Genomic DNA, 140987 nt, shown 5'->3' with positions numbered 1-140987 from the left:
CATATCCATTTACTCAGCAGAGCGATATTTCTGTGCAGGATGTTACCAACTGATAAACCGCCTAGCAGACGAGGAAGTTGAACTTTTTCCCATTTGATGAGAGGCATAGGTCGCTTCTCGCTCGAGCCATTCCATAGGAACTTACGCTGGATGGTTGTGAGTTTTTTATGATGCCTTGTGGGACCGGGAAAAGTGACATGTAATACAAGGGGAGGCTTGCTAGGGATGATTTTAGAAGTGTCAAACGTCCCCCTAATGAAAGCACTTTTCCGCGCCAGGATGCCAATTTTTTTTCAACTTTTTGGATGATGGGATCCCATGTCGATAGTTGGGATGTGGAGCCGCCAATCGGAAGACCTAGGTATAAGAATGGGAGGCTCCCTCTGGCGCATAGAAGATTTTCAGCCATGGTATCAAGCAAATGATCCGGTACATTGATTCCCATGATTGAGCTCTTGGAAAAATTAACTTGTAAACCTGAGGCAAGATGAAAAAGAATGAGAGTTTTTTTAACATTTTGAAGGAATTCCAAATTCGGAGGGCAAAAAATTATGGTATCGTCCGCGTATTGAAGATGTGAGATCTTCAATCCCCCCGGAGCGATTTCAATGCCCTCCCATAAGTGATGAGATGTTGCCTTTTCAAATAACAGATGGAGACTTTCTGCAATGATGTCGAATAGGAAAGGGGACAAAGGGTCCCCTTGCCTCAAACCTTTTTGGTGTTTTATTGGTGGCGTTGGTGAACCATTCACAAGGATTGAAGCAGAAGCTGAGTTAACACATGCTTTTATCCACTTTACCCATTGGAGAGGAAAACCCATTTGAGAGAGTGACCATTCAAGGAAGTTCCAAGAAACTGAATCAAAGGCTTTATGGAAATCGAGTTTTAAGATGACTGCCGGAAGTTTCTTTTTCTTACATGAATCAATAATTTCAGATGCTATGAGTGCGCCATCCAAGATTTGACGACCTTTCACAAAGGATGACTGGAAAGGGCTAATAACTGATCCAATAACCAACTGAATTCTTCTCGCAAGGAGTTTAGCAATTATCTTGTATAAACATCCCACCATACTTATGGGTCTGTAATCGTGAAAACCATTCGGGAAGTCTTTTTTTGGGATAAGGGAGATAAAGGCGACGTTTGAACCATGTGGAAGGGTAGCAGATTCCCAGAATTTCTCCACCATGCTATAGATATCTGGTTTAATGATCTCCCAGGCAGATTTAATGAATCGAAAATTTAGGCCATCTGGGCCTGGCGCCTTGTCTGAGGCACAGGATGAGACTGCAGCGTCAATTTCCTCCTTTGAGAATGGCAGGGTAAGAGAATGGGCTTGATCATGAGATAGGTTTTTGAAGTTGAGATTATCAAAGGTGGGTCGTTTTGAGTGTTTTTCTGTAAAGAAGTTTTTGAAATAATCAGTAGCTGCTTTTCTGATCTCATCTGGGCTTTCCATTACACTCCCATTTTTGGATATTGACTCAATTGTGTTTTTTCTTTTTCGGATTGAGGCTAAGGTTTGAAAGTAACGGGTATTTTTATCTCCCTTACGGATCCATTGGGCCCTTGATTTTTGAGCCTAGAAAGTTTCTCTCCTTTTCATCCATTCCCATAAATCCATTTGGGCTTGAGATCTTTCTTTGATTCTGGGGTTCAAGAGATCTTGTGTTTGCGGCTGAGTCAAGGGACTGAATGGTGTTTTCAAGATCAGAAATGTGTTTGTCTATGAATCCGAATTCTGATATGTTCCATTGTTTCAGGGAGGTTTTGATCCTTTTTAGCTTTTCAGGGATGGTTATGTTTTGGGAAGAGGTCCATGAATTTGAGATAATTTTTAAGCATGATGGATGTGAGAGCCAGCAGTTTAGAAATCGAAAAGGTTTTGGTCCCCAATTTTTTTCGGAGGAGGAGAGGAAGAGTGGGCAGTGGTCCGAAAGGGTTCTATTGAGGAGGGAGGCTTTGAGGTTGGGGTAGGGTGTGAGCCATTCTGGGTTAATGAAAGCCCTGTCAAGTCTGCTCTTAGAATTGCCCCTATACCATGAGAATTTTCCGTTTGTAGGTGGGATGTCAAGCAGGCTTGTGCTATGAATAAAATTGTTGAAATCTGCCATACCTGGGATTGATGCTACTTGGCTACCTCTGTCAGATGGTGATGTGACTTCATTAAAGTCGCCCATTATCTGGCATGGGATGTTCATCTCATTCCAGAATTCCGATATTTCGACCCATACATTACATCTGAGATCAACGTTGCATGGATTATAAATATTGATCACTAGACACCTGAAATTGTTTGATGATATTTCTCCCCAAATTGCAATCCAGTGTTTCTCTATTCTTTTTGCCTCCAAGATAAATTTTTTTTTATCCCATGCTGAAAGTATACCTCCCGATTTCCCCACTGAGGGACTGAAACACCAATCGAAGTCATCGGATGTCCAGCAGGTTCGAATGAGTTTCTGATCAATCTCCTCCAATTTTGTTTCTTGAAGGAGGAGAAAACTAGGATTTTTCTTGTTAACCATTCTTCTGATGGAGCTTCTTTTGATTTTAGCTCCTAATCCCCTTACATTCCAAGAAATAATATTCATTAAAAAATTTTGAGATGATCATGACAGGCTTTTCAAGGTTGATTATCAACCCAGTCTGCCTTTTGAGTGCGAAGGATATCATCGATCCTTGCACGAAGCTCCTCCTGGGGGCCATTGAAAGTCATGCCCACTTTACTAGCAAAAGCTATGATATCGTTGGTGTTGATTGAATTGAGGCCAGTTGGTGATTTTTTTTTTGTGTGGTAAGCTGCTTGAGGTGGGAAGGTTGGGGTGGTTGATGTTTTGAGCTTTCTCATCTGGCTTTTTTTTATTTTTTTGTGGCGTCTCTTTATCTGGGCTGATTTTTCATGGGAGGGGATGTTGAATTCATAGCCTGGAGGGAAAAGTGGGCCTGAGTCTAATGAGGATAGAGAGGTTGATATTTTGGATCTATAAAGTGGTCCAAATCTATTAGTGATATTGATCGGGGAGTTATGGGCTGATTTTTTTGGAGAATTGAATAGGGTTCTTGGGCTTAAGGGAGGCTTATTTTGATTGGTTCCAAGACGTGTGGATTTGTGGCTGGGCTGAGATTTTTCATTTGCTAAGTCAACTGTATGGTATTGGGCAGATGTCAGTTGTGAAGGTTTTGTTGGGATGTTTATGATATGATTAAAGTTACCTGTCTCGTCTTGCTTTTCCAAAGGAAAGGGAGGTGGAGAGGCTTTTTGATTTGAAAGGTGCTCATAGGATTTAATGCAATCAGAAATCCCAGGAGGCAAGTCATGGGGTTTCGGGCTACTGTCATCATGATTGGAAGGCTTTTTCGAGGTTTTTTGTGTGGGAATTGATGTGACTGTTTGAACGCGTGTGGGAGGAGTTTGGAAGCCACGCGCCTCATCATCTGATTCTTTTTTGGATTGCACGTTCTCATTCATGCATGAGGGGGAAGAAGAAGGTGAGTTTGGATGACTTGGTGGTTCATGGATAGTAAGCTTTTGAGGATGCTCAGATTCATAGACGAAGATTGGGTACTTGTCATCCCCAATTTTGATCCATAATCTGCAGTTCACTTTGAAAAGGCAGTCTGTAATGAGGAGGATTCGGCCTTTATCGAAATTTGAATATTCAACTGAAAGGACCCGACCAAAGATGCTTCCAATGTTATGGAAGTTTTCATAGTTCCAGGCCGTTAAAGGAACACCATAGATGTTCAGCGTGATTTCTCGCCATTGAGTTGCAATTTTATCATTGACTTGCCTGAAAGCAATAAACCATCGATCTAACCAGTTGCTTTCCATCATAGCAAGTTTTTCTTCCATGTTTTCAAAGATTATCAGATGTAGTAGACCACCCAAAGGCTTTATGGAGATGCTAAGGACCCCTTCTGCAATAATGCAATTTAGGATCTCATTGGATGATAGAGACGATTGGGCTACTGCCATCAGGCTTCTATCGAAGAGTTCTTTATTATCTAGGTTCCTTGACCCTTCGATGACAAGAGCAAATTCCTCTTCAATGGTCTCAGCGATTAAAAGTTCCCTGGCTTCAACTGTGGCTTCACCTAGAATTTTTGAGCTTGTGATTCTGGCTTTGGAAGGGTTTTTGTTAAAAAAATCCGGCTGAGGGTCTTCCTCTTGAAATTGTTCTAACGCGGGGTTGGTAGGTGGAGAAGTGTTTTGTTTTACTGGAGTAATTGTAGGGGGAGTGGGTGATTTGTGATTTTGGTGGGGGTTGGGCATTGTTGCTTCTCTATAGGTTCTTTGATCACGGAGGGAAGATTTTTGTATGTGTGAATAGGGTTTTTGGGTTGAAAGATGGCTACGAGGGGGAAGCTGGTAAGGGTGGTTGGTTATGGGTTTTTTATCAAATTTTGTTTGTTGAACTTTTAGCTGTTTTCCTTCAAGTTTCAGACCGTTCATGGAAGATATTGCGTCAAGTACTGAGTTTGCTTTTTCATATCTGATGAAGGCATATCGAAATCTAAGGTTGGGTTTTTGGAGGATAGGGATGGTTATGTTTTCAATTTCACCGAATCTTCTGAATGTGATCTTTATGTCTGCTGGAAGAGTATCGACTGGAAGGTTGGAGATGAAGATTGTTTTCGAGGCTAAAGGCGGTGGTGGGGGGAGGTATGCTGATGGTTTTTTCCTTGTGACCTTGATCCATTTTCCTTGCTCGTATTCCTTGAATGGTGTAACTCTCACTGTGGGATTCCTCTCCCTCTCTCGCTTTCTCTCTCTTTCTCTCTCTAGGATCCATTTTTTGGTATTGGTGGTGTTTTTAATATTGGTCCTCTTATTAATATACTAACGAGTTATCAAGCCCGGGTTATACTTATACCCGAGGTAAGGAAAAAGTTCTTTTATTAATATTGTATTTTAGAATGTTAACACGAGATACAACTTAGTCTAGTGGTTAAAATTTTAGTATATAAACTTATTATATAAAGTAAAACACCCTTAGGAAGAGCACCATTCCTTGCCTAAGAACGTCTTTTAATATATTTATATAGATATGTTGAAGCTATGATGTATAGCGCACACCACATGTGAGTGTCCCACATTGATTAAATAAGAGAGATGGGTTCACTTTATAATGCAAAGGGATTACTCCCCTTATTGCCATATGGTTTTAAGGTGGAACCTCCTTTGTGTTGTGAAGTGGACTCTCTCTCCTTGTGATGGGTGCGGCCCAGGCCCATATTTAATATGGTATCAGAGCTAGGCCCACGACTGGGGCCGTTAATTACTCTGGGCCAATTGAAAAAGGACCTCACATGTGAGGGGGAGTGTTGAAAATAGTTTTAAGGTGGAACCTCCTTTGTGTTGTGAAGTGGACTCTCTCTCAACAAGATATATAAAAAATTTATATTTTATATTATAAATTAAAAAAAGGTTTTTCTACATTATACCCTTGTGTTTTTTCAGTTTCTACGTTCTACCCCAATTTTTTTAAAATTCCACACGATACCCTCAAGCTTACCTTTTTTAATGCACGATGCCTAAATTGCTAATTATATTTCATTAAATTTTTTAATTTTATTGGAACTGATTTGACTTATACATAGTTTAACCCTTAGAGGTTTTATTCACTAATTAGATTCGTTCCATCGGATTGTAAAAAGTAGACGAAATTAACGTCGTATATCAGCGGCAGGAGCATTGTGCGTCAAGAAAGGTAAGTTTGAGGGTATCGTGTGGGATTTTTAAAAGCTTGGGTATAACGTAGAAAGTGGAAAAACATATGGATATAATGTAGAAAAACCTAATAAAAAAATATTTACACATTAATATCATTAAGGTAAAGTTAAAGATACACTTTGAATAAGTTGTCTCTTTAGTTTTGGACTCCATTGACATGTGTTTATAAGATGAGGAGCCATTTGTTATAATCTTGTTTTATACCATCTATCTTAATGTGTTATAATTAATAGACATATGGTTTTACCATTAATCTTAAGGACAAGTTTTATCTGACTTATTTTATTATTAGTATTAGTATGAGTCTTCTTATCCTATTCAAGGGCTAAAATTGTGGAAAAAAAACATTCATTTGAATTATTCAAGTGTTAGGAGTGACATAAATCTTTAATTTTAGTTCAGGAGTGTATTAGAACAATTATTTGATTAATTAAATTTGGAGTACTTTAAGAGAATCAAAATCATAAATCAGATAACAAGGAGCGTTTTTTTCTAATCAATTTACCATCTGATCATATATCAATCATACTTCTACGCTAAAAACTATGCATCTATAGATCATTCCCACACCAACAATGAAAAATATTTAATATAATAAGTCAGTATTTGTTAATATAAGAGTTTTTTTTGTCAGAAATAACCTTCTAAAAGTGTCATTGTAACATCGCATTTAAAAGTGGTTTGTCACAAAAAAAAAATTATAATTTTGTTTATCACAAAATGACACTTTTAAAAGGTTGTTTCTGACAAAAAACTCGGTAATATAAAAATAGTATCCAAGGGCCATAAATTTTATGGGCCATATGTGATCGCTGGTGTCGCATGTGCTTAGCGCCGCATTTGAGGAGATGGTTTGTCGTAGATCTTATAAATGGGTCTTTGTTTGTCATTTATCTGATAACTTGTTTTGTCATATCATTGGTAAACTTCAATGATTCAGGCCATACTCAGTGTTTTTGAAGATTTTCCAACTCACGTGTTTTTCAGCAATATATGAGAACCTCGCAAGCATCTCTAATAAAATCATCTATGTACTATGCAAGCCTCATTCTCACCCAATTCTGGTGTACGATAAAAAGTTGTTGGACGAATGTGCTCCACATTGGATAGTTTGCAATTCCGAAGTCACCGATTTTCGTCATTCCTTTCATTCAAAAGATATTGAGAGAGACAAATGGTAAGCTACACCATTGACAATTTGCTCAAACATCTATGTAATCTTTTCCTTTGTCAACTACCCCATTATATTTCAAGTGATCTAAGAAAATTTCAAAAAGAAAAATGTCAGTATATTGAGAATAATATTGTGGTATATATTTTGTAATATACGATATAGAATAGTTAGGTAAAGTTAACATATAGAGAAGTATTAGTATAGGAGAGTTCCTAAAATCACTCATAATCTTACGTTTGACAGTAGTGTTCCTTGGGCAACAAGGTCATGGCAGACCATGTACTGTATAAATACATCTTTATGATGAAATATGATGAAATACATAACTACTCTATATCGTATATTACAAAATATATACCACAATATTATTCTCAATATAGTACAATCATTAGCAACTATAACTATATTTTGTAAATATTTTTACGTACCCATAACAAAGCTCAGTTGTGGGTCTTGTTCCCTTCAACTTTGAATACGTAAATAAGGTTTGATAAGCTCCAATAAGTAAAAAAAAAAAAAAGTTTTATAGGTTCCAATAAGCAAAAATGAGGTTGGATAAGTTCTAATAAACAAAAATAAAATTTGATAAGTTACCATAATAAAAAAAAGGTCTTATAAAGTTTGATATCTAATAAGCAAAAATAAGGTTTGATAAGTTCCAAGTCTTCCAACACGAAAAGTTTGGTAAGTTCTAATAAGCAAAAATAAGATGTGCACTATTTGATAAATTGAGTTTAGAGAATAATAATAATAATAATAATAATAATAATAATAATAATAATAATAATAATAATAATAATAATAATATTAATAATAATAATAATAATAATAATAATAATAATAATAATAATAATAATAATAACAGTAATAATATTCGGCTTTTAGTTTTTAGATAAAACTTTGATTATTTTAAATACTATTATCTGGATATAATTTTTTCATACATTATGGGTCAAATTTTCTCGTTTTTAAATTTTCTCAGACATCCTTCCTTGCGTTCATCAATTGAAAAATGTTTTGGGTGCTTGAAATAAAGTTTGATAATTTTGAAAATGATGCCACAAATGAAGGACACATAGCTTGTTGTAACTTCATAATTTTATTTCGTTGAATAAATTGGGAATACCAATGTTGCTAAATGTTGACCAAAGGGAACCAAGAGTTAATACTCACGTGTTTTTAAAAAAATTGCTATGAGCAAAGTCTGAGATCTCATAATCAAAGATATTTTTTTTTACAATATCTACAACTAAACCTAGACATTAAGGAAAACAATGATATAAATTAGCTAAATCATGCGCCTTATGCACCTATGTACAAGTGTGGGAATAATTGTGTGTTAACCTGGCATTCAATATATATAGTGTTGATATTACAGATCTATGACTAGTAAAGTACCATTCTACCCTTTACGATATAATATTATCCCTTTACCTATAATATTATCCAATAACCTAAGATCTTGGCACTCTCCGAAGAGAACATGAAGCCATAGTACAGGCTAATACCAAGATATGTTGCACTGTTCATTGTAAAGACAAGTTAGAAGTCCCTTTGTTTTTTAGAATGTCAATGGTGGAGGAGGAGTCGGAAAATGTTTGGCAGAAAGGACACACAAAGGAAGAAACAATCCCTTATTTAGCTGAGTTGATTCTCAACCAAAGATATTTGGAGATCAATGGGAAATTAAATGAAATACAGAAATAGTAGAGGAAACAAATCAAGAGGGTGACATAGATTGTGACGATGAGGACGAATATTGTTGTTTGTTATGAATTATTGTCATCAGTATTAGTACTATTTATTATTGCTGTTATTGTACTTCTTCACCTCAAATATAAAGGAATCAATGTAAATTAACGAGACTCATAGACAAAATGTATAATCATTATACTATTTTGAAAGTCGCAAAACACATACTCACAAAAACGAAACGAAAACCCAATCGAAAATTCAAAAATTTCTCTCTAGAATACCAAGAGAGTGGAACACTAGAAAAAAATAGGTAAATTATTGTTCTTCTTCTATTTGGACTCTAGAGACAAGGAAAACCTAGAGTTCACTAGCTCCTGCATACCCTACGAAGAAAATACCAACTTGTTAATGATCAGGTCCAAATAAACCTTATCTTGGATGATTTATGGTGGATTTGGATTACATGTATTGAAGAGAAAGACCTAATACAATAAGAGGGAAGTTGTTGAGTCTGTTCAGATGCTATACCCAGACAATCTTCAAAGATAGATTGTCGTTGTTCATCTTGTAGAACCTTTTGTACTATTCACAAGATGACAATACCAAGCTCATTAAGTAGAAAATATCATAATGGCATTCTATTGATTGAACTAACAAAAGAATCACATTCTTTGTTGACTTCTAACCCTGCTGCGAGGGTGATCAAAGATTCGTCTTGCAAGACTGAAACTCAAAATGCATAGAGGTCAAAACTTGGCCCAAAATCGGAGGGCTCCCACAGGATGCATTTTTGAAGTGTGATGACTTCGCAAGTCATCACATACACTTGGAGCGAAGGATATTGATTGACTTCACCAAAACTCCGGATCCGAATATCCAACCTTGCAATCTCGAAATATAGAAGATCAAACCACAAAATATATAATTTCTTACCTAACTTGAGAGCCACCTCTCATCTTATCCAACACTCGGACTCCAAAAGCTGCATATACCAAGCAATAACAAACTCCATGAGCAACTTTTCTATGGATAGGATTTCCTAGATCATTCATAGGAATCCAAGATCCTTCTATTGCCCACCTAACACTACTATATACCACCCTAGCACAACCATCAACAAAACGACAAGGATAATTGAATCTAGAAAAAACTAAACTAATTAACTAAAACAAAAAAAACATAACCTAAAAAAACTGATGGGGAAAGCAGGGAAAGGGGAACAAGAGGGAAGGAGACTAACAGTGGAAGAACGACCACCAGCGAGCCTGCTCTAACTGGCGCTGGTTAGTTTAGGGTTTGTAGTTTGAGGGAGTTTTAGAGAAAGATAGAAAAAGGGTAAGTATGTAATATTTTTTTTAATATTCATAAGAGATATTATACATTATTATATTATAGTAGTATATAATACATATTTATAGACCTGGGCATGGGCCAGGCCGGGCCTATTCATGGGCTCGGCCCGCGGGCTTGGAGAAATGGCGGCCCGGTCCTGAAATTTCCAGATTTTGTCCACGGCCTGGCCCGTGCCTCATGTGGGCGTGGCCCGTGTATTATGCTATTTTTTTTTTGAAATTTTGACAGTTTTAGGCTTTAAAAAAAGGAAAAGGGGTTTCGCCCGCGGACCGGCCCATGGGCCATCTAGCCGGGCTCGTGATGGTGCGGGCCTGAAATAAACAGATAATTAGCGAAATTTGAGTGTTAGTTGATTTATTAGTTTTGAAAGGTTGATGTAGTAATCTCCTAATTTATAACAAAAATAGACGTTGCCAAAATTGTTCAGCTTTCAAGAGGCATTTAATAGACATAAATGGACATTGCAATTTGTCTCTGATACCATATCAAGTTTTGGTCAAGTCGTACTGATTTCATTAACCACAATATCAATTTATACATCCGATCCTAATTCCTATGGGACCAAGTCTTAAGATGAATCGAACTTTAGACCCAAACATAAACTTAATAGGAAATTTAATAATGGTCGTAAACTCCATTGCTTTCCAAATATTACCTTTTTAATTCAAGGTATTTCCGTTAGTAATGTTCTCAAATGAAATCAATGAGATATTGAGAAGCTATACGACTATACAATATATGGAACTATAAACTTTTCTTTTCTTTTCTTTTTAATGAGAAAGGAATAAATTATCATTAATAAAACATCATACAACATCTACAACAATACTAACCTATATAAAAGTAATTTGAAATATCAATTTGAAAGTTTTCATCCACTCTACTAATATAGACGCTTCGGGACCACTATGGTGATACGGTAATATTCCAACCATAATCGATTTTAGATGACTGAACATGCATGGTTAAAGTGTGATCTAATAGTAACCTGAAGTATGACCTTCATATGCTTGATTTATAGCCAGCTAGTACATTTTTTCGTATCTTCAAAATGATGCGTGAATTCACCAGTTGCACAAATCTGTAAGACGGGACTTTTGAATCTATATTCGTGGATCCACAAACAAAAAACAAAACCAACAGACCCACCTGAACGGTGTGACTATAAAACCCATATGAGGGAAAATAACCATCACACAGATGGGAATTACTAAAATCAACAAACTAACAAATAAAAACAGGAACCAAAAGGGGAAAGGGGAGGGGGCTCGACGGTCACCGATGACTGGCGGCGGTCGAGCCCCCCCCAAACCTGCTATGAGTGAATGCGTCTCTTGCTTTCCTTAGGGAGGGGGATAGAGCTTTCTTCTCGAAGGATGAAAAAAGAAGCCGGTTTTGTAAATTATAAACTTTTGCTTGTACTTGTGAAAACAAGATAGATTTATTTTTGAGAGGTACCAAATTTTACTAATAAAAATCAATATAAGAAGTATTTTACAAAGCCATAAAGTGAGAGTGGAATGAGAATTACTTGTGAATACAATAGTAGTTTATTCGAAAACGAATTCGATTTGATCTTGTCTGATTATATCTTATATTTTTTAATATTTATATACTTTAGATCATTAGATGCCTTTTGACCTTCAATTTATGGAATTTCTCAGTTAAAAAAAAGTGTTAAGCATAGCTCTGCTTGCTGTGCTACCTTACATCCTGTACACTTAAATTCTGTTAATTCAGTTGTTAATTCTGTTAAGCCTGCTACCCATTGCTGCCCTTTTCTGTTATGCCACTGCCAGATCAGCAATCCGGGCAGTTCAGTCTAGACCAATCAGGTCCTAGTACTATTGTATATAAATAGCAGAATCTTGGTTAAGTGATGTAATAAGAATAGTTTTTCTCTTGAGAGATTAATACAACTTCTCTGTAAGATTTCTTCCACAAACTTCAATGGAGTTTTATTACAAAAATTCAATCATATAACAAAAACTTACATGGTATCAGAGCTAGAGATCAGCTAAATACCTCCATTTTTTTAGAGTTTATCTTTTTCAAAGCTTCAAATATTCAGCAATGGTGACAGAATCCAGTTCACCACAAATTGATCCCTCTTCTGATCCTTCCACTCCATATTATGTTCATCCAAGTGATTCACAGTTTCGTATTGCAAATGAGAAATTTAATGGATCTGGTTTCAATGATTGGAAGCGATCTGTTATAATCAGTTTATCATCCAAGAATAAACTTGGATTCATTGATGGAAGCATTTCTAAACCTGAAATTAATACTGGACTTTACAAGTGCTGGTTCAGAGTAAATAGCACTATAATTTCTTGGTTTATCCAAGCTCTTGATACTCACATTGCTAGGAGTATTCTGTATTTTGATTCAGCACAAGAAATCTGGACTAATCTTCAGTTTGGCCAGACAACAGGAGCACAAATTTTCTCTTTACAACAACAAATTGCTGAAATTCAACAAGGAACAGATTCCATTTCACTGTTCTACACCAAAATTAAGATGTTATGGGATGAATTGGATGCAGCAAGTCCACTTCCTATATGTAGTTGTGACAAATGTACTTGTCAAGTAATAAGAAGAATTCACACGATGCAAGAAGAGAATCGTTTGATACAATTCTTGATGAAACTACGTCCAGAATTCAACAATGTCAGAGGAAATATTATGATTCAAGCTCCTCTTCCTACAATTTCTATGGCTTACAGGTTATTAATGCAAGAAGAGAGACATAAGGAGGTCTATCAAGCTAATCATGTCACTGATGATGCATCAGCTTTCCTAGCTAATAAAAGAAGATTTCTGGATTCTTCTAACAATGCTGGAAACAATAGTTCTTGGAACTATAATAGGTTCAGTTCTGGTAATAATCAGATCATCAGATCAGGAGGATCACAAGGTAATTACATGAGAAGATCAAATTTATTCTGTGATCATTGCAAGATCAAAGGTCATACAAAGGAAAACTGCTGGAAGATACATGGTTATCCACCAGATATCAAGGACAAATGGAAGGGCAAAAGAGTAGCTAATATGGTTCAGGAGGATCTCAATCAATCTAGCACTTCTATTGAACCTAATCAAGCTGCTCCTCAATTCACAGCTGAACAATACAGCAAATTAATGAGTCTCTTAGAGCACAACAAAGCAGAAACTTCAGAAAAACATGACAATACTGCCTTTGTAGCAGGTATGATTGCTTACTATCTTTTGATCATGATACTTGGATAATTGATAGTGGTGCTACCAATCACATGACACATGATCTAAGTAAGTTTACCAATTATGTGCATATTGAGCATTTGAACACTTATATCACCATTCCTGATGGAAGTAGAGTGCTTGTTAAGCTTAAAGGGAATGTGAAATTGAATGATGAAATTGAGCTTCATAATGTCCTTCATGTGCCTGATTTTCAGTTTAATACTTTAATCTGATCTCAGTGAATAAGATGTGTAAAGACATGAAAGGTACCATCTCATTCACTGACAATACATGTTTTATTCAGGGCTTTTCACAGACAAAGCCTTTGAAGCTTGGTAGTCTGAGAAGAGGTTTGTTCTACTTGGATTTAAATCCTACTCAGAGACATGGACTGCAAACATGCTGTGTTGCTGAATCTGGAAGCAGTGAAACCACTAGTAGTCAGTTTGTACATAGATCAAATAAAGTCATAGAAGATGTCAAACTTTGGCATTTAAGGCTTGGACACATGTCTTTTCATAATCTGAATAAAGTAATACCACATTTAGATGTAAAGTCATGTTTGGATAATTGTTTTTGTCAGATTTGTCCTGTAGCCAAACAAACCATTTTTGGCATTTTTGACTTGTTACATCTTGATCTCTGGGGTCCCTACAGGGCTTCTACTTATGAAGGATGCACAATGTTCCTAACTATTGTAGATGATTACAGTTGAATGTGTTGGGTTTTCTTTCTAAAGAGCAAAAGTGATGTCTATGAAGTATTTGTTGATTCCCTTGCTTATGTCCTCAATCATTTTCACATTAGTGTCAAGAATGTTAGAATTGATAATGCATTAGAACTATGTGAGGGTAAATTGAAGAGATTCCATAAAGATAAAGGGATCTTGCATCAAAGTTCTTGTGCTTATACCCCACAGCAAAATGGCATTGTAGAGAGGAAACATAGGCATATTTTAGAGACAGCAAGAGCATTATATTTCCAGTCCAAAGTCCCTTTGAAATTTTGGGGAGAATGTGTTAAAGCTGCAGTGCATATAATAAACAGAATGCCATTATCTAGCACCAATTATTTAAGCCCTTTTGAACTTCTTTTCAAACACAAACCTAACCTGGACTACCTTAGAGTTTATGGTTGTCTATGTTTTACTACAGCAGTCAAAGTCCATAGAACAAAATTTGCACCTAGGGCTGAACCTTGTGCTTTTATAGGGTATTCAAACAGTCAAAAGGGATATAAACTAGTGAGTCTTGTGACTAACAAAATTTTTGTGAGCAGGAATGTTAAGTTTCATGAAAAACATTTTCCTTTCCACCATAAAACACTACAGCCTGTCACAACCTCCTTCAAGATATATTTACCAACCTCTACCAATACCAACATGTTTTTGGATGATTTTCCTTTATCACTACACAATTCATCTGTTCCCCTTACTCCACCTAGTCCAAATTCAGTTTTCACACCTTCATCACCACATACATCTACTAATCCTACTCTCACCACTCAAATAACACTTACCAGTTCCCCACAGTCCTACAAACAATTTATACAGCAAGAAAATTCAAGTTCAGCTAACCATGTTCTGGACATCTCTCAACAATTAGGTGAAGCCTTAGAGTCATCCCAGTCTCCAGATGATATTTCCAGTCATTTAGAAGTGGTTCTTCCTCCTCCTCTCAGACGTTCCACCAGAAATCATCTTCCACCAAAGTGGACTGAAGATTACCTCTGCCATTTTGCACAACAATCAGCTACAGCTCCTGATTCTACAGAACACTGGTGTGCTTTGATTTCCTATATTGATTTTCCACAAGATCCCAAAGCTTTCATTGACTCAGTCAGTACAAGAAAGGAACCTACTACATTTGCAGAAGCTTCTCAGTACATTGAATGGGTTGAGGCTATGAACAAAGAGATCAAGTCTCTTGATGAAAATAAAACTTGGGAACTAGTTGATTTGCCCAAGGGAAAGAAAGCAATAGGATGTAAATGGGTATACAAGATTAAGCTCAAAGTAGATGGTTCAATTGAAAGGTTTAAGGCCAGATTGGTTGCTAAGGGGTTCAATCAAAAGCATGGGGTGGATTTTGATGAAACGTTTTCTCCTGTAGTAAAGATGTCCACTGTCAGGGCTATTATTGCTATTGCAGCAGCAAAAGGCTGGAACATCTTTCAATTAGATGTCAACAACGCCTTTCTACATGGAGACTTGAAAGAAGAAGTATACATGAGAGTCCCTGAAGGCATTGCTAATCATGACAACAAAGTCTGCTTGTTAACAAAGTCCCTATATGGTCTTAAACAAGCCAGCAGACAATGGTTTGCTAAGCTTCATCAAGAGCTTTTACATCAAGGTTTTGATCAATCCAAAAATGATTACAACATTTTTATTAAAAGACATCATGATAGCTTCACAGTAGCTGTTGTGTATGTTGATGATATCATTGTTACTGGCAATGATGTTGAGTGTATTACAAAACTCAAAGAGCACTTGAATCTTTTGTTTGGGATCAAGGATTTTGGCAAGATGAATTATTTTCTTGGTATAGAAGTTGGCTATTTGAAAAATGGTATAAGTCTCAGTCAAACCAAGTTCACCAAAGAGTTGCTTGAAGCTTCTAAATTTACTCATTTCAAGAGTGTTGTTACTCCTTTACCTTTGAATTTAAAACTCAGGGCTGATGATGGTGACTTATACCCAGATCCAGAGTATTATAGAAGCATTGTTGGGAAGCTTAATTTCCTCACTAATACCAGGCCTGATCTTGTTCAGCACTTGAGTCAGTTCATGCAACAACCAAGGCTGCCTCATGTTCATGCTCTTTATCACACTCTTTGCTATATTCACCATACTATAGGTCAGGGTATCCTACTTAATGGTTCTTCTCAGTTGGTATTACAAGCCTACTCAGACTCTGATTGGGGGTCATGTGTTAACACACACAGATCCATTACTGGTTATGTGCTCATGTTGGGTGATTCTCCCATTAGTTGGAAATCAAAGAAACAACCAACTGTGTCCAAATCTTCTAGTTAAGCTGAATATAGGGCCATCAGTGCTGCTGCAAGTGAAGTCACTTGGCTAGTTAGACTTCTAGAAGAGCTCAAGGTTGATAAGTTAAAGCATGTCAAGCTTCACTGTGATAATCAAAGCGCTATTTACATTGGAAAAAATCCTGTTTTCCACGAAAGAACCAAACACATTGAAGTTGACTTGCATTTCACAAGGGATAAAGTTCTAGAGGGGTTGCTGCAACTCACTTATCTCCCTACCAAGTCCCAACTTGCTGATGTCTTTACCAAGATCTTACCATCTCATCAGCATAATCAGCTTTTGAGCAAACTAGGCATGATCACCATTCCTAGTTTGAGGGGGGATGTTAAGCATAGCTCTACTTGCTGTGCTACCTTACACCTTGTACACTTAAATTCTGTTAATTCAGTTGTTAATTCTGTTAATTCAGTTGTTAATTCTGTTAAGCTTGCTGCCCTTTTCTGTTATGCCACTGCGAGCTCAGCAATCCGGACAGTTCAGTCTAGACCAATCAGGTCCTAGTACTATTGTATATAAATAGCAGAATCTTGGTTAAGTGATGTAATAAGAATAGTTTTTCTCTTGAGAGATTAATACAACTTCTCTGTAAGATTTCTTCCACAAACTTCAATGGAGTTTTATTACAAAAATTCAATTATATAACAAAAACTTACAAAAAGTGAGTGAAATGAGCATCATTAGATTAGAGTATTAGACATATGCTATAGGCGAGTTTTCTTTGTATTATACTATATTCAACTTAATTCATAAGATGCAACTTAGTAGCACTGATTTCAAGTCTTTTTTATGAACTTGGTAATTAAAGAATATTAGTATATTATTCAACAAAGTGCAAAGCACGTGCCCAATGGACTAGTATATAGTACTCCCTCCTTTCCATAATATAGTGCCTACTTCATTTTTGGTGGTTCAAACTTTAAAATCTTTGCGAAATAGAGAAATAGTAGTGTGAGATCCGAATAAATACACACAACAACAACAAATCAACATTTATGTATTATTAGAACAAGACGTATTAGTTTATAATACATAATTGAATTACGTAGTAAAAAGCGTGAAATTATGGTACATAAAGTATAAAAACATTCGGTACTATCTATAATAGCAACATTATTGATGATTAACCAATCATAGGAGGACGAACAACGAGTCCCTCACAATCGACCCAAACCCAAACCCGATCACATCTGAAGTTTAGAATCACTGGAGTACCATCTGGTAAAACAGTTGCTTGAGTAACATTGGGATTCTCTCTTTGTATAACTTCAGCAGCCACCTTTCCCTTTTCTCCAACTAGTTCTGGCCATACATTCTTCCCTATAAAACAATAGAATTTAATTAAAGTTTGTTGATATCAAATCGTTATTCGTTAGGGGGGTTGGGGATACTTGTTGGGCTTACGACTTACGAGTGAGTGTCTTGTGCGAGAACAGCTCAGAAGAATTATTCTTAATATGGAGCTTCCAAAAGGAGGCAACAGAAAAATATTAAATTGTTAATTATGTGTTTATCTACACGTCGTATAATGGGAATGTAAAGATACAATGATATAATAATAGTAACACAACAAATTTAGATTAATGTCATCAAAAAGCTAAGCTCGCTGGATTTTATTACCTGGACATTCTGATGACATCTTTCTCTGATTGTTTTACTCTTAGCTGCTTGTTTTTTCTTCTTCTAGATAATCAGCGAATGCGCTTAAATTCTTGGGTTGAAGGCAGTATTTATACTAAACAGATAACACACAATGCCAATTGCCAAAGTTGCGTGGAGTAAATAAAATGATCTGCTGAACAATCACTTGTAATTCTTTGTTTTAATAAAATATGGGACCATAGAAGACTTATGGACGTATGGTTTTTTTTTTTTTTTTTTTATTGGGAAATTAAGTCAGCCTAAGGGCTAACCCCTACCAAGGCTACTAGCCTTGTAGGAACTACCAGCACATTGGCTGGTAAAGCATGCAAAGCATGCTAAGGAAATACCCCAACATAATGCTGGGAGTAAGGATCGAACCCCTGACCTCAAGGATCAGAGGGGAGTGCTCTACCACACGAGCTAGCTCCTCATTCTTATGGACATATGGTTATGAATTATGATCAATTCATTTGAGCTATTTTAAATAATTACTCAGCTCAAATATTTAAATTCTTAAATAATTAGAATTATTTAGTAGATACTTTATCATACTTATAATCCTATGACTCAGATTAACTTATAATAATTTGGCTTTTATGATCTCTATCTTTTTAAAAGAGGGATGGAAAGAGTAAGATTTAAGAAGGTTAAACTGATCTGATTTGAACTTATTTTTTCTGATCTGATCAGATTAGATCTGAAATAAGCAAAAATAAAGTAAACTGAACATAGTATTAGATTAGGAGGTAGTTTAACCAAAGAATTCATGGAGCAATTAACTTATTAGGTTCCAATTATATATTCCCCTCAAAAAAAAAAAAGTTCCAATTATATATCAGCTAATCTTTTCAATTTAAGTTAACCAATATTGTCAAACATTGCCTTAGCCATTAAGGGGGAAAAAGTCTTTTTCCAAGATAAATAAACTTGTGATAAGATTTTGAATAATTTCAGAAGTTACACTGCTTACACATAGATGATAAAACATTAAAAGTCAAACTTGGACCAAGCTAAGAGGAAAACAATGCAATCGCCATCGACGACTTGGAAGTATACAAAAGAATGATTTAATTAGCCACGCCATAGTCCCCGCTCCTCAAGGAAAATAAAGAAGTACTCACGGAAGCTTTAATTCTTGATAGTGCATGTTTTCAATTCATCTATAAATTATTGGAAGCGAGAAAGAGATGGTAGTTTAGTGGAGTATCACCTCAAATTTAGGGCATTATCTAGGGTTTGAATCCTCCTCCCAGTCATATGTTGGGACTTTACTGTTGGGTTGTTTATTCTTATACCTAGCTTTTGAGTTGGTGTGTCGTCGTACAGACTAGCTAGTAACCTAGCATGAGTTAATATATTCGGACTAATTATCTTTCATAATAAAAAAAAATTATTGGAAACGAAGATTATCTTATAGAGTGCCCCAATCCAAACTCCCAATGGTGTACTAAAAAATGATTGCTTTCATGAGCAGCAACATGGTAAAAGAGAACAATCCACTTCGTTTACTTTTGATCTATACACTTTTCTTTTAAATCTACACATAGTTGTTTTTTCTGTTTTTAATGATATATCATATCTATTTTCTACTCCCTCTGTCCCATAATATAGTGCTTACATTGGATGTCCCAAGAACATTCTACCCACTTCATTCTTAATCAATTTGATTTGACTAAATTATCCTCAATTTTTACTAGGGGTGAGCAGAAATTCCGGGTACATAGACCCAGAATCGGACCCGGTACGGACCCGGACCCAGCCCGGCTGGGTCCGAGTCCAAAAAAGGGGACCCAATTGCATCTGGTTCAATTATGGGTAGAATTTTGTCGGATCCGGTACCTGGTAAGTATCCGGTTAGACCGGTTCCGGATCTGGATATCCGGTGGGAGCGGGTCTGGATCTGGGTACCCGATACTTAGAATTGGTTTTTTGTAATATCTAAATAGTGAGGTGCTTGTAAATTGTAATAGGATAATAGTTGCTAAATAAAAAGTTAGTACTTAGTAGCCCTTAGGCCATTTATTTTTTTAAAAATAATTTTATAGCTCAATAAGCACATCTTAATATATTGTTAAACTTACAACTGGGTACACAGTTCTGGACCTGGTACCCAGCGGTTCCGGGTCTGGGTCCAAAAATTTAGGACCCGATTAGACCAATTCCAATTCCAGATTTTTAATACCCGGTGGTTCCGGGTTTGGTTCCGGGTCTATGTAATTCTGCCGGGTACCCGGTTGTGCTCACCCCTAAGTTTTACACAAACTTGTCAAAATTATCCCTGTGTGCTCCTATTTCTTGTTTTGCACCAATTTAGGAAAAATTTAATGTTAGTTTTTTGGCTTTTTTTGAAGGAAAAAGAAAATAAGGAAGTAATTCTAGTACAAAAATATTTCATTAAATATATTTTTTTTAGAATTCTACTACTCTTTTCATTCTCCTTAATTCCCGTAAAAATAAAAAAGTAAGCACCGTATTATGGGATGGAGGGAGTACTTTTTCTCCACCCATGTTGTCCAGTACTTTTTAATATAATAACCTTTTAGTTTCCCTCATTTTTGAGTTTCTACTCACTTTTTTGGACTTCTTCCTTTGTTATCCTCCAACGTGAAATGAGTAAGTTAAAAAGCAACGGAGAGAATAGTTCTTTGGCCTGAATTCTAGATCTTTTATGCAACTTTCTTTTTGGAGAAAATGTCAATCCATATCAAGGATGTGCAAATTTAGTATATTCAACTGACATTTTTGTAAATAAAACATTACTGATATTATGTCGTAGGGGTCAGATATTTAGCCTTGATGTGTTCTTATCTTGAAAATGTTAAAACAAAGAGAAATTACAACTTAATATCTAATCTGTACAACTTGATATTAGTAACATTTATTAACAAAAATGTCACTTGATGTACAAAGTTTATACATCTCTGAAATAAACTGGTATTCGCTCTATTTTTTGATCATTTTCTAAGGAAAAGTCATGTTAAAGACAAAGCAACACCACATCAGCGTATGAGGTGGGTGTCATATAGCGTCTAATGCTTGCCCATGCATTTTTTATATAAAATTTGGTTTATTTATTACATACTTTGAAGCTACAATATTACAAAGTAATCTCAATAGCATCTTGCCAGTACTAGATATATCGAACCATAATCCTGAAAAAAACGACTTTTAAGGGAGGAAGTTACAACCATGCAATAAATTCATCCATTCGAGTGAGGTCTTGTTGGCAAGTGAATCCACCCCAACATTGATTCTCGACTTTTGTAGGATATTTCAATACCAAGTCCCCTTTCCATGGCGCTTCGGATGAAATTAATGACGAAGTTTAAATTTCAAGGGCCACTATTATCACCAATGCACCATTTGATCGCATTAAAAGAGTTTGATTCCATCACGGGTTGGATTAAGCAAGGCTGTCAATTTATATGGAGATTTCGATTGTTTTTTTTTTTTTTATACATATGAGCCACGAAGGCGGTACAAAGTAGGGGAGGTGGGATTCGAACCTGTGACCTATCGTTCACAGTACCTCAATCTTAACCACTAGGCCAAGACATCCTTGGTATTTTGATTGCTTTATGACTGGAAAGAATCTCAACATGATTTATTTTCATAAAAGAAATTGGGCTTGAGAAGAGACAAATAAATTTTCCATGATGATTTCTAAAAACCCCTCCAATGGCCGTCTGGCCGATTTGGATTCACTAATCTTCAAAGTACCATCCACGTTCCAGCTAAAAGATGATGTTGGGGGAGGAGACCATGGCAGCGGAGACTTTAATACATGAGCAGCAGGTATGCTTGAGGAAACTGGATTCTAGTTGAGGCATTGTGGGTGCCTTATAACTTCATTGGGCCCATAAGGGAATGGTTCCCCTAACCCTTGATCCACCAACACACAAGTGCAAAGAGAACAAGATCTTGAAGTTGATTTATGGAGCATGAAATTTTTTCAAAGCACCGACTATTTCGCTCCTTCCACAAAGTCAACATTATAATGAAAAAACTTGCTACTGATATTTTCTTGAAGAAAGCTCCACGATTTAATGGTTTTATTAATCAAAAGCTTCGTGTATCGTTGATGGAAAAGATTAGAGGTGATCATGGGACGGGTCGAGTTTGGGCCAGGCGACGCCTGAAAAAGTGCCCATCCGAAGCCCACTATTTCAGGCAAAAATCGGGTTGAGCCCGGCCGCGGGCCAAAAAAATCTGCCCAAAACCCGCCCAAAAAACAGATCGAGCCAAAATGATCAGCTCTAGAAAAGACCATTGGAGGTTCCATATTTTGTTCATGCATTTTAGTAACATATATATATGAATGATTCGTTGAGTATTAGGCATTGATTGTTCTCTTAATTAGGAGATATTAAATTCTTAAATGAGATAATGTGTTATAAATTATTGTGAGACGGGGTGACTTTTTGTTCTAATATTTGGTCACTTTCACTTATATAAAAATGAACATTTTTTTACTTAAAAAAGTGTCATAGTTTTCCTTAAACGATCCATTTTGACTAAAAGTGAAGTGATTTTATAATAAACTTTTGTACAAGGTGCGTGATGTATATAATATTAATTGCTTAAGAGAGATGAAGTGAGAAATATTGTGGTTTTATTAATTTTGAAAATAAACATTTTTTTTATATAAATACTATAGTTTTTACTATATTTTCTTTGTGGGAACGAATAATTACATTTATCACCTCTATTTTTTTTTCTGCCTAACGTAAAAGTTGTCAACTTAAAATGTCAACTAGACATTTTCATTAGAATTACAAAGGATAGAAATACGAGATATTAATTACTAGATTTGTGGTTTTATATAGGTCAAAATGGTACGACAAAATCGAAGAAGTCCGGCTAAGAAACCGTACTTTAGCTTCTTAGTTCTCGGTCTATTACTTTTCTCATACTCTAGCATGAGGAAGACTATGAATTATGAATTTATGATGACTGGGAGTGATTATTGTCAAACAATAATGTTCGAGTCAGGAACAAACTTGGTTTCATTGATGAGGACCAAATTAACAGGACGCGTCGTCAATTTTGAGCTTGTTGGTGTGGAGTCGTATCCTTGTATTCGCTCTATGGTTGTGTTTCTAGATCATCTTGTACTTGTCCAAATTAATAGATGATGGGATTATCAAATTTATTTCTTATTAATTTGATTGAAAAATGAACGGAAAGATAAGTCGACATATAATTGAAACAAAACAAAATTATTAAAAAAATTTGAAACAAAACAATTACAATACCTAAATTGTGTACTAACAAATTAAAGAAGATATTATTAATATAGTATTATCATCTTAATAACATGATACACAACCAAAGTACATAACTAGTGTACATACATATATAATACATATTATATGCTTAATTATTTTATTTCATTTAAGCATATAGTATTATCATCTTAATAACATGATACACAACCAAAGTACATAACTAGTGTACATACATATATAATACATATTATATGCTTAATTATTTTATTTCATTTATTCATAATACATAGTCATATACATTAACCAATTCTAGGAGAACGGTACACGACTCCATTCGTATTGACCCAAACCCGAACCCGATCACATCTAAAATCTGCTGTAACAATACTCCCTTGTAGTACAACAAAGGCTTCCACATTGGGATTCTCGCTTTCTACTATATTTGCGGCTTCTTGCCCATTTTCTCCCACTAATTCTGGCCACTCTTTCTTTCCTACAATAATAATGAACAATATAATATTGGAAAATTTAATTAAATTAGTTATAACGGTTGTTCTAACTTATGCACCTAGTGCAAAGGTTGAAACTTATTTATTAAATAAATTAATTAACTAAAATAAAATATTTGTTTAATAGATATTGCCTTAACCTTTGATTAGATGCATAGGTTAGAAAAACCGCAATTATAAAATTCATTACAAAGCTTATCATTCGTTACCTGGGCATCGTGATGACATCTTTCGCTCCTTTTATATCTTTCGCTCTCTAGCTTGAAACCTTTTGTCTTTTTTTTTTTTTTCCTTCTCGGATGATTTAATCCATGAATTCAAGGCAACCTATTTATAATAATAATTGAGGAGGCAGAGATGTAAAAAGGTGTACTGCGCACACGATAATGCTCACGTACCTCAAGCGCTATTGTCAAACTTTGAAGTCAAAAATGTGTGGGTGTATTTACGAATTTTGTTACGTAAAAACTATAAATCATACACACTTTGCATTCAAAAAATATCTAGTACTAGAGAAAAATAAGTTTTCTTTTTGAAACATAATATAATAAATGTTATGACTTTGAAAAACCAAAAATATAATCCCTCCGTCCCATAATATAGTACTTGTTTTCTTTTTTCACGGTCTTCAAGTCGTACTTTTGACTTTCGATATCTCTAGTTTCGTATTTGATAAAAATATAAAAAAAATAAAATTATGAAAGTAAACATTAAGGCGAACCTAACAAGATCACACATGAGTATATTTTTTGTATATATTAATGAGAATATTTGGTTAAAAATTTTAAAATTTGACCTGAAAAAAAAAGAAACAATTACTATATTATGGAACAAAGGGTATACTTTAATCCATAAAGTTATAATGAGCTTTTAATTTCATAGAACAATTTAATGCACCTAGCCCCCTCACAAGTCCAAAAACTAGCTAGTTGCAATATAAATCATGATTGTCCGGTGTCAAAAAAAATTGATGATGGTTAATATAGAAATGGCGGGAGAATACATAGCAAATTATGTCGGAGATTTTCTATTGTGTACCAAGACCATTGGATTAATACCTTAAGAATCCGTTTTGGTTAATAGTTATAAATGGTGGTCATGGTAACATAATTTATAGTAAATTTGCAAAGAAATCCTAATATCAGTACTATTATAATGAAATTTCATCATAAAACATTAGTTTTCCTTTATAAATTTTCATTACCACCCATACACATTCCTAAGTGGTAATATATGAATAGTAATGAAATTTTAGGAAGAAAATGAATATTTGGGGATGAGATAACATTACAATGAGTAAGGACATGAAATTTTATTTACAAATTTAGGTGTTGTTTGGTTGACATACATTGTTTAACATTGGAATAAGTTAGAATTCTTATAAATTGGAATTTTTCGGTGTTGTTTGGTGGACAAATTCATGGAAAGTAGATGTTCCTAAGAAGTTTAACTTCCTACAAAATGGAGGAAATTAATTACCTAAAGGAGTTTAGGTAAGTGGAAATTCCTATGGGAATTTTATTACCCATAAATCACCAAACAACATTTAGTAAATTCTAGGAAATATAATTATCTGAGAAAATAAATTCTCAAAGAATGTACACTCCCTATATTCAACCAAACAAGTATTTATATTACAACACATCTATTACCACAATTTATAATCATTAATTAACCAAACAAGCCAAACTAATTAGTAGTACTTCCTCCGTCCCAAAATATAGTTCTCATTTCTTTTTGCACAGTCTTCGAGACGTATCTTTGACCTATTATATCTTCTATTTCGTATTAGTCAAAAATATAAAAAATTGATATTACGAATGTACATGTTGAGACGAATCCAACAAGACCCCACATGAATATGTTTTCTGTATACATTAATGAGAATATTTGATCAAAAATTTTAAATTTTGACTCCCAAAATAGAAATGAGAACTATATTTTAAAACGGAAGGAGTAGTATTTTCCAATATTTTTGAGTTCGTAACCAAGAAGTTCTAAGTAACAAATAGGCTCGGGGGGATCCCAAGTAACAATCATTCCTAAGTCAAAAGAACATTCATAGGCCCAGAAAGAAGAAAAGGGTAAGCAAAAGTAAATAAATTTATAAGTTTTGAACATGCATTATACTCCCTCCGTCTTATACTATAATATTCATTTCTCATTTATAAGAATTAAGAAAAATAGAAGAAGTTTTAGGATTTCACACAAACATATATTTAAGTAAATATTTTTTGGGTATTTTAGTTTTGTAACTAGTTTTTTTCTATGGTTCATGGGAGATTATGTAGGTGTGGATGCTCTACGGTTCCAAATGTGCGAGTTTCGTCGCTGCTTTCGTGAAGCTAACAAGGTTGCTGATGATTTCATGGCTAGGAAGGCGCATGACGTCCCTTCCCTGTTATATTGGTTTCCTCCTTATTGTATGGTTTCTCCCTTATCATCCGAAAGGATGTTTTAGGCTGGCCCCCGGACTAGGGTGTTAGTCTAAGCTTATTCTCCTTATAAAAAAAAAAACTAGTTTTTTTCTTCTTTTTCCTTTAAAATAAAATGAAAGAGCAATAAATGTTCCTTGGAATGGTGTAAAACAACAATAAATAGGGGTACATATTTTAAAAGAAAAGTATGGATATTTTTGAAAAGTTTTATGTAGAAATGAAGGATAATTCAATCCAAACAAATTGATAAAAAAATAGGCACAACATTTTGGGTCACCCAAAAAGGAATGCAAGCGCTATATTATGCGACAAAGGGACTAATATATAATGTACTCCCTTCGTCCCATGATATTACTTATTTCTCATTTTTTATGAGAATTAAGGTAAGTAGAATATGAATGATAAACAATTAATATTGTAGGAAAAAAGCTGATTTTAGGTGAGAAAATGGTAAATAATGGGTGAAAGAATATTAAATAGATGACTACTTCAACCATTATATTTAATAAACAAAGAAAAATATTTTAATGGACAAATAAATGATGGTTGAATGGTTTTTTAGGCAAATCAAGGGAAATTTTGTAATTAAAAAATAGATACAAGAACAACATTTCGGCACACCTAAAATAAAATACAAGCACTGTATTATGGGATGAAGGGAGTACTACAATTTGGAATAGTGAAAGTATTGGGTCAGACCGTCTGACCCAACACTTTCCGTCGGATGGGCTGAGCCCAATACATCAAAACCATTATTGGCCTAGGTTTGCATAAGCCAAAGCCTCCCTGTCATCTTCCCCGCTCAACGTCTCGCGAGAAACAAAAAGACAGTTCAGAGCAAGCTTTCTTCTTCCTTCTTGCTCGAAGACATTTTCAGTGCCAACTCCAGGCATTGGGGCTCATTAAATGGGTATCAAAAGTAACAGGTACCAAAACCATATAAATAAAGTCTGAATTCTTGCCCATATATGCGTAAAATACAAATCCGAAATTAGTCATAAACAAACCTCAATTTGCCGGAAATCCGAAATTGAGTGTTGTGGTTCAAGTGGTTATGGCAACTCTTTAGATGGAAAGGTGAAATGAAGGAATCGAAAAAGAGAAAGAAAGAGTTTTGGTTCAAGTGGTTATGGAGCGTGCAAGGTATGTGATTAAGCAACTTAAGAATCTTCTTCTCAACCTCTGCCCTTTGAAAAAAAATTATTGAAACCAACTTAAGAGTTGTTTCAATTGGACTTTGTTTTATTTCAATTAGACTTTTGTTTTGTTTCAGTTGATTATTGTTTTTGTTTCAGTTAGTTATTGTTTTATTTCAGTTGGTTATTGTTTTGTTTCAGTTGGACTTTGTTTTGTTTCAGGTGGACTTTGTTTTGTTTCAGTTGGACTTTGTTTCGTAATATGTATACCAACTGAAACAAATAATGGACCAACTGAAACAAAGAATGGACCAACTGAAACAAATAATAGACCAACTGAAACAAAGAATTAAGACTAACTGAAAAAAACTTAAGACTAACTGAAAAAAACTTAAGACTAACTGAAGAAAAAGTAAGACTAACTGACAAAAAAAAAGACTAACTGAAAAAAATGAAGACTACCTGAAAAAAAATGAAGACTACCTGAAGAAAAATAAAGACCAATTGAAACCCAAGTAAGTCTAACTGAAGCACAAGAACCAACTGAAAAAAAATGAAGACTAACTGAAAAAAAATGAAGACTACCTGAAAAAAAATGAAGACTACCTGAAAAAAAATGAAGACTACCTGAAAAAAAATAAAGACCAACTGAAACGCAAGTAAGTCTACCTGAAACGCAAGTAAGTCTAACTGAAGTCGTCCGACGAGAATATTGTGTCGGACGAGTCCGACACAATACGAACTCTTTGGAATAACTTTAGAAAGGTTAAATACTTAAAAGGTCAAATTATATGAAACGAATTTAGTATATAAGAACTCTTTGGTTACATATACACTGTAATGCCCTTACAAGTTAAACACAAAATTTGGACATAACCATGACCAATTGAAAGCGAGATCATCAATGAAACAAAAGAAATGGAAACTATGTTACATAATATAGTAGCTAATACTTGACAAGATTTGGACTTAATCCTTGTAATAAACCAAAAAAAAAAAGGATTAATTCAAGGAACAGGATAAGACTTATTTTTACACATACATTTATAAGCCATAGGACAAGTCTCGGCTTCTTCAATAGATGCACATACAAAGCTAACCATAACTAGCCTACATGGTGAGCATGAGCCACAAGCATGGGAACAATCAGGTAAGCTTGAACCCGCTATTTCGACGGTATCGGGTCCTGACCCTTTTGCCTTCACTGCGGGTCTACCTCTTGGGCTCATCTTGCCTCTCATTCTTCCTTGTGTGACTCTATGAGCGTTGCGATCTGTATCGAAGAAAAACAAAATTAAATATTAGATGTTTTTTATCCATATGATCCACGAAGACAGTACAAAAAAGGAGAGGGGGGTCTGAACAGGGCCGTCTCATAAAACTAGAGGCCCTGTGCTAAATTAAATTATAAAAATTACATTTTTTTGGTGAATAGGAAGAGATGGGAGGGTCATTAATGGTCTTTTTTGGAGAATAGGAGGAGAAGAAACACCAAACAAAAAAATTTTAAAATTTGCATCCAACATTACCCTCTGTAAAAAATTGAAAATGAATAGTTCGTAATTAGTGTTAGGTTTTTTTCCCCTTTAAGAGGACAACTAATAGAACTGGACCCCTTATCTTTTGGGGGCCCTGTGCAGTTGCTCACCCTGCACATGGCCTTAGCCGCCCATGGGTCTGAACCTGTAATCTATCGTTCACAACACCTCAATCTTATATATTATATGTAAAATAATGTAGATAAACAATGAAAAATATACATGTAAACAAATAGAGTTGTACAAGTTTGTCAACACAAAAATACAATTGAGTCCTTACGTAGTTCTCACATATAGCTTGTCATATTAGATTGTTATCAAACCGTACCCTAGATAAATCTTAACAATAATCTTACGCAATTAATAATTATCCATGTCTTCATAGTAATATAAGCAACTAGGTACATAGTGATTATTAACTAATAACTTCTTACCCTCAATTCAACGATTATATGACTTTTCTTTGCGCTAATAATATTATATGGAAGTTTCTACCGATTCATAGCAGTACATAACCTGAAAAGTTCATATTACACCCAAAATATATTTTGCATATACTCCCTCCGTTTCCTAAAGATCTTCCCACTTACTGTTCCTACAGTTATCAAAGAAAATCAAGTTGTGTGGGGCATGGTGTGAGTAAAGTAGGAGAGAAAAAGGGGTTAAGATAAATAAACAAATAAAAAAGGGTTAAAGTAGGAGAGAGAAAGGGAGTAAAATTGAATTAGTAATGTAATGGTGGACCATATGATAGTGACATGAGAGGGTAAATAGGGAAATTTGGTTTGCCAAATAAGGAATAAAGCAAAAGAGGGAAGATCTTTTGGAAACACCCTTAAACGGAAAGAGGGAAGATCTTTAGGAAACGGAGGGAGTATATACTAGCATAAATGTAATTATTCAATTTAGCAACTTATAAGTATATATCTTAATACTTTCAAAAAAAACTATATATCTTGATACTTTCAAAAAAAAAAAAAGTATATATCTTGATTATTAAAGTGTACCTTGCATGCAAGGTAAAGGACCAAATAATATCTTGTTATGGCATTATATATGCTATCTTGCTTCTTTTTAACCATGTCCGTTTTAATACAAAACTTTGACAGTTAATATCTATAATTATGTATTACTATTAAAAGAAACTAGCAACTTATAGGGTTGGGTTCTAGTGAGAACCCTCTTATGGTGAGAACCGTGAGAACCACTTAAAATGAGCAAAAACTTCCTAAAATGAGCAAAAAAAAGTAACAAATGAGTAGAAACATAAAATGAGTAGAAAACATTAAGTTAGCAAAAACGTAAAATGAACAAAAATGTAAAAGAAGAAAAACGTAATATGAGCATAAAAAAGTTAAATGAGAAAAAAAAGTAAAATCAGCAAAACGTAAAATGAGCAAAAACGTTGATAAATGAGCATAAAATTGTTAAATGAGCAAAACCATAAGATAAGTGAAACAAAAAATGAGCAAAAATATTATGAAATGATCAAAATCTTCGTAAAATGAGGAAAAATAAGTGGTTCTCACGGATCTCACCATAAGGGTGGTTCTCATATAAACTTAAACCTATATATATATATATGTATATATATGTATATATATATATGTATATATATATATGTATATATATGTGTATATATATATATATATATATATATATATATGTATATATATTGAGAAAAGATATTCGAATTTTTTTTTTATATACTTACAAGAACGAGCTCTATTAATGTGTCTAGAAAAGGTGATATGAGGCAAGACGAGGAGAACAATGAGAAAAACTCCTAGAGCAGTTAATCTCTTCATTATCTTCTTTCTTCTTCTTTGTTGTAATGGTTTTCTTCTTCTGATCTTGTACTTGTAACTAGTTTCTTCAATCAATCTCACCTAGTTGTTGTTTTTTTTTTTTACGTAGGTACTTTGTAAATTGTAACAATAAGTAAATAGTGAACGTAAAATAGTTGAGCAAATTAAACTTCCTTGGTGAAAGAGAAAGTGAAGTAGATAAAATAGAGATTTATATAAAGGTGTGTTTGGAGAGAATGAGGTGAGTATTGAAGCAAATCACAGAAAAAGAACAGGTGATGATCACATGAAAGTACAAAAAGAGAAATTAGGTTCACACAAAAACACCCTATTCACGCATTTGAAACTCTATTTAACCAAAAATATTGATTTTGAATACTAAAAAAACATGCAGAAATACTTCTTCTTTACGTGATTCTCTGACTTCTGTCATTAATATGCACCTATTACCACAAATTGTTCAAATTTGAAAATATTATGTGAATAGAAATTTTAAATTGCAGAAGTAGTAAATAATGTGAATATTGGAAGGTTGTAATAAATATTTTGCAGGGGAGTTTTATTAATTGTGACTGACATTAATGCATAACTTGGCAAATCAAAAGACAAAGACATACTACTGCTAAAAGAGTTATTATTAAATTCAGTACTCCATTTTCTTTCTCTATCCTGCATGTAGTGGCGGGAAAAATTTATGGAGGGAAAATAGTGAAGGCTGTATCTAGGTTAAAATAATACTCACTCACTCCCTCCGTCCTAAAATATAGTTCTCATTTTCCTTTTGTTATGGTAATTTATGCAAGTAAAACATAAGAGGGATAATAAAGATTTTTTATTTATTTAAATAAATGTTGTATGGAAAAAGATGATTATTTTAGGAGAGAAAATGGAGAATAATTGGTGAAAAAACATTAATTATAACATTTTGGTTGAATAAACAAAGGAAAAAACAAAATTCAAGAAGCAAATAAATGATGAGACACGGTTTTATTGAACTAGACAAATTACAGAAAAATGTGAAACTAAATATGGAAATGAAAATTATATTTTGAGATATCTAAAATGAAAATGGGAACTCTATTTCGAAACAGAGGGAGTAATAATAATGATGGTGATTAATACTTAGAAAATTAACTCTAAGAATAGGGGTCCAATAACGTTAAGGTATAGACTATAGTCATGTAACTAATTCATTGTTCTGTTGCAAATTGATTGATAGTTGCCAATTGCCATGTAACACTTGACAGCCTTGCTGTCCGCAATTTAGTAAAATTAGTAGCCAATTTATTGCCAGAGGGAGTAATAATTGCTTCTATAATTTTTGTAAAACACTAATGTCTCCTATAATTTGATAATTTTTTTATAATTTAAATAAATTGATTTATCACAAAATATACTTTTAATACTGTTATTTTTTTTATAAGTTATTTAATCACTCATTACCAGTATAAGTTTAGCTAGCTTATAATGCGAATGTAAATACAACGAATGTTAACTAAATTATTAATATGCGTAAAAATAATCTATACTTCGTATATATTATATTTAGAAATATTAAGCATCCATAACGTTGAAATATGAGAGGAAGAGGTGGTAGCTCAGTGGAATACCGTCTCAATTTTCAAGGCCCATGATTCGAATGCTCATCCCAACAATATGTTAATTATTTACTTATAAATTGTTTAACCTTATACTGCACGTTAGTAGCCTAACATAAGTTGGTTTTCAAACCAATTTTTGAACCATAATTTTTTTTTTTGACATCGAAGAAATTGTGCATTAATGAAAAACGAAAGTACAACCTAATGCTAAATTGGTTTTCAAACCAATTTTTGAACCATATGAATTTTGTTTTTTTTTGACATCGAAGAAATTGTGCATTAATGAAAAACGAAAGTACAACCTAATGCTAAAAACAACCAAAGAAACATAAACAACTAAAATGAGCGGGACTCGCTCTTACACAACAACCGAAAAAACATAAATAACATAAACTAAAATAAAGCGGCTCGATCTGGTGGATGACGCTTCTGCTAGTAGATGACGATCGCCGGAATCCGGCTAAACGGAGTAGGAGGAGAGAGCTGATGTCACGAGCGGGGGAACTAGGTACCAACGAGATTATGAACTCGCGACAAGACCAATGCCAGGGATCTGTTGTCACATGGAATTCGATGGTCGAGTTTGTTGAGAAAGTCACATTTTTGTGTGACTCAATACCCTGTTGGAAGGGTATTGCAGGCTTCTCCTGTGAGGAGAAGCTCAAATAAGTTGACACGCTGAAACCCCAATTGATAAATTGGGGGGTCGCCTTCAGATTTCATTTTGTCAAGGCAATGATAAATGAAATCATTACCGAGCGAGAAAGAAATCTAACCAAGGTTAGATCTCGAAGAACCATCCGATTATGAAAATCAGAGAAAACAAACCCCAAACATGATATCAGTTACCACTCAAACCCTAACCAACGACATAGACAAACTGAAGTAACAATTACCACCACCATAATAAACAACACCAGACGAAACCAACCAAAAACCTCGACAATGAAAGCAGTTAAAGCCAGAGAAATTCCAGGGGAAGAGGGATAACAGCACCACCACCGTGAGAAACTACGACCACAACACTAAGGGGGGAGGGGAAGCCAACCACCTACAGCAACACTAAGGGGGGAAAAGGGGAGGGGAAGCCATGTATGTGTACTGTGTCGTCCTTGAAACAACACTAAGGGGGGAAGGGGAGGCCCAAAAAAAGGGACAACAAGGGGGAGGGGGAGACACTAACTGAGAAACCCTAAGCACGAAACAGGGGAGAGGGGAAGGGGGAGCACAAACTAAAAGGACTCACGATGCGCGGTGGAGACGGCGGAGATATGCTGGAGCTAAGGCAAGCAAGGCGACCGGAAAGACGATGAGCGACGAAAAGAGACCCGCCGCCGACGCGCCGACGAGGCTAACAGGAAAAACCTAGTTGACGAAGCTGCGTTAAGGCTAGAATGGAAAACCGACAGGAAAAGTTGATGAAAAACGATGGTTTTAACTCGCCGGAGACCCGCCGGAAACCTGCCCGGCGCCGGATCTCCGGCGAGTGCTAGGGTTAGGCGGTTTTTGTTGTTGGTAGAGAGAAGGCAGAGAAAAATTTTAGAGAGAGGAGGAAACGACCTTTTGAGAAAAATCTATGTTGTATAAACTTTCAGCTTAATAACATCTTAGTCTGTTTTCCATAATACTAACATGTTTGATAGGTGACAATAAATTATACTCCAATGTCCGTGGTTATGGCCTTATGGATTGTCCACCCCTCAAGACGTCTCTTTTCTTAATAAAATTTCACTACCATACATCATCATTATTTAAGGTGGTGTTAAGTGGTAGTAGTAGACTATAAATTTATAGAGATTAGAGAAGAACACATGTTTAAGAATGAAGTATTACTATCATAACTGATAAACACTAATAAGGTATTTGTCTCAACTCATAAGTTAATACTTAAAGTCTTTTATAATCGCTTACCAAATAAATCATTAATGCTATTGGTCATATAACGGAAAACAATATCTTATATTATCTAATAAATTTGTCTATCATTTTATTTCGTTGATTGTTATTAATGAAAATTTATAAACATTTATAGTACAATCAACCAATAAGAAAAAGTCATTAACAAATTGTAGGACAAAAATTTGAGTTCAATAACAACCCCACGGTCTACATATATTAAAAAATTGATTTTTAGTTTCTCTACCTTCCTTGTGTTGGTGTTCTTGAATTAACTTTATAATTAGTTTCTCTCTTCTCCTTGCATTGTAATATTGTATTGGTGTTCTCTTACTACAACAAATAGAGTGGTTTTATTTTGGCGGAACTTTCTTTGTTTTGACTTTTGTGTTATTTTAGACCACAACTTTGGGTTGTACGTGGATATTGAATTTGCTCTACTATTTTAATTTTTAGCTGTACTTGCCATTATTCTGCTTGTTTAATTTGCCATTATATGTCATTCTTGTGACTCATGTATTGTACGTACATATATCAGTAATATCACATATGGAATGTTTGAAATATGCATTAACAAATAACAATAATAACAAGCTATAAGTCATTTTGCATTGTTGTTTACTACTCCGGTATGTACTCCCATCTTATTATTGGCCCACCTTCTTAAGGTGGAGGGTTTCGTGTACAGCTGCATTCCTTCAACCTCTTTACTGTTTTTAATATTTATTTTTAATATTTGCATTTATGATTTTAAATTTTAAATTCAAGTATTTACCTTAGCTATTCAATTTTTTTAAAGAAAGTCAAATTTTTGCTTTGGAAAGCCAAAAGGAAATCAACATAATTTCCCTCTATTTTAGTTTTTACTACAACTCTACCTAAAAAATTAAGATATATTTTGAAATATTTCATAGGAATCTCACGCATAGACCATAGTGATAGCCTTTATAGGAATCTCTTTCACCTTTCCTTTAAGAAAGAAAACTCCCTCCTCCACCAGAAAACCCTAACTCGCAAATGTATTGATGTGTCATATTTATATATAATTTTTAGGTGTATTTAGGATGCATTTTTAGAGTATTTAGATTCATATATAGGTCCATTTTGCATTATATTCTTAAGTTATGATGTTTTTTTTTTTGATAAATTAAATTCGAATTTTATTAAATTCATAAAAGGATAAAAAAAAACCTCTACTCAACCTAGGTATTCCTCCTCAAAAGGAGAAAACTTTCATAGTGAGTAATCACACCCAGAGGAGAGGAGACTTTCCATCCTTGAGCAAAAACACAAACCACTGTACATTGTTACATCTCATTGCCTTACAAATGTTGTACTCTTATTTGATATTTTACTTGTTTTTGATGAATTTTAGGTCATGAATACATATTTCAAGTATGATTAGCTAAGCTTGAGGCCGCTTAGAAGCATTTGGAAGAAGATGCATTGCATGAGGATTGTTTAGATATGTCATAGTACGAGTTTGAACAAAAACAAAGCGGAATATATATTTCTAGTATGATTAGCTAAGCTTGAGGATTGGAAGCATTTGGAAGAAGTTGCATTGCATAAGGATCATTTAGATATGTCATAGTACGAGTTTGAGCAAAAACAAAGCGAAAAATCATTAGATTAAATGTTGAAAAGGAATCATGTCTACTCTTATGACCATAACTTTTGTTGTGTTTTTTTTTTTTTTTTTTTGATAATTTGGGTGCTTTCCATTAATAAGGCTAAAAGCCCACTGCTATTACATTCTATTCCATTTACTGTGACACCACTACATTTTCAAGGAGAGAAATCAGAGGAAGCAAACATTACTAAATTACAACATCGAGCTATAGCCATGCAACAAAATCTGCGTCCCTTTTGAGTCCTTGCTTTGCTAATGCGTCCGCGACTACGTTCGAGGCCCTGCCTTTGTGGATTATTGAGACTTTTAGGCCGAGGTGTGGTGAGCTGCATATGAAGTTTAGCAAAAAATTCAAGTTACAAGGGCCCCCACTTGAATTGTTGCTCCATGAAACAGCATTATGTGAGTCTCACTCAATGATGATTTGATGATTTTTCACCATATTGGATGCCAGTGATATCTTTATGGCTCAATGGATGGCGAAGACTTCAGCCGAGTTGATCTCCATTGGGGGGATTGGGAACGAAAATAGGCACATGAAGGCACCCACCTTATTTCGGAGAACACCGCCAATGGCACTTAGATTGCATCTAGGATCGTATGAAGCGTCGACATTCCATTTGAGTTCATGATGTTGAGGGGTCTCCATGAGATAGATCAATGAATTTCTGGGCAGTTTATATTCGGTCGAGTCTTTGACCATTGTAAACATCAGGGGTTTCCCTTTATCCACCATGATAGCCTTACCAAAATCAGTTCTTGAATTTCGTGAGGTGAACACGAGGACTGACTATTCAAGTCTAGTTTCCGAATCTACTAGAATTATTCAATTATCAAAAGCACATCAAAAGTTATCGGGTCAATTTTGGGTAAGGTAGATTCGTGTTCGGGTCATATTCTAGTCTATTTTAATTCGGTTCGGGTTATTTCAGGTTTTAGGTCGTTGTTTTCGGGTGCAAAACGGGTTCGCATCGGGTCAACCGGTACGGGTCAATTTTGTTGGCTATACTCTTTAGACACTTACCTATAATTAGCAAATCTGATTACGTTAGCGACTGTACTACATATGTTGATTTGGGAGCGTTAAGACTTAGTTGATGGATTAGCTTGTGCTCTGGATATATATCTGATTAATTAAACTATTGATAATATTTTGATAGATTATAATTATGAATATGGTGAACCATTTCCCTAGATCTTTTTAGTTTGATTTTCTTTATGTATTAGTTAGAGCCTTTCACTCCATTATTTGTGATCATGTTCAGTTTTTAATTTCCAAACATTAGAAGCTAGATTAAAATAACCATCTCTCTGTGAATTCGACCATACTTACACTACTACATTCTTAGGAGGTTATGTTAGGAATTATTTTTGACAGGTGTACGACAGTCAATCACATACTCAGGGGGCTCGACCATTGCCCAAGCCGCCTCGGTGCTTTGTCGGTGGCTGTTGAGCTCCCCACCCAGTCTTAGTTCTCGTTTTCTTCTTTTCTCTTTAGTTTTTCTTTCCCCTTCACCATCTTCTTCAATCCATATTGAGAATTGGGAGCAAAATCTTGAAATTCTCACCGTCGCACCACACCAGTGGGTTGGTGCACTGGAAGTCTGACGGCAACAGAGTAGTGGGTCGCGTGCCAAGCTGGAAGTTTTAAAGCGGCGGCTCCAACGACAATTATGAGGTTTGGGCACAGTTTAGTTTTTTGTTTGTCGCGTGGTGTCTTGCTTTCTTGTGTTTGTCTTACTAGGTGGATTTGGGTTTTCTAAGACAGGTAATGCTCTAGGAAATCAAATTTTACGAAAAGTACATCATGGGGGTTACCAAACTTAAACAGGTGTATCTTTAGGTAGTTGTGTAATGGTGAAGAACAAAGGTCTTTATCTATATCAAGATCCTTGTTCTTAGGTTCTGAAAGAACATAAATCTATCATTAAATCAGTTCGATCTTCTTCTTTAAGGATTGCAGATATTGATCAGTGTTGTTGGGTGATGAGTTAAAGGAATTTACATCACCATATGTTCTTTCGATGACTTCGGGAGTCATCACAGTAAAAAAAAAAATCTTTGTGGGAGGCCTTCAAATTTGATTTGGGTAAATTTCGACCTCTACAAACAGGGGCGGCTTTTAGCATGTTCAACATGTTCCATGGAACAGGGCCCCTCAATTGTGAGGGCCTCAAAATAGAGAAAGTTCAAGTAGTAAAACGACAAAGTTTATCTACTTATTTGGACTATTTTTTTTTCATAATATGATAATATGAAGTATGGATGAGCTATTACATTATTGAATTCTTCAAATATGAGATCGTACAGGGCCTCTATATAGTTCGAGACGGGTCTGTCTACAAAACCCCTTTTACAGGGTACAAAGTCACGAAAGAAAGTGACTTAATTGGTAGTTTCATCTTAAGGATCCAAGGAAGATTTCTCATTTCAAAGGCCTTAGGATTTATTGTCTTGTGAACCTTTGGTTCTACAAGAACAAAGTAGGCAAATCCAGCATTATTGAAGATCGTTTTGGTTTAGTTTCTCAACAGTTTTTATCACAAGTTATTATCTTTATATGCAAGATGTAAAGATCATCTCTACCAACAAGAGCCCAAGGGAAGTTCCCTATGTAATTTCCGTAATATCATTTGCATATAACTTCGGACCTGCAAATTTAACAAGATGGTTTGTAATTTATTTGTAGTCGATTTAATTTAAATGGGTTGTAAGAGCTAGTCAAGCTCATGTTAGTATTCGTTTACTTCGTGTCTATCTTTTTGGATGTTCATTCAGTTTGCAATTCAATTTTCAATGAATGTAATTTTTTGCGATGTGAAAAAGAACTTCTCGATGAGCATTGAAATACTCATACCAACACCAACTTAACGAGCAGACAAAATGGTTCCATTGAGTCTAAGGCTCTAAGAGGCTAGAGGGGAATCATCTGAGACATTAGAATAATGGAGGTTAAGAGAGATAAGGGTAAATAAACACTTAACAGTATAACTAATGACATAAAAAATGAAGGAATGTGATGTTAAATATTCAAAATTACTAGGGTAACATAGAAATTTTAATACTTTTAGTCCACCAAATAAACTTATGAAATAAATACCAGGTTACCACTTACTACTAGCTAATCATATAGAATTTTACATTTTCTAACAATCCAATAATTCAACACAAAATGCTTGATGCACTAGAACTAGAACGTCACCAATCTTTATAAAAATTATACATATCCAAATCGCATACTGAACCCAATGATTAAGGTTATTCTCTACTCACTTTGAACAAATTTTGCATAAAAATTAGTTTTCGTTGAAAAAAGAAACTAAAATATTTAGCAAAAAAAAAAAGGTTTAATAAATAAAAATCATCGATTACATGTGAGAAACATAAGTGCATAACAAAGAACGCGTAGCAATCAATTTTTTCAATAAAAATTGGCTTTTAAAAAAAATCGTTTGAATTTATAATTAATTATAGTTCAGTGTAAATAAGATGAACGATCTAATAAAAACCCCTTTAAGAAATCTCTATTCATGTTTTACATCCTTAATAGTAGATCCAATTCCAGAGTCATATAGAACTAAGGGCCTGTTCTCCCCAGCTTATTTTCAGTTCAGTTCAGTTCAATTCAGTTCAGTTCAATTCAGTTCAGTTCAGTTTAGTTCAGTTTAGTTCAGCTCTTGACAATACTTTTACTCTCACATATCACTATTCATTTCAGTTCAGTTCAGTTCAATTCAGTTCAGTTCAGTTCAGATCAGTTCAATTCAGATCAGTTCAGTCCGGCTATTTTATGCCGAAGAGAACTGGCCCTAAGAGCCCAAGGATTTTTTTGAGAAGCCAAGATGTGTATATTCTTTAGGAATTAGGAGGCAACATGTCCATAATATTAATACTATATCAGCCTCCGTAGGTCAAGCGAGCTCATGCTAGCAATATGAAATATAGTACATACTTTGATACAAAGCGGCCCCAGAAAAAGCCCATTTTAAGTGCAATAACTTACACATTTGCACTTGCACGCGAGGAATCCTTGCATCTTAATTTTTCAACACAAAAGGAAATTCTAAGGGAAAATCCTCCCAAGGAATAAGGATGTCCAATTGATCCTCCATGGATAGAGTTGCTCCATAAGCATGTTTTTTAAGCTTCCAAGTTTATATTTGCATTTTAGATTACAAACTGAGAACCAAAAATGGTTTCAGATGCCACAAAATAAAATGAATATACATTAGGAATTTTGCATTATTGTATTGAATTTATAACACTTTTTAATGTTTACACGTTAATACGTTATGTTTTGTAAACGAGTAAAAAACTTTGGTCGTCAGTGGCGGATCTTGAAAGATTTGCTACACGGAGCCAGCTTTTTTCACAATAACATATTAACATATGTGAAAGTATAAAACTATAAGAACATATGAATATTACTTCCAAATCCAATGTAAAAATATAGATTAAACTAAAATATTGGAATAAAATATCTATAAAAATGTCAAAACCACAAGTGTCATAAAGCAAACAAAGCACACATCACACTTGATAACATGAATACGTTTTCAATTGAAAAAGCAAAAAAAAAAACATGGAAATACTATGATGATCGATGAGTGTCGTGTGAATTGTGATAACAATTCACAAGATTCATACAAATAGAAAAACGGTGCAGCCGTGCAGTAAATAGTAATTAGTATAATGAATTGAAAAGGAATAAAAGATAATACCAAAATTCAGAGTTGCAGTTCGCCAGTTTCTATTTTCGCTAACAGAGTTGCAGACTTGTAGTTGCTTTAACGGAGTTGCAGATTTTCCCTTTTGGTATTCACTTTTCAAATTTTTTGTTTTCCAATTTACAAGAGTTGATTTTCAGTTGCTTTAACAAGTTGACGTGTAACTTTTTTTTTATGTTGGGCTTTTGGGCTCTAATCTACAAGCTTCACATTTTTTCCAAAAAAAACCTACGGGGGCAGGTCCAGGCCTGCCCCATGAAGATTCGCCATTGTTGGTCGTAGATACCTATTAATATATATCATATTAGGTATGATTTTGTTTGATCTATTTAATGTGAACTTTTAAAATATAAAGATTTGTTACTTATACAAAATTGTACTCAGATGATTTACATCCGGACGATTTTCAAGCCTTTAAAATCTAATCTAAAATTGGTTTCAAATCAAATTACCAATATAATCATATCGGATTTTCAAACAATTTGGCTTAACCTTAATTCTAGCACTCACCTTGTTTTTTTTTTTTTCCCTCATTCTATTGAAATTTTTTATGAGATAAAATTGGTGAGAAAGGAAAAACTATTTGAAACTGAGAGGGAAATCATCAAGTTTTCGTGAGATTGTTTTTGGAGTAAATGAGCGACTAAACACGTTGATATAGATAAAATTTAATCTCAAATATTAAATACCATCACTATAATTCTATAAAACTTTACCAACTAAGGGTGCGTTCTGTTCAACTTAAAAAATTAAGTTTCAGGTCCAATAAGTTCAGATAAGTTCAGATAAGTTCAGATAAGTTCAGATAAGTTACAATAAGGTCTAATAAGTGCAGTAAGTTCCAATAAGGTCTAATAAGGTCCAATAAGTTCCAATCAGGTGCAATAAGTTCCAATCAGGTGCAATAAGTTCCAATCAGGTCTAATAAGGTCCAATAAGTTCCAATCAGGTCTAATAAGGTCCAATAAGGTCCAAATAGTCAATGTTTAATAAACATTTGTATTATTATCCACTATTTTGTTATTCATAATTTCATATCACTATTAGCGGATTATGTTATTATTAGAATTTCAATTAAAGTACCACAATAATCATATAGTATTATACTTGTATTAGTGTATTATTTTATTATTTATTTGTATTATGTCTATTATTTTATTATTTATTTGTATTATGTCTATTATTTTATAATTTATTTGTATTATGTCTATTATTTTATTATTCATATTACTATTAGCTGATTATGTTATTATTAGAATTTTTTATTAAAGTACCACAATGTATAGTATTATACTTGTATTATTGTCTATTATTTGATTATTCATATTGCTATTGAATAATATTATAATCATGGTCAAATAATTAAGGTTAACAATAATAATAATAATAATAATAATAATAATAATAATAATAATTTTTTTGATTTTCTACTAGTGTTTTATAAAATTAAAACAACACTATTAGATATATTAGTGATGAAAGTTATGTATAGGCAAATATATACTCCCTCTGTTTTTTTTTATCTTTCTCACTTGGAATCTTGACACTATTCATGCATAGAGAAAATCTTCTCAAATGTTCTCAATTTATAAGAAAAAACATAGTCATGTGGGGTCTTGTTTGATTCGTCTCAATTAGTACTTTATTAATATTCAATCATTATAATTTTTACTAATATATAATGAAAGATATTTAAGTTTTAAAACGTGCATTGGAAGACGCGCACAGAAAAGTGAGAATGATAAAAAAAAACAGAGGGAGTAAATAGTAATTTTTTTGTTAAATTAATTATCATAAGAGATAATTAATAATCATTATTTTTTAAAGGACGAATTATAATAATAATTATTCCATAAAAAATTTTGAGGGGTAGTATTTACATTAGTGGTAATATTTATGTTATTCATGGTCAATGTTTTTGTCTAATAAGGTCAAATAAATTTCAATCAGGTCCAATAAGGTCTAATAAGTTTCAATCAGGTCTAATAAGTTTCAATCAGGGTCAATAAGTTTCAATAAGGTCTAATAAGGTCAATCAGGTTCAATCAGGTCTAATAAGTTCCAATCAGGTCCAATAAGTTGAATCAGGTCCAATCAGGTTTAATAAGTTCCAATAAGTTCAGTTCAGGTTCAATAAGTTCAGTTCAGATAAGTTCGAATAAGTTCAGGTCCAATAAGTTGAATAGAACGCACCCTAAGTTAGAGAATATCCACATTCTAATGAGATTGTTCATACTTCATAGAAGACTTTGCCAATCTTTGTTTGCTCTCTTTTAATAGTTGAACTACTCATGAAAGGTGTAACGCATAAGATTCAGCCCCAATCATTTTCACCTCCCAAAACAAATAAAAGAAAAATCACCCAAAACAAGAAAAAGATCCAAAATAATCCAATCATATCACATCATCATTTCTCCTCTCTATAAATCTCCACCATAATTCATACACTCTTCCACGTTCCCTTTCTCTCTCTCAAAACATTCAAATCATCCACCCAAGAGAAAGAAAAAACCAATACAAAAAATGGAATACCCCCATGGCCACCACAACCATCACAACAACCACCACAATCACCGCCGCGACGATGAAAATCCCAACGAATACCCTCCTCCTCCACCACCCGCCTACGGAGGAGGTTACCCCAACTCTCCCCCTCGAAACTACCCTCCTCCACCTCCCTCCTACGGCGGGGGCTCCTACGGCGGAGGCTCCTACTCACCAGCCTCATACGGAGGCGCGTTCTCCCACGCGCCACCACAAAATGACTACGCGCCACCCTCCTACGGCGGTTCATTCTCCCACGCGCCGCCGCAAAACGACTACGCGCCGCCCTCTTACGGCGGCTCATTTTCTCACCGCCCTCAAGAAAATTACCCACCACCGGCGCAGGTGACCGGAGCTTACCACATCTCCCACAACACCCACATGGAATCCCCAAATTACCCTTCACAACAACATTCTTCATCATTTGGGGATAATCATGAATTTGAGAAGAAAAATGAAGAAAGTGATGGTGGGTCCCACCATTTTAGGCCTCATATACCTGGGTTTATTCAACAGCATTTTCATCATTCATCAAGTAATGTTAGTGATGAATATAATAGTAGTGAAGGTGGTGGATCTAATTTAGGGAGTTATTTTGCAAATAAATCAACTTATAAGATTTATTGTAAAGCTGGTGGAACAACTTATTCAGTTGCAATTCGTGATGGCAAGGTTGTTCTTACTCTTGCTGATCATAATGATCCTACCCAGGTTAGTTGATTTTGGTTTGATTCTATTTTGTAAAAAAAATTGTGTTATTTTATTGTCTTTGAATTTGGGTGTTTGACCTTCTAATCACTTTAAATCAAGGTGGTTTTTGGTGTACACAGACTCACAGAGTCACAGGGTGAATGATATAGACGGGATTCAATCCCATGTACCATCTTTTCGGACTTTAACCAACTAAGATAGTTCACATCTACTTTAAGTCAAGATGTTGCATAGAACCTTAATATTATAGAGTACTTATGTGGTTGTTTGTTTTCTTAATTTAATGGTAAAGTTTCACACTTTTTGTTACCCTTTTGTATATTATGGACATTTTAAATGTGTGGTATATGTATTATTTTCTAGGTTTTTTTTCCCCTTTTTTAATATTTGCATTTTACTAAATTTTAAATTGGGTTTTTGACCTTGTATTTTATGAATATATGATGTTTACAAAGATGATTTATTTTTTTAAGAATTTTTTGGTTTTAGTTTTTCCAGCTTTATCTGTGGCCACAATATATGATGATGTCTAATTGAGAATTAGTAGAACTGATCTTGCTTTTGTTAATATTCTTTTGATTTGAGAAAAAGGTTTTTTTTTTTGTTTTGATCTAGTAGTATAATTGTATAAAGCTTGTTTAGATATGTATATATAGCTTCAATCTTTAGTTTGGCTTTCAGTAGCAGAAGAATCTGATGAAAGTTAGTAAAAATTTGATTGTACTAGATAAAAAATGCACTCTTTTGTAGTTATTTTAATGTGTTCTTTCAACAAATTGTTGAATTTTAAGGTTCGTAAATAGGCAATTTTTCTGACATCATATAAGAACTTTGATGTTGATATAATTTTTATTGGTGAATGGTGATACAGCACTGGTACAAGGATGAGAAGTTTAGCACAAAGGTGAAAGATGAAGACGGATATCCAAGTTTTGCATTGGTGAACAAATCTACTGGGCAGGCTGTTAAACATTCAGTTTCTGGTCATCCGGTGAGTTGAAGTTTGTTTTGCATTTGCCCTGTTCATAACCTTGAAATTTCGGAATTGTATACGAATCTAAAATATCTTTACTAGAAGGCAAACTACTATTCGCTCTGTTTTACTCGGACTCAGATACTCGTGTGGGACATGGGGCCGTGTCCAAGAGCCAAACTTGTCTATTTATGAGTGTTCTCCGATATTTTGGTCTAAAATGAAGTGTCGAAGTGTGTTATACCCATATTGGAGTATCACGGATCTAACATAATCAGGAATGATAGTATTGGTCTTTATCTGGAGTTTACCTCAAAGGCAATTACTGTTATGCTTGTGATGCTATAACTTGCTTTACTATTTCCATGAAAATCTAATTTGCTTGAAGTGATGAAGTTTATGATTTTCCACATTTTTTAGTTTGTGTAAGGTTAGAGTTTAGCTAAAGATTATGATTTGTCGGTCCATTCAATTTGATGAATATCCTGTATTAAGCTTTACCTGTGTGTTTATGCACTCGTAATTTCACCTTAAACCGTCTTTTTTTTTTAATCCAAATGAGCCACGAAGGCAATACAAAATACAAAGAAGGGGAGGGGGATTCACCTTAAACAGTCATTGGTTCAAAGAATCATGTCGGTATCAAACAGTGGGAAATCAAGTAAAATATTCTTGTATTCATATATGCTTCCTGATTATTGTTTGTACACATGTTTGTTCCTATAACCCTGAATAAGGCCACCAACGGTGTAATGGTCAATGTCCAAATAGATTGATGTTTGAGATATTATGGTCCATAATATGCTCCAGCTACACTATAAGGTGTCTTCCATAATAATGTGTGGAGTCCTGATCAAAGAATTCCCTTGTAAGTGGGACATAATACTTTTTGTGGTGTTTTTTTGTTCTGAAATTATGATGCCGATCCCTATTTGAGCAGCAGGTGGTAGCCTAGTGGTATTGTCTTCACCTGCGATCAACAGAGATCCTGGGAATGAATCTCACCCCTTGCAAGGAAGGATTTCCAATTTCCCCCCTTCCTTGCAAGGGACTTCATCTTGCCTTTAAAAAAAATGATCCCTATTACATTTTGGGCCGATGGGTTTGGTTTGGTTTGATTTGGTTTGATTGATATCTGGTTATGATCATAACTCATGACAAACTTGTGTAAAAGTACCAAATTCAATCTGGGTTAATTCGGGTCGAATGTGGGTTGTTTGGGTTTTGGTTTCTTGCGTTAATCTCGGGATGGGGTTAGCCAAGCAGCCTAAGTTTGAGACTTGAGTATATCATATACTTCTCTTTAACCAATAAAGTTATTACATTAATAATCGTCAACTGAATCATTGTCCAGGTGCAATTGATCCCTTACAAGCCTGATGATTTAGATTCAGCAATCCTCTGGACGGAGAGCAAGGACTTAGGTTCCGGTTTTAGAACTATCAGGAACGTGAATAACGTTAAATTGGTTATGGACGCTTTTAATGGCGACAAAGATCATGGTGGAGTCCATGACGGCACAGTTGTTGCTGTTTACAAGTGCTGGAAGGGAGACAACCAAAATCAGCAATGGAAGATTTACCCTTACTGTAAGTCTCTGAACCTCTCCTTCATCTGAATCAAAACGAGCCTATCTTTTCTTGTTTCCATTTGTATTTCGTTCTTAAAAGTGTTTAGTAAAACCAGTCGAACTTTTTAATTAATTGTTTGGTCTTGTGCAAAATGCAGGAAAACTCGTATAAACAACGGGATTGGTGGTTGTGAAGAAGCGCGTTACTGCGTTAGCAAAGCCTTGCAGCTTGCTTGTTTATTCTTCGTGTGTAATCTTTGTTAAAATAATTTATGCATAGATACAAAGTGATGCTGGTGCTGCTGATAGCTTGTGTTTTTCTTGTGGATTGAAGCTTCCTCATGTAATGTACCATGGATATGCATTTGATTGTTAAATGAAAAAAAAAACAGACAGATACTTTTTGTGTGAATGGTACATGTGAACAACATTAAACTACATCTGTATAATTCTTGCTTTGGTGTTTGTATTAAATTATTTGACCTAATTTCAGACGTTTTCATTCTTAATTTGCCCTCTTTTCTAATCAGAAAGTTTCCTAAACGTTCTTAAATATTCTTTTCTGTCAGATTTATTTCGTTGTCATAGGCTCTTTCAGCCTTCTTTATGATCCAGATGTATATCCTTTATTTTGGTGTGTATTTAATGGTTGGTGTGTCATTTCAATCTTCCATGAATACTATTCTACAATGTTCTTGAATTTTGACAGGTGTGCCCAATAATTTGACTGTTTAAATATTAGTATTAGGCATGAATCATAAGTTTACTAAGGGCTTTGCTAAACAACGCCCTAGTATTTCCTAGTAACGCCCTAAATACGGTATTTTTATACCGTATTTATATACCTGTATTTTTTTTTCTCTCCTCCCCTTCACTCACTCACTTTCTCTCTCCTCTCCACCACAACCGCCACCAATTTCTCTCTCCTCTCAACCACAACCACCACCACACCACCACCACCATCTTCTTCTTCTCCAATTTCACACATTATACCCGGTAAAAAAAAAAAATTCACACATTATGTATTTTTCTTTCACAAAATAACAGATTCTCTCATCTCTTAAAAAGTTTTAAATTTATACTACATCTTATTCAAACAGGGGAGAAACTGTAGATTGTTGCATCATCTTATTAATTCCAGAATCATAATGGAGAAGAAGAAATATACAGTTTGAATAAGAAGAAACTGGACCCAATGTTAAATTTACAGTTTCTTGTCAAATTAATTCCACCACATGGGAGCGTCCACCATTGACAGATCTGAATTTTTTTTAAAAAAAAAAACAGGGGAGCGTCCACCATGGACGCCCCACCACTGGTGGAGGCGTCCATGGCAGGCGCCTCACCATGTGGTGGGGCGCCTGCCATGGACGCCTCCACCAGTGGTGGGGCGTCCATGGTGGACGCTTCCTTTTTTTCTGAATTTTTTTTAAAAAAAAACAGGGGAGGCGTCCACTATGGACGCCCCACCACTGGTGGAGGCGTCCATGGCAGGCGCCTCACCATGTGGTGGGGCGCCTGCCATGGACGCCTCCACCAGTGGTGGGGCGTCCATGGTGGACGCTCCCCTGTTTTTTTTTTTTAAAAAAAAATCAGATCTGTCAATGAAGAAACAGAGAAGAGGAGGGTGGGATTACGGCGGTGTGGTGCGGCGGCGGTACTGGTGCATCGGCGGCGGTACTGGTGCATCGGCGGCGGTGGGGCGGCGGTGGGGCGGCGACGGTGGTGGTGTTCAACCGGTGCCCAATGGTGATGTCTGATGTGGGAGAAGAGGGGAGAAGAATGAAGGTATTAGAAGGAAGAAAATCTGAAAATGAAAAAAATACGTATATTATACGTATTTAGGGCGTTAATGGGAAAATTTAGGGCGTCGTTTAGCAAATGAGTTTACTAATTAAACATATCACATTTTATACAGATAACTTCCTCATACAGATAATACTGTAGTATCTTATCAGCTTCCTCTTATCAGCTTCAAACCATAATTTAGGTCCTTCAAACCATAACAACACCACCTTCCTCTTATCAGCTTCAGCTCATTCATACTATCACTGCCAAGCCGTGATGGTTACGGAACCAATAGACGTCCACAGACCTTATTCACGTCTGCCTTCACGCTATTTTTTGCTTGCTGTCAGACATACAATCCCAGGCTCAAAGCTGAAGGGAATGAGAGATTAATGCTATAACTGGCAAGGAGACGATTAGTAACATGTTTGTCCAAAACCCACTCACCAGATCAAGTTGTTATGAACAAGTATTATCATAAATCATTACTTCAAACAACACGCTCTTCAGTTGCAATCTTTAGATTATAATTGTAATGTACATATTTGAAAGGCTAAGGTCTAAAAGGTCCAACTATGCATAAATGCCCTTCTCTCCTTATTTGGTTCGGTTCTTGCATTTCTCTACTATCAACAAGAAAGATGACTTAGGCTAAGTCTAATGCTAGGATGCATACATTTCTCTATCCAAATCAAAAAATAAAAAACTACCTATAATAAAGACGCTCTTCACCTCAAACAGCAGGAAGGACATCATGGAGGTAGTATAGGCCAATCGAAATAATCGGGATTCTTCATTCAATTGAGCCTTTTTCTTGCACGTCGCTCCTCTGAGATTACATGTATTAAGGTCCCAATGCAATTATAAAAAGGGCGAGCTCCCGCTTTCTTTCCCGACAAAACACTCCAATCATGAAAGTTGGTCTTTCTCGTTGCTCTATATCAACATGCCCAATTGAATAGCAACGATCATACCCTGGGTGTAATTGTGTAACAGATGGAGGGTAAGGAAGGAGCAGGTCATCTGGTAGTATATTTTCTGTTCAGAAGCTCCTAGCAATTCTTAATTGCAGATGAACCACTGGCACAATAACTTCGACATCTCTTAGGGAGAAATTGAACCATATATCAATTTAGCTTCCAGAACCTAAGTTGATTGGAAGAATCTTCTGCTACAACGTGCAGATCCTTGCTCCTCATATTCGGCTTTAGTGGCACACATTGTCTCAAAATCAGGACTTGATGCCAGAAGTGAACCACCTCGCCAAACACCTAAGATGGGACTGGATAAGAAGAAAGCGTTCAGACAAGTATGTAGTATGCACAATAGCTCTTAAAAATTGTCTAGTTAAAGAAGAAAATTACTCTTCTTGAGTGGTTATCTTCACTTGGTAATCATCAGGGACCAATGGTCGAAGCTCCATTTCCCTAATATGAATTGAAAGAAACAAAAACTTCAAAGTGAACTGGTTGTATTCAACATATTGGTTACTTTTATACCCAATGATTCAATAAGAACATAGAGCTTACAATCTCTCGGCAAAATGAGGGAATAATGTGCTTCCACCAGTCAAGATGATGCTGTAGAATATGATTTCAAAAGCCATGTTCATAAAATGCAGAAATATATATATATATATATATATATATATATATATATATATATATATATATATATATATATATATATATATATATATATAACTAGATATGATAATCTTGCAAAAGTTTAATAACAACCTTTCATATAACACAGGGTGAAGAAGAGGATGGCAAGAGTTAACAGAACGGACAATGCACTCTGCTAATCCAGCTTGGTTCATTCCTGGAAGAACAGTCACCATTAATGCTTCTATGACAGTCAAATTCTCATGAAAAACAACAGATTTAACTGGGAAAAATTCAGAAGACAGTAGAGGGCTAGAGAGTTAACACCCGTCCTTAACAAATATTCCCCATAGACACACAATAGACAATTTTTAGAACATCATTATATAAACAGCAGTACAAATTAGCATGAATAAGAATACTCAAGGTTCATATTGAGAAAAGGCAAAGACAATTCCTTTAATGGCTCCCTCTACAAAAGGAGTTGAGATCATATGTCCCGTTCAGCGTCTGATTCTGTTTCCCACCCCTCTTATTTCTGTCATTTCATTAATCTAATATAAACTACTGTTAATAATTTATGTAAGTGGGTGAGGTCTCAAGATGATGACTATTGGGATACTACATGAGACACCATGTAGGATAGATCCATAGAGGATCCTTACTCCAACAAAAGAGGGCTTTTTCTTGCATATGATTATCAACCATTATCTATGAACAATGCAGTCAGGATGTCTTTTTGGGCCAAACGTCTATTGTCAAAGTAATAGAAGGTAAACAAACCTAAGTCAGCAGGGCGAAAGATCATCTCTGGCACAAGGAACCGCTCATTGGTCAAGTTAAACTCCTGCAACCAGCAAAAAAAACTGTAAAGGAGTTTAATGTAGTAAAAGAAACTCCAAATAAGTCAAAGGAAGGAGAGGGGATTATGCTATACATTCTGAGTTAAATCAACTTTTCTTCTGTCCTCTGAATCCTCTTCATCTTCTGAATCATGATCTACAGCCTTCTCCTCACTGGTTATAGAGTTTGGTTCTCCATCATATAGAGTTTGATACCTCTGTGCTTCTTTCACGTCTTTTACGAACCCTTTTGTGTGAGTGACACCATCAGGAAGCACATATGTGCATTTGAAAAGGTTATCCTTGCCCGACTTCCTGAAGGAAGATTGAACTTTTTTGATAAGTGATAATACAAACATATGAAAATCAAACCGGCAACTTGTTGTATATTGCAAGTGGAGGATACTGTTATAGACTAGTGCTCCAATATGCTATTATATGTCAATAGACAACATCAAGGTACTAATCCAAAGATTCCCAATTCACAAGAGACACAAAATCCGAAAACTCCATATAATCTTGATGTCCAAATCAAACCAACAAAACGAAAAATCCACCAAAACATCCATAAGCTATTCAACCTAGTATACAAACCCAATATTCCTCGGAGTGTTCATTTTACCTCATATCTCGTGTCATAACTCAAACAATCTGGCAAAAGTATGGACACTTGAACACTTCATTTACGGCCAAAACCATGGAAATTTTCTATAAAATAGCCGAGAATATGGACAATTTCATCTAGCTCCAAATCACAAAGCACTTTGTTCCACTCTCAATTTTTTCATCTTCTATACAATTTCATGTATTTCGAATCAATATACAAAATAACCAGGAAATCAACAAATGTAAAACAAAGGAAAATAATTCAAGAACTGATCTACCTAGCAATCTCTATCTCTAACAAAAAACAAAGAACAAAAAACTTTCAAGCCATCTAGCTTAGTCAGTAAAGTCTTGAATCAAATCCCGTCTACATCAATGCACTTAGTCGCTCGCTCTCTTAACATCAATTCAATTCAATTCAATTCATATCATCAAAAACACAAATATAAGAATGAACAGACTGACCTAGCAATCTGCAAATCACGGCGAAGATCAGTAGAAACAAAACAAAGCTTTTCCTTAACATCATCCATAATCAAAGTCTCATCCATAACATTAACAGTCCTGTACGAAACCAACTCCTTCAAATAATTAGTCAAAACTTTCCCACCCAAATCAATCCTCTTAACCCCATAATTAAGCGTAAAATTCTGAAAAACAGGAGCACAATGAGTAAAAGAAAACCCACAATCAACCACAAGACTACACTGAGTTCTGGAAACGACACCGTTAGGGTTTCTACTAGCTTCATAAAGATGAACTAAAGAAGGAGAATCAGAAACATAAAGTGACCTAAAATTGAAATCTTCAAAAACAAGTTCAAAAAGAGGAGAGAGAGAGAGAGAAAAGAGAGGGTGAGTTAGAAGAAGAGAAGAAGAGTGAGGTGAAGGAAGTGGGAGTGTGCGGAAGAGGTGAGCCCAGATGTCGCGTTGAAGGTCGAGGTTAAGGAGGTAGCCACGGTCGATAGGGCGACGGAGAGAGAGAGAAGTTGGGTCAGAAGAGAGGATTTGATCGGAGGTTAAGAGTTTTTTGGAGAGAGAATGAGGTGATTTTGCGGTGGAATTTGGGGTTATCAGTGTTGGGTTGCGGTCACCGCCTACGCCGATTTTTATGGTGGATCCGCCATTGTCGAGGACTATAACTGTTGACGACATTGTTGATGATGCTGGTTTTGTAGGAACAGGGGAGAGTGAATTAGAGTTGGGGGAACTCGCGAGAGTCGAGGGAGTGAATTCTAACTTAAGCTCGACTAGAAATGTTAAAGTTAAACTTGACTCGTATAATTTACATCCTTATAGGTTATAGTCAAGTCTTAAGTGACTGTATACAGAGCGAGAGGGGGGCGGAGGGTTGGTTTGATTAAGATCATTCTAGAATATGAGATAATAGAAGATATGAGATATGTAAGATAGGAAAGAATATACTAGTTGACTTCATCAACTCTATCCCCTCAAGACGGGTTGCCGGCAGGAAAGTCCGATCTTGAAAGTAATGTATGAAGTCTTGGACGAGCTAGCGGCTTGGTGAGCGCGTCGGCAAGCTGATCATCTTGATTAACATGAGCTACACGAAGCACACCTCCTTGAACTTTTTCACAAATGAAGTGGTAGTCAACACCAAGGTGCTTTTTTTTTTTTTTTGGCAAGGTTTGATGGACCCTTTGTCATTTTCCAATTTAGCTTCCCTAATAGAGCCAAGTTAAGGTCCCCATGACCCCTTATTCCCAAGCCTCCCATCGACTTTGGAAGAAAAGAATGTTTTAGTCCTACCAAGTGCAGTTTCTTTTTGTCCTTGGTATCACCCCAGAGAAAATTATTGCAAATTTTATCAAGCTCTTGTAAAGAAGATTTTGGGAATTGGGTAGTCTGCATGTAGTAGGCCGTCTGGAAGAACATAGGAAAGGCGACATCTCTGCTAAAAAATTGTTCCCTCTGGAAGGTTGGGAATGGTAGAGACATTAAGTTGTGGGAGGACAATTGGCTAGGCGTGGGCCCTATCAGAAATTTCATTTATGGTCCGCTAATGGAAAGCGAAATGAAGTATCATGTAGCGGATATTATCACTCATAATAATTGGGACTTGACCCGTATTTCCTTCATTCTCCCCGAGTTCATCAAAGACAGAATTCTCGCCACTCCTATGGATTACCATAAGAGTGATTTCGCCTCTTCTTCCTTGGAAATCAATGGTTGTTTCTCGCTCACCAATGCTTATAATGAAATTGTAAGCAATCGCTCGATCAATATGGATTGTGGGTGGATATGGAAACTTAAGGCCCCTCCTAAGATTTGCTTCTTTGTTTGGTTATTGTGGTGGGATAGGCTCCCAAGTTGTCTGCTCCTTAGTTATAGGAGAATCATTAATTCCTCAACCTGCCCTGCTTGTAACTCCTCTGTCGAGTCCTCGCTTCATGCGATTCGGGACTGTCCATCTGTTTCCCCAATCTGGGCCTATCTGGAACCCCCCGAATCCTTTTGGCAGCAAAACAATGTGAGTGAGTGGGTCAAAGAGTGCCTTAGGGTCAAAAATCAATATAAGGGCTTGAGGTGGTCTAGCTTTTTCCCTAGTTTGTGTTTTGAGATTTGGAAAGCCCGGAATCGTTTTGTTTTTGACCAAACGGAGTACCCCCCCTCTTCCTTTACTTTAAATTCGGCTGTCGTGCTTGTTAAGGAATATCAAGCTTCTTTCCCCACCCGAGACACTCAGGTTGCTAACCCTCTTCAGAAATGGCGTCCCTTTCCTCCACCGTTTGTTCATGTACATGTAGATGCATCATTTGTAAACATTGAAACCAAGATCAGTATTGCAGGTATCATTAGGGATAATACAGGTGGATGGAAACTCGGTTTCCAATCTTTTTCATATGCAAATAACCCCTTTCATGCTGAACTCCTTGCCATTAGGCAAGGCCTTCGGATTGCAAGCGCAAGAAATTTATCTCATGCCCACTCGGACTGTAAAATGGCTGTGGATATTATCAATTCTAAGACTACTCATGAAGATTTGTATAGTAATATTATCATGGATTGCAGGGAGCTGCAGCTTTACTTCCGGAAAATCAGCATTACCTTCGTTAGAAGACAAGATAACCAAGTGGCAGATCAGCTCGCAAATGTGTGTCGGAATGGAGAGGATTCTCCTTTTGTAATTAGGCATTTTCCCCTTATCCCTAATTATTGTCAAGAACTTGTAAGGTTGGATTGTAATAGGCTTTTTAGCCATAACTAATCTATCTATGCTACCGTTGTTCACTAAAAAAAAAAACACCAAGGTGCTTCATGCGAGCTTGGAAGACTGGATTATCACTTAAACGAGTGGCACCAACATTATCATAAAAAATAGCCGGAGTGGAAGTAACTGATACACCGAGTTCATGTAAGAGATACAACCTCAGCTGCGGTTTGTGCGACCGATTTGTAATCGGCCTCGGTGGAGGATCGAGCCACAAATTATTGTTTCTTGGAGCACACGAAATAGGATTGGGACCAAGATAGACAATATAAGCACTTGCGAAGACAAAATCATCACTATCCCCAGCTTGGCATCGGAGAATGCATGAAGATGAAGAGGAGAGTCATGATGTAACGTGAAACCACAATCAAGTGTACCATTAAGGTAACGTAGCAAGCGATTATGAGCTTGCTAGTGAACGGTAGTCGGACGTTGCATATATTGAGCAAAGCTTTTTGTAGCAAAGGACACGTCAGGACGTGTGAGAGCTAGGTACTGGAGAGCGCCAACCAAGGTGCGATTCTCAGCGGGATTGTCTAAGGCAATACCCGAGCCTGCAGTAAGCTGTTGGTGGGGTTCAATGAGGGTAGAGATCGGTTAGGACTTTAGGAGTCAAGCATGGAGGCTTTGTTGAGCAAATCTAGTATGTACTTGCGTTTATTTTCACGGGGATTAAGGAGAATAGAGATAGTAGTACTCCCTCCATCTCAAACTATCGTTCCCATTTTCATTTTGGGTGTTCCAAAATATAGTTTTCGTTTCTATATTAATTAGTTACACATTTTTCAGTAATTTGTCTAGAAAAACCTTGTCTCCATCATTATTTATTTGCTTCTTGAATTTTATTTTTGCTTTGTTTATTCAACCCAAGTGTTACCATTAATACTCTTTCACCAATTATTCTCCATTTCCTTTCCTAAAATCATCTATTCCCATACAACATTTATTTAAATAAAAAAATATTTATTATCTCTCTTCGATTCTACTTACTTTAATTCCCGTTTAAAAAAAAAATCAAAATCTATATTTTGAGACGGATGGAAGTAAAAATCTTTTAGACTAAAATAGGATGAACTGAAATTAACCGAACTAAACTGAACCGAAATAAAAATAAGGGCCTGTTCTCTCCAGCTTATTTTCAGTTCAGTTCAGTTCAATTCAGTTCAGTTCAGATCAGTTCAGCTCTTGACAATACTTTTACTCTCACATATCACTATTCAGTTCAGTTCAGTTCAGCTGTTTTATATCGAAGAGAACATACCATAAGTCCAAAAGAACATCAGCTTAGCGGGGAAAGCTGTATGTGTCAAACAGTGCAATAATTTCCTCTAATTACTCATTAATTTATGCAATTCCCATAAATTATTTGAAACTTTCCATATTCCATTCATTCAATGTCTAATTTCATTAAGCACGCACTCTCACTTCCTTTTGATTCCAATTATTTTCCATATGAAATCACCTATTTTTGGTTTTCGATTTTTTTGAGACTCTTGCTTTTGGCTGTTGCCTTGCTGATAAAGGAGATTAAACATATGTTGGAAGGGGCCCTGAGGAAGATGACGGTGAAGACTTTCATCAAGTAATTGCTTTTCATTAATCTTATTTTATTTTAGGCCAACTTAATTATAGTAATATATAGCAATTATACACTCAATCAACTTCACCCAGATCTGTATAATGCCAAAAAAAAAAATTTAATCACATTCTGGGTCCATTTTTTTCTTTTTTTTTAATTTAATTTTTTGACTTCAAGAATTTTTTTTTTTTTTCCTTTTTGATAAAAAGATAAGATCTTGATAATTAAAACGTGAATATGTAGAACAGTGATTCTAGCCTCTGTAAGTATATGTGACCAATAATCACAAATAATGACATTTAAGGAAAGAGTTTGTCTTGTAAGAGACGGCTTACTTTTAAATTAAAATTAAGTAAGCCCAATATTAAAAAGAAAATTGGCCCAATAGTAAATAGGTTAATTTCCTTCGATAACTATTTAGTAACTAGGTCAACTTTTATATTAAAATTACACCGTCTTTTCTAATAATTTTTCCAGAATCAAATCAATCAATCGACTACAACTTCTGATCAATATATGGTTTACTGGTATGTCAATTGTCAAACATTTATTTAATTGATCATGAATGTTTGTTATTCTGATACTTGTTTCCTATTTTGATTTGGTCTAGAATTCTATGGATGCATTCTTCAGAGCATATTTATATAATTGTGTATCTGTGGATTGTGATTCATAATAATAGTGACAAGAAGACAACCAAATATCACTGTGAGTTACATTACAGTCTTAGACTTACAATAAACTGAACTGAATTTAGAAGTCGTATTTAAAGTTGTTATCTTTGTTGAATTTTGAACAAATATAGGGTCATACGACTTCGCACGCATAGCCAAAATACATTACAGTCCTTCTATATTTGTTGCTAGACAAACCACTTATTGCTCGTGCCGTCGTGCATACTGTATGCATCTATAAACTGATTAATACTAACTCCGATCTTTATTAGTTTACCCTTATATCTTTTTGGGATGTCCCTTAGTAGTTTATCACTAAATTTCCATCACACATACATTCAACCTTAACGTAAAATAATAGTTTCTCTTTCCTTCTATGTCCCACAACATTGTTTCTTCTAAAACATTATGCAAAAGAAACCAGTAAACTAATAAAGACCGGAGTGAATACACGCCAACTCTTTTTGAGTAATGAGGATCATGCTTATTATATAATTTTACTGTGCCATGAGTCATGAGTATGGATCGGTAGTATCCAGATTATGCCAATCTTTTTGATATGTGTGCTTAAGCCTTTCACTATTTCAGTAATTTCTATCTACTGACCTATCAGTTTGTTAACGTGTACTTGTAATCTACAGGTGTTCAATGATCATAAAGGATTGAAGAGTATAAAATTAAGTAAGTTGTTGGTGTTTTTATAGGATGGTTAATAAAGAAAACAAGGCTGGATCGTTATGTGAGGATCTGTTGGTTAATGTTTTTGGTAGACTACCTGTGAAAGATCTGTTGAAGTGCAAATGTGTTTCGAAAGAATGGCAGACAATAATCTCCCATGTTTGTGTTCCCATGTTGTCAGCTGAGGCTCATGTTTCTGGAGTTTATTTTCGTGTTGTTCGAGATTATGACTTACCTATTGTATCAACATCGTCTCCTCAAGATGTCAAAGACCAACTTCATCACATTGTGGCCTATCGTGATTCTATCCATCATGTTGACAGCGCTCCTCTGAAACCACATCTCATTCCTTTTACCAGCCACTTTACCGATCAAAGAGCTGGTTCATATGGTATGTCACTTTTAAATTTGTTGCCATTTGATCATCGTGGTTCCAGTTTCTTAGACTGTTGTAATGGCTTAGTTTTGTTTGTTCAGTGTCCTAAACCCCAGTTTTACGTGTGTAATCCTGCAATCGGACAATGTGTGCCTGTCCCTCTACCTCCTCCTTCCATATGTTTGTTGTCCCTCTACGCGTCATTAGCATTTGACCCTTCTGAGTCCATTCACTACAAGGTGGTTATTTTATCTCTTATTAAACAGCCACAATGTCTCTATGTATTTCATTCTCAAACTGGAGAGTGGAAGGCACACGAGGTGAAAATAAAGCTACCTCTTGTGGAGTGTTTTAAGTTGGTCAGGCATTCTGTTTACTTGAAAAATGTAGTTTATAGATTGTCCATGTTCGGTGTGATTATAAGCATTGATCTTAAATCTATGAAAGCCTGTGTAAGTGTAATTAACTGCCCAAGTCAGAAATCCCCTCCTACGCATGCGAAAGATCAACCTCCGCCACCGCCAGGGTTTATCGGGGTGTCAAATGGGTCTCTCTGTTATGTCGGGGATGAAGACGGGCATGTGTGTGTGTGGTTGCTTGACAGTCCGAATGACTCCACTGAATGGAGTTTGAAGCATAAAGTCTGCTTGCAACACCTTTGGAAGTACGTGCGAGAAAATCACTGGCATCAACGTTATGTCTGGTTACGGTGTTGTGCTTTTCACCCTACCTCTGACATCTTGTTTATGGGCTCTGCATCTTCGATTTTTATGTATCATATCGGAAGTGATCGTTTTGAATCAGTGAGGTATTTACACTTTTGTGAAGCGCATTGTGGAAACTTTTTCCCCATCTTTTTGAACAAAATTATATTTGTCACGTTGAAGGACTGGTGCAGAGGTATCACCACCAATATTGATGTAAGTATCCAGTACTTCATTTGTTTGATATTTGGCTTGTGTTTATTTTGTGTCTCCCACTTTCCTAGAAATCTACATTGTTTTTGATTTGATTAATGCTTTTTTGTTAATCCCCGACTCATGATTTGTTCTTTTCTGTTTTGGGTTGCTGCTCCATCACTATCCATATCTTCTTCGTGGCGTAAATTTTATCTGATTAAGGTCTTATTTCCTCTGATATATTTCATGAAGTTGTGACATACATTATGGATTGGATTTTGCTGCTAGTAAGATGTGTATGTGCATGCTTGTGTGCCAGCTTGTCTAATTAATAGTGTGTGAGTTTTCTGAGGAGCATCCTCTTATGTCTGTTTCGCTAATCCTCACCTCTCAATTGTGATTGACAGACCTATGAAGACATAAATGACCGTTGGTGTTACACAGATCAGTAAAAGATGGGCTTATGGTTCGTTTGAGTTTGTCTGCAACAAGTAATTTATCGGTGTTTTGGCATTTGCTCTAGATCCAACAGTAATCATGGAAATCATTCTAGTTTAGTTTAGTTGAATATTTGCAAGCTCATGAGCTTTTTATTACCTTCTAGTATTTTGAATTTTGATCGACCTTTGACCTCTTTCTTGGGTTAGCTGTTGTTATTGAAGAGCAGAATAATTAGTGGGGCATCTAGATTCTGGAGCGAAAACCTTTGTTGGGGAGATCATGCATCAAATTTAGAAAACGTCCAGGACCAAGTTACCACTAAAACATCTGCTCACTAGTACAACAAGAAGCCAAATGAAAAACAATATTTCTTAACAAAACCTCTATTGATTTAGCATTACTATGAAAGATCAATTTATTCCTATTACACCAAATGCAGTGAGTTTTAGAACCGTGTGTCAAAAATATCTACTTTTGCAGTCAGATTTCAGACAATCTGCACTTCATAATCCTGATACTGAAGAGATCTCTGAATTCAAGGTGTAAATTCTGTTGTCAAAACTGAACAAAGAAGAACATCTGAAGAACAAGGTATGAACACACTAAGCTCCTGTTGCAGTTTTGACAGTTCCTTGCTGTTGCATTTTGGCTTGAGCTTTTGCTAGCATATGTAACTACTGAGATGTCAACTGTGAGTTACTCTAGAAACAAAGTATACAGCCTATCCTACTGTATATATTTATCAAACTCAAATGGAAAGGTTGGTGGTTTGCAAAGAGATGTAGTTTGCAGTAGGCCTCATAAGTGGGTTATTGTTTGTCATTTCTTTGATGAGTTGTTTTGTCATGTCATTGGTAGACTTTAATGATTCAGGCCATATTTCACTCTCTTGAAAGTTTTTTAGCTCACGTATTTTTTCACCAATGTATGAAAACTTTGCAAGCATTTCTACTAGAATTATTCCCAAACTGTAAATGTCACTTTCTTTGCTAAAGATGCAAGGATCACCTAATTCCAGTGCACGATAACAAGTGGTTGGACGGATGTGCTCTTCATTGGACAGATTTGCAAGGCCAAAGTCCCCTATTTTCACCACTTCTTTTGTCTCATCCAGAAAAATATTTGATGGAGATAAATCCCCATGAACAATGCCCTTGTTGTGGAGGTAAGCTACCCCATTGAGAATTTGCTCAAATGTGGATTTAATCTTTTCTTTTGCCAACTCTCCCATTATATCTTCAAGTGATCTAAGCAAAATTGAAAAGAAAATGTCAATACAATTAGCAACTATAACTACTGCATATTAATAATCTTATAATTTTTTTGCTTACCCATAACAAAGTTCTTGTTGTATGCACAGCATGGACCCAATTTCCTCACCCTTTGCCACAATATAGATTTCATCATCAACCCCCTCTGAATATTCTTCATCATCAAAACTATCCCCTTCCTTAGTCACAATTCCGACTATATCTTTTTCCAACCAAGCTGTATGATACCTAACAATGTTACGATGATTTAGTTTCGCCATAGCTCTAGCTTCCCTGCACATGTAGATCATTATTAATTAATCCAAAGGATAGTGAAACTTTAAATGGAGATTAATTAACCTAAATTCTCTACTTTCCTCTCCTTTTTCTTCTTTTACTTTTATCCATTTTGTCACATTTCCCCCCAAATTTCCAACTGCCTCCATTATACTCCCTGATTTGCTACTGCCTACATTCTATGTATATATATACTTGATTGATGAATGAGATGATCACACATAACATTAACCTAAACTTAACATATTTAGATAAAGGGGTCCATCCACTACAGGTTCTTCCTTTTACACAAATTACAGTAATAAAGCAATCAGTCATGAACCATGAACCATGAACCAAAATTGACAAATTAAATTCCCAACTACACATATAACAGTGATGTTTTCTAAATTTAACTGGAAATAAACTAAGATGTTCAATTTATAAATTCAAAAGATAGTGATATATACAGTTTCCCTTATCAACTGTTTCATTGATTCCATCATCATTCTTTGACACATTTCCTCCTCACATGTAGCTTCTCCCTCTTACAAACACTACCAAATAGAAAAGACCCTTCAAAGAATATATACCTGACCACATATTCATAGCCAATTTCTGAACTATTGAACTTGATTTTCTTTAGTGCATAATGTTGGCGGTCGATTTTGTTTCGGACTTCCACCACGCACCCATAGCCACCAGCACCAAGAAACTTCACCTCTTCAAAATCAGTCATCAGCCTCGACACAACTCCACTAGGTCCAGATTTATAAATCTGGACGATTTGGTTGGTTTTAGGACACATAATCTTCATCCCTGTTTAAACATTATTCATTAATAAAATCAAAAACCACTTGACCCCTTGTGATTCAGGTTGATGCTTCCCATATAGCTATATCTTTAACCCAATATTTTCTTGCTAATTCATATGTCTGTAACCAAAGTCCAAATGTTTCTCATAGCTCAACTTATTAATTACACACTCTTAACACAGTATAACAAAAACTAATACTACCTCCGTTTTTTTATTACGTGCAACAATTTGACATAAAATAGAGAGGGAAAATGTCTAATCGTTGCAAATAATAGAAAACGAAGGTAGTAGATAACACAACTCATAAAGTACATAGTATAAATGTTTCACTGCATATAAAGGCCAGCACATACGAGATCAAACGTGTCAAATACGAAGACAACTTGGCTAGAAAAATGGAAATTCGCTCCATTATATATGTCTTCTTCATGCTTTTTTTTTCAAAAAAATATTCATAGACTACTAATATGTTTGATCAACGAAGTAAAATGCAGCTTACATATATCCGAGAATACACAATGGACACGCAATAAAAAGTAAATAACCTTAATTATACAAAGTCTGGATTAATAAACTGATTTCACTGAAATATATCAATGCTGTTGAATTATGTATCATAATATCGTATATCATTCTTTTCATTTCGTCAAGAACACTAGTTTTCTTTTAATTTGATTGAATCTTTATATACATGATCGTCGGAAGTAGAAAAAAAAAGCACTAAAGTTGTAGAAAACTACTACTACACAGTAAAAATTTACAATACAGTAAATAACAATATAGTAATCCTGAATTCCATCAATCATGTTTTTCTGAGAAAAAAAAATATTATAGATCGTTTTACTGATAAATTCGACCAAAAAAAAAGTAAAAGGTGTTTACATATATGTCAGAATACAAAATTTAATTACAAAGCATCTCATTATAGCAGCAGATTATTGACATGATTATAATCAAAATATTTACTAACAATGTGATTTCACTTATGTATCAAACATTAAATTTTCCTAAATCTTCGTATCAACACCTCATTCAACATCTCTCTCTAGAATTTCCTTTCAATATGATTAAATCTTGAAACTACACTATTAATCGAATTATTAAAACTCAATATGAAAAAAAAATCAGTAAAGCATTTTAACAACGACAATGCAACAAAACAGAATATACACAACATGTACTGTACTAATCAATAAAATTGGAAGAAAAAAATATTTAGAAAACTTACGATCATCGTCAATTTCAACTTCATCATCAGAACTTTCATTTGAAATATCATCACTAGCAGTAAAAGTAGCATCATCAGCTGTTGTGTGATCGATCTCCATATTATCATTTTCTTGCTTCTCCTCCAGTTTAGCTTCTTTGGTAGAGATTTTGTCTGCTTCCTTCTTTTCCGAGCGATTATTCTCTTCATCTTCACCATGAGTAAGAGAGGTGTTCTTGTTCTCCGACATTTTCTTAGATGTTACTGATTTTAGAGAGAGATGTTGAATGAGGTGAGAGAAGTTGTATGAAGTAGAGAAATGAAGAATTTAAACTCAAATTTATTAGTCCTAATTCTAACATTTAAATTCCTGTTTTATATCAGTAACAAACTCTATTTTCTTTTTTTGTTTTGTTTTATTTGGGGGGAAAAACAAGCTAAGTTTTTGAATAGCTAAGTTTGTTATACTCGTTCTTCAAATCCCGCGCGATTTTTAGCGTATAATTCTAAATATGAAAAAAAAATTGCACATGTGATTGCCCTTATGTGTGGATAAAATACCCTCATTCTATGGGTCAATTATGTTCACTTTATTTGTAATCCTTATTATATAAAAATACGTTCAGATAAACTAAGATAGGTTCAAATAAGTTCAGATATGTGTTGAAATATTATAGTCATAGAATTTGTAGTTCTTTTGGACTATTTGATGAAGGGACATGTGAATCAAAAGGATGAGAAGTGTGACCGTGGTCGAGTTGATGATCGGTATCTATGGTTCGGATATGTGTTTTCTGGTTTTCAAAGCCGGAGGTGTTTCGAGAGCTCACAATGTTTATCTCTCGTTTTAGCTTGGCAATGATCTTAATAGTCATTGCCTTGAAAAATTCAAATTTACAGGCGACACCCCACTTACATCCGGTGGATTTCAGCACACCCCGTTTCTCTTACCTAAAGGAGAAATCTCAAATATTCTCTCGAGAGGGAGTCATGAGTCACCTAGGATTGTGACTCTTCAACAGATCATGAGCCAAGAATCCCAAGCGATAGATGCTCGTTGGAATTGCTCACTGTTCGTTGTTCGTTGTCCGGCTCGTGATCGACGTTCGCTTCTCCTACCACTTCAATCAGTTATCAGGTTTTTGACTCCACCAACACAATCATCGACCAACGACTCCTTCCTTAATACTTCCTCTGTTTCTTTTTACTTGCAACAGTTTGACTTTCACGCTTGCCAATGCATAATTTCAACCATCAATAACTTTAATTACCGATAAATAAAAATTATAAAAAATATATATTCGGAAAATATACATTCAGACGAATCTAACAAGATCCCACATGAATATGTATTTCCTTAACAATAAATCACCATACATAAACTAAGTAGAGTTGGTGAATAGTGTAAAAGTCAAACCGTTGCAAGTAAAAAGAAACGGAGGAAGTATGCAACTCTCTCTCGATTTTATTTGTTTATGTTTTTTTAGGGCATGTAAGAGCTACTAAAACTCCTTTAAGTTTTTCTTTATTTTATGTTTGATTGTATTAGCAATAGGTTGTATTTTGGTGTTTAATTAATACAAGTTTTTTCGATGTTACCAAAAAAAAAAAAACATTAGCACAATCAAATAGTCCAATGTTAAAATGTTAAGTTATGTAGATGAGGGAGGGGGACGTAATTGAAAAAGCTAACTAAGGGTGCGTTCTGTTCAACTTAAAAAATTAAGTTTCAAGTCCAATAAGTTCAGATAAGTTCAGATAAGTTGCAATAAGGTCTAATAAGTGCAATAAGTTCCAATAAGGTCCAATAAGTTCCAATCAGGTGCAATAAGTTCCAATCAGGTGCAATAAGTTCCAATCAGGTCTAATAAGGTCCAATAAGTTCCAATCAGGTCTAATAAGGTCCAATAAGGTCCAAATAGTCAATGTTTAATAACCATTTGTATTATTGTCCACTATTTTGTTATTCATAATTTCATATCACTATTAGCGGATTATGTTATTATTAGAATTTTAATTAAAGTACCACAATGATTATATAGTATTATACTTGTATTAGTGTTTATTATTTTATTATTTATTTGTATTATGTCTATTATTTTATTATTTATTTGTATTATGTCTATTATTTTATTATTCATATTACTATTAGCTGATTATGTTATTATTAGAATTTTTTTATTAAAGTACCACAATGTATATTATTATACTTGTATTATTGTCTATAATTTGATTATTCATATTGCTATTGAATAATAATATAATCATGGTCAAATAATTAAGGTTAACAATAATAATAATAATAATTATAGTTATAGTTATGTATAGGCAAATATATAAATAGTAATTTTTTTGTTAAATTAATTATCATAAGAGATAATTAATAATCATTATTTTTTAAAGGACGAATTATAATAATTATTATTCCATAAAAAATTTGAGGGGTAGTATTTACGTTAATCGTAATATTTATGTTATTCATGGTCAATGTTTTTGTCTAATAAGGTCAAATAAGTTTCAATCAGGTTCAATAAGGTCTAATAAGTTTCAATCAGGTCCAATAAGGTCTAATAAGTTTCAATCAGGGTCAATAAGTTCCAATAAGGTCCAATAAGGTTCAATCAGGTCCAATAAGTTCCAATCAGGTTCAATCAGGTCCAATAAGTTGAATCAGGTCCAATCAGGTCCAATCAGGTTTAATAAGTTCCAATAAGTTCAGTTCAGATTCAATAAGTTCAGTTCAGATAAGTTCCAATAAGTTCAGGTCCAATAAGTTGAATAGAACGCACCCTAAATTGTTGTGAAGAAGCGAGAGAAAGGAAATAAATGAAAGGCTAAAAACCCCCTAGTACTACTAGCTGAAAAGTTGGGGGGGGGGGGGGGGAAATAGAAATAATTGAGTTGCTGATTTCTAACTCGCATCGCAAGAAGAGGGGAGGGGCCTAAACTCTCACGCGGTACACTGAGCCAAACTCAATTACATTAAAAAATTGCATGCAGGAAGTATTTTATAGATGTTCTATTTTTTATCTTTTTTCGCAAATTATTCCTTTTTTTTTTTTCAAAATTTTATGGGTTCAGCTCATAATAATAATATTAATAGTAATAGTAATAATAATAATAATAATAATAATAATAATAATAATAATAATAATAATAATAATAATAATAATAATAATAATAATAATAATAATAATGGTAAGGTAATTTTTTTTTGTTAACTAGGGTTAGGGGTTAATTAGGATTCAAAACAAAAATTAGGGTTAATGACTAATGAAGTTAACCGACATTAGTCATTAAGGGCATAAACTTGGGATACTTGTTGAATTTTGAAGAGTATGAAGGTACATATTGAATTTTCTGAAAACTAAGGGGTATTTGGTGAAAAAAGTTATTATTATTACTTTTATATATATTTAAGGGTGCTAATCGAGGCGAGTTGATCGCGAGCAGGGCTGTGCTCGACTCGATTCGACCTGAAAACCGTGCTCGACTCGAAAACTCATTAAGCTTGCCAAACTCTTGATTGATTCGTGCTCGTTAAAGTTTCGAGTCAAGCCAACTCAAAAATCGAGTTCGAGTTAGTCGCCGCTTGATTAGCACCCCTATCATTGTATCTACTGCCTCCTAAAACGTTGGAGTTAAATAACTGTTCAAACCAATAGGCAATAGTAAAATGTCTAAAAACGCTGAAATTCACTATTGTTAAGGAATTGGCAATTGGGCAATTATGACTTATGAGCACTCCATTCAGTTCACTCTTCATGACATCCCATCTTCTGACCCCATTTTGCAATATCCAGGAACACATGTGTATCCGGAGAGCATGTTCACTAGTACAAAGACATTGCAGTCAACAAAAAGCAAATTTACTAGTGAAAATCACAGGCAAATGCCATTTGCCACTGCAATGAAGCTCTTGTATTTAATTGCATATTCATTATGAATCATACAAAGATCACTGTGCTTGTTTCATTAATCTACTGTCTTCAAACTGTAAGCATTTATCCTATATATGCATGAACTATCATCAAACTATCAGTATTTACTAGTGAGATAAAATCTTAGTAGGTAACTAAGATAGTATGTCTCACATTTCCATAAAGTTTGTATACTTTTATAGTAGCCCTAAGTCATTGGTAGATGACTCATGAGCCTTCATGTTCTGTGGAACAGCAGCACTGTCAGTAGATTCATTATGCATCAAACTGCTGAGTTGACCCTGCTTCCCATCTGCCTCATATTGCTGCCAAATCTTCTGTTCTTCCAGCAGTAATTGAAACTTCTTCTCCATCTCCGAAATCTGAACATAAGTAGGTGGTGGCACTGCAACAGAAGACGCGAATGGATCCTGATTCACCATTTCGGCTGACTCTTCTGTGCTAGGCAAGGCCAAAACGGCACTCTCCCTTTTCTCAGGCCAAGGCAACGCGAGGCTACTAGCACTCCCATAGCCACTCAACTGTCTTACAACACTCTGATCATACATGCCATTTAGCCGGAAAGCATCAAAACTGTCACCAAAATCAACCTTTTGAATGGTCAGATTACTAGTACATGATGCCACCAAGGCCAACTCCCAGTTAACATTACTGAGATCTGCAGCAACTGGAGTTTCCCAAGCTGAAGTAATCTGCGATTGATCAGCATTATCAGAAAAGTCTTCCCATGGATTATTACCAATGGAGGTCTGATCCTCATCATACAAAGCCAAAGCCAAAGTTTCACCTTTCTCCTTAGCTGATGATGCTTCACTTATAACATTCGAGTTTCCCAAAGCCTCTACTATGGCATTTGGATCTTGGTCATGTAACTTCACACCATCTGCACTGCTTTCTAGAGTCTTACTTGCGACAGGCGAATTGTTAAGCGTACTGTTCTTAGAGCTCTTCAATTCATTCGCCTTCTTCTTCACAAAATTTTCCATTGATCTTAAAAGATCATCACTAATAATATGCTCAACCTTGGGATAATCCTCAACACTAGCAACCTCAACACCCTTACACCAAACATAGAACTCAGCAAGATCATCAAACTGCTTGGCAACAGTAGCATAAGTCCCATAAGTCTTAACAGAATTAAGATACTCCATCCCCCAAAATCGATCCGACAAGAAAGACAATCCTTCACATATATCACAGTAAAGATCAAAACTCTCCTCAACCACAGGAGTAAGAGCAAGAATCACAATCTTTCGGCGCTTGTTAACGCACCTCGAACGAATACAAAGAACCCTCTGAAGCAATCTTTGCAACCTCTCCATTCTACTCAACACCCTCTCAAGTAATAACTCATCCCTCAAATGGGTTCCCTCCATTTTCCTCTCTTTCTCCTCTAATCTCTTCAAATCATCAGAAGAACTCACTTTCCTTCTCAGCCACATTTCATCAAACACCATCAACTCAACTTTCTTTACAAGATACATCCCATATCTTCTCACAAATTCAGTGTAATCCCATGAATTTGAATGTGATTCATCTTTAAAATAACACAAATTACTCAACATTTTACAACTAGTATTAGCACAAGCAATCTCCTTCACAAAAATCCTCCCACCATCAACAATTAATCTATGAACAAGAATCAAAGACTTCAATGCAACAATCCAATCATGGGTTTTTTCAATCCTTTTACAAATCAAACTTACACATTCTTTAACAAGTTCTCTTGAAGATGAAATCAAATGCATGATTTCATTCGAATATTTGATATTTGGGACTCTGTTTTCATGGGTTGTAGCTTTCAAAATCAAGATATCGAGTTGTGCGTCATAATGACTCGCCATTTTCGCTAAACTTATGCTTGTTTGATCTTTCACTACTCCTATTGCTTTACGAATTTTACTGGGTGCCATTGATTTTGCTTTATCTTTGATGATTTTTATCTTTTGGTTGATGAAAAACAGGGGATTTTCGGGGTTTAAGAATTTTCTTGTTTGAGAAAGAAATAAAAACAGGGGAAGAATATGGCATATAGTTAATGGATTTGATGAAAGATATAGGGTAAAACGGTAATACTAGTAAGGTAGATTTCTAAAATTATGTTTTCTTTAGAAGATACTCCACTATGTATGTTTTTCTTTTTTTCAAAAAAAAATTACACACCTTACTTGCTGGATTGTTATTTAGCTTTTTTAATTTTTGTATCATTTTAAGACGTGAGATCTATCAATGTCTATTAGGGCGTGTAAAGAAACAAACAACATGAGTCCCTATGATAGATTTTTATATTATAACATATAAACTATAAATTTTATATTATAACATTCTATTAGAATGTTATAATATAAAATTTATAGTTTACTTTAGTCACATGTTTTTCATATTCATGATTTAGATACTCTTGTTTTTGTGTAATATGTTAATATTATATGATAGATTTATAATTTATAAATACTAACTAGTTATATTTTCTAGTAATGCATAATAACTTCAATTTAAGAAACTACTGTCAATTATTAGCTTAGGGCCTCCAACCTTCTTAAGATGTCCCGATGAGTCCCTATATTTAATGTTTACATCCTCTGTCTTACCATTGCTGTTGGCATAGAGTTACCAATGCGTATTCTCAAGATATCGTTATTGCTTCTTTTCCGAGAAAAGAGTTCACGATGCATAGGCATTCTACCTCCATGCATGGCACTATCACAAACCTACCCTTTTTCCTATTGAAATTATACTTTTTGTTTCTTTTCCTTACTTTTTTAGCAAACTAAAAATAATAAGTAATTTCATTTATATAATATATGTGTGTACAAAACATTTTAACTAAACTCTTGAATTCAATTCAAAACTCATATTTTCTTTTTATTATTAATACAAGACACGATAAAGAGGTTAATGAAGATGGACATATTTCTATTTTCAATACGCGAGGTTGCAATGTGTAGTTGTGGGTGTATTTGCGATTCAAATTGCTTAACCATGCATTGTTTGAGTAGTTGTGATTTGTGAGTAAGTAATTGTCAAGTTATATGCATATACCATATAGAATTTTTAATAATACTATTAAGTCTTACTATAATTGATTTTGTAATCTAAAAGTTTGTGATGGATTTATAAATGTATATTTTTAGGAGTAATTAAGCATTATTAAAATGTTTTGTCTATATTGTGGTTTTAGTGTTTGATTTTCTTAAATTACCAAGATATTTCGACTTTTGTGCAGTCAAAAGGGATTAAGTATGAATTCTACAGTATTACATTAAAGAAGTTCAAAAGCTAGTATTACTAAAAGAGGCATCAAAGCATACTTTATGTTACCGAATTCAATAAAACTATTTATTTTTAGGATGAGAAACATATTCTACATACATGCAAATTGTTAACAAAGTTTAGATGGTGCACACGCTAGTATAGTCTCGTGCATTCGAGAAGAAAACAAGCCCTCGCTCTTGTGGACAGGGGGTGTGAATAACTAACCTGTAGTCTCGAGAAGGGGCTCCCCCGTCACTGTAATTGACGGCGACGTCACGATGAGTAATGACGACGAATGTTGGACCAAACCTCATAGAACAGAATGTACACATGTACATGAATAACAAGTCAAATGAATATATATGTACATGAATAATAAGTCAAATGAACATATGTACATCTCTAATTGGTACATATTTATTGATATTGGTCTCTATATACATAATTTAGTATCGCGTGTTCATTGTGAGTATGGTTTTGTTCGTATGAACGTGTGTATGTAATAATTTAGGGAAATTAGGGGGAGGCGTTAGTTATTTAGTTCATAGTTCATACCCGCCATTTTCCCGCGAGAGCAAAGATCGACTCCAAAACACACACTGTGCTCAACACCTCGCAAAACTCACCAAAATCTCCGATCAAATTCACCCATTTCCGTCAAAACCTAATCGATTATTCAATTCAAACCCTAGAAAATCACCAATAAGATGTTCACAATCCGAATTCACTCTGTAGATACAGATCATCCTCTTTTTCTCTCTTTTCCTTCAAACTCAAACCCTAACCCTAATCCCCAATTCGTCGAACGCAGAGGCATAATCCATCTTTTTCGAACTCTAGTCAACAATCCTTCAACTTCCGATTCATCTACATCAACCACTCGATCCACTCTCCTTTTTATTGTTGCTGTTCCTAATTACTTCTCTTCTGATGATCTGCTTCGATTTTTCGGGTCCCACATAGCTGATATCTCGGAATTTTTCATCATTAGGTGATTATACTTTTTGGATTTTGTTTAATTTGGTTTAATTCTGGTGGGTTTTGAGTAATTTTATGTGGGTGATTTATGATGTGTTTTTTTCTTTATAGGAATGATGGTATGGAGGATAGATACAGTGTGTTAATTCGAACTGGGAATCAGATTGCAGCAGATGCGTTTTATCGTACTTTTAACGGGAAACGTTTTTCGCCTCCGGAGGTTAGCGATTTTTGATTGAGAAAGTGGTGAATTAGTTTGTGGATTATCATGTAATGATGCAATTGTGTTTTCTGTTTTCTTTTTGAAATTGTGTTCCTAGGTTGAAATATGCCACATATTGTTTGCTCTTTCAGTGGAGTTCACTGAATTGGCAGAAATTGCCAGCACAGCTCCTCCTGGTTATGTTGAGCTCCCAACTTGCCCCATTTGCCTAGGTTGGTCCTGGATTGAGTAGTGTATTTACATCTATGATTGTTGATTTGATGATTTCTGCTGATATAGTTTCTTAATGTGTTGTTTTTGTTTTTGTTTGTAGAGAGACTGGACCAAGATACTAGTGGAATCCAGAGTACATTGTGCGATCATTCTTTTCAATGTTCTTGCATTTCTAAGTGGACTTATTTGTCTTGCCAGGTCAGCATTATTGCTAATCTTTGATAATTTAAGTTTCCTTCAAAAGTCGAATATTTGACAGAACTTTTTGGTATCACAAGTTTAAATACAGTGATCATGTTTGACCCGCAGTTTTTTATGAAGGACTTATGCTTGTGAAAAGAAGTGTTGTCTGCTTGTTAGTTGATAGTTGTTAGTTGCCTGGATAATAGACGGAAAAAAAGGGGTTAGACATATTAATACTGCAATGACTCTTTCTGTTAAGAGCTCATTTGTTAAGTTCAAATCAATAGTTGGGATTGAAATACAAGTGGTTATTTCCATTTTCATGCCTGGTGGGGTTGAGTGGGGGTGAGGGAGTTTAGGGAGTGGGATTGTATATGCTTGATTTCCACTTTTTAAAATCTTATAGGACCTAAGTAAAAGATTACCGGAGTTGGACGAGTACCTATTATTTCCATATATGATATCAATTCCATCTGGCATTTGCAGACTATACATACTCAATTCCTATACCCAATATCTGCTTACCAAGTAGGATAGGGGAAATGATGGATATAATTTGCAGCTCTAAATCTTTTTCTCCCTCTTACAAGATATGTTCCACCTCTCCAACTAGCCTTAAGGACCATTTACTGAGGGAGGGATTTTGCTTGTTATAAAGGGGATAAGAAAAGAGACTCGTAGTAGTATTGATCCGATTTGCCTTTTGATAGCGTGTACAACTTTTTATTGATTGATTTGTAGTTGCGGGAACTTGTTTGCCATTATATATGTTCCTATCTTGGCTCCTACACACATTGATCGAGTTTAGAGATACTTTGAGCTTGTGTTGCAAATTCCTTTTCTTTGTCGAACGGCCAAAACTGTGTTGTTTATTTTGGATCGTGATAAGTCATGTTTCTGCGTCATATGATATAGAAAATGGCTACAATAACTTTTGACAAGGGGTTGATGGATTGTGTGGGAACCTTTTCTGAGTTAATTGGCCTTGTTATTTGATTTAAAAGATAAGGATATCAGCCATTCTAATTTTGCTTCAAAAGGCATACGTGAGGCATGATTCTACGTCCTAAGGAGACACCAGCCTAATTGCCTCAAACTACCATGTGAACAATGAGGTGCGTGCCTGGGCCATGTGAAGTGTGCAACTGTAAGATGCACCGAGACATATGAGGTGTATTCCCTCTCCTCTCACCCCTCTATTTCTCATCCTGGCTTTAAGTTTAAACGAGTGCACACCAGCCCCCTCCCCCAATGTAATGGATCAACCTAGGGAGAGGGGTACTTTTGGTTATTACAATAATTAGTTAGATATTTAGTAGTAGCTTGAAGAATAAGCTAGGGAGTTAGGGAGTAAATATCTCTATAAATAGAATGGAATAGGGAGAGAGAAAGGATGTTGAATATTGAGTACATTTTGGGTGAACTTTTAAGAGTTCTTTGGGAGAGAGCAAGCCTCTCGAAAGCTTGTAAACACTATCTCTATTTGACTGTTTTCCAAAAAATCATCAATCAAGTCCATTTTACTTCTTAATCTTCTTCTCTAATCTGTCTTAGTGATGTCAATTGACTCAATTCATCACACCCAACCCCCAAAAAAATAATTAAAAAAAAAAATACACAGTGCCACAAAGTAGTTATGATTGATGATCCAAAAATGTGTTCTCAAAGCTATGCATATCATCAGGTTTGCCGATTATGCCAGCAGCAGGATGATACTCTAAATTGCTCTGTTTGTGATACATCAGAGAACCTCTGGGTGTGCATCGTATGTGGCTTTGTTGGATGTGGAAGGTAAAATAAGCATTGTCTTACCTGAGTAGTTACTTTTTTCCTTTTTTTCCCCCCTCAAAACAAAAGGTTCCTATCGTTGCTTGTAGGTATAAAGAAGGACACACTTTCAAGCATTGGAAAGATACACAACATTGTTATTCACTTAATTTAGAGACTCAAAGGGTTTGGGATTATGAAGGTGACAATTATGTTCACCGTTTAAATCATTCCAAGGCTGATGGGAAATCGGTGGTGGCTGACTCACAGTGCATGTCCCATGATGGAGATTGTGGTGCCTGTGGCGATGGTGAGGATTCTGAAATGACTGGTGCTCTCTTCAGCAGCAAATTCGAAGCAGTATGTCCTCTGATGGTTTGCATTTAATGGCACATGTGGTAATTAAAATATTATGTTAGGGTTTACCGCTATTCCATTGAACCTGGATTATCTGTTTTCCTTTAGTTTGAACTGGTAAAATTTGGAGTTATAACCAGCTGCACTGAGATGTTTTGACATTATCATAAACTAATGCCACTTGTTATTCACTTCTATCTTATCTTGATACTAGCGTAAATTTATCGTAAACATCTACTAATTGCTCTTGATTCAACTTCTTGGCTCCAGATAACTGATGAATATAACCATCTTCTTGCAACACAACTGGAGAACCAAAGACAGGTGCTTATGATTCCCAGACTATTTGCTTTTATCATGATATGATTTAGTTGTTTCAGTAGTTAATTGCACTTAATTCTGCTGCTGAAGTGGTGTTAGTCATTTGATGAAGTTCTTGCCTAAGGCCTGAGCCCTAAGGATAACAATTTCAAATATCCTTACAAGTGCCTGCTTTTTTTTGGTGACGTCCGTATCAAACCTTATTTTTATTTTCCTCTCTGTCCAGTATTATGAATCTCTGCTTGTAGAGGCTAGAAGTAAAAAGGAGTGTAGTATTGCTGAAGCCGTGGAGAATGCTGTAACGACAAGGATGCAAGACCTGCAGTGCAGACTGGAAATATGCGAAGATGACAAAAAATCAGTTTTAAATGTGAGTTATCTTTTTTCCTGTGCTGTATTGGATTATTGGGAGATGTCTTTTTGCCAATAAAAAATCTACTTCATTACTCTGTAGACTGTCTTTTTGCTGAACATTCCTGATTCTTTCTTACTCGTTTCAGATGAATCATGTTCTAATGAAGGCCCAGGAAGAGTACAAGAAAAAGATAAAGGAGATTGAGGAAAGGTAAGATTCTTGCCTGCCTTTCACGCTCTTAAATTCAGAATTTTTGTGTTGGTGCTAAATACATTTGTTAGTACTACCTCCAATCCAATATAGTAGGCCACTTTTCTGTATTACGCTAGCCCCTTATAGTACCCTGAAATCTGAACAAGAATTTCGAAGTAAGACAGAATTTGTGTAGAGATGTAAATAAATAAATTATGTAGGACAGTAGTGGTATTCTAACTGGATGCCTTATAAATGTAATATGGCCTATTTTTTGGGGACTAAGGGATTATTATTTTCTCCCTTCGTTTTAGCTTCATTGCACATCTTCATTCCCCCTTGTTTGCCAGGGAGCTGAAATCTCTCAGATCAAGGGAAGAGCAGATACTTGATATGGAGGAGCAGGTAATTATCATTATATTTTTTCTTCTTTCTGTTTTATCTTTTGGTGTGAACTGCCGTTAATCCTGTATTGACTTGAACATTAACAGATTAGAGATCTTAAAATTTACATTGAAGCACAAAGGAAATTCGGCAGCATAACAGATTCAGATGGCATAAAAGGAGGAACAGTGTTGCCTGTTCCTCAAATGCAGTCTACTCCTGCTAATACTAAGAGGCGTGTGAAGTCAGGGCGACATCGCAATTAAATCTTCATGTGGGAAGTTAGGACTCCATTATATGTACAGAAAATGGTTGTGTAAACTTGTAAAATGACTTGTGAATGTGAATGTGAAGCAATTTTTAATGGAAGTATTGAAGTTGAATCAATGATCTCTTTGCATATGTTTGCAATGTTGTTCAATCCCCTTGACAAGTAGTTGTCTTAGGTATATGCAAAGTTGTTGCGTTGACAGGGGAAGAATGTTACACAAAAGCATTTTTTAACAAGCTATCCAGAAGGAATTATTGTATGATCCAAAACTAATTCCCTCATCTACCAATAAAGTCAGCTACCATTCTTTTTGAAACAAGTCGCAAGTCCTTTATCGTATGAATAGAGGGTACTTAACACTTAATCATGCAATAATAATTACATTTGGATCTTGTAATCAAATGATGATGTTAGGAAGCGTAAAGGCTACACATACACTGGGTGTATGTGGGACACACATACACTAGATATATATGTTACTAGTAAAATTTATGCCTTGTGTATGTGTTATTACGAAAATGTATATTATTAAAATATTACAAACTTATAATATTTCGACAGATAATTTTGTTTTCAATGATTTGTTCTTTATCTTTCTTTAAAAAATTTGTTCTATAAAATTTTCTTTGTTTAGGTTTTGTATGAATCCTTTGTTTAAAACTAAAATAAGAATTGTAATTTTTTTTTCCAAATTATTCATATATTACCTTCATTTTATTCATCTTCACTATTTCTCTACTATTGATTTCTACTAAAAGTTCCTGTCGATTTCAATTATTTGATTTGTTTGTAGTTATATTTTCATCCCTACCATATAATAAAAATTCAATTCGAAATATAGTATTACAATCGTCTATGTATTATGTAAATTCAAATATCGTTGAACAACAAAATAGGTTTATATAATTGTAAGTTTGTAATTTTTTTTAGTAACAATATACATTTTAGTAGTAACACATACAAAATGTATATATTTTACTAGTAACACATACATCCAGTGTCTGTGTGACCCACATACACCGAGTGTATGTATATCATCTCTCAGTGAGGAAGGTTTGCAATTAGATTTTTGTTTTTTATTTTAGGGAAAAGATTAATACAGTTTGATAATTTCAACTAATAAATATGTGACATAAGTGTACTAAATGACAGCGAATATAGAATTATTGGTTATAGGTATCTATCATAACTCGACTCATAAGTCATAACTCATAAGAAAGCTTACTTTACCCTTCAAAAAAAAAAAAAAAAACTCACTTTATATGACGAAAATAGGTATCAAAATGGCGGTAAAAGGGAGAATGGAAATTGATGATACACTATTATACCACTGACCACTTCAACCTTTCTTTAAGAAGAATAATCAAACCTTATTCAATAGTTGAAACTACATCTCTATCATCATTTAATACATCGTTGTTCATGCAATTGATACTTTGTATATACTTCCTTCATTTTTCATAGATGTAACATTTGACTTTTTATATTAGTCGAGATACAATTTTAACTCATAATATCTCTAATTTTATAACTGCAAAATTATAAGAAATACAAATCCAACAACATCTCACATAACTATATTTTTCCTTATATATAAATAACAATCGATGGTCAAAGAGAGTTGGATGAATAATACCCAAACTCAACATGTTACATCTAAAAAAAATAAAAGAGTAATCATCATACAATTTGGGCACATTGTTTCAGAAAACTATAAATGTAATGGGCTTTGACAAAAAGATCTCATGTGACTGTTTTGTGGGTAATCAACTAATTAATGATGAATTTAGACAAGACTTAATACGGACATTGTAGTCCAATTAAATAGCTTTTATTACCAAAAGAGGAAATATTGCAGTGTATTTAAAACTACCGTAAGACTATAAGAAGTATTTGTTGCAATAAAAAAAGAATAGAACAAGTATGCAATAAAATAAACTACTCCATTCGTCTTTTTTAGTTATTATATTGATACATTTACTTTACTTTACACAGACCAACGAAACAAGAGGGGACTATTAAAAAGTACAGCAATAAAACCTAAATTAGTTGTCTTTTTGTGTGATGAAGGCAAAAATAAGGATTCAAAGGTAAATAATATGTGAGTACCACATGCTAAAAATATAAAGGCTCTGTTTGGCATTACTAGCTGAAAATAAACTGAAACTGATAAGTTAACTGAAACTGATAAAATAAAGCTGAATGATAAGGTGCTAAAACTGATAAACTAATTGATTAGTTTAACTGTTTCGCAAAATTAGTTGATTAAGTTGATAAATTATTTTAGCAAAATTAATTTTTGTCAAAATTTTGGAAATGATTCTCCAAAATTTTAATCACCTGATTTTGAAAAGGTAAATTTTTTAACTTATCATTTAAATCATTTTAGCCACCTGAAATTTTATTTTAGATGCTCCCCAAACATTACTAATAATTTTAGTATCTAAAATATGTTAGCACCGTATCATTTAAGATAGCTAAAATGCTTTCCCAAACAAAGCCAACAACTAAAAATAGCCTGTCTAGATGGTAAAATATAGCAACTAAAAAACGAAAAAAAAGTATTCAACGAGGGACCATTTCGTTTGCAAATTTAAGCACCCCACATTTATTGCATAAAGTCACTTGTGAGTTGTAAGTTGTGACTTGAAAATTGAACATACATGGTTCGTTAAATCATGTCTTATAAAAGTTAAGTGCGATGGAATTCTTTCCGCGTGAAGAACATGAATGTCAACTTTCCTCCATTAGTTTTAGCACTGTGCCATGTGAACAAAAGTATGTCAATTAAATAATGAATCACAATATACAAAGGGACTCGAAACAACTTTTTAAGTATTAGATCAATGTGAAATACAGATCTAGGGTACTTTTAACAAACTACGGTGCAATACAATACTGGATTCAACAAACTATAATGGTGCTAACAGTATTCTTAACTGACTAAAAAAACGCTAATCTCATAAAACTAATCAAGTTTCTTCTAATTAAATTTTTAAAAGAAAAAAAATTTTCCTTCCTGAGGTGCTCCAAAATCAAAGAAAACATATGGGGTTAGTCATACGGATCTGGTCCATGACCAATCCATCCTTCCCTCCTCAACCCAAACACTACTAATCTGATTCAAGGCGACTTCTAACAGCGTTAATCACTACTTGTCTATGAAAGGAGGAAGGTATCCGATTTCTGTGGTTCATCCATGAGAGTAAGATCTCCAAATTCGGAAAGGCGGGCTAATTGGCGAATCTAAGACGGTAATACCTGGATCCTGCAGCTTCCCTGTGGAAAAAAAAAGTGCGGCGAAACCAGGAGCAAGTTGACTGTACAAATATATTTGAAGAACTCTTCTCCACCGAACAAGGAAAGGGAATTTTTGGTTAAATTACCTCCTCCTCTTTGTCTGGTGGAGAACAAGTTCTCCATTTAGCCTTTATCATTAACAAAGGACACGAAAAGTGATCATCTTTGAGGTTGATCTGTCCCTGCTGCTCCAGAAGCATTGCTAGTTCCAGCACCATTTTCAGCAGGAGGTGGTGTGCCCCATTGCCCATCTGATTCTTGCGGCTCAAGCACACAAACACCACCATCAGTAAGTCCTAATGCAAATTGATTGGCTTCTGAAGGATGTGCTGCGATGCAGAGTGGGTACACTCTCATACTGTCAAAGCCACAAGAAATGTTGACTCGTTAAATGAAGTACATATATACAAGTAAACTACATTTTCTGCTAGTGCATGGTATCAATGTACGGGATGAGTGTTCAAAAATAACTTAGAGCTACTAAAGCTGAATCAATGATCATTATCTGCTTGTTATATAATTTCACCCTAAAATTATATGTTGAGGTGTAGTAGTTAATAAAAATGGAGAATATAGATGGAAGATAAGTTTATATTATGGAGGTAAAATGAACAAAATACATTAAAAAGACATCATAATTCTTTTTGTTTTCTTATCTATATATTTAAAGAGCTTCACATGTACTTGAGGCTTTCGTTTCCAAAGATTAGTAAGATAATACAGAGAGAGAAAAAAATAAATGTGAATAAGTATGGTGTGCACCTCGGATTGGGAGGCAAGTAGGCGTTGGGGTTAATTCGACATCTCAGTCTAAGATTTGAAGCAGTAAGAATGCTGACACTCCCATCTTCAAAGCTAACGTATATTGACTGGCTATCACAGGAGTACGTGGCATGCGTGATTGGGCCTCTTGCTTCTGGAGCAAACCACTGATGACAGACAACAAGGTCATTTTAAATGTTTATAATGAATGTGCAAGATCTGATCTAAACAAGAGCCTTGCCTGTGTGCCACGGATACCATTAGTGAAAGAAAGTACCTGTTTCAGACATTCAAGCTTTGGAGCCTCATATATAGCTATCTGTGTTTCATGCACAGCCAACAAATGTGTCTGATCTTGATGAAATTGAACACGTGTATCTGCAAGATGATTCACAGATCGACCACTAGGGATTTGTAATGATTTATGTGCCAATTTTTCCCAGGCATCCATGCTCCAAACACACAGCTGAAAAGGTGTAAACTACCAGTTAGGGGGGAAAAAAGTAGGTACTTACATGATAGACATAAAGCTCTTCTTTTTTTTTTTTGACCAGGACATAGAGCTTTTCAAAAACAAAGAAACAAGTAAAAGACAGGAGGAAACAGTAGACATACATACATGGGCAGTTATAATTAGTGGCTGCTACACCCATATAATCAAGAATACCAACAGAAATAGTGGAATACTACTAAATTTGACAAGTCCCTCATAATGTAATGTGACAGTTAAGTTTACTCATATCAAGGTTCACAACTTTATATAGCTATCAACTACAATGTCAAATAATTGGAAGTGTTTTCATTTTTCTCGGATCAGAGCCAACCAACAAAAACTGCTATAGGGCCCTCATTACGCATTTGTTCTACTACTCCCTCCATTAATCTTTTAACAGGCAATTTGAGGTCGAACTTTGGCCATTGAATGCTTTATATTCTATGAGAAGTCTAAAACAAAAAGTTCTAGAAAAGTACTTTTTAAAATATAGCAAATAGCATGAACTTAAAAAATTCATGAACATACTTGGAGATATTAGTGGTCAAAGTGAAATCACATGACGGGTGCGCATTACACAAAATACAACTAAAGGGAGTAGTTCAGAAACTCTCTAAAAAAGGGAATAAGATATTTTTAGGCGAAAGGCCACAACATATTGTTTGTTACCTGAGAATCAGCTCCTGAAGATACAAGCACATTTTGGACGTTGGAGAATGCCAGGCCAGTGATCCTCTTCTGATGTCCTTTGAGTTTAGTCTTAACCTGTACAAAAGAGTCAAACTCACGTTATTGATTCGATCCCATTTATTTACTACACAGATGATTAGTTGGCAATATATAAGAAACAAGCTGAGGACCTCGTCAACTCGAACATTGTATATTTGAATGGATGAATCTTCCATGCCAATTGCAATTATATTGTTGTCTTGAGGATGGAAAGCCAAAAATGTCGCTGCAGGTGGTGGGGGCATGAATGTCGTCATTGTCTGCATTATTGATATCAAACATAAGGCATACTTATCTCATGCAGACCACATATACAAACCAAAAGATCTTCATTATATAAGAAAAGGTGCTCAATTTACCCATGAAACAAAAAGGTCAAAACCAAATTACATTTTGTTCTGGATCTCACTAAAAATCATTATCAGAAAAGGGAAGATGCTTGCACATTACAGAAACATCTCGGAGTCTATAGACCAAATGAGGGATTAATGATCTCAAGGAAACTTATGAAGGCAATGCTGATAATAGGAACTTTTTCAAAGAGGTTAATAAGTTGTCCTGTCCATCGTGAAAATCACAAAGCACATAATTGTGCAAGATTTGAGAATGACTTTTAGAAAGCATCTGTAAGTCTATGCATCGGGATTCAAGAAAGTAAATTTCCACTATTTACCTTGAAAGTCATCATGTTAAACAAGGAGATTTTTCCCCCTGAAGCTGACATAACATAAGAATCATTCTTTGAAAGTGCAAAGCAAGAAACTGCATCTTCAGGATTTGTGTCACTCAAATCATTCGTCATCAATATCCCACTTGAAGGTTGCCATAGTTGGGGTGGAATACTTGCAGTCGCCTGTAAATAGATGTGTTAACTCCAGCAAACAGGAATGAATACTCATAGCGACCTCAGAAATATCAACCTTCCAAAATAATACCTTGCCAGTCATATTTCTGTCATTCCTAGGCCATTTCCACAGTTTGTGTACAGCATTTGACGCTAGTGCCAATATGGCAAAACCTGAATTTGTATAAATCAACCTTGAGACCTGAAATAATAACCAGACGGCAATCAGTATGTGACAATATTTCAACTGTGAAAGAACAGTAAGCAGGATTATTCCGTGACTCGAGTAGATGTCAAACACCAAACTCCCCCATATAGCAAGAGTGCAAGAGGAATATAGTTCAACTCTCTGTACAGACTACAAAAATCCTGGAAAAGATACATCCAGGAATTTTGTTTACATCCAGATCAATTTACCAAAACACATAAAATTAGGCATCATAGAGTTAATCTGTGATCAAGAAGACCAAATACTAATAACAGCAAAATCTCGATGATAGAAATTGAGTGCCAATTCCAACACATAACAGAAGCAGCTGCAAGTACCAGACAAGAAACTCTCCAACATTTCTGAAGTCCGAAAAAGAGTTGTTATCTGAAACAGTGCCGTCGCTATGACAATGTTTCAGAGTATCAAAAGTATAATGGTTTACAAATTCCAAAAGGAATGTGTGCTAGAATTTGAATAAATGGCTAAGGATATTCGAAAAGATAATCGATAAGATATGCATGCAAGAAGATACCAAATTAAGAAGAGCAGCAAAGACAACAAGGAAGTCTATCGGGTATTTATTAAGTCCAGAGTCCATAACCTACCCTCATTGCTGATATAGTATCAGGAAGTCTCAGTGATCGGCACTGTGAAGATTCATTGATTTCAGTCATCTTCCAGATTTTTGATTTGTCTGCAGACTCATCAGGGAATTTTGGTTTCACGTCTACTAGGCTTCGGTTATCAACATTCTGATATTAGGAAAAGAAGTCATTGCAAGAAATACGGTGTTGCATACATTGAGTGTGGCCACCATGTTCTAATGATGACAACTTAAAACGAAAAAATGAGAATCAGAATATAAGACATGTACCATAGCAACCATGGCCGGCACAGCAGCTGTTCTATCAGCAATACTGGCTCCTACAGCAGCATTAGCAGCAGGAAATACACCCATTGTTGGACCCTGGATAAGCAATCATGCTTTTAGGAAGCAATTTTTTGGAAACAGGAAGCATATTGACCCTCTCCGGTGGAAAAGGGGCAGAGAGAACAAGAGGTCAAGGGAGAGGATATCAACTGGGGAAAAACAATGCAGAGACACACCTTGACAATTGCAGCAGAAGCGGAACCAGAAGTATCGAATGGGCGATTCTCCACAGCACGCAGCAGCCTGATCCCATCTGTATTAGCTATAATTTTCACACCATTGTCACTGGTTGATACAGCCATTAATGTCCCTTCCTTGTTAAACCGAATACAAGGAGAAGCCTGATATATAACACCAAGATGCAAGTAAGAATAACAAGAATTTTAATTTAGAACTCATATCAGAATTTGCGAGGTATTTTCTGAACATTACCGGCAACCCACCACCAGCATCTGTTGTAGTTATAAGGTTAACACTATCCATATCCCAAAATTTAACTGTAAACTCATCCCCAGCAGCAAGGAACCTGTTTTTGGTAGTATCAAAATGCACAACTCCGACAGACCGCTTTCCAAGGCTAAGGTATGTACGCTTGACAGTTCCTTCACTTTCATTCCATTCCACAAGGAAGGATTCGCCTTCTTTGTTGGTCCCACATGAGAACAACCTTCAGAAAAAATATTCTCAGTGAATAAGAAAATGCGAAGGCAAATACAAAATCAATATTAACTTTACCACTTTGACAGAGATGCACAAGGAAGGAGGAACTAATTTTACCTTGACCCATCTGCGCTATATGCCATCCTGGTTGATGAGTGCCCTGGCGCATCATAATCCACTCTTGATCCCACATTGTCATACAACCATGCTTTGATTTTACCATCCGTTGCAGTAGAGAAAATGAACTGAAATGAGTGAAGTTACAATCAGGTCTACTAGTAAATCCAGCAGCAAAAAATTGCTTATCCCACATCAATCTATGGCTGAAGTCGCAAAATGCAGTATAAAATGAGCTACTTAACAGTTCCTACTCCAGAAATACAAATATAATTTAATGCAACTTTCACCCAATGACAGCTCTAATGATCCCATATAATAGCAAAAAAAAATAAAAAGATATTTTAAATTGGTTTTGGACATTTGACAATATACTCTTACTAGATCCATATGACCATACCTGGATATTCTCCTTGTGATGTGGACATACGGAATACACAGGTGATTCATGACCCTCGAAAGTATACTGCTTGGCCCCAGTGACAGCATCCCACACCTAAACACATTCAAGTTCTAAGAATCCATTTCTAGTGCAAGCATCATAGAGAACAGATAGCCAAACAAACCTTAATGAGCCTGTCCTCGCCACATGTAACAATGGACAGTTGCTTGTTAGGATAAGAGAAGGAAAGATCATTAACGCTGCCAACATGAGCCTCAATCTGTATAGACCAAAAACAATACACTGTCAGCATATAAAAGCTTTAAAATTTTATTTCCATAAGCTAGTAATATGAATACAAACCTCTAAATGGTTTCTTAGATCATTGGGGCCATGATAGGAGTATATATGCACAATGTGTTTCGAGTATGCAACACCTGCATCAACAAGGAAAAAAAAAAATTAGTCATACAATTGCAAACTCCATTTTTTAGTTCGTTAGTGAAAAAGGTTATAACTCCCAAAATCTAAAGCACAAACTTCTTTAAAGCATGCTACCAAAAATAAACCATTAAAATCGAGAACAGAGCACAATCCATCAGCAAGAGTAGACTACCAAAAAGATTTCCATCAGGACTCCACGTGACACGATTAATGGATGCAGAGTAATCACTGGCTAAAGAAGCCTGTTCAAGAAAGAAAAAGGGGAAAGGTATTAGGCTATTAGCAGTAGAAAATGTGAACATCAGAGGACAATTGCTCAACAAGTCCACTTAAAAAACTAACCTGCAGAGGCATAGAACATGCACCTAGTTCCCAAACCTTAAAATTCCTGTAAGCAATCCTTTCCCTGCTAACCAATTCCCATACCATGACATCACCCATGTTTGTCCCCACTGAAGCAGCAAAATTCTTAATTAACCTCAATAACAGTACAAATGCAATCAAGGGTACCAAACAAGGAAGTTATAACAATTGGTGCAAACCTAGAAGCAATATTTGCTGTGATGGATGGAAGTCAAGACTCTTGACAGTAGAACCTTGGCTCAAACTCATAACAACGTCCCTGGGTAAGTCAAGAGAAGAATATGAGCTTTGACCATGGCTTTGGTTGTTGTATGCGACAGGAAGAATGTTGACAGGCTGATTATTGACCTGTTCATAAGTCCAGCAAACACAACAATAAACCCAAAAAGTAGTCAGAATCTCCCCCCCATTGATCATACTGCATGACATTAACAATTATTTCAAATGCAATGATAAATTCACATCCTTAATTTCTATGTCCTAATTCAGCCACTCAGCTCTTAAAAAGCCAATATGATCATTAAACGTTCACCTAAATGTAAACAGCATATGTAAAAGCAAAACTAGAAGTGATGCAGGATTATTGAAAAAATAAAGAACGCTCAATCGCAATGCTTACTAGGAGCATGTAGTAAAAAACTTAGTTAGCCAGAATTGTACGAAATAGTCATTCACAGCCTGTGAACATTTAGACGTCTCAGCTTAACAGTTAACACTTTCTACATAATGCATACAGGCTACAGCACATAGTATTGTTCCACACACTCAGTCCTTTTGCTTTAAATTTAAGGCATAATATCAAATTCCAAACATACTAGAGCTTCATGTGCAAAAAAGAAAAAAATTGGAGTGTTGCACACAAACTTCATGATCAAGTGCTCATTCCAGAGCCAAGTCATTCATTAAAAGATAAGAAACTTAAAAGAAACATCTTACCTCATATAACTGACCTTTACTGGTAGAATATTAATTTTTTCAAGCTTCTAGTTATCAATATTATATTATAGATCATTAATGTTTAGTCTTTACCAATATTAATCATATAACTCCAAATTTCAACTTATAAGGCTCTTAGCTAATTCATGGAAGTACTGATATAATATAATCTAAAAGTTTGAGTTTTGCACATTTCCTAGATAAAGAAGAAAATTCTACATACTTCTTCAGGTGCTCCAAAAGGTCTCGGTCTTTTCAACACATGCTCAGAATCTGCTGTTTGATAATCCATAGCTGCATTGTTATTAGGAGGACTCCTTGGACGCTTTACGATAGCAGCTTCAATATGAATTCAGAACTTCGCATTAGGAATAACAGGAATTTAATTGACATGGTACTAGAAACATTGATCAAACGGCTTGCTCTTACCCAACTATGGGGTTCAACGGCAATAATTTAAAATTTATAAATAAAGGAAGGGAATAGAAGCTCAATGTAGATTAGCATTATCTATCATACAATCAAGATACACCAAAAATGTAATGAAATATTTTTAACAATCTTATAGTTTTTTTTGGTACAGATACCTGGATTGTTAGGGACGCCTAAGCCCATGGGTCCAGCTGAAACAGCAGGGTGGGGTACAGGAGATGGATTCATCCACCCAGCAAGTGATGTTGGGAGAGGAGCTGGAGCAGCCTGAAAGGGCTGCAATTTTCAATGTAAAAAATCAAACACACATCTTCAACTTTCCAAGCACGTGCAAAGTAGACATTTTGATTTACTTACTCCATGAGCTCCAAGTGGAGGAAAAGCTCCTGCCTTTGGCACGGGAGAAGCATTCATCAATGGATTGGTCACAGGGGACGGTGCACGTGCACCATTAGGGGGTCCACATGTGTGGTCTACAAAAAGTGTCTTTATGTCAGGATTAGGCTTGGGATTCTTGCATAGCTGATGTTGCCAATTTAAACTGCAATGCCATATTAGAAAATATTAGCACAAGGCCCAACCGAACAAAAAAAAGTTGTCTCCTAGTTTAAAATTTTTTTCTGAAGCACTAACCTCTGATTTATAAGAGTTCTTAATCTTGAGTTCCTCAACGTTGGAAATTGTAGTTTATCACGGAACAATGGGTTAGCCTCAATCAGCTTCTTTAGTTCAGCAAGCATTATGCTTCTAGCTGACTTAGTATCTCCATATTTTGATAGCTGCTCATTTTCTCTGCATTATTTCAACAACAATCCCCAATGATTATGCCATATTGCCATGTTGTAGAAAAAAGGCAAAAACTTCATCCACATTATGGTCCCATACCTAAAATTATCCAGGGTCAATAGAAGCGTAATTTCCTTGAAGAGCTCTTCGTTGAAAGCTGAGAATACCTTTAAATCCTTTACAAGAATTTCTACAGCTTTTGCACGATCTCGCCTGTAATTGAAGGCAAAACAAGTCCAATAACATCAGAACCCACTTCAATAAAACAAAACTCACACATATCATCACAATTAATGTCCACGAACACTTACCTATCCAAGGCCTCAAGGTACTTCTGTTTCCTGATTTCAAAAAATATCTTCATGGAGTATCTATTATCATCAACTTTTGTAAAACCAGACAAGTACTTCTCCGCCTCATCCCACTCTCCACCAGTCACTAATTCCTCAAAGTACCTCATGTTAAAATAGAACCCTGATTCTTGCTCCAATCTGTACCAATAAGTTCAAAAAGATACATAACAGCCTTAATACAACAATTCTAAAACATTTGAAGATTATCACTTCAAAAAATCCGCTATCACCAACTATGTAATGCAGCTTGCCCAATGCCCACAGCTACACAATTACGCGAGCAAGTGATTAATGACTACTAAGTCCCTATTTAAACAATATTAGTATGCCTTACACTTTTGCTGTACAAAAAACTATAACACGAATGTAAAACCAAAGGGACGACTTGCTATATGATAAATGCAGAAGTAAAGGTCAGGCAAAGGTACCAAAAGTTCATAATTAACTCCAACCAAATCACCCCCAACTCCCCCAAAATAAAAGGGTACCAAACTCCCTAGTTATTAGGCTTGAATTCGTTGTTCCTAAACATACTGCAGCAAACTTAGCACGTTACACTCATTTCGCTCTATGATTAAATGGCTTCAAATATTCAATCCCCTACTCAAAATTTAAATGATTTCATACCCACCCACATTCAACAATCAATGATAGAATTCAAAAACACATTAAGATTTAGGATTTAACAAACAACTCACTCCAACCATTTTACAAGTACAAGTAACAAATTTCCATTAAGTTCTTCTTCTTCTCTAAGCAACCAAACACAGCACTACCACCAAACAAAGCTAGTGTAGTTAAAGTAACTAAATTTACAAAAACAAAAACAAAAAAACACAATGATTTTTCACTCACTCAATAACAAGTCATTATGACGTCAGAATTACCATTTTTTGGCTTTAATTTCTCCACATCACACAAAAGCCAAAAAGTAAACCATACTAAAAGAGGAAACATTTATAATTACAAGTTAATAATAATAGGAGTTACAATAATATCAAACATTTCTCAAATAGGAACAAAAAAAAATTCATCTATAATATAAAATTTAACAAAACAAACAAAAAATAAAAAATTACCTGTGAACACTATCCTTAAATTTCTCCTCCTCGAGAAACTGAAGTATGAGAAAAACAAGCTCTCTGCTTAACGACGTCATCTCTTCAATTTCTACAATTTTAATTTTAAAGAAAAATCGAAAAAAAAAACTTCTTCCTCCAAATTTCAGCACCGAATCTCAGATCGATGTCAGAAAAATCGCGAAATCCCTAACTTTTCAAAATTCAAAAAAAAGCAACAAAAAATTAGTACTAATTTAAACCTAGAAATCTCAAGAATCGGAAAAAATTAAATTCCAAAAATGCAAAAAAAAAGAAAAAAAATCAAATGATTTGTTCTTACCTTGAAGAAGCAGATCAGAAGGTATATTTTCTTTCACTTAATAGTAAAAGAAGAAAAAAAAAAAAAAAGAGGAGAGAGAAAAAAAACTCTTGTTTCTCTCTCTATCTCTTTCTCTCACTTTCCTCCACTTTCTCTCTCTTCTTCTCCTTCTCTTTCTCTTTCTCTCTCTACGGTTTTTTCTGAGCTTTCTCTCTCCTCAGATGGAGTTTCTGGGGGTCAGAGAAGAAAAAACGAAGCATTTATAGAACAAAAAACAGGAGAGAGAAAATCATTTTTAAAAAAAAAGAAAAAAAGGATACCCCAGACAAAATTAATACTACTACCATTTCTCTTTTTATTTTATCGGGTTATGATATTCTCGGGAGATGGGACGAGATTATGTTGAAAGATATAGTGAGTTGATAAGTGAGAGTACTTATTATATCGGTGAGTGTTCGGAGTAGTGATAAGTGTGGTTGCTTATCATTTGGTATAAATAATTGGACTTTTCAAAGAGACATTATAGATTTAACAATGGCGCGTGAATTACATGCTTTAGAGATGAGAGTTAGGTTGGATTTAGACAACTACCCCTCCATGAGAATGACTTTTTATTTTTGTTTGGTTTATTTATTTCCTTGTTTACTTTCGCTTTCTGATGTCTTTAAGGTTAAGTACGCAATTAAAGAATTATTGGGAAATTGTTGAGAGATGGGCATCAACAACCCAAGAGTTCAATCAGGGTCTGGCCGACTGGGTCAAAATGAATTTGGGACGGGTTTGTGTCTAAGTGTTTGAAATCGGCAGGTTTGTCTATGATATTTTGAGTTTATATAAGTACAATTTTTTTTCAAACCTTATAATAAGATTAGAGTATTTGTTTGTTTAGACTTATTTTTAAATCAATTGAGTTTAATTTCTCGCGGTTTGGATCAATTTAATTTAGACACTCTCTCATGTTTAGATTTCTTGCAATTCAGTTCAATTTTTCCGTAGTCCAAAAAAAGGCCTAAACTACCCACCTTTTTTTACTTTCTTAAGAATTGTGCACAAACCCATTGTTGCAAAAGAAAAAGGGTGGATGAAGTAGCTATTTTCTTTTAATTTACACATATTTGTATTTTCTTACTATTTATAGTAGTCAATTTATGTTGTTTGGTTTTAAACTTAAGGGAAGATACTGAATACTTCCTCTGTTTCTTTTTAGTTGCAACAGTTTGACTTTCACGCTTGTCAATGCATACTTTCAACCATCAATAAGTTTAATCACCGATAAATAAAAATTATAAAAAGTATATATTCGGAAAATATACATTCAGACGAATCTAACAAGATCCCACATGAATATTTTTCCTTAACTATAAATCACCAAACATAAACTAAGTAGAGTTGGTGAATAGTGTAAAAGTCAAACCGTTGCAAGTAAAAAGAAACGGAGGAAGTATATAGTTTCGAAATATGAAATTTTGAAAAAAAAAAAAAAAAAAAAAATTCCTCTATGTTGTACCCCTGTATTTGTTGGAAAATTTCATTGTACCTCAACCTTGGAACCTATGTGATTTTCTAAGTCGAACTAATGCTCATACTTTTATATCTTAATTAATACTCCTCCGTCCTAAAATACTCTTGACGCTCATCAGGCCACATAGTTTCAGATAATAAGTTATTGTTTGATTATCAATTGTTATTTTATTAGAAAGGTAGATGTGATAGGAGTTAATAAGTAGTAAAAATAGATTTATTTTATTTAGTAGATAGATTGTGTGGGTCAATGGTTAGAGTTGGTAGGGAGTATGAGTGATATTATATTATTCGAGAAACTAGGGTAGGGGTTGTGGTTGAAAGTAGAAGTGATCACGGATCGGATCGGGCTTTTGCCAAAAAAAAAACTTTTGGGTCAAAGCAGCGGGTCGGGTCAGACCAAGGTTCGGGCCAACAAAAATCTACGACAACACCCGTTATTTCAGAACGGGCCTATCGGGCTCTTCGGGCTGGTAGAAATTTAGCTTGATCTTTTACTCTAGGTTGCTTGTGGCACGTAATTTGGGTCGGACCCGACCACGGGCCAAAAGACGTCCCCCCTCCCAACTCCTTTTGGGTCGAGCTTACCTTGATCACTTCTAGTTAGATGAAAAAAAGTGTTGAAGGACTAAAATGATAGTGGGTCATGTCCAAAAAAAAAAAAAGTGTAAAAAGTATCATATGGTAGATGAAAAAACAAAATGTAAAGAGTATTTTTGGACGTATGGAGTATATTTTATTAAAGAGAACTTTTATGTGTCTAAGCTCATTTTTATAGGTTTGAAATTAATTATTAAATAACTTTAAGGTGATGATAATTTTTTAAAAAAAAAAAACTCTTTTCAAACCCTGAAAATATTAGGGGTGGCAAAAGTCGACCCAACCCTAGCCTGAAACAAGTGTGTTAGGGTTTGGATTTGTGACCCATTCACGATTAATCCGTTTAACTAAATGAGTTAGGTAAAGGTTGACATTGCCAACCTGAAAATGACCTGCTTTGACCTAATTAACTTAAACATATACAAAAATTTCAAAAAAAAATATGTTGATAAATTTAAAATTTGGTTAAAATTTAGTAAAATATCTCTAAAATATGTCATAATTATTCCAATAAACTCTAAACATGCATAATATTAGTAGTGTACCTGCCCATTTTGTTTTTTAAGAAAATAATTGTTTTTCAATATAATGTATTAAATGGGTTAAACAGGTTATACGGGTAATCCATTTATTAATTGGTTTGAGTCATAGTTGAGTTTTCCGACCTGTTTATTAAATGGGTTAGGTTTGGATTGAGTAATTTTTGTCCCATTTATTATCGACTTGAATACGAATCCGACCAACCCGACCTGATTGTCAACCCAATCTAAAATAAAATTAGAACATATAAAACAATTCTGATCTCAAATGACACTTATAATAGATAAATGATTGATACTCTTATAAATAATAAAAACACTATTTTTTTTAGAAATGTGAGGATGCAATTCGGATTTTCAACGAATTTAGGTTTATCTATGGTGGGGGTGACAATGTGGGGGTTTATTTGGAAAAAAAGTTTATATGTCAGGATTATATGAGATAATATACCAAAATACTATTATCTTTGTTCTTTTTTAATCTACATACTTTCCTTTTCGGCCGTTCATTTTATTTTATTTTTTTGAAAGAGAAATTTCATTAATTGAAGGTCAAACGGTCTCTACAATAGACATTCAAGATTAACAAGATACTACTAAATAAGGTTAAATCAGATTCGGCTTCGAATAAACTATAATGAATCCGATCGAGTAATACAGTGCAATCCTCTTGTATTTGCTGAATCAGACAGTTATTGATGAGGAAGCCTATCATTCTGATATAGTTTGGAAAGAGAATTCTTAATCGAGCTATATTAACCGCACTCGAGATTAATACCTTCATGTTGAGTCTCAAACTTCAACCAATAAGAACAATTTCTCATAACTAAAAACAAAAAAACCACTCACAACTCTCATAGGGGAGAAGGAGATCTCCAGAACAGAGATTACAAATCCCATAACATGGTTTGAAAAAAATTCCATAAAGAGATACTAATTTATCAACAAAACAAGAAAATGAACTAAAAACTGAAAATAAATTGGGAAAAGGAGCTTACCATGTATGAAATTATCCATGACAGCCCCTAATTGATGAGGGTAGGGGAGGCTAGGGTTTTACAAAGAAAAAAGAGAGAAGGGGGGGGGGGGAGATCGTCCATTTTGATAGTTACATTGTTACTTAATCTATATAATGTAAAATGTTCAATTAATATTCTTCACTATTGTCCCTCATGTAATCTCTCACCAAATAAATTAACCTACTTAAAACCTTTTATCTACCTCATTTTTCTCTCCTCTATTTTTTTAATTACCCTATGTACTTCTTACTCCCGACCTTCCCCCACTTTCCAGAATTCCTCACTTCTCTTGCTATTTTTTCGCTTTTTCCTTAATTATATTCTCAAAGCAAACCGTGTAAATAATCAGAAACAAATTACTAATAATAATAAAAAAAATTTATTGATAAACGTAAAGGTCAAATTATATAGTTAAGAAAAAAGTATAAAATGATATATTGAAATGAATTTAACAGATCTTACAACATACTGTCAAAAAAAAAAAAAAACACATCTTACAACATTATATTTTTCACATAAGTTGATAATAATATGTGGTCAAAGCCAAGTTAGGAGATGAAGTCACTAACCATGAATAAATTACGAAAGAGAGAAACGAAGAATGGTAGTATATGAAAAAGAGGACTTTATTCTATTTTCTAGAATTTGAGTTTGTTGGGTGGGGGATAGTGACAAATGCCAGACCAATGTTTAAGAGTTTGTTGATAAAAACTTTGGATTTTTCACATGGTGTGGGGAAGTAATTATTTCTTTTATTTTTCCTTTAAATTACTCAACCTTTTTTTGTTTCTTCCTTTTTTGGAAGTGGATTCTGTGAAAGTGTCGGTTGGTGATTGGCTCTTCAGTTTTTTTTTTTTTTTTTAAGGAAAATTGGTTAGTGAGGTTTAGTGCTTAAAAGATAGACCAAATGCATGTAGAAAACGTGGCGGTACTTTAGAGGAGAAAGGGTGACTATTGACTAGTGAGTAGTGACTACTAAGGACTGAGGAGTATTAACTAACTAAGGATGTTTTGGCCTAGTTTTCTTTATATTTTGTACGGTCTTTGTGGCTTACATGGATAAAAAAAATAAAAGAGAAATTTATTTTGGACTGAATTAATAAAAATTTAGTTCAGTTCATACACATTCATTTCAATTCAGTTCAGTTTATTTCATAGTCAAGTTAAAACTCCAAATTAAGGCAACCAATCTTGACCCTAATTTATCATCATTATTACAAAAGGAAAAAATATAGTCAAGTGGGATCTTGTTAGATTCGTATCGATGCATACTATCAAATTAGATTTTTTTTACGTGTGCACAACTAAAGTTATTAATGATTAAAGAAGCGCGTGGGGTTGCGTAAAAAAGAAACGTTTCAAATAAAATAGAACGGAGGTAGTATTATCATTGTGTCAGAGGTGGTCAACTTTTGTGCCCTTTTTACTCTTTATTTGCATACATTCGAAATTATTATACTACATCTGTATCTTAATTCTTGCAATACCAACCTCTGTTTATAAATGAATGCAACAATTTGACTTTTATACTTGCCAATGCACAATTTTAATCATTAATATATCTAATTATGTATTTCTAAAAGTATAAAAAAATTGATGTTATGAAAATATTCATTGAAATAAATCCAAAAATCTTTTATATGCTTATATTTATTTTTATTTATTAGTAAAAGAATACGATCAAAGTGTGTTATGTGAATAATGAAAAAATTAAAATGTTGCACATAAAAACAAAGTAGAGGAATACAAAAAGTATTCATTTTCTAGATGTGTCACAATACTATTATACTATATATATATACTAATACTATGGTAACTTTTACTTTAATCGTATTAAACATATAGACCATATTTACTTTCTCTTTTTCTTCTTGATTTACATTATTTTTATATTCTATGTTTCAAATATTAATAAATGGAGGTGTGCATTGAGTACGAACATTACTTTCACGATTCAAGGTGGGTTGGATCGAGTTTTTTGCGGGCTCGACCCACACAACACATGATGTGGATTGAGGTGGATTGGTCCGCAATATTGACCATCTCTAATGGTAAATATTAATAAACGAAGGTGTTCGAACATAAAGGATGAGGAGCTAGCTCATGTGGTAGAGCACTCCCCTCTGATCCTTGAGGTCAGGGGTTCGATCCTTACCCCCAGGCCCCAACATTATGTTGGGGTATTTCCTTAGCATGCTTTGCATGCTTTACTAGCCAATGTGTTGGTTGTTCCTACAAGGCTAGTAGCCTTGGTAGGGGGTTAGTCCTTAGACTGACTTAATTTCCTAATAAAAAAAAAAAAAAAAAAAAGGTGTTCGAACATAGAAAAATAACTAGGTGAGGGAGAGCAAAAGGGTGCTGATCCATCACATCCTAAAAAACCTAAACACTACGAGAATTGCGTGTATGAAACGTTTATTAATATAATTTAAATGGATAAAGGTTTGCCAAGTCGAAAACAAATTAAAACATTTTCTTTTTTAAAGTTCAAATTTATCGGAAAGCAACTGATATTTCAAGTTTCGACATTTTATAACTTCTCTTCTCAAACTCTGTTCATTCCAAATTTAACTTCTCAAATTACCATCTCACGATATAACAAGAGATTTATTATATTACCTTTTTCTCATCTCAATTCTCAAACTCAACACACATTTTTTTTTTAAATAAAAGGAAGCTACAAATGTCAAGTCACACTGACGCAAGACGTTTTAGACGGTTCTTTCATCAGAAAACCTTCATTTCTTTGTTTGTTTCTTTTTGATGTAAAACTCTAAAACTTTCTTTTCAAAGTTTTATTTTTTTAAAAGATATTTCCCCAGTTCTTTTGTTATTATTTCTTTTTTAATCATTCGTTTTAACTTTTCATATTATTCACGAATTTTTTCCTTGGATAATGCAAAAGTGGGTTTTAATTCCCAAAATGTGTCCAAAAAAATTAAAATTCCCTGCGTACCGTCCACGTAGGACGGCACGCGAGATTTTTTTTTTTTTAGTAAAACCGCTACTCGGAGTAGCGGTTTGCAAGTTCCCAGAATTTTTTTTTCAACTTAGGTAAAACCGCTACTCGGAGTAGCGGTTTACAAAAAAAAAAAAAAAAAAAAATTTTTTTTTTTTTTTTTGTAAACCGCTACTCCGAGTAGCGGTTTACTATGCAAACTGATCTTCTTACCATATTTTGCGCAGGTAAACCGCTACTCAGAGTAGCGGTTTATATTTATACACCGCTGCTCAGAGTAGCGGTTTATATTTATAAACCGCTACTCAGAGTAGCGGTTTATATTTATAAACCGCTACTCAGAGTAGCTAATTTATATTTATAAACCGCTACTCAGAGTAGCGGTTTATTTTAAAATTAAACCGCTACTTTGAGTAGCGGTTTCCGTGGGTTAAAACAAAAAAAAAACAATTTCTCGCGTGCCGTCCTACGTGGACGGTACGCAGGGAATTTTAATTTTTTTGGGCATATTTTGGGAATTAAAACCCACTTTTGCATTATTCAAGGAAAAAATTCTATTATTCACATATGTAACTTTGATTATCTTTTGTGATTTGTATTTAAGGAAAAATAATCATGTTTCCCACAATGTTTCATTCCCACTTGACTATGCTTTCCTCAATGTATATTTTCAATAATACTTCCCCGTTCTGTTTTAAATGAAACATTGTGTGAAATGACACTAGTTATTGATTAATTTTGACTCCAATTTGTCGCTATTATATAAAGGAAAGCATAGTCAAGTGGGATCTTATTAGATTCGTCTCGATACATACTATCAAATTATAACTTTTTAATATTTTTTTACGTGTATACAACTAAAAATATTAATGATTAAAGAAAGCGTGTTGAGTCGCGTAAAAAAACAAACGTTTCATTTAAAATAGTACGGAGGAAATATCAACTTTTTGTAATTTTTGATTAAAATAGTATATTGGCATGTGTACCCAAGAGAAACAGGTCAACTAAAAAAATAGAAGTAATATACCATTTTTTTTTATTTGGAAGTTTTATGTCAATTATAACATTATTAAATTTGACTATATTTTCTTTTTATTTCTCTATCAATGTCATCTTCTTAAAAATATACCGCCTTTACTTGTTACAATTATTAAAGAACGAAAAAAGTAATATTTTTTTCTTATTTACCATTTTTTCAAGAACCCAAAAAAGGAAATGGCATAAATCGGTAGAATGTGGACACACTCCTATCATAGATTAAAATAAAAGTAAAAAAAACTTGATAAAGAGAATTGGAGGTGCAAGTGCATCGTGAGCCTCGACCCATCACATGTTATCCACCTAGTAGTTGTATTGCTTACATGTAAATAAACCTTCAAGCATATTAATCATTCATATATAAATAAATAATCATGTTGCGGGTGGAATGTCAACTAATCTAGAGTTCAATAGTTCATTCATGTACGTTAATTGTGATATCACCTACTAGCAGTAATTATATGTTTTGTTCTTTTTTAGAGTTGGTCAAATAATCTACTTCTAATCCAAAGTTAGGCAATACTTTCTCCATTTTATTTTAATCTACACACTTACACTTTTTACATATATCAATGTAAAATTTTGAGGACATATATTTTTAGTTTTGTATTTGTAAAAATTATAAAAAATACATATTAATAAAATACATGTTATGATGAATCTAACAAGATCCCACATGACTATATTTTCATTCGCGTATAAATCACAAATGATGGTCAAAGTGAAATTTATGAATAGTCTAAAATATCAAAGTGTAACAATTAAAATGAACAAGGAGGGAGTACTATTTAGTGACCATTTTTTTTTATTATAGTGATTAGTTTAATCTATTTAGTGGTCAGTTTAAACCATTTAATATTCACAGTGATTAGTTTATTATATTTATTGACGTTTTTAGTCCATTTGGTAAAATTATCGAGTTATATTAATAGTTGTCTGTTGTAGTTCGAAATTTAAAGGGAAACAAAAGAAGGAGAAGAGAATAGACAAGTAGTTTGGTACGAAATGTCTAGAGATAGTATATTAGTATTATATTAAAGTGAGATGAAATGGACTTGTTAAGATAACTTAGATTTGTGCTTGTCTAATTTTATGTTAAAATTTGACCGCCTCTAATAATCTTATTTACTCTACATATTTAGTTTTTAACGTTTGTATATGTTGTATGCACATTGTATATTACTAATTTATTTAGTTGCGTATTCGTAAAAATATAATGTGATATTTTTAATGTACTCAATGAGATGAATCAAACAAGACTATACATGGTACTATTCTCTTTTGCTGAACATAACTTGTTTTTACTAGACTTATTTATTTTTGCCGAACTTAACTTATTTTGCTTAAATTTATTTTTGAAAAGTTGGTGATAACAAACTCTATATTTTCTCTTGTATATTCGAAAGATTTTAGAAAATTCTCTTAACTTGTAAATAGTGTGAAGATTTCAAATAGGATGAGCAAAAGGAAATGGATGGAGTATTTGTTAAAACTAGCTACTATGTTAGACCCGTTAAACAGTAGGACATGAATTATATTCTACCTAATAAGTTACTCCAAAAGTTACCACAAATTTCAAAGTTTATTTCTCAACTACGAAAAATTACTTTACATTTTACCAGACTTATTCATTAAACACCATTTTTCACCATTAATAGAGTTTTGACTTGGTTACACCTTAAACACTACCTGGAATGTTGTTGTCGAATATGATGTTAACAGATAGACAATCAATCATGGATACTCATAGATTTTACATAAATCTCCAACGAGCTTACTAATTTTGCTTCATCAACATACATTCCTCTCGCAATACATGCAACACACTTCGTCCATATCTTTTACTTACAAATTAAAGTTTGTTATTTTAGGAAGTTGCATATTACTTGCAACATTCACATTTTTGGGAATATATTATATCTTTCTCTTCTCCAAACACATGAGATCTATGTTTTACTCTCCTCTCCTATATTATTGTGTCATACTCAAATGTTACAAGTAATAAAAGACGAATGAAATATAAGAGAGAACGAGCAGTATAGTTGTATTTATTGTTCATGTGGTTAATAAGAATAAATAGTGCACATGGTGGTGAATGCATGGGTGGGGTAAAGCCGTAAAAGAGCGCACACGTGCCTTTTAATTTTGCATAAGAATGTATACTAAACAAAAAATTGTTGCACTCATTAGGAACGAGTTGAAATCTAATGAGAAGGAATTTGAATCCTTCAATGTTAGTAATCCAGTGGTTATAATCTTCTCACTCTCTTTCCAATTCCATCCTTTCCTCGCTTTTCGCAAAATGTTCCGACGAAATCTCTCTCGCAGGAAATGCTCAGATGCTAATGCACTTCTCGATGGTAAACTCCGCACTCAAAGCTTCTTCTCACTCTTTCTCAATTTTCATCCTCTTCTGGTTTTTTTTCGACACTTTTTGACAGAATAATGTCCCTTATAAAAAAATGCTATGACGCTTGATACGCTTCCGGATGGTAAAATCTGCATTCAAAACGACATTGATTTTCCCTCCTCAAAGTTCAATCGCCTTATTAAATTGGAAAATTTCTTTTTAGTCATCCTATGCATATTTAGTTCAAATATAATGCACATTCAATCAAAAGGTATGCATATGCATATAAAAGAAACGCATGCACATCGAATTAAAAAAAATGCACATATAGTTGAAAATTTATGCACCTTTAGTTCGAAAAATATCCACACACAATTGTGAGGTTTAATTTTTATCTAAATCGCAGCCGTTGGATTAAATTTACATGGTTAAGATTATTGCTACTAGATCACCCTTCTTATTTTAAGCATCCTTTTCATTTGACCCTAAATTATTATGGAATCATCCAAAAAAAAAAAAAAAGAATGTGTTGCATGTTTTACTAAATGGAATTAAAGAATAGGTTTGCTATTACTCTAGTATTTTCATCTTTTCAAAAATAGCATTTTACTTAAATATAATGCAATAATTTGCTCACTTTTGATTCAATAAGGGAAACAATGATCTTGAATAATGTAACATGTGCATGGTATATATGTACAGATGTATAATGGATAGATGGTAACAAACATAATTTCATATTTTATTTTAGGTAAAGAAAATAAATGTGTTTATCAGGTCATTCGAGTCAAAATCTCTTATGAATCAACCCTACCCGAGCTAGAAAATTAGAAACTTTAGTCAGAGGCGGCTAAAGCAATGTGTAAGGTGAGCAACTGCACGGGGCTCCCGAAATATAAAGGCCCAATTCTATTAGTTGTCTGCCCAAAGAAAAAAAAAATTAAATCTAATTACAAATATAAAGAGATTAATTTCTATTTGGTGTTTTTCTTCTTCTCCTCCTATTCTCCAAAAAGCCTCACTTATAACTCTTTTATCTCTTCTATTCACCAAAAAATTTAATCTTTATAATTTATTTTCGCACAAAATCCCTAATTTTATGAGACGATCATGACTTTAATAGTCTGGCTGGGTGAAGGGGGCCAGGATATGGGATCCCCTTTTCTAAAATACCTCTAGTAGAAATCAAACCCAAGTAGGTGCATCCCTTTCTCATTGTACCAAACTTAGAGCACCATTACTCACAATTGAAAAAAAGATCATCCCACTCTCTTTCCAACTTTCTCTCTCTAAAAAATTACATCCCACAATCTTCTCCCACTCATCTCCTTAACCATGAACCATTTTTCAATCATCCCAACTACTTTTTCCTCTCTTTTACTTTTTGACCCCACCCAACTACTTTTCCCTCTCATCACCCAACTACCATCATACAATATTTTTATTATTTACTTTTTAATGATATGAAATATTAATTACTAATTGATATTTTATTATTAATTAATTAAATAAGTAAAATTAAAATTTTAATTATCATTTTAATAATCAAGTTATCTATTTTTTATTAATACATAGCATATGTAATTAGCGTTTTCATTAAGTAATTAAATACAAAACTAGTTAGCGTTTTTAATGATATGAGACACAATTAGCATTTTTAATATAATTTTAAGAACGAAATACATAAAATGCTACATTGGTGCGACAATTACAAACTTAATTAAGAAAAAAAGTGCATAAAACTTCTCCATATCAAAATTTCAAACTTAATTAGCATTGCCACCAAATTTCTGACATGTATTGGCAAGTCTACTCCAACGACCTTTCAACATAGCAGCATTTCTTGGAGCAATTTTTGTTGGGTGTGCTATTCTTCCTGCCTCGAAAGCTTCCCAAAGTTTTCCCCAGAAGACATTTTTCTTTTGGTTCGTCCCACTCACCTTATCAAGAGTCGTGTTCATAAATGCGGAGATCAGGAGTTCATCTTCATGTTCACTCCAAACCCTCTTATGGCTAGTTTCTTCGTATTCACCACCATCATGATCAACATCATTGTTCGGAGATGCATCTTCTTGGTATTGAGAAAATCCATAATTAGGATCAAGTTGACGATATGATAGGTTGACATTTTCAGATGGGGATTCATGGTAGAGGTTATCATATTGAGGAGAATAATTTTGAGAATTTCTTATATAATTAGGATGATTAGGATCCATAATTATAAGAATTTGAAATTAAAGAGCAATGGAAGAAGAGTTAGAACAAATAGAAGAAATTAGTGAAGAGAGAGAAAATTAAGTGTGCCCAAAATATAGCAAAATGGGTCTCTATTTATAGATCTCGAAAAAATAGAGCCGTTGGTATTTTTTTTTTTGATTTATATTTTTTAAAATATAACCGTTGTAAAATTTACAACGGTTATATTTTAACGAACCAATAGGAAGCTGACATTTGGCGGGTGAGACAAGTGTCACGCTGCAGTTGGCGCTGACACGCGTGTTAGCTGCCAGCTGCAGCGTGTCAGCGAGCTTAATTTTTTTTGCCTCACCCAGCAGCAAAACGCAACGTTTTGCTGCTGGGTGAGGCAAAAAAAATTAGTGCAATGCTGACCAGGCAGTGGGTCCCACTCCTACACTTGATCACCATTTCACTCGTCCCATCTCTTTTTTTTTTTTTCCAATCACCTTCATTCATCCCACAATCTTTTTCCAAATTGTGGTTAAGACCCATTTTTTCTCAATCATCTCCATGATTTTTTTTTCAATTATGATTAATGGTGCTCTTCATTAGCTTGGGATATATACTTCCATATGCATAAGGTCCCACGCATGCTAGCTCGTGACACACGGAAATCATGAATTCATGCGCAACTAATGTACATATGCTTCAAAAAAAATGTACATATGCTTCAACGTAGGGATAGATGCATTGATAATTTGATATACTCAGCTGTAGTAAAATATATTGGTATTTTTTTTTACCCATTATTGACATTGAAGATATCAGTTGGAAGAAGGAACAACCTTAGGCGATCCGGCGTCCACTTAGACCAAATAACATAATTCACCATCAAGAATGTTTTGATCTATTGGTTAAGATTGAGTGATGTAAATAATAGGTCATAAGTTCGAATTCTCCCCCCCCCCTTCTTTGTACTCCCTCCGTCCCATAATATAGTGCCTACTTCATTTTTGATGGGTCAAATTTTAAAATCTTTGACCGAACATTCTCATTTGTATATATAAAAAACATATTCATGTGGGATCTTGTTAGATTCGTCTCAATGTGTAGTTTCATAATATCAACTTTTTATATTTTTTATTAATATGGAATTGAAGATATTAAAGGTCAAAATTACGTCTTGGAGACCGTGTAAAAAAGAAATAAGCACTATATTATGGGACGGAGGGAGTATTTTATACGTCGTGGCTCTTATGGATAAAAAAAAAAGGTAACACTATTTTGATCCATATTATTATCATATAACATAACTCACTGTAGTCGGTAAATGTACACAATGACATCTTCTCGAGTCATGACACATAGTTTTTACAATGCGTAGATGGTGCACCAAGGTGTAGGATGAGCATCCTGCACCTTGTCCAAAACGCAAGGTAAGAAGAATAAAACGCACAATTCAACATGCAAAAAGTAATTGATTTGACAGCCAATGTACATTCCCCTTACATCCAATGTACAAAATCGAAAATTCAAAAAGTAAATGATTTGACATTTACTGTTCACCATTTAATAACTGATTTGATGTCCCCCCATATATGTTCACCACTTCTCTCTTTTCCACACTCAACCTCCTTGTACATTCTTGGCTTCGTGGTTGTTCATTAACAAAATCAAAATGTACAATGACAGCCCCCCAGCTGAAAGTAACCCAATTCCTGAAGTTGATGTCAAGTGAGTAATTTGCAATCTTTGTACACTAGGTGTGTTGATGTTTGTTCACTAATGAAATTCAATATGTACAATTACAGTCTCATACCGAAATTCACCACTTCTCTCTTTTCCACACTCAACCTCCTTGTACATCCTTGGCTTCATGGTTGTTCATTAATAAAATCAAAATGTACAATGACAATCCCCCAGCTGAAAGTAACCCAATTCATGAAGTTGATGTCAAGTGAGTAATTTGCAATCTTTGTACACTGGGTGTGTTGATGTTTGTTCAGTAATGAAATTCAATATGTACAATTACAGTCCCATACCGAAATATGTCAAGTGAGTAATTTCCATTCTTTGTACACTGGTGTGTTTGATGTTTGTTCACTAATGAAATTCAATATGTACAATTACATTCTCATACCGAAATTCAATAAAATCACAATGTACATTGATGGTCATTGCTTTGATCACTGAAAATCCCTAAATGTACACTCGTAGATTATTGTACACCAAACCATATGCATTTGTACATTAAAAAAATTGTTTCACGTGATGAGAGAGAAAGAGCTGGCCCACTTTCAAAAATATTGCCAAAAGTCAGCCACATGGGCAAGGTGTAAGATGCTCATCCTACACCTCGGTGCAGGATCTAATTTGCGTAGTTTTTATTGTACGCAATACGACCCGCTTGTGCTTTGCAATAATCGCGTTCACACGGTCACACCTAGCTAAAACCATTAACCATATTAGGCCAAGCTTATGCAATCCTGCATTCCCATTTTTAGCCTCTATTAGCCTTTCATTAGAACAAAAAGTTCCAGATTATTGCAATGATGAATATAAACACAACGTGATTAGGAGTCTTTTTATTTCTTTTAAGAAACTGTTTTAGGGGAGACTACCCTTTCACATGATTTTATTATTGCTAGATACTAGAAGCTACATATACAGAAAGTAATACTTCCAAAATAAGTAAAAATTACACTTCCAGAGACTGGAAATTGAGAATTTATATCCAGAAGTAAATATCCACATAGTCACACCCAAATATGGGGTTGATGAGAGTCGAATATCCAACCATGAGGTTAGGAGGTGGGAGCTCCAACCATTAGACTCCCATAGTCCCATATAATTCTCCGAAACTTTGCCTTTAAGATTGGGAAGAAATATTTTTTCCGTCCCTAATTGTTTCCTTCAGTACACCTTTTCCAATCAAACTTTACCAATGTTGACAGTAAATCTCATTAATAAAGAAATATTTCATCATGTGATATTCTAAATTGTATTATGTCATACATCAAGTTTTAGTGAATATTATTGTTGCATAATAAAGTACATGAAAATTGAAATTTATTAAAGATTTTCGCTCTTTTTCCGTCCATCATTGTTATCAGGAGTAGGCTAATTAAACGGCAAAATTTATGACTCTCAAGAGTCATAATGCTCCTTCTCTTTTGTATTGGTTTTCTTCTTCTAACTCTGTTTTCTCTTCCATCCCTAATTGTTTTCTTCATTACACCTTATCCGATCAAACTTCACCAATGTTGACAGTAAATCTCATTAATAAAGAAATACTTCATGTGATACTCTAAATTGTATTATGTCATCATCAAGTTTTAGTGAATATCATTGTTGCATAATAAAATACATGGAAATTGAAATCTACTGAAGGTTTTAAGTCATTTTCCATTAATCATTGTTATTTATTGGGAGGCTAATTAAGCGGGCAGGATTTATGGCTCACAAGTCACATTGGTCATATATACACTCCTTCTCTTTTGTATTGGTTTTCTTCTTCTATTATGTTTTCTCTTCCATCACCAAAAGAATGTTGTAGGTTGATCTTTTCCTATAGGCTAGGCCTAGTTTACCACAAAAAAAATGTGCCGTTATATGAACTTCTTGACACAACAAGAATCCGCGCTTTTAGCGTCTGAATTTACCGTCCGACACAATTAGACGCAAATTAGCATCCGTTTTTGTAAAATTAGCATCCGTTTATCGTCGGACGCTAATTAGCGTCCGTTTTTGTAAAATTAGCATCCGTCTTTGGAGCGGACGCTAATTAGCGTCCGTCATTCAAGTTTACCGTCTAATATGACGGACGGTATTAAGTGGTCATAAAAAAAAACACGACCCACCCACCTTATTTCCAACCCTATCTCTATCTCTATCTATCCGTCTTCGTCTTCAATTCGTTTAGTAATTTTTGTTTTTTGATTGAATTCTTTGAAGCTATGGCGAAACGGTGGATGTTAAGCCGCACTTTCTCTGATTTGAAGGAGGTTCGATCGATTTCTGAGCCAATCACCGTCGCAGGTATTCGTTTTAGGGTTGTTTCAGATCTAGTTTTTTTTTGTTAATTTCTCAATTCTCCTTCAAAACCCCATATATATCCTCTCTTTTTTTCGATTTTTATTTTCTAATCCTTTTTTCGTGTGTTTTTTCGTTTCCTCGATTTTTATTTATCCTCTCTCTTTTTCGATTTTTGTTTCAGATCTGGTTTTTTCTTGATTTTTTCGTTGGGTTTTTGTCCTAATTATTTCGAGGTTTTTTCTTCTTCTCATCAGATTTGTGGTTTTTTGTGGATTATATATGATTTTGTGTTGAATTTTTAATCTGCTTAGTTCATTAGACATCTAAGCTTTTGCAGCAGAACTCCTTTGTTTTTGTTCTTGATTTTATCTTAGAAGTTGCATAAGCAATTGAAGTATTCTCTGCAAAATAGGAACATTGCAGTTACTGTTTACACATTATCTCTTTGTAAATGTTGATTTAGGTGGAATGAGAAGGTTTTGTCAATGTCTGTAGTTTGGTGACAGGGGATGGTGGGGCTTAGTGGATGAGTTTGCTTGCATATAGTTAAATTTGTTCAGATTAATTGGCCAATTTTATCGGCCATCTTCTCATCAACACAAGTTACCTGAGTATATGTTTATGTTATTACTCGTGAAAATACTCTATAATTGTTTTGCCATGCATCTTTCTTTTGCATTAATAGAAATCACTTTTATTCCTTGCTTATCTTTGTCTCTTCTTTTGCTTGTGTGGATTTTAGACTTTTAATTTTTGATTGCTGCATGTGTCTTTGCTAATTAATGCAGATTATGAGTTTCGACATGTTTTAACCATATTCTATTTAATAATCTGTATTGACTTGATATAGGCTGGGTGAGTTGCTGAGGTTGCTTGCATCTTCACCTCCTCTGGCCTGCTAGTAGCAGGGTTCCGCAGTAGGTGCTTTTGCTGTGCTTGTAAGTAGACTAAATATACAGGTTTGAAAATATTGGTTGTATTCTTTATTGATGGATTTATAGGGGAAATAAAGCTTTGTGCTCCAGCATTAGAGAATCATTAAAACCATACAAGCAACCTGTCACTGCTAAGACTTGGAAACAAGAATAGAGCTCCTTGTTATCCACCTTGATGCGTCTTGTGACTTTAACAAACCCATTTAGCAACCTGATAAAATTCATAAAACAAAGTAAATGGTAGAGGACCATATATAGGGAATGAATGTGGGGACTCTTAATAACTGGGATGGAGTTCTCACGATGGAAGGAATTATAGGAATACAGGAATAGTGGTCAGAGTGGTAGGACAGTCAGTAAAAGAGGTAATGTGATCTTAGGAACAGATTGACGGAAATGGGCTTTGGCAGAGGGGCAATTGGGAGTGGTGGCAGAGTTAAGGGCTTCAGCGCTGGGCTGATAGGCATTTATGGCTGCGCCATCAGCTGTGTCATGTTGGTGGTTGCTGGCATTGCAGGCAGTGGGTTGGGAGGCAATGGCAGGAAAATCATATTTGGTATTTAAAGGATGCTTGAGCTTGATATTTTGGGGGGGGGGGGGATCCTCTTTGAAGTAGATTATTACTGCTGGCATCAGGAAAAAAACTTGGTCTTGGTTATGTTTGATTTGTAGGTGTCTTTTAAAGATATCAGGCTACAGAGCTTTTGGTATAATGGTACCTGATAACAGGTTCATAATCAAGGGTAACAGCAATGTAGAATGCCTGGCCAGTTTGGGAAATGGGATAAAAATAGATGCTTACAGTGTTTCTCTGTGTTCTTGTAACTGATTCAGATATCAGGGGTAACTGATTCTTCTGAGCTTTTCGTGTAGCATATGCCTTACATTGATACATGTAGGAAACCTTTTTGCTGCTGTTTTGGAGTCCAAAAAAATGATTCCTGAGTTATGGCCCTTGTGGGTGCCCATAATGTCTATTAGTTTCACATCTCTCTGTGTGTGCTTACTTGTTTCTGAGATTTAGAAGCAATGAATTGTTGTATAGAACTTTGCATAGAGTTGATGCCAAAATCAGTCCTAACATGAAAATCATGTTAGGATTATATGATATGTCAAACCCATGAACTATCCCCTAATGTCTAGTTAGAATTTGTATACCAATTATCAATGAAGCAATTACCTTAACAGATGCCTTAACCATGGTTGTTCACCATTTTCAAATCAATTTGAGATGTCGTGTACACCCTATCCCTTTCCTTTTATTTTATTTTAGTCTGTCATGAGTGTTTTAATTGGTAGTGTTTTAATTAGTACCAAATTTGAGCGTTTGTTCACAACCAAACATTGAGGTCTTGTTTCTTTGTCTTTGTGTAGGATCATTGTTGCTGACTGCTGTATTTTCAGTATGTGAGAGGTTTGGGGATATATTCATTTCTTGGTAAGTACAAATCTCTCATCACAGATAAGTACAAATCTCTCATCACAGATTTTATCATCTAATTCACCTGTTTTTTTTTTTCTGGATGATCATGCTTAAGAACGGCAATTTTGACAAAATTACTACACTATGTCCTGAAAATGGCAAAAAAGTCACTAAAATAGTTACAGACAGAAAATTTCCATGTTTTGGGAAAGGATGCATGAATCAACCTCTTATTTATCAAAATCAATCAAGAGTTTTTTTAAGCGAGCACCATATGCCATCATTAAGTGGAGGATTTTATCGCTCCTATGATCTCGATGCTGATTTTAGTAAAGATGTGAACATCAAATCTTATTTCTCTGTTTCCTAGGAAAAGAATTGAGTAGTGGCAGTTGGATTATCTCAAACAAATTAACATCTTCTAAGTACCCTTGGCTTATGTTGTACTTAAGAGCAGACTCAGGTAGAGGATTTGAAGTATATATGACTTGTTCCTCTAGATGCTGTCACAAGATGGGGGCTGGGTTGTTGGTTGTGTTAGGGTTTGGGTGGGCTGGGTTGTTGGTTGTGTTAGGGTTTGGGTGGGCTGGGTGGTGGGTTAGGGTGGCTCGGGTGGGAGTTGGGGCAAAATAGGTTCCGGATTTATTTAGTTATTCATTTATTCTTGTTAATAATTGTTTTTTTTGGTTAATTTCATTAATTTCTTTGTTTTTGTTGATTTGCAGGGTTATGAGATTTGCGTTTGAGTTCCAGATTTGAAGTTGGTTACGATCCAGATACCAGATTTGAAGTCCGTTTTGGTTCTAGATTTTTGTTGTGGAGTTTAAAGTGTACATGTGATTATATGAGATTTTTTTAAGATTTTGTTCTAAGTATACTAGAATTTAGTTCTAGAATTATTTTTTCACTTGTATCTACATTTATTATCAATAATAATTGAATTGATTAATTTGTTTGCCTTAATAAAAGAAGTATGGTATTTGCATCATTTCATATCTTATTACATTTAATATGAAATTAATTAAAAGCAAAAAGCTATTATATTTAATATTAGTTGCCCAAAAGCAAAAATAAAATAAAAAAAAAAGTGCAAATGCGTACCAAAAAGTTACCGACTGTTTCCAAAATTAGCGTCTGAGGAAACAATCGCTAATTAGCGACTGTCTAGGCACCGGTCGCTAATTAGCGACTGCCTAGACGGTCGCTAATTAGCGTCTGGTAATAGACGGTCGCTAATTAGCGACCGCTAGACGGTCGCTAATTCTAGTGAGCGGTCGCTAATTAGCGACTGTGGAGCTCACGGTCGCTAAATTGGAAATATCAGACGCTAATATTTTAGCGTCCGCTGAACGGACGCTAATTGGAGAATTAGCGACCAAGGGTTTTGCATCAGCCATTTAGCGTCCGTTGGCGGACGCTAAAATATTTAGCGTCCGATTCCGTGTTTTTAGCGTCTGATTTTTGCGGACGCTAAAGGCTGACATTCTTGTTGTGTGATTAGAAGATACAATATTAAAGGTTAGGCTATACTCCCTCCAGATTTTATTAGTTTACCCTTTTCTTTTGCACAGAGTTTTAGGAGAAATAATAATGTTGTGTGTCATAAAAAAAAAAAGAGAAACTATTATTTTATATTAAAATTGAATGTATGTGTGATGAAAAGTTAGTGGTCTCATTTCAAAAATAGAAACAAAAAAAAGGAGTAAACTAATAAGGGGCATCCTAAAAAATAATACGGATAAACTAATAAATAAAGACCGAAGGGAATACATAGGATTGTCATGTCACATTTTCTTAAAATAAAATCTAAAGGATATATATATAGAGAGAGAGAGAGTATGTGTGTGTGTTAGTTTTAGATAATGAAAAACTAGGGTTGATTTAAAATAAACAACTTAAGAATACTATACAATATGTAGATTGCAGTAAAAAATTATTTCTACATAATTCAAAATATTATATTTTTTATAATATTGGAGATCAGTATAAATATGTTTTGAAAAACATAATATAGTTATACAACCTATAATAATATACTACATATTTAAATGAACAACTAGTTCTTGTCCCGAGCGATAAACCCGTATTGTTTACCAATGTACATTTGAAGTTTTAATTCAAAAACTTGAGAGAAGTGGAAAAAAAAATTTGTACGTATTGATTGGGCTCAAAAATGATATCTTCCAGTTCCTTTTGAATTTTCTACCTAGTAAATTATAATATGAATTATTTATCAATACAACCCTTGACTTCAAGAGAGTACATATACTTACAAAGAATATAATATAATTTTGTTTTGAAATTTAGGTTAATGTGTAAGAATATACTCCCTCCGTTTCCTAAAGATCTTCCCTCTTTCCGTTTAAGGGTGTTTCCAAAAGATCTTCCCTCTTTTGCTTTATTCCTTATTTGGCAAAACAAATTTCCCTATTTACCCTCTCATGTTATTATCATATGGTCCACCATTACATTATTAATTCAATTTTACTCCCTTTCTCTCTCCTACTTTAACCCCTTTTTATTTGTTTATTTATCTTAACCCCTTTCTCTCTCCTACTTTACTCACATCATGCCCCACACAACTTGATTTTCCTTGGTATCTGTAGGAACAGTAAGTGAGAAGATCTTTAGGAAACGGAGGGAGTAATAACTAGTGTAATTCAATGGTGTAGTAGTGTTAACTACGAAGGTTATAAAAATTTGAAGAGTTTTTTTTCTAAAAATAATAGTATTTAGAGGTATAATATGCTATTATTAGCATTAGCTTAATGAGTATTAATATATATATATATAATATAATATATATATATATTATATATATATATATATATATATATATATATATATTTGTATTTAATTATTTTAAAAATTATAAATATTATATTGCCTTTAATATTTTTTTTTATCCCACAAAGACCATATGTGATTGTAGAGTAGTTGGTTAGTGCATTAAAGCATGTTTACTTCGGAATGAAACAACTGAGCTGAACTAAATTGAATTGAGTTGAATTAAATTGAGCTGAATTGAACTGAACTGATTGCAACTGTATTCAATTACAACTAATAGTAACGACAATAAATAAATTAGGAACTAAACTGATTGGGATGGAATGAAACGGAACAAAACTGATTACAACTGAATTGAACCGAAAATAAGTTGGGGAGAACATGCCCTTAGTATATTAAATGAGAGGTCATGAGTTCGAGTCTTCAAATAGTCATGTTTATTGTTTAATTAATCCCACATTTAATGGTGTAGGGGAGGGGAGAATACATGTGGCAACATGACATGTTTTTGCTTTGGGTTTTATCTCCGTCCCAAAATATAGTTCTCATTTTCCTTTTTTCACGGTAATTTATGCAAGTAGAATATAAGAGGGATATTAAAGATTTTTTGTTTATTTAAATAAATGTTGTATGGTAAAAGATGATTTTAGGAGAGAGAATGGAAAATTATTGGTTAAGGAGCATTAATTGTAACATTTTAGTTGAATAAAAAAAGGAAAAAACATAATTCAAGAAACAAATAAATGATGGGACACAGTTATTCTAGAAAAATTACGGAAAAATGTGGAAATAAATATGGAAATGGGAACTATATTTTGGGACACCCAAAATGAAAATGGGAACTATATTTTGGGACGGAGGGAGTAGTATTTTTTTGCATGGGCTATGCTCCGGGTCAGTTACTTTTTTATTATCAAATACTTCCCCTGTTTCACAATAAGTGAAATACTTCCCTTATTTGGGATATTTACAATTAGTGAAACCAAGCTTTAAATGGTAAAAAAAATTCACTTTAATTACAAATATGCCACCAAAAAGTAGGAGGGGACCACAACCTATTTGTTTGATCACTCTACTTTATTGTGGTCCCAAATTTCTCTCTCTATATATATTCCTTGGTATGTGTGTACTTTTTCTATGTTTCACTTATTGTGAAATGGATGAAGTATATTATTATTTGTAAATTTCATAATTAATTTTATTAGCTTTTCATAATATTTTGTCAAGTGCAAAATATGGAATTGGACGTTAATATGGCATGATAAGTTTTATAAAAGTGTTAGAAATTAAAAAGTTTGTCCATGTCTTTATAAATACATATAATTATAAGACTTTATCATGTTTTACTTTGAAATATTAAGCATTAAAGTTGTAGTAGATTGGTGATTAAAGTCTCACATTTCATTTCCAAGGTCATCTGTTCGAATCCTAGTAGATACACGACGTTAATATTTTCAAATGAGATTATAAATATGTGTATTAAAAGTTTGAGAAAAGTAACATGTGGCACCATTTTTTTTGATAGGGACGCTTTTTAATACATTTATACTAGCTAGGTTTATATACAAGCTTTGCAAGTGGTGACATTTTTGACTTAGTGCTATTATTCAATCATAAAATATGTCTTGATTGTGCTTGAAGTTTAGATATGTTGATATGTATCGATTGAGGAAGGTTGAGTTGGTTGAGAATTTATTTGGAATGTTTTGTTATGGCACTAGTGGAAAAATGAAGAAGGGCTGCGCTAAAAAAGGCATGTAGGGCTGCGCTTTTTGACAGCAGCCCTTTCAGTAGCAGCCCTTCACTTTTTAAGTAGGGCTGCGCTAGAAAAGCGCAGCCCTTAAGCTAGAAGGGCTGCGCTAGTTAGGAAAAAGCGCAGCCCTTCTAGCCCAGAAGGGCTGCGCTAGTTAGGAAAAAGCGCAGCCCTTCTGGGCTAGAAGGGCTGCGCTTTTTCCTAACTAGCGCAGCCCTTCCTACCAAAAAAAAAAAAAAAAAAAATTTTTTTTTGTCATTTTTTTACTCATAATCTCACATTTTCTGAAATTAAACAGAAGAGAAGAGAAACGAAACGAAAATACTAAATCCAAAACAATAAAAAGAATGAAACGAAACAAAAAAAGGAACAAAAACTAATATACAAAGAGAAGTATACAATAAGTATACAAGAAGTATACAAGAACATTAATCAAAATAAACAAAGAGAAGTATACAAGAATAACATTAATCAAAATAAACAAAGAGAAGTATACAAGAATAACATTCAAAACAAAGAGAAGTATACAAGAACATTAATCAAAACAAAGAGAAATATACAAGCAAGAACATTAATCAAAACAAAGAGAAGTATACAAGCAAGAACATTAATCAAAACAAAGAGAAGTATACAAGAGAACATTAATCAAAATATAAACAAAGAGAAGTATACAAGAACATTATAGATCTGAAAAAATACAAGAACTACAACCTAATAATGTTTAAATACATAAAACAAAACCCAAATACATAATTTAAAGGAAAAAAAAATTTCGGAAAAACTTAAAATGGCTATTTGGAGGCTTAAACGAACTCGGATGGCTTAAAAAGCCTAAACATCACCACAAACAGTGAGTTTGACTGTTGGCTCGTTCCGCTTCCGAAAAGGTATCACAATAGGCAATCGGACTCCGTCGCCATGTTTAGTGAAATCGAAAAAACTTAAAAGGGTTTTTGAGACAAATGTTTATGGGAGTTTTTGAGAGAGAAGAGAAGATGAGAGAGAAGAGAGGGGAGAGTAAGGAGGAAAGGAATAATGAGGGACGTGAAGAGAGGAGAAGAATGAGGGATAATATATTTGACGAATCCCCGCTCAATATTTCAAAGCGCGCGATTCCGAAATTTCAAAATTTTTCAGGAAGGGCTGCGCCTTTTTAAAAAAGCGCAGCCCTTCACTAAGTAGGGCTGCGCTTTTCAAAAAGGCGCAGCCCTTCTTACCTAAGAAGGGCTGCGCTTTTAAAAAGCGCAGCCCTACTAGTGAAGGGCTGCGCCTTTTTTAAAAAGCGCAGCCCTTCTTCTTAGTAGGCTGCGCTTTTTTAAAAAAGCGCAGCCCTTCACTAGTAGGGCTGCGCTTTTACGAAAAGCGCAACCCTTCCTGCGCAGCCCTTTATGTTTTTTCCCCTAGTGTGGTGTTGTTATCTCTTATTATTAAGGGAAGAGTTGTAATTTAATAGAGAGACACCATAGCTTCCTGCTTCACACACACATATGTATGTTATTTGACCTGTACATGAGAGCATATATATAATTAAAAAGACAAGAGTAAGACTAAGTATTACTCATATATTTCAAATACTATCAAACAAATGTAATAAATATTAAACCCCGACATCACACAGACTTACAATATTAAACCCTAAAATTATTGTTGGACTCAGACCTGGACTTGCAACATAAGGGTCTAGAAAATATGGACCACTCAGGCTCTTAGAGTCTACAGGGTTTAGGGTACGGTCCAGGTCTCGGATCTAGCATGTGTTTCTTTATTTTTGCCCAACTTTCAATATCATTTATAGTTCTTGACTTTCGATAGTGCCTATGATATATAGGGTCTACGGTCCGGGTCTAGGGTTCAGGGTGCAAATGACAAAAGTTGAAATTTTAGCACAAATACAAAAGTTTTTCTCTAAAACACAAAAGACAAAAAAAATATTAAATAACTTTAGCATCCAAGTGTAGGGTTTGAGTAAAGTCTGGGTCTAGAATATTAGGACCCAGATCCAGACCCTAAGAAGTTTTATTAGACTCAAACTCAGACCTTTAAGATTCAGAATAAGTTGGACCAAACCCTAAAATTAGGGGCGGGTCCCGCCTATTTTTTTGAATGTCAATATCTATAATTGCGGATATAAGAAAAAAATTTGATATTTGATATTTGAAATTCTGCATTATATTGAGAAGACTCTAACTAGACCCCACTTGACTATTTTTTTTCCAGTTTTTTCACCAAGTACTCCCGAGTTTTCAGAAAATTCACCTATTACCTCCCAAGTTTCAAAATTCACCAGGTACCCCTAAGTTTCAAATTAATACACTAGGTACCCCTAAAAACTAATAAACTCAGATGCCCTTAATGACTATCGACGTTAACCGTCGTTAGTCATTAACCCTAATTTTCTGTTTTAAATCCTAATTAACCCCCTAATGCTAATCCTAATCCCAACCCTTAGCCTAACCCTAATCCTAAACCCTAAACCTAACCCTAACAACCCTTCCCCCATAATCCCACCACCCCTGCAACCCCCCTCCCTCCCCCACCCCATCGACACCCCCTCCCCCACCCCCGTAGGCCCTCCTCCCCTACCCCGTCGATACCCTCCCCACCCCCCACTCTCCTCGATTTCCCCACCCCCTCCCCACCATCTTTCTCTGCACATACCACCCTAAGTCCGTAAGATTTGGGCATCCCACACGAGCCACCATATGGGCAGCAACGAAGATCTGGGCAACAAAGATCGACGACGGCGTGGACAAAGCTATGGGCAGCGAAGATCGACGGTGGTGTGGACGAAGATTTAGGGAGCAAAAATCGACGGGTAGGGGAGCAATGAAAATCGGTGGGGTGGGGGAAATCTGGGCAGCGAAAATAGAATGTAGGGCAACGAAAATCGACGGCGGTGCAAAGAGGGCTCGACGGTCGAGCGACGATAGAGGGGTTGGGTGGGGAGGCTACAGGGGTGAGGGGGGAGGTGGGAGGGGTGGGGGCTGGGGTGGGGGAGGCTGCAGGGGTGGTGGGAGGGTGAGGTGGTTAGGGTTAGGGTTAGATTTAGGGTTTAGGGTTAGGATTAGATGTTAATTAGAAGACTATTCTATTATAAAAAATGGGCAGAAAAATAAGTCGGATCGGATTCTGAGTCGGGTGTTCGAATTTTAAGTCGGATCATATTTGGATTTTCTAAGTCGTATGTCGGAGTCGGATTCAAAATCCGACTTCTTGTACGGCCAAAGTCGGATTATACATCATTCGGTCCAAATCCGACCCGTTGTCAGCCATCTCTAACTTCCCTCTTTCCTCCTTCTAATACTTGTTGATTCAACGATAATGTAAATTGATAATGGAGGGAGTATATAACCAATTTCTTAATAGTAAGCAAAAACAAGATGATATGAAGATCTAGAGAGAAGGGCTCTCCCTTCTCTCTAGAGTTTTCTCTGAAAACCCCCACTGCCCTTTTCCAAAGCCTCTCTCTCAGTCTTGTTCACCGCTTTCTACCACTTTTCAGCCGCCTTTCTACCACCTTTCTACTTTTGTCCCTCCACCGATCAGCCTCTACCGTCTTCTCTCCATCTGTTCTACATCTATTTACTTCTCCTCCGTTGGAGAAACTGGTTCTACACCTGTTCTGACCTATTCGATGTCGCCAGACATCGAATCCGACCGCCACCGATATGCCCAGATCTGAAACGACTCATCCTTCAGACCGGGGCTTGGCTCCGAAATTCTTCAACTCCGCTCTACCGCCACCACCGACTTATCCTTGATCTTGTCGGTGCCGTGTTCGGTGGTTGAGGGCCGCCCCTCATAGTCCCTGCCATCAACAGGACCTGGACAACATCCTCGTGTTCCAGATCTGACGAATTGAAGCTGAAGCGAGGAAGCCGCCGCCTCAACCGCTTTGGGGTTGCTGCTTAGTTGCAAAATTTGACTGTAATGCTTCCTTGAGAAGCTAGAATTAGTTTTTTCCTTTTCTTTTTTCTTTTTCTTGTACTTTAGATATCTAGTAGTCTCTCCCTGAGATAGGGATTCTACTAGTTTTAGGTTTCTGGTGGATAATTCCCTAAGATAGGGATCCACTAGAACCTCATGTACCTCAAAAAAAAAAAAAAAAAAAGTAGTAACATTGTCGAATCACAATCAGTGCCAATATCCCATTAAAAGCAAAAAAGAGGAAAAAGGAGAAACAAAGCTAGAAAAAGGTGCAGAAGAAAAAAAATACGGAAAAGAAAAGATGTTCTTCGGATTCCTAGATCCACCAATTAGTTAACAGAATTCTATATTGCACACTGTAATACAGTACATAAATGTAATTCAACGTTTCATCTCTTTTTACTTTTCGATTAGGCAAGATATCGAATGACACAATTCTTATACTATTTGACACTAACTAGAAAACACAAAATTTCATATAATATTGCTTTGTTATAAATTGTGGTAATATGAGGCTAAACTTATTATCTTAAAAGGTTATTTATAGTAGATGTTAAGGTACAATTTTCATACAAGGTGATCTATTATTTAAAATGATTCTTGTAGCTTCAGTGACGGAGCCAGAAAATAAATATTGGATGAGCCAAATCAAATTCGACCACATGTAAAGTCTTATCATACATTATTACATTCGATTTTTTTATTGGTTGCAATGTTTTAAATTTTGCACTATTCATATATTAATCTTTTTTTTGATTCCAATTCATATACTAGTCTTGATAGAAAATATCTGACAAAATTGGAAAACAAGTTCTAGTAATTAATTGTTGGATTTATCTCAATGTGTAATTTTCACTAAATTAAAAGATAATAAAGACATTAATGAACAAAGTTGCAACTAATAAAAGAGGGAGAAAGACAAGTTATGATCATATACATTTTCAAAAGAATGGAAATACAATAGTGATATTTTAATAATTGTAATAAAATTTATGTGGACCAAGGTAAGCTTGGTCAAGTGGTAATAAGGAAAAAACCTTCCAAGTTCCAACTTCAAAGTTGGCGGTTCGGTCCCCACTAAGGGCACATCAGGAGATCATAGTTTCCTCTTACTGTCCCCACTTTTAAAGTGTCTACCCAAAAATCCAGACCGGATCAACTTGCGAGAGATTCTAGCCTTGTGGTGACTTTCTTCTTAAAATGACCCTTTAGGCACAAAGTTAGATGATTTTACCATAATTTTATTGTAAGTTAAAGTCTTATGCAAGACTTGCTAGATACAAATTAAAATGCGATGAAAGAAAATTACTACTTATAAACAAATTTAAGGAGAAGATTATAGAAGGTATATGGACAAATTAACCAAAATAACTTAAAACACCGATAAGAGGGATGAGTTAGGATGTTAAATTATTTTGATTAATTTGTTTATATTATCTAATCTTTTTCTTAAAAATACATGCCAAATAGCTATGTTGCAAGTAAAAATAAACAAAGAAAGCATATATATATATGAGACTTTAAAGAAAGAATGGAGTTTATATTGTCTTGTGGTGTCAACATTTAACCTCAATCTCATAGATAATAGGATCGAGTCTCACCATCTTACACCAACGATTTCCAACTTCTCCCTACAAAAGTATATTTTCACTAAATTTGACTTAATTGAAAGAAAACGGGCCTTTGCTCCTTGTAAAGAAAGATAAAAAAAGAAAGGACTAATGATCAACAAATAGTTGATTGCAATACTAACAAGAAAGTAGCTAGAATTTATGAACGGCTAAGGTTTATTTTTTCCCCAATAACATAATCACTTTTCTTCAACTTTTAATATAAGACATCAATACTGACGCATTTCTAGTGGAAGATGGGAAAGGGTGGGCCAAAAAAAAATATGAACACGTTATTGAATGACCTAGTTATAGAAAGTTTGTACAATGTGAATTATATATATATTCATGGTCATTAGTCATTACATGACGAATTACTAGCATATCATAGTAGTAGACTTTGTATCTCTCTAGTAATAGTATGCATTATACAATTAATTAATATATGAGTTGATCATTTTATTTTATTTATATGTCTCATTAGGAATTCCACTTTCTTCTTATTTTCATGCATCATTAATCTCGAACAATGATACTTATAATGGAGGTATCCTAATCTATACTAATATATTAAAAGGCGTGCGTAAACCAGGAACAGTGCCACGTGGCGCTCTCCCTAGAAAGTTTTAGATCATGTAATCCATGTACAATAAAAAAATTTAGAAATTGCATAGTATAGGTTTTGATCCCGTGACCTCAAGTTCATGCACTAAAGTTTTAACCACTAGACCAAGTAGTATTTAGTGCTATTATATCAAAGTACAATATTAAATGAAAATTTTCTTACCCGGGGAATTGCCCGGGCCTAGTAACTAGTATTATATTAAAAGACGTTCTTAAGTAAGGAACTACGTCACATGACTTTATTCTTTAGAGTGTTTACTTTATGTAAGCACGTATATAATAAGAAAAAGAAACAAACAAGTATCTTACAAGATTTGATCTCATGACCTTACACTTATAGAATAAAGTCTTAACCACTAAATCAAGTAATACTAGTTATTAGGCCCGGGCTATACCCCGGGTAAGAAAAATTTTCATTTATTAATATTGTACTTTGATATGATAACACTAAATAAAACTTGGTGTAGTGGTTAAAACTTTAGTACATGAACTTGAGGTCATGGGATCAAAACCTATACTATGCAATTTCTAATTTTTTTATTGTACATGGATTACATGAACTAAAACTCTCTAGGGAGAGCGCGTCACGTGACATCGTTCCTCATTTACGCACGCCTTTTAATATATTAGTATAGATATGGTATTATATTTATAAAGTAAAATGTTAATAAATGAATATTATAATTACTTGGGGCATAAGCCGAGCCTAAAAACTAGTTTTATATTTATTAGGGAGGTACTGATAAGTAAATGAACGGAGTTTTAACAAAATAATTTTAAATATAGGTACACTTGCGTGCATAATAAATGCAATAATGTAGATTTGAACACTGGATAGAACCTATCAAATTAACGTGAATTAAGTCTACATACTTACAAAATAACGAAACAAACCCATATTATAAGAAAGAAAGTCTGACCACATACAACCTAATGAGATTTCACTCTAAAATCAATTGATGATAGGTTAAGTATAACCAATCGTATTTTTATTTTTTTTAATGTGAGATCAGAGGATGCACTGGTCTCCATTAGCAACGACTATAGCTTACTTTAAGACTTTGACTTTTTACTCTTATGTCCTCCCAATCATTAATTGTCAGTTTAATTTAATAGTTGTAAAAAAAGTCGGGAATTCAAAACCAAAATTCATAAAATCTAATAAATCCAATAATTTCCAATTCAAATACATGCACATAGAGTATCTCAGTATCAATGCATATTGTTGATTATGGTTGACAAATATCATATTGGTCTTTAGTGTAATAGAACGAAAAGAAGATGATAATCAAATGAAAAGTTCAATAATATATAATTTGTATCTCGGCTCGAGTTAGGATATCCTACTATTTCATTTCACATACTATATTCATATTAGGAGTTTATCTTATAAGAAATCGTCTACTTTTAAGTTATAATTAGACAATGGTAAGTCCAATATTAAAAAGAGAATTAGTCCAATAATAACTAGGTTAATTTCTTTCGGTGACTAGTTTAATCCAATTAATAACTAAGTCTACTTTTATATTAAATTAGACCTTCTCTTTTAATAATTTTTGTCATACTCATACCAGATACCAAAAATTATCCCAAATGTTCAATTAAGAATCAAATTTTAATTTGAATATCAAGTTTCAAATCAAAATTGTTGAGTTTTTAGATATTTTAAGAGCCTATATAAATATAAAAGGGTGTAACTTGTGAGTGTAAAGAGTAAAACTAAACTGTATATGGGTTCAAATCTGTCTGCTCCACAAAGCTCCCAGTTCAATGGGCCACTTTGGCTTTTGTTGTTGTTTTGCATGTTTGTGAATTGTGACTGAGATCAATGCCTGATCTATCTAGGCTTCATTCATTAAATTCAAAATGCAACATGTTTCAGTGATTTGCCAGGTATACACAATGAATAATACTTATCATCTTCAATAAAATTACTGGGGTCCATTTTTATTTCTTTTATCTTAGCTTCCTCCTTATCTTACTGCATATATCCTGGCATTTCTTTATTAATTTAGAGAATAGGAGTATGAAGGAAATATATTACATTCAATGTAATATTGGCCTCAACATCTTAAATTATGACTTGGATACATGTAGCATCATAAATGTTGGTTATTAACTAAAATATCACAAACTATTAGACTTGATGCATCACGTATTCACGTATAATTTATAATACCAAAGGTGAGTTTTCTGGTGACGATGAATCTTTATTATTTTAATATTTTTTCTATTTCAAAATGGGGGGAAATAGTAAGAAAAAATATTGAAACAGTACAATTAAGATTCCCGCTGTTGGAAAAATAACTTACCTCAGATATTATTAATGATACGCGCTACACCAAGTCAAAGTTTGTGGTACTACATGCACTCAAGTTATAATTTGGGGTGTTGAAGTTATGATGTATAGCACACAACACATGTGAGTGTACGTTCCACGTTAATAAAAGAAGATAAATAAGTTCACTTCATAATGCAAAGAGGCTACTCCTCTTATTATCATATGGTTTTATGATGTTACCTCATTTATCTTGTGAAGTGCATTCTCTCTCATTGTGATGGATGCGGCCCATAGGCCTCATTCTTTGGTTGTTTCCTTTATTTATTTTAAAAATTTTATCTTGATCATCACTTCAATACTTTTAATACATTCTAACACTTCATACAAGCCATGTTCCTTCTTTTTTAAGTTCTCTCTCTAAAAACACAAAAGCTCTAACCTCTTTTTTAAAACACAAACCTTAGGAATTCGCCGGAGTTCCGGCGCCGCTTAGGTTTCCGGTGGCCCTCCGGCGAGTTCCTTTGATTTTTTAATCCTCATTTCATTTTATTTTTTTGGTTTTTTTATCTTAGTTTCGTGTTCGTGGTCTTTCTTCACCGTGAACAGCGCCATCTTCCGACGGTGGCGGCCTCCAGCTCGTCACTTTCCATCCCCCGTAGTTCGGTCCGGTTCCCTTCCCCTCTCTGTTTTTCATTTGATGGTAATCAGTTCGTCGCCTAGGGTTAGGTTTTAGTTGACCTCCCATTCCCCCTCCTTCTTTGGTGTTAATTGTTAGAGTTATTGTCGATTTGGCCTCCCCTCCCCCTCCCCTGTTTACTGTTTGTGTCAATTTGGCCTCCCCTCCCCCACCCCCCTGGTTATAGTTAGTTTTGGTTTGGCATCCCCTTCCCCCTCCCCTGTTCAGTGTTAGTTGTGTTGTTGTGGGCATCCCCTCCCCCTCCCCTATCTCGTATTCGTTGTGGTTGTCTTGGGCTTCCCCTCCCCCTCCCCTGGTTAGTGTTGCGGTATTAGTCAATGGCTTCCCTTCCTCGTCCCCTGTTTGAGTTGTTAGTGTCGGCCCTAGGTGGGTTTTTGTGTTGTTTGGTTCTTGGTAGTGGTAGTATTAACACGTGTTTTGCTTTCTCAATCTACTTGGTACTTTTGGTTCTTGCTGGAGGTAGGTTTTGTCTTCAAATTGTTGGGTCTGGTCTGTGCGATTGGTTGGGGTTTGTGTGGCAAGCAATTTCATGGCTGGGGTTTGCTCTCTTCGACTTTGGGAATCGGAGGTTTGTTCGAGATATAACAATGCTTAGATCTCCGTCTCGCTTGGTAATGATCTTCTCGATCATTGCCTGGACAAAACGATACCTGAAGATGGCTCCCCAATTTGCTAATTGGGTTTATAGCACGTCAACTCATTCGAGCTTCTCCTCATCGGCGAAGCCAGAAATACCCATTCCACAGGGTATTAAGTCACAAAGGATTGTGACTTGGTCATGTTGCGAGTTTCTCAACTCGCCGTTTCTTTGTCTCCCCGATTGTTAATTTTTAGATTTATATGAAAATGGGCCTGGGTAACCCATTAAGGAGGAGGAGAGTTTAGCCCACTTACAAGGTAGGAGGTTCCATCCTAAAACCAATTGGTGATAGGAGGAGTAACTCCTTATCTTATAAAGTGGTTTAGGCTATGTTCAGTTCACCTTATTTTTGCTTATTTCAGATCTAATCAGATCAGATCAGATCAGAAAAAATAAGTTCAAATCAGATCAGTTCAGATCATGCTTATATTTAAAAATCACTATATCTTTCATTACATATTAGTAAAAATTATAATAATTGAATATTAATAAAGTACTCATTGAGACGAATCAAACAAGACCCCACATGACTATATTTTTTTCTTATATATTGAGAAAAATCTAAAAGATAAGATCTTGTAATCAGATCAGTTCAGATCAGATCAGATCAGAAAATTTCAGGTGAACTAAACATAGCCTTATTCTCTCCTCTTTCTCCAATGTGGGACACTCACAAGTGGGCACTTAATGGGTTTCAACACACCCCCTCACTTGTGAGTGTCCTTAGAAATTCAGAGCTAACTGGAAAGGTCAGAGCAATAATCCTCTTAGGGGCTGGACATCCTGTCGAGGTAAATCCTTATCCAGTAGCTATCAAACACCCAGTTTAGACGAGACCCGCAACCCGGGCTCTGATACCATGTTAATTTTTAGATTTATATGAGAATGGGTCTGGGTAACCCATTAAGGAGGAGGAGAGTTTTTAGCCTACTTACAAGGTAGGAGGTTCCATCCTAAAACCAATTGGTGATAGGAGGAGTAACTCCTTATCTTATAAAGTGGTTTATTCTCTCCTCTTTCTCCAATGTGGGACACTCACAAGTGGGCCTTTAATGGGTTTCAACACCGATTGTGAAGCAGGTTCACCCTTCCCACTCCTCTGTTCAGGTCTCTGTCGCTCCTCTTCCATCAGTAGCGGAGTCATCCAGTTATCCAACCGTAGAGACCTCCAATGCAAGCAGATTTCTCCCAGTTTCAGTTATTTACGTTATTATACTTGTTCTCTAAGAGTACGTAACGCTCAGTTTGGTTTAGTTTCTTTGTTTTTTAGAATGGATGCACTATCCTTAGGATGTAATCCCGTTTTTTAATTAATGTAAATTTTCTTGATGTCAAAAGAAAAAAACACAAAGAATTTTTCGTGTGAATGGAACTCAGATGAGTCAGGTAAATCAAGTTGGAAATTTTAATTCTAGATTAGGTCAATTTAAAGTTAGTATTAAGTTCGTAGTGCAAGGTATGCTCGGAGCTTTCAATTTTGGTCTTAGTAAAAATGCTTTTGGTGATCTGATATAAAGTTTCCAAAAAACTACTGTATAGTTGTATTATTAACTAACATGTTAAACCAACTAATAGAACAAGATTTTTTTTTCTTTTTTTGACGGGGACTAATAGAACAAGATGATATCATATAACAGGTGAAATGCAAGTTGATCATCTATATACCAGAAGAAGGCAAGCAATGTCATTTATGAACCATGTGTGACACAATTTTTTACTCCATAGTATCCTTCTACAGTATGGAGTGTTGTTACTTATTAGGTTCGTCTCAATGTATATACATCATTATCATATTTGGACTATTTGGAGTAAAAGTTTAAAAACTTTGACCACGTATTATTTCCAATATATAAGAAAGAATATAGTTATATGGAGTGTCGTTAAGTTCGTTTCAATGTATATTTTCACAATAATTACCACGTATTCTTCCCGATCATAAGAAGTCAAATGGGGCTCATATTAAGATATGGGAAGAGTATGTAATCACATACCAATATGCATAAACTACATTATCAATTGAATCATAAGGACAAATGACTTGAATTTCAGCACTAAGGTATGCATTATGCACCAATATTACAGGTAACATGTTTACAATCACCAATAGTGTAATTTCTATTGGGTGTACTACTCTAGCAAGTAAATACAGAACAACCAAAGAAATCAAGAAAAACAAAGCACCATGAGAAAATTTACCAACCTACAGTCCACAACTCCACACTAGGAATCAAACATATTAAGTGATGATGTACATAAGCTCCCAAAGATCTCTTTTGAACTTTTCCTCTTTCTTACTATGGGAATATGCTTTAGGGCATCATAAGTCATAACAAAGTAATTATATTAGAGCAATAACAGCCTAACAGGAGCTTAAGTTGGCCACAGAAACCCGCGTTCATCGAAACTGCAGGTCAAGCAAGCTAGCCAGGTTTATCATGGGCAAGCGAAATGTTGCATGGTGTGCACAGTGTCTAACTCAGCAGCCCGCACAAGCAAGCAGAAATTTGCACAGGACCCTGTACTAGCAAGCGAGTTTTACTAGCTCGCTCACGGGCGTCTTCCAGTTGTAGTTTTTTTCTGAGTTCCTTCACCTTTACACTGCTTCCAACTCGATTTCATTCATTCCCAACCATCTTTAAACCAACATATAGATTTTCAAACAACAGAAAGCTCAATGTACCAATCACCTGTTCTGTTCATCAATTCAGGGCAATGTCTGAAAACTGTTGGGAAGTATAATCTTTTCTCAATAACAAAAAATACAACTCTCTCAAAAAAAAAAAAAGAGAAATACAACTTAAGGATCTACAAAATGTTAATATACACCAACCAGATAGGAGAACTTAGAACGTGGAAAAAAAAAGAAGAGGCTACCTCTACCCTCAACAGGACAAGAAATATCTTCGTACTTCCAAACCAATCAAAATCAGTTGGTATGTGTAGTAACACCAACAACCTGAAATTAGTTGTGCTGAAACCAAACGGCCTCAGTACATCCTTGCTTATTACCATATACAACTCTTGTTGGTATTTGGTAATCTATGTTTTCTCTATTGCTAATGCTCACTACTCCTAGAAAAGCTTTAATCCTTCGGTATTACCCAAGAATATTTCGGAGCTAGCACAAGTATCATCAATCTTTAACTAGGATCTCTTGCACAACCGCCAGGAAGCAGGAACTTGTATTTCTCTGTGTTTTCTATGAGATAAGCAGGAAGGTGAACAGCAGAAGAAGAACGAGGAATCGATCCCATCTTCTTAATTAATTCCCTAAAGCTATATTCTTCAGGAAGCATGTCGAAGAGGTCATCTCCTTTACAAATGAGTCCCTGAATTCTTCTATGATCTAAAAACTCTCTCCTCCTAACGCGATCAGCATGGCTATAAGCTGTCATCTTGAACACAAAATCCTGAAGGTACTTAAAGCAGAAGCTACAATGCCAACCAGCATCTGAAAGAATAAGGTTTGAAACCCGGGAATGCCTATACCGTGTTGATGGGCTGTAGATGTGGGCTGAGGCCCGCCAACTGCTGTAGTCCACTGGAAACTCAAACGAGTACATGTAATGCTTTAGCTCGAGGTGTAATATAGGCGGGACCCCATTGCACCACTGAAGGAGTTTTATGGTGTGAGGGCTAGGAATTTCATCTGCATCTGACATAATGAGGCGGTCACCATTTGAAATCCCTGCCTGTCTAATTAAGAGATTCATTGCCACCCGATGTTCGCTCTCGAGATCAAAGGGGTCTTCGTGGGACCCAGGGTGTCTAACTCGCCCGGGAAAGAATCCATAGGCTAACTGACTCTCGGCAAAGGCAAAACGATCACGGTTTGAAGCAAAATGAAGAGGCTTAGGGATGCCGGTGAAGGTAGTGTTGGATTCTATGATTACAAACTTAGTTACATAGGGTTTGAGCTCATTCCACCTTATCTCGACCAAGTCTAGCTCGTTGCTGAAAATAATAGCATCAAAGACGCGCCGAGGTTTGGAGCGAACCGACCATCCGTGGAGACTACATAAATGATCCATAGAAACATTTTCTGCATAGTAGTGAGGGAGACGGAAGAACGGTGGAGGGGGCTTGTCCCAAATAGGGCGGAAAAAATAGGTGATCTTCTGGTGATGGTTGAAAAGTCCAAATAGACAAGTGGGTACAAGAAGGATGAGTATGATGAAGACAAACTTAGGTGTGGATCGCCTAGGAAGGCGTAGGGGTCGAAGGGGCATTATTTACTCTGAGGAAAAATATAGGGTGAGGCAGGTACCATAGTTTCTTATCCTTGTTTTAATGTGCCTTTGTGTATCTCTCTAATCTGCGCAGATTCCAGCACAAGACAGGTTATTAGTTCTGATTCTTTCATCTCGTCACACAGCCTAAGTGTAAAAAGAAATCAATTGGCAAGAGGTGACAATTACCTTGTCAACAATCCAGTCGTTTTCGCAATCCTTGATGATAATCAATCAAACGTCAGAAGGAAATTACCCCAAGTCTATGCAACCAATGGCTGATAAGTGATAAGCCTATAAAACAGCCATAGGAACTTCATTAGCTTCGCATGTTGATGAAAATGCAGAGGAGAATAACCAAATTATGGCTGCTTATGCATAAAAGATAATCTAAGATTCACATCACCAAGACTCTTCATTTCATCTCACGTACCAAGTTGGATTTTTGACATTCTGCCATGGGTATGGACACTTGACACTTATTAAGGACCAAAGATAAGGAAAATTTACATAATAGCCAAGTCTGATACTTGGATATGTACCTGTGTCTAAGAATAGTACCCCAAGTCCAAGTAGCATGGTCTAGGATGCAAACAATAGGGTGCCTACTATAACAGACTCTTTTCACAGATGGCCAACCGTTTTCTTCTTTGTCTTACAGGTAACTAGAAGGAAATCATAAATAATGAGGAACTATTTCTGGAAAGGTTTCTGCAGTACGAGCTTTGGAAGAAAGCACCAAACTCTAATGGTGCTCTCTCTGAGATTCAGCTATCTATGAAGTGGAAAATTATAGCTTCCTGAATAAGGGAGGGATGATTGTTCCAGCCAAATTGTGACAATATCCGAGACTTTGTGGGTCAAAAGCTCTAAGCAATAGGATAATGTGAGGAATGGCAACAAGGAATCATATTGAAGTGAAGCCTAAGAGAATTGAGCCTTCCAAATCCTCAATATAGCATCTATGTAACTGGGACTTTTCATTTTACCTCAAATACCCTATCGGATCTTCAACACTCACAACATGGTATTGACCCTTCAAAACTCCATTTTCAGCCAAAATCATAGATATCTTTCATCTTGTACTTGGACGCATATACATATCCGACATCAGTATCCAATCAAACACACTCTTGGAGGACTTATCACCTTAATCTGGTCTATTATCAGTCATTCACTCTTGGAGGACTATTACCTTAATCTAGTCGATTTTGGGCCAAAGTCATAGATATCATTCACAAAGAAGCCTTGTCTTGCACTTAAAAAGTTGATGCCCAATCAAACACACTCTTGGAGGACTATTACCTTAACCTGGTCAGCCTTACATCTGATCTTACTTCATGCATATGCATTCTGGGGTAGGAGAAAGTACAAATTGATTTCTGCCAAACCCGTTTACATTTAAGTGTTCACCTCATGCCTCTATTAGGCAAAGAGAATAAACTTACAAGTAGTGATCGACAGTTGATAAAAGACCATAAATTCTTAGGCAATTATCTGAATAAAACATTACATATATCAGGTCTCATGAGTCCAAACATAGATCTCGGAATCCCTAAAATCTGCCTAAGGTTACACGTTCATTCACAACGTTAGGCATGATATTTTCTTCTGTATGGCTCATAATGTGCATTGTAACACCGAAAAGACAAATTAGCAAGACCTTCTTAAGGCTCAAAATTAAGATCAAGTGCTAAGTGGATTCACATACTTTGAACCTAGTACTAGTACAACTTGTACAAGATATAGATAGAAAGTAAGAACATTGTAGCAAGCATTAATGACAATTGGTGTACCAAGATGAGAGACTTTACTATGAATTTAGATATGCAAAATTTGCATATGAGAGTCCTAAATGACTCAAAAATCCCCCCATATTAATCTCAAGTTTCACACAAAAAAAAAACCATATTATGCGTCTTCAGGCACATTGCAATAATAAACTGGATAATCCCTTATCTAGAACTTAATTTTCCTTAAAACTTATTTTGTCAAGGTGAAGAGAACGCGCCTCCTTAGACCTACTAACATATTATGATGCCATTATGTCACTTCTTGCCTCATTATGAACTAAGAAAATATGAAATCTTCTAACTCATCATTTAATTGCCCTGAACAGCTAAATTTCAATAAAATCTATAAACTCAAGGAAACTCATAATTGCCATATTGGGAGTAGAAGCCCAAGATTCCTAAGTAGAATCTTAAACCAACCAAACTTCTAAAAATTAGTAAGTGTCTCATAAAAACAAGAGAAAAATACTTTGTATCTTCATTTTCTTTTCCTCACTTTGTCCCTCTCTTAAAAGAATCTAATCAACTAAGAACCTTACAAAATTTTGACCAAATTTGCTAAAAAACAAGCTCAAAATCTCCCTAAACAACCCACAAATTTAGAGAAGAAAAGCTCAAAGCTTTAAGCTTTCTAATCTTGCAAAACAATGGCTACAATACATCAAAAATTGCAACAATAGCACCAAATATAACACATAATAGATGCAAAAACAAGAACCCAGAACATAAAATTCAAGATCCATCCTTCAGAAAATGAAAAAAAGAAGTCAACTATATGTGGTATAATACATACATATATGTGAGCTCCATTATCAACAATATTCTAGCTAAAAAGCAACAAAAAAAAGAATCAAAATATGCATAAAAGAAGGAAGATATGTCACCTTGTAATGATTTGCAACTATTTTGCTGGAGATTTCCCAGATACAAGGGGAAAGTAGGGAGAAATGGAAGTAAGGAGGGAATTTAGGAGGTAATAGCTATATTAATGGTGAATAATTTGATTTCTTCTTTGTTCTTTTCTTCGTCCACCTGCTTACAGAGATTAACATGTCCCACGTGGCACGTGCCTAGTCTTTGGGTTTTTGGATATGTGCTATAATTATTGAAGTATGTTCATGTTTGCTTACAACAATAAAAAATGTACACAATTAGCCATATTTAGAGTAATGTTTCTTTCTCATTTTGTTTTAGTTGTTTGAGTTTCATGGTAATTAATTAAGTTTAATGGGTCAAATTGCATTTATATCACTAATATTTATATCTCAATCGAATTGAAAAGATAACAATTATTGACAACATGTCATGTTTTATATCCTAGCATAGTGTTTCTATTGTCATATTATATTTCATCCTGAGCAGCAGGTGATAGCCTAGTGGTGTTGGCATCACCTTCAATATCAGAGGAGGAATCCCCAAGTTTTCCCTTCCTTGCAAAGGACTTCATCTTACTTTTTTAAAAAAAATATTAGAAGTGTATTTCATCATTTTCTTCTAATCTACACACGTTATTCTTTGATACTGTTCACATACTTCACTTTGATCATCATTTATGAAATATATATAAGAAAATGTATAGTCATGTGAGATATTGTTAGATTAATCTCAGCATAAAGTTTACAAATATAAACTCATTGTAATTTTTACTTTTACTTAATTAATTATATGAATGGTCAAAGTTTTACGTTGGCAAGTGTGAAAGTCAATCTCTGTAGATTAAAAAGAAGAAGATATAGTACTTCTATAATCTGGTAGACTGGTACCTACATCTATTAATAAATAAAATAAATAGAATTTATATGTGCTAGTTGATACCAAATCTTATATTATGTAGACCGTGTATCACTTATTTATTATTTTTGTCTTATTGGTTGTTATTATTACTATAACCCATGCATCATTCAATTATTTAAAATTAATATTTACATAATAATCAATACACAATTCTAGTTGATGATTTATTCAAGAAAAAGTGGGACATTTGTCATTGAGGACGGATATTTTTCTCATCATAAGTTCGTATAATTTACAAAGACAAGCTATAATATAAATTTGTATACTTCCTCCGTTTTTTTTACTTGTAGCATTTTCCTAAAATGGAAATAATTAATTACTTGCAACATTTTTTATTTTTGCTTTTCCTTTCTCTTTCCAATCATATGGGACCCTCTTTTTTTTTCCTGTATGCCTCTCTCCTACCCAAATTTTGCATTGTAGTTGATGAAAAAAAAGGCCATGTTTGGTAAATGGCTTTTTCATTGGCTTTTGGCTTTTCAGTTTGGTCAAACAGCAAAAAAAAGTGTTTGGTTATTGGCTTTTTGGTTGGCTGAAAAGCTGGCTTTTAAGCCAAAATGAAAAAGCTGCCTGGAGCAGCTTTTTAGATTGGCTTGTTGGCTTGTTGGCCCACAAACTCTCTAATAAACAACCAACAACCACAATTATTTTTGTCAAATACTTTTGCAAACAGCTGTCTAAGGCTTAAACAACCAACTTAAAAAGCCAATACATACAACCAATGCTTCCAGCCAGTCAAACAAGCCAACTAAACCAGCGAAAAGCCAACAGCCAACAACTGATTGCCAAACAATCCCAAGGTGTTGCAAGTAAAAAAAAGAAGGAAGTAAATCATATCTGTCAAATTCAATTAAATAATTAATATATTTCATCGTTTTAATATTCGTAATAGTTTGAACAAAACTGTCAAAGAAAATGACACTCCCTCAAGTTCTCAAATACCTAAACATTTGTGTTGACAAGTGTTGAGTAAAGAAACAAAAAAATAAGTCCGACATAACCATTTACTTTGGATAATATTTTAAGGGCTACAAATGCAAACTATGTACCATTAGGGATGGTAATCCAGTCCGAATCCGACCCTAATCCGCTCCGATCCGAAGGAAAAAAAATCCAAGTTGACTCCAACAAAAAAGTAATCCGACTCCGACTCCGTTTAAAAAATCCGACTCCGAGTCGGAGGAGGGTCGGAGTCGGATCTCATAAAATAATCCGACATCCGAATCCGACTCCGACTTTGAGTCAATCAATCTTTTTTTCTTACTTATGTAATGTATTATTTATGTATAATCTGGCTTCGACTTTCAGCCAATTGTATTATATAGGATTTTCCCATAGAAAAAATGATTGTTAAAAATAATAGTAATAATTAGATTATTTGTACTATATAAGATTTCCATATGCCGATGAGAATAAATTGTAATGGTTAAATTATTGTATTATAGAAGACTATTCTATTATAAAAAATTGGAAGAAAAATAAGTTGGATCAGGTTCGGAGTCGGATGTTCGGATTTTAAGTCGGATGTCCGGATTTTAAGTCTGGTCGGATCTCAGAGTCGGATGTTCGGATTTTAAGTCGGACCGGAGTCGGATTTTCAAAATCGAATGTCGGAGTCGGACTCGGATTTAAAATCCGACTTTCTGTAGGGTCGGAGTCGGATTATGCATAATCCGGTCCAAGTCTAACCCGTTGCCATTCTTATGTACCATATATTATAACATTGTACTATTCGATGATTTCAAAGTCACTAGAGTACTATTTAGGATGGAGTATTTTTCTATGAAAAGGACACCAGTTTAGTAAATGCCATTGGAATTTTCTTCTTCCTGTTTGGTGTCATTAACTATGTATTTTGAATCAGCAAGCACCAACTTAACATTCATAAAAAAAGTTGGACGAGGTTAGTTAAGATAAAACTCACATGATCTAGTGGATCTACCATGCAATTATAAGAGATTATATATATATATAAAGATGCCATATCCAAAACCTCAACTATTGTTTGATTGGAGTATATTTTCATTATACAAAGAGGAGTGACACATGTGAAAGTTAATTAGCTTCCTATAGATGGCATCGATTCCTTTTGACTAAAGTTTAAACTGATATTATAGGGTCCAATTATACTAATCCTTGCTTAAAGCCTAGCATTGCAGTTTTTTTTTAAAAAAATTGGTAAGAAGAATTCTTTTAGGCTGCCCTCACATAGGAACTCTACCCAGAGGCCTATTATAAGCCAGACATCCCCCGACCCCTAACCTGCCTCCCATCTTAAATCTTAAGCAAATGTTTGAGGTAGGAATTGGACCCTAAACCTTGCTAGAAAAGATGGAAAAGCTCATCACTTGAGCCAACTCCAATTCCTCCTAGCATTGCAGGTTGTCACATGTGACTCTCCTCTTCAAAAATGACATGACGCTATGCCATTGTACACATATATTTTAGGTCCTCATAGAAAATAAAAGGGTTTTTCTATTATAAAGTGTAACGTGTGCGAAATTTTACGTTGTATCCATCCTTTTCAAACTTTTCACAATGTGTCTTTAAACTTTTTAGACGATGCACAAAATACCTTTATACAAAATAACAGACAATAGATTTTTGGGACTTTCGTACCATATGGGTATAGTGTAGGATTTTTTAGTCTTATTAGTTGACCGAGGTTTGCGGCGTGATCTTGAGAAATTGAAAGTTGAGTGGTGTTTGAAATAGGATGCCTGTTATTTAGAAAGTTTAAGATTATAATATGAAAAGTCCACAAAAGCCGAGTATAATATATAATTTCGTCAAACACAAAGACACTACATAAAAAAAAAAATAAACCACTACCTAAACCCACAACCTTATATTTTTAAAAAGGATTTCATTTACCACCACTCCAATGCCATAACTATTATTATCAAAGTAGCCAAGAAAATAAAAAGTCATGTTCATCATTTTTGCAAACTTCATATACTCTATTTTTATAAAAATGTAATCATAAAACAAAATCAACTGAAGTATTCTCAAGCTATGAAATATAAGCACAAACTTTTTATATTTACGGAGTAGCTTAAATAGAAACATTAAAAAATGAAAATAATAATTAATTATTACATTATTTTCAACTAACCTTTTCTTTTACAAAACTTAAAACTATAACATCTTCTAATTCACATACAATTTGTAATGCAGAATTTGTAATATTGAAGAACAAAATTTCCATTTCTAGATTAATCAAGTAAATTCGTTTTAAACTTGATTTGCTTAATAGTTGGATAACCAATTTTACGCTAATATTAATGTAAAATTGACAACTATTTAATTTGTTAATACTTTTGATAAGATTGTAAACCACAAACAACTAAATTTATTCTCAAATATTACAAAGTGGAATTATATTGTACTTGATTTTAATGAAATATTCAATCTAATGTTACTTATAATGACCTGGGTGTCGCTCGAAACAACAAACTAATTAAATATTCCAAACTTAATAAGGAGATTAATAGGTTAGAGCGGGTGCGTAAAATGATCCCTTAAAATCTATTCCCACCAGAAAAATTTATAACGCTTTTTTCACTAAGTACTCCCGAGTTTTCAGAAAATCTACGAGATATCTTCGTATTTTTGAAAATACGCGGGGTACCACTCAGTTTCATAATAATAAATCCAAATGTCCTTAATGACTAACAGTTGTTAACCTTGTTAACCGCTAATAGTCATTAACCCTAATTTAGGAGATTTCAACCCTAATTAACCACTAATCCTAACCGTAAACCCTAACCACCCTTCCCTCACGCTCCCACCACCCCAACAGCCCCCTCCTCTATCCCCTTTCTCATTGACGAACTCTGTAGCCCATCGTTTTCTCTGCCAGATGAGCGGACGAATCTGAGCGCCCCTCTCGTTTCCTCTATCAGATGAGCGGTCTGAGCGCTAGCGAGTTAAATAGGGAGTTGCGGGAGGTGGGGGAAGGGTAGGGGATGTGTTGCGGACGAGGGAGAGGGCGTACTAGGGTGGTGGGAGGATGGGGGATGGGAGAGTTAGGGTTAGGGTTTAAAGTTAGGGTTATGGTTTAGGGTTAAGGATTAGGATTAGGGTTTAAGGTTAGGATTATGGTTTAGGGTTAAGGATTGAGATTAGGGTTAGAGGTAGGAGTTAGGATTAGAGATTAATTAGGGTTTAAAACAGAAATTAGGATTAATGACTAATGATAATTAACGACGTAGTCATAAAGGGCATTTCGGTTTATTATCGTGAAACTGAGGGGTTCCTTGTGTATCTCTGTTATATAAGCCAAGGAGGAGCAATGGTGTCTCCTTTTGAATTTACATATTCACCCCTCCACAACATAAAATAATTTTACACACATAAACTTACCAAAAATTTCAATCAAATCTCTATTAAACCCAATCAACTCATATAATTGTCAATCACATAAACTCGCCAATAAAAAAGATTCAATCAAATTAAATTTAGATCCAATCAACCAAAAAAATTCGTAATAAAAAACTTACAAAAACTAATACCACAGACAATAAAAAAAACGCATTCTCATTACAAAGACAATTCATATACAAAATTAATCACAAATACAAATTCCAAAAAGAATTCAGTTTCTTTATTACTTGGATATGCAATTTCATCCCTTATAATTACTTTAAAATATTTTTAGATACTATTTGTAAGTATTTAAATACTTCTTACTCACCAAATGAAGGTGAACATATATGTACTCTCATAATTTTATTTTCCAGTTCTTTCAATATCAAGCAATAATTATGCCTAAAATGTCACCGCACGCATAGCGTGCAGAAAAAGCTAGTTTTCAAAAGTATGAGGGTACCTCGTAAATTTTCTGAAAACTCGAAGGTACTTGGTGAATAAAACTAATTCATAATCATTATTAATTATATCCTTCCTCCATGAAAAATCATCATCGCACCACTACTCACGTAGGTATTGATATCCACCATATACTTATTTTACAAATTACTTAACTAATAGGTGATTTGGCAAATTATTTATATTTGCTCCCAAAAGCACCTACAATTATGTTATCTCAAACACGTTTTATTATACATTTGTTACAAATCTTGTTAAAAATGAGCAAAATGTAGAAAGTGTAACAAAAAAGTATAAATAATGTGAGAGGAAGCACCTAATTCTAGGTATACTCGAAAGCACTATCAGGGCTTTGCATTATGCCTCTGTCCAAAAAGAATATTTTTTTTGAAAAATTAAGCCATCGCTAGATATATGCTATATTTAATAGTATTATAGGGCGGGGTGGGTGATTATTGGAGAGAAATGATAAAGCGCTCATAATGAGTGGGTACTTTGTCCACTCACATGAATAAACAAGGGTTGTTTTAACAATAACAAGTAGTTAAACACAAAAACAAGAGATTCATTTATCAATAATTAGTATATTGAACACACAAACAGGAGTTCTTATAAATAATCAATTATACTTTTGCGAGGAAAACCTAAATGAGACACGAATCGATGCAACTTTTTACTTTTTGGCAGAAATCACATGTTTAACAGAGACAATATTGTCATTTCATCATATCTACATACACAAACAGGGGTTAATTTAACAATAACAAGTATATGAAACACATAAATATGGATTGATTTTATCAATGATCAGTATTTCGAACACACAAACACGAATTCTTATAAATAACCGAGGTAGTTTATGGTTTGGACTGTTGCATTTCAGTGTGAAGTATCAAAAGATAGGGTCAAACTAAAGCAACACTCAAAGTGGAATAACAAAAAAGGAAGATCATCCGCCAAATTCACTGCATAGACAAAGGTAAAGACAAATATACTCCAATACAAATCCAAAAACACAACAGATAATGATGATTGATAATTAATTACAGTCAAGAGCGTAATTAGAAGACAATTACCATGACTAATTACTCACTGTCGGCTAAAGTATTCAAAAAAAATAATTATTTTCATTTTGAAACAAATAAAACATCATAATTCACAAAGTTATTATTAATACTTCTTTTTAGGTAATTAGTCAATAGATAAAACAAAAACAACAACAATCACCTATTTTTAGGTAATTTCCAATTTCACCTTCAAAAAAGGGGTGGTGTCTGATTTTGTAATGGATCAAAGCCTATGTTTCTGGCTCATATCTAGGCAGCATTATGAGTTCATGACGGCCCAATATTCGGAATAACAAACGCTGGACCGGACCAATTTTCTCGCTGAAATATCATTCAACTAAACTCATAACTCATACTTTGAGGCTTTGAGTGACAACTACTTTACATTTAGGTAAAATTGACCTTAATACCGTAAATTGTGGTTGAGATGTATCAAAAACCACAAACTTTAGTTAGTAGCCAAAACACAATAAATTATTGACTTTGTTGCAGTGCGTGTCATAGATGATGCCGGAAGTACCTTTTCTTGCCAGTGACTAGTAGTCAATCTCAAGCTTTTTCTCTCTAAAACTACTAATAAATCTGAAAGTTGTTACTGGAAGGTTCACGGGCATCGCGAAAAGGTATCTCCAACATTATTTATCACACGCACCGCACTCGGACCAATAGTTTGTCGTGTTTTGACTACTAGTTAAACTTTTTTGGGTGTTGGATGCACTAAGCCATAATTTGTTGTGTTGAAGCTAATTTACCTATTTTTGTGTCTCCCCTTCATAGTTGTTGAAGTTATGATGTATTGAACATAACACATGTGAGTGTCCCACATTGATAAAAAAAAAAAAAGTAGGGTTCGCTTTATATTGCAAAGGGACTACTCCCTTTATTACTATATGGTTTTAAGATGGAACCTCCTTTGTCTTGTAAAGTTGACTTTCTCTCCTATGATGGGTGCGACCCAGACCCATATTTAACAATAGTGCCATTAATATGAAACAAATAAAGTACAAAATCAAAATTATATTTACAATCTAAATTGTATTTCAAATAGCAAGGTTTCTCTTTAATCCCTCGCATTTTCTTTTGATCTAGGGTTTTGATAGTTTTAACGTAATGGGATCAAATGTTTTTGATTTCATTGGTTGACAAATCTCCAATTATACTTCAACTTTAGATCCCCAAAACCAATATAGAAAAAGAACAAAGAGGAAGAAGCACTTCCATATTACAAAATGATAATAATTCAGAGCCAAGGATTTAAGGATAACAACCATACTAAGTATATTACAGTACAATTGTTTAGAGTAAGATAACAAACACATTAAGTAGTTCAAAATCTCCCTAAACAACTGCATAAGTAAACTACTAATTTCCATTTTTCACAATGAAGACGATGTTCTTCTACCAATTAATCATCCCTTCTCCTTAGCTTGAGTCGTTGAACTGATTGGATGAATGTCCTGAAGTAAAAAGAAATAAGTTTACGTTAGGATTCAATGCTCTAAAAGCTTGAAGTTATATGTGATCTTATTTGATTCATTAGATGTGTATTTCATAAAATCAACTTCGTATAAATTTTAGTTAGACATAGTTAAACTGTTAAAGAGATATAAACGATCAACAATGTATACTGAAAGCCGTACATGTTCCTTCTAAAATGATTAAAAGAGGAGATAAATCATAAGATCTTAAAATTAGCAAAATCCCAACTTTTACAAACCTAAATCTCCCGTATAATTTCTAGATCCGCCCCTAAAATAAAGTGCGACTCTTTCAAACAAATGGGAAGAATTCATAGTAGTGTGTGTAGGATACTCGAATGAAGTATTGCTCTATACTACTATAATGCATAAAAAAGGCCCTATCAGAACTACTCCTTATAAGAAGTATTATATAGAGTAATCATTAACTACAAGCTTATGTTCAATGGAGTTTCACAAATACTAAAAAAACACACCAAAATGTCAGATTTTTAAATTATTGCTTCATAAGCCAACCTAACTCAATCATACCTAGGCTCTGTGATAGGGATCAATGAACACAAACAATGCATAGACATCTTTCATTTTTTTAGGAGTATTATTTCTTCTTTCACTTAATTTTATTAGCCTCAATAAAGTTGAGTAATCATTTGTACATCCTTTATTTTATTTTTGGTTGATTAATCATCCGTGCATATATCTTAGGCTCTTAGCCACATTTGAGTGGTGTTTTCAGTTAGGAGAAATATGGGTACAAAAGCCCTTCTATAAAACACAAAGATTTTAAAAATATGGGTACAATGAATTACTATAAAATTAGTATAAATTATCTCTTGATCGAGTCCGAATCCTCTAGAGTTTTAGTGAAACTCTACAAGGTAGTTTGTCTAAGCCATACATTTTAAAATGAGGGGCTCATGCCTCATATTGGCAGAAGGTAAAGATTTAGGGGTAGATTTTGATGAAATAAAATAAGGGAGATTTTAGAAAAAAAATATACGAGCCATTGATTTTTTATTCAATAGTTAATATTCCTCAAAGTCTACCTTGTAGAATTATTTTACAACTCTAGAGAATTCAAACACGAATACTCAATATGTCAAAAATGATAAACTTAGGTGGTTAGGTTTAAAAATCTTGGTGGGAAAATGTGTAAAAGGAATTATTTTAAGGAGGGATGTCTAATCTTTTGGAGCAAGTTTCACATGCAATTTCTTGAACATTAATCAAAAAATGTATCCACCAATCATAAAATAATTAAAGTTGAGAAAGCATTAATTAAGTAGGAAATGTACCTCCATGGAACATCTCCAGCAAGCAACCAATCACCATCACTATCTTGATAAGTAAGCTTGTAATCATCCACACTATCCTCCTCTGTATTACAAATCCCATAAAACAGAGATTAATTAATAAATTATATCCTTAAATTCTTTGAATCAGATTAATAATAGTAATAGAAAAAATAACAAAATCAAAGGAAAAGTATCTAGTACTTCCGTTTCTATTATTTGCAACAATTTGACATAAAATGTGAGTGGAAAATGCCTAATCGTTACAAATAATATTAAATAGAGATTTTAGTTTTTTTTATACCTTTGTTAAACATAGTAAGCAAGCTAGAAATGAGAGCTTCATAAGAGTGGTAGAGCTTCAAATCAATCTTCCTTGTAATGAAAAATCCTTCCATTTGCACCTTTACAAACATAGACCGTGATCCGCCGCAACCGCCGCCTCTTCCACCGTTCTCCATAGCCGGAAAATTCCCGCCATGGCGGCGTTGTTGGTGGTGGTGGTGTTGGGCATCATTTACCTTCTTTCTGTAGGACTTAATTGGTGGCCACCCCACAATGCCATCACCTTCACTTCTGCAAACAATTTTCAATCACACATTAGTCAATATATAATAAATACTCCCAAGAGAACTATGCTACTCGAACTCTTCATTTCACTAATAATATAATAAACGTGTCGAATCCTCGACACTCTAGCAAGAGGGTGGACATATGGACATTCAATTTCAAGCCAAAAACATTAAAAATTGGCTCAAAACATAAGAGTCAAACACTTAGACCCATCCTTTTAGAGAATTTGAAATGAACTGAAAATAAGTCCAAAAGAACACGTCTTAGACAATGTACCCAATATCGATTAACATAGAATGACAACATAATCATAGAGATTACATCAACCCACTAATCAAAACCATAAAAAGATGGAATTAAACTTAACAATTGACGAAATTAACACATACCCACAAATTGAATTTCACAAATCAACTTTTTTTTTTTTACAAAGCACACAAATCAGCTAAGTTTACATAAAAAGCAAAAAAACAAAGGAGAGAGAAAGAGAGATGTACTTGTTTATGATGAAAGAAGTAGAGTTGCAGAGCCTTTTAGGTTGCTGATGATCCTCATTTGGGTGTTTATCCCAAAGCAAAAGAGGTAGAGTTATAGGCTTAGAAACATCACAACTTTCCACTTCATTTACTTCATCAAACCCTCTTTTTTTCTTATTCTCCTTAATTTGGAAAAACCCACAATTTATTTCTTCATCACCATAATCATCACTATCATTATCATCATCATCATCATCATTAACACTACTTTGGTAAGACAAAGTACTAGAATTACCCTCTTCATAAACTTGCTTTGCCTTACAATTTACATAGCTAATAAGATCCAATTCTTTCAAAATTGGGATTTTAGGAGGATATTTTGAGAGAGAAAGACCTAATTCAAGCTCCATTTCATACACCAAACACAAAATTCAAGATTACCCAGATGCTAAAATTGCACAAATTTGTCAAAGATTGAAACTTTTTACAAATTCTCTTGAAGGTGCCCTAATTCCAATTTACCAATTTTGTGATAGTACCCTGTTTGGGTTGCTCTGTTTTTATGTGTGTATATATATATATAAAGGAGGAGAGAGAAAGTTTAGCTGACAAAGTAAAATCAAAATTGAAGTGTAGGGACAGATAGACAAGAAAAGTGAGAAAAATGAGAAGATAAAAGAGGGGAAAAAAATTTGGTGAAAATAGTAGGAGGCAAACAGTTCTCCCAAAGTGTCCGTATCAATGTTAGGCTTTTGGCCGACCCACTAACTCGGCTTGTTCCCTAAACACTTCGTTTTGGTGCCGACATTGTCCCTATCTTCATTTATTTTTGCGCTTTATCCTTTGTTTTACCTTTTGCACATCAAACACTTTCAACTTTTGTGCGTGAGATTACAAGCCTTACATGGTAATGAAGATTAGGTTAATTTTTGGCTATTTTTGCTTTCTTGTATGGGAAGAGGGAATTGCTATGAGGAGGAAAAAGATTGAGTGGGTTACATCCATGGTTGGTCCTTACATAGAATTATAGAGGAAGATTTTGTTAAAGATAGATGAAAATGAAGTCTCCATACAATGCATTTTATTTTGTCGATTTATGAGTAATAGGTTAGATGACCGTGAGAAAAGACAGATCTGGAAAAATAAGAGAATTCTACGATGTGTAATGTATTTTTTTTAGAAATGCTTTCATATCACCTCATCTTCTGTCGATTCGTGAGTAATATGTTAGATGTCGTTAAACAAAGACAGATATGAAGAAATAAGAAAATTCTACGGTGTGTATTGTGTAATGCATCTTTTTGCTTTAAGGGGGTGTTTGGTTCAAATAAAGGAACGGAAAGGGAATGGAATCAAGCAAAGGGGAGGAATGGTAACAATAATTGTCACTTTTATTAGGTGTTTGGATCAACAGTGGAAATGCATCACTTGTAAGGGAATGAAGAGGATTTTGTTACTCCTATTATTTTGAGGGTAATATTTTGGAGGTTTGGGTTCCCCTGAAGTAATGGTAACAGTTAACCCACTACCCAAACTAAACAAGAAGTAATGGATTCAAATTACTAGATCCATTTTCAAGCCTCAAAAAAGTTCAACCAAACAAGGCCTAACCATCAATTCATCTTATAGTAATGGGTAAAATTTCTTATATGATCATGAATATTGTCGAAGTTGATATTGATAGAGTAAGATATTAACTATGCCAAGGATTTAAAATTTTGATTGGTTGAAATCCTCTATTTCTTTTATAGTGTATCACCCCCCTCAATTTCTTTTCAATTATCATAGGTAGTTTTTCACGGTATCAATATAAATCTTAGGGTTATGATGAGTACAAAATAGTAAAATTGATAGAAAGTTAATATCTTGAAAGTCTAGATGGGATGAATCTAATGAGTAGGATATGTAAAGTGTTTGTTTTAAAATAAACGAATGTGATAGAATATAAGGACATTTCTCTTTATTTAAAATAGCTCTTTTGAGTTTTATAGTATGAAATATGTTATACCTCCTTCGTTCCTATTTATTCTTCCTACTTAACTTGTTTTCTCTCCATAATCTTAATAGGAAGAAAAAATAGAAATAAAGAAGTAATATATTACTATTTTCAATTTCCCATTGAGTTAATTAAAGATTTATTTTCTCTTACTTTGTAGACCATGTCATACTACCTTAGTAAAATGTTTAACTTCAACTTTTTTTTTTGATGGGAAAACACACCTTAATCATTCATTAAACTCAAATCAGTGAGTACAAAGGAAAGGGCCTAAGGTGGCACCTCTTCAAGCCAAACACAATCAAGGGAAAGTATCAACTAAATCAGCTTCATATTATTTGAAACAATTTGACATAAAATATAAGTAGAAAATTTCTAATCATTACAAATAATATTAAACGGAGATGGTAATTTTAGTTTTTTTTATACCTTTGTTAAACATAGTAAGCAAGCTAGAAATGAGAGCTTCATAAGAGTGGTAGAGCTTCAAATCAATTTTCCTTGTAATGAAAAA

The 140987-nt window shown here is 34.6% G+C and overlaps 11 protein-coding genes and 3 long non-coding RNA genes across 17 annotated transcripts; 6 read left to right on the top strand and 8 right to left on the bottom strand.

Moving 5' to 3' along the window:
* Positions 1-12035: 12035 nt before the first annotated feature.
* On the top strand, positions 12036-13211 carry LOC125492435 (uncharacterized). Its single transcript, XM_048634916.1, has one exon. The coding sequence runs from the start codon at positions 12036-12038 to the stop codon at positions 13209-13211; it is 1176 nt and encodes a 391-aa protein (XP_048490873.1).
* Positions 13212-17414: 4203 nt separating this feature from the next.
* LOC125492572 (uncharacterized) lies at positions 17415-17952 on the bottom strand. The gene is made up of 3 exons (XR_007269210.2): positions 17857-17952; positions 17648-17699; positions 17415-17556 (listed from the first exon to the last, which is right to left on the bottom strand). It is a non-coding gene; the product is annotated as an uncharacterized LOC125492572 (long non-coding RNA).
* Positions 17953-27965: 10013 nt separating this feature from the next.
* Positions 27966-30818, bottom strand: LOC104902000 (protein EPIDERMAL PATTERNING FACTOR 1). The gene is made up of 2 exons (XM_010689642.4): positions 30444-30818; positions 27966-28464 (listed from the first exon to the last, which is right to left on the bottom strand). Exons 1-2 carry the CDS (start codon positions 30535-30537, stop codon positions 28199-28201), a joined length of 360 nt encoding a protein of 119 aa, XP_010687944.2. The 5' UTR covers positions 30538-30818; the 3' UTR covers positions 27966-28198.
* A 6083-nt stretch (positions 30819-36901) lies between these two features.
* On the top strand, positions 36902-38443 carry LOC130589798 (uncharacterized). The gene is made up of 2 exons (XR_008967462.1): positions 36902-37348; positions 37435-38443. It is a non-coding gene; the product is annotated as an uncharacterized LOC130589798 (long non-coding RNA).
* A 4363-nt stretch (positions 38444-42806) lies between these two features.
* LOC104901999 (ricin B-like lectin EULS3) lies at positions 42807-46607 on the top strand. The gene is made up of 4 exons (XM_010689641.3): positions 42807-43652; positions 44524-44643; positions 45980-46214; positions 46354-46607. Coding segments are annotated over exons 1-4 (1089 nt in total). The 5' UTR covers positions 42807-42920; the 3' UTR covers positions 46356-46607.
* Positions 46608-48488: 1881 nt separating this feature from the next.
* Positions 48489-52467, bottom strand: LOC104901998 (actin-related protein 6). The gene is made up of 7 exons (XM_010689640.4): positions 51504-52467; positions 50528-50747; positions 50374-50437; positions 49723-49807; positions 49513-49563; positions 49348-49410; positions 48489-49265 (listed from the first exon to the last, which is right to left on the bottom strand). Exons 1-7 carry the CDS (start codon positions 52190-52192, stop codon positions 49130-49132), a joined length of 1308 nt encoding a protein of 435 aa, XP_010687942.2. The 5' UTR covers positions 52193-52467; the 3' UTR covers positions 48489-49129.
* A 3079-nt stretch (positions 52468-55546) lies between these two features.
* Positions 55547-59999, top strand: LOC104902446 (F-box protein At5g07610-like). Of its 2 annotated transcripts, XM_048635067.2 has the most exons (4): positions 55547-55851; positions 56326-56375; positions 57164-58496; positions 58883-59999. In XM_048635067.2, the coding sequence occupies exons 3-4, from the start codon at positions 57228-57230 to the stop codon at positions 58925-58927; spliced, it is 1314 nt and encodes a 437-aa protein (XP_048491024.1). In that variant the 5' UTR covers positions 55547-55851; positions 56326-56375; positions 57164-57227; the 3' UTR covers positions 58928-59999. The 2 variants fall into 2 exon arrangements, with proteins under 2 accessions (XP_048491024.1, XP_048491023.1); XM_048635066.2 differs by lacking the exon at positions 56326-56375 and having other exon boundaries at positions 58883-59998.
* Positions 59665-62716, bottom strand: LOC125492436 (uncharacterized). Its single transcript, XM_048634917.1, has 4 exons — positions 62488-62716; positions 61036-61261; positions 60248-60460; positions 59665-60163 (listed from the first exon to the last, which is right to left on the bottom strand). Exons 1-4 carry the CDS (start codon positions 62714-62716, stop codon positions 59665-59667), a joined length of 1167 nt encoding a protein of 388 aa, XP_048490874.1.
* Positions 62717-66258: 3542 nt separating this feature from the next.
* LOC104902445 (putative clathrin assembly protein At2g25430) lies at positions 66259-68521 on the bottom strand. Its single transcript, XM_010690235.4, has one exon. It carries the CDS (start codon positions 68318-68320, stop codon positions 66584-66586), a length of 1737 nt encoding a protein of 578 aa, XP_010688537.3. The 5' UTR covers positions 68321-68521; the 3' UTR covers positions 66259-66583.
* A 1627-nt stretch (positions 68522-70148) lies between these two features.
* On the top strand, positions 70149-75022 carry LOC104901996 (BRAP2 RING ZnF UBP domain-containing protein 1). 2 transcript variants are annotated; one of them, XM_048634867.1, is made up of 11 exons: positions 70149-70653; positions 70752-70860; positions 70961-71075; positions 71177-71274; positions 72944-73050; positions 73137-73386; positions 73654-73707; positions 73931-74074; positions 74205-74269; positions 74566-74656; positions 74743-75022. In XM_048634867.1, exons 1-11 carry the CDS (start codon positions 70370-70372, stop codon positions 74899-74901), a joined length of 1476 nt encoding a protein of 491 aa, XP_048490824.1. In that variant the 5' UTR covers positions 70149-70369; the 3' UTR covers positions 74902-75022. The 2 variants fall into 2 exon arrangements, with proteins under 2 accessions (XP_048490824.1, XP_010687940.2); XM_010689638.3 differs by having other exon boundaries at positions 70152-70653; positions 74602-74656.
* Positions 75023-77675: 2653 nt separating this feature from the next.
* Positions 77676-88309, bottom strand: LOC104901995 (topless-related protein 4). Of its 2 annotated transcripts, none has more exons than XM_010689636.4 (26): positions 88051-88309; positions 87729-87921; positions 86608-86787; positions 86396-86509; positions 86144-86302; positions 85868-86051; positions 85666-85786; positions 85302-85417; positions 84322-84490; positions 84122-84231; positions 83952-84021; positions 83699-83772; positions 83520-83615; positions 83354-83449; positions 82954-83081; positions 82609-82843; positions 82353-82517; positions 82120-82212; positions 81851-81997; positions 81126-81236; positions 80864-81043; positions 80322-80450; positions 80131-80226; positions 79246-79434; positions 78969-79135; positions 77676-78564 (listed from the first exon to the last, which is right to left on the bottom strand). In XM_010689636.4, the coding sequence occupies exons 2-26, from the start codon at positions 87806-87808 to the stop codon at positions 78366-78368; spliced, it is 3408 nt and encodes a 1135-aa protein (XP_010687938.1). In that variant the 5' UTR covers positions 87809-87921; positions 88051-88309; the 3' UTR covers positions 77676-78365. The 2 variants fall into 2 exon arrangements, with proteins under 2 accessions (XP_010687938.1, XP_010687939.1); XM_010689637.4 differs by having other exon boundaries at positions 87729-87917.
* Positions 88310-104045: 15736 nt separating this feature from the next.
* Positions 104046-107575, top strand: LOC104901994 (uncharacterized). The gene is made up of 4 exons (XR_791299.4): positions 104046-104271; positions 105119-105206; positions 106578-106641; positions 107352-107575. It is a non-coding gene; the product is annotated as an uncharacterized LOC104901994 (long non-coding RNA).
* Positions 107576-122961: 15386 nt separating this feature from the next.
* Positions 122962-128009, bottom strand: LOC104901992 (uncharacterized). The gene is made up of 3 exons (XM_010689633.3): positions 127852-128009; positions 125364-125468; positions 122962-125260 (listed from the first exon to the last, which is right to left on the bottom strand). Exon 3 carries the CDS (start codon positions 125172-125174, stop codon positions 124086-124088), a length of 1089 nt encoding a protein of 362 aa, XP_010687935.1. The 5' UTR covers positions 125175-125260; positions 125364-125468; positions 127852-128009; the 3' UTR covers positions 122962-124085.
* Positions 128010-135845: 7836 nt separating this feature from the next.
* On the bottom strand, positions 135846-139163 carry LOC104901993 (auxin-responsive protein IAA29). Its single transcript, XM_010689634.4, has 4 exons — positions 138499-139163; positions 137733-138004; positions 137432-137513; positions 135846-136115 (listed from the first exon to the last, which is right to left on the bottom strand). Exons 1-4 carry the CDS (start codon positions 138885-138887, stop codon positions 136064-136066), a joined length of 795 nt encoding a protein of 264 aa, XP_010687936.1. The 5' UTR covers positions 138888-139163; the 3' UTR covers positions 135846-136063.
* Between the last annotated feature and the right edge of the window lie 1824 nt (positions 139164-140987).

Source organism: Beta vulgaris, chromosome 8 (assembly GCF_026745355.1).
Source record: "Beta vulgaris subsp. vulgaris cultivar EL10 chromosome 8, EL10.2, whole genome shotgun sequence".
NCBI lineage: Eukaryota > Viridiplantae > Streptophyta > Magnoliopsida > Caryophyllales > Amaranthaceae > Beta > Beta vulgaris.
This window is presented reverse-complemented; position numbering and strand designations above follow the sequence as displayed.

What these genes read in the sequence shown, in the direction of transcription:
- LOC125492435 (XM_048634916.1), top strand. Translation starts at nt 12,036, where the DNA reads ATGGTGACAGAATCCAGTTCACCACAAATTGATCCCTCTTCTGATCCT.
- LOC104902000 (XM_010689642.4), bottom strand. Translation starts at nt 30,537, where the DNA reads ATGAAGAGATTAACTGCTCTAGGAGTTTTTCTCATTGTTCTCCTCGTC. An exon ending in CATTAATAGAGCTCGTTCTT is followed by an intron (nt 28,465 to 30,443) that starts GTAAGTATATAA and finishes TCTTCGATACAG; the next exon opens with ATCGCAACGCTCATAGAGTC.
- LOC104901999 (XM_010689641.3), top strand. Translation starts at nt 42,921, where the DNA reads ATGGAATACCCCCATGGCCACCACAACCATCACAACAACCACCACAAT. An exon ending in ATCATAATGATCCTACCCAG is followed by an intron (nt 43,653 to 44,523) that starts GTTAGTTGATTT and finishes ATGGTGATACAG; the next exon opens with CACTGGTACAAGGATGAGAA. An exon ending in ATTCAGTTTCTGGTCATCCG is followed by an intron (nt 44,644 to 45,979) that starts GTGAGTTGAAGT and finishes ATCATTGTCCAG; the next exon opens with GTGCAATTGATCCCTTACAA.
- LOC104901998 (XM_010689640.4), bottom strand. Translation starts at nt 52,192, where the DNA reads ATGTCGTCAACAGTTATAGTCCTCGACAATGGCGGATCCACCATAAAA. An exon ending in CGTGATTTGCAGATTGCTAG is followed by an intron (nt 50,748 to 51,503) that starts GTCAGTCTGTTC and finishes ATCTTCCTTCAG; the next exon opens with GAAGTCGGGCAAGGATAACC. An exon ending in AAGATAACCACTCAAGAAGA is followed by an intron (nt 49,266 to 49,347) that starts GTAATTTTCTTC and finishes CTTCTTATCCAG; the next exon opens with TCCCATCTTAGGTGTTTGGC.
- LOC104902446 (XM_048635067.2), top strand. Translation starts at nt 57,228, where the DNA reads ATGGTTAATAAAGAAAACAAGGCTGGATCGTTATGTGAGGATCTGTTG. An exon ending in GTATCACCACCAATATTGAT is followed by an intron (nt 58,497 to 58,882) that starts GTAAGTATCCAG and finishes TGTGATTGACAG; the next exon opens with ACCTATGAAGACATAAATGA.
- LOC125492436 (XM_048634917.1), bottom strand. Translation starts at nt 62,716, where the DNA reads ATGTCGGAGAACAAGAACACCTCTCTTACTCATGGTGAAGATGAAGAG. An exon ending in GGCTATGAATATGTGGTCAG is followed by an intron (nt 60,461 to 61,035) that starts GTATATATTCTT and finishes CTACATGTGCAG; the next exon opens with GGAAGCTAGAGCTATGGCGA. An exon ending in CAACAAGAACTTTGTTATGG is followed by an intron (nt 60,164 to 60,247) that starts GTAAGCAAAAAA and finishes AATTTTGCTTAG; the next exon opens with ATCACTTGAAGATATAATGG.
- LOC104902445 (XM_010690235.4), bottom strand. Translation starts at nt 68,320, where the DNA reads ATGGCACCCAGTAAAATTCGTAAAGCAATAGGAGTAGTGAAAGATCAA.
- LOC104901996 (XM_048634867.1), top strand. Translation starts at nt 70,370, where the DNA reads ATGTTCACAATCCGAATTCACTCTGTAGATACAGATCATCCTCTTTTT. An exon ending in AACTTGCCCCATTTGCCTAG is followed by an intron (nt 71,076 to 71,176) that starts GTTGGTCCTGGA and finishes TTTTGTTTGTAG; the next exon opens with AGAGACTGGACCAAGATACT. An exon ending in GGACTTATTTGTCTTGCCAG is followed by an intron (nt 71,275 to 72,943) that starts GTCAGCATTATT and finishes GCATATCATCAG; the next exon opens with GTTTGCCGATTATGCCAGCA.
- LOC104901995 (XM_010689636.4), bottom strand. Translation starts at nt 87,808, where the DNA reads ATGACGTCGTTAAGCAGAGAGCTTGTTTTTCTCATACTTCAGTTTCTC. An exon ending in CTCCACTTGGAGCTCATGGA is followed by an intron (nt 85,787 to 85,867) that starts GTAAGTAAATCA and finishes TGAAAATTGCAG; the next exon opens with CCCTTTCAGGCTGCTCCAGC. An exon ending in ATCTAAGAAACCATTTAGAG is followed by an intron (nt 83,616 to 83,698) that starts GTTTGTATTCAT and finishes TGGTCTATACAG; the next exon opens with ATTGAGGCTCATGTTGGCAG.
- LOC104901992 (XM_010689633.3), bottom strand. Translation starts at nt 125,174, where the DNA reads ATGCCCCTTCGACCCCTACGCCTTCCTAGGCGATCCACACCTAAGTTT.
- LOC104901993 (XM_010689634.4), bottom strand. Translation starts at nt 138,887, where the DNA reads ATGGAGCTTGAATTAGGTCTTTCTCTCTCAAAATATCCTCCTAAAATC. An exon ending in ACTTCTTTCATCATAAACAA is followed by an intron (nt 138,005 to 138,498) that starts GTACATCTCTCT and finishes AATTGTTTGCAG; the next exon opens with AAGTGAAGGTGATGGCATTG. An exon ending in GCTTACTATGTTTAACAAAG is followed by an intron (nt 137,514 to 137,732) that starts GTATAAAAAAAA and finishes TTTGTAATACAG; the next exon opens with AGGAGGATAGTGTGGATGAT.